Raw genomic sequence first — 141,443 nt, 5'->3', positions numbered from 1 at the left:
TGTGACCACCACATCGGCAAAGATGTTTCAAGGGTGCACCCAAACCCTTGGCTCAGGATCTGCCTTCCCAGGGCCTGGGGCTCAGGGCTCGGCCTTTGTGCTTCAGAAAGCCAAGGCAGGGTTTTCTCAGCTGCGCAGCTGCCCCCACAGGGCTTTTGCCTACCTGCAATCATGGCCTCCAGTTGTCTGCTCGAACGAGTCCCTGGGGGGGCTTTGTCAGTAACCACCCTCAGTGGGGCTCAGTCATACTTGAAGGCGCTTTTTCTCTGCTGACTGTGACTTCTTCATGAGAGGTTTGTGCAATCTCCTCTCAGTACTTGAGGTTCAAGGGCTCAGCAGCAAAAATGCCATGGGGCTTGTAACAGTGAAGAAAGTCCTGAAAAAACATGTCTCTTCCTGCCATTTTCTTCTGCTGTTGTACAGTTAATTGGACAGTTTCCCAGTGTACTTATGGAGAAAGGTATCAAAGAGCTTCTAAGAAAAAAGAGTGTTTATTTTCAAAATGGAGGAGAGGCTATAGCTGCACTCTCTGATTGATGTTGATCCAGGGTCTCTGCTGAGGAGATCTGGACTGGTCAGAGAAGCTGTCCCTTGAGGTCTGACACAGCATAGACAACCTTGCACCTCCCCAACCCCACCACGTCTCTCCTCAGCCACCTGGGACGTGCCTCGCTTTGCCTCACATCACACTTCTCCACCGCAGTCTGCAGCTGGAGGTTACAGCTCCTTTGCACCAGCGCCCACTGCTTTCCTTAGAGACCTGGAGGCACAAAGGCAAAGATGGACTTGTCCTTATTTCTAACAAACCAAATAACAGTTATAAGATTTGCCTCACAAAACACACTCAAAAACTCTATGTCAAGTACAAGCTGTCCCCAATGGGGTTCACCTTCCACAATGCATAACCATGCAAAAAATGGTTTAGACAGATGGAAATTATAAAATCAACAAAACTAAAGAGGTTCCTGAAGACTGATAGCCACAGATTTTGGAAAGACCCACAAGCTTTTAACTGCCTGAAGCTCAAAGCCGCAACTGGATTGTTGAGAGGTCCTGAATGATGAAAGAAAAAGGGGAAGAGAGATCTAGAGAGCAATCACAAGTGCTTCTGTGCAGATGCACTGCTGGAAAGGTGCCTTCAGACATGGTCGGTTTAGTTAGGAGAGGTGGAAATAAGTGAAAGATGAGGGAGATGAAATTCAGAGCCTGAAAGTGGGAGTCCTGACAAAGCAAATAGAGGGGAAGGTCCATAGGTCTCCTCTTGCTATCAATACACATCCTGAAAACTCCTCAATTCGATCTCATGGGAAAACATTGACACTTTATCAAAAGTATTCACTTGATTCAGCTGATGAGGTTATGCTCTTACACGATGGTTGGGATCTGGGCTTGGTCATCCTGCTTGACGAAGCACATTGAGGGCTTTAACAATGATCTTCACATTTCATTTTCCTACAACTTCCCGCTTCACCAGCTCCCAGGGATGGCAAACTTGTCTGCTCATTCCCTCCATGGTCTCTTCAGTGAGGGACGTCAGCAGGGCCTGCCAACACCCTCAGAAACCTGCAGGTTTGCTGCTTCTCCAGAAGCTTGGTCAGCCTTTCAGGAGCTGCAGTTCAGTAACTCGGCACCAGAGGGCTCATTCCCACACAAAACACCCGAAGGAACCAAGTCGGGGCCTAAATTTCCTTTAGTCTTCAGGTCTGATGTGGCTCATTAAAGAGATTTTGGGAGTGCAGTCAAAGTGAAAAGATGTCAAAGCAGAGAGACAAAGGGAATAACATGTTTGATTTTAACTAGCCCCTTTGGCATTCATGCCAATGCGTTTGGCTTAGAGGAATGACTTCAAGTAGAGTCGGCACCATCCAGAGCCATATGGATGGACTGGCACAGCCCCCGCAGCATCCCTTGCAGGAGGCACCCCCCCTCTCCTAGGCTGAGGCATGCATTCAAGATGCAAACCTCTGCAGTGCCCACTTGTCACAGGCCTCCCGGCAGAGGCTGACTCATTCCCCATGACCCTCCAAGCCTGCATCAGCTCTTTTGGCTTTTGCTCCCCAGCACTGCAATTCTCCAGCCCATGGCAGCTTTGGCTTTGACACCCTCCCTCCATGCTGGGCCAAGGGTTCCCAGTTCCTCCTTGGCAGCTGCCCCTGCTTCCACCTCCTGCCTGCTGCCTTTTGGCCCTGGCGCTCACTCACTTTATACCAGCAGCCTCCTCAGAGGCATGTTTCTCTTCATGGCTATTCAGAGAGATCCTTCCTGCCCTTGGAGGAGGCTGTCCTGTAAGGCCTATGAGATTCCCTGAGCTCCTTCACCCTTCAGAGCTGCTTCCCAGGGCACCGCTTGTATCAGTCTCCCACACACATCAAAGTCGTCTTCTCTGGAGCCTGCCCATCTGTGCTCAGCTGCTGGCCTTTCTCACTCCACTTTGGCACCTGGGACACCACTATTTCCTGGTCACGACAGCCAGGGCTCACGCTGATGATCACACCCTGACCAGCTCTTCCATGTTGGCCAGTACCTGGTCTAGGTGAGCACCACCCTTCCTGGCCCACCTGGCAGCTGTGATAAGAAGTCATCCCAAGATCCTCCAGACTGTTGGCACCCTGTTGCTTTGCCTGGCCACTGAATGCCAGGATACTTACGGTTCTTCATGGGAACCTGCTCATGCACCTGGAGGCTTCTCTGGGTAGATGTCAGAACAGTTTCAAAGGTCCCTTATGGAGGCTGAGTGCCTTTCTTTCTGGGATCATCACAGAGCAGCACCTCCTGGTGAAAAAACACCCTTGGATGCAAACTCTCTGGTCCTACGCACTGGTAAGTGTGCAGTTGGCTCATGTGAACCCTGGCTTGTTCCCCATCCACTGCTGGTTGTTCTCCTCCGAAATCCTGCCTCAAAGCACAAAGGCCTGGGAGACCTTGCTGGTGGTAACCGAGGAAAAGAGGACATCAAGTATCTCAGATCTATCTACACTTACTCCTACTAAATTCAGCAGTGCTGCTACATTATCCCTTGGGCTTCTTTAACTGTTCCCGAAGTAGCAAAAGCTCATCTTGGTGCCCTGGAATTCCTTTTGAGTTTGAATTGAGTTTTGATATGGACCATTGCTGGGTCTGGATGATGCTCTCCTTTAGGACAAGATGTATCCAGGCACACTGTTCAAGTTATTGGTCTTTTCACCAAGGGAGTGAGTGAAGATGCCTGTGTGATGCGCTTCATGTCCATGCAATGTGTGCCGCTGTGGGATAGGGAAGGGTCAGACCTTGCCCCTGAACAGACCTGGTGACTGATGCCTCTGACTGATGCCTCTGAGTGACAGCATCAGACAACAGAACAGACACCAAATAGCACTCTCTGCGATGCTGTCTGGGGCATCTGTGATGCATCCACCCTGAATGGGAACCGCTTTCTTCTAAGTCCTGTGTGGTCCATGCCAGCCTTGGCATCTTATGTAGCTCTCTGGGCCTAGGTTTGAACATGACATTGAGTAGCTGCCCCGAATTCTGTCAGGCAATGTGGGGCTGAACAGGGGAACAATGCCATTATTGTCACTGCAGATCTCTATGATTAGAGAGAGAACACAGAAAAGAATATAGGAGTTCTCTATCATAGGTTCTATGATTCTGTGGTTCTGTGAAAGGGCGGTCGATTGGAAGCTTGCTGAACACCTGGGGTCAGAAGGTTGTGACCAGAGATGCGCAATCCAGCTAGAGGTCATTTACTACGTCTGTACGTGGGGAGTCGACACTGGGACCAACGCTCTTTAACAACTTGGTTAATGGCCTGGATGGTGGGGCAGAGTTCACCCTCAGCGGGTTGCAGATGATATGAAACTGAGAGGAGTTGCTGCTACACAAGATGGTTGTGCTGCCCTTCTGAGGGACTGGAGCAGGCTGGAGAAAGGAGCAGAGGGGAACTTCACCAAGTTCAACAAGGGGAAATGCCCAGGCAGCAGTAACACCATTCAGCAGTATATGTTGTAGAATCATAGAATCATAGAATTGCTGAGGTTGGAAGGGTCCTTTAAGGTCATCAAGTCCAACCATTAACCTACCCTGACAAAAACCACTTCAAAACCATGTCCCCAAGTACCAAATCTGCCCTTTTTATAAACACCTCCAGGGATGGTGAATCCACCACCTCCCTGGGCAGCCTATTCCAATTATAAAAACCCATTCAGTGAAAAAGTGTTTCCTAATATTCAGTCTAAACCTCCCCTGACATAACTTGAACCCATTTCCTCTGGTCCTATCACTTGTCACCAGGGAGAAGAGGTCAGCCCCCACCTCTCTACAACCTCCTTTCAGGTAGTTGTAGAGGGTGATAAGGTCTCCCCTCAGCCTCCTCTTCTCCAGGCTAAACAACCCCAGATCCCTCAGTCGTTCCTCATAAGATTTGTCCTCCAGACCCCTCACCAGCTTTGTAGAGCTTCTCTGGACACGCTCCAACACCTCAATGTCCTTCTTGTAGTGAGAGGCCCAAAACTGAACGCAGTACTCGAGGTGGGGTCTCACCAGGGCCGAGTACAGGGGGATGATCATTGCCTCAGTCCTTCTCGCCACACTATTCCTGATGCAGGCCAGGATGCTGTTGGCCTTCTTGGCCACCTGGGCACACTGCCGGCTCACATTCAGCCGGCTGTCCACCCAGGTCTTTTTCTGCCAGGCAGCTTTCCAGACACACCACCCCCATCCTGTAGTGCTGCAGGGGGTTGTTGTGACCCAAGTGCAGGACCCGGCACTTGGACTTGTTGAAACTCACATCACTGACCTCGGCCCATTAGTCCAGCCTGTCCAGATCCCTCTGCAGAGCCAACCTACCCTCAAGCAGATCAACACTCACGCCTAGTTTAGTGTCACCTGCGAACTTACTGAGGGTGCATTCGATCCCCTCATCCAGATCATTGATAAAGATCTTAAAGAGAACCGGCCCCAGCACCAAGCCCTGGGGGACACCACTTGTGACTGGACACCAACTGGATTGAACTCCACTCACCACCACTCTCTGGGCATGGTCGCCCAAACGGTTTTTTACCCAGCAAAGAGTACACCTGGTCCAGGCCATGAGCACCCAACTTCTCCAGGAGAATGCTGTGGGAAACAGTGTCAAAAGCTTTGCAAAAATCCAGGTAGATAACATCCACAGCTTTTCCCTCATCCACTAAGTGGGTCACCTTGTCATAGAAGGAGATGAGGTTTGTCAGGCATGACCTTCCTTTCACAAACCCATGCTGACTGGGCCTGATCACCCTATTCTCCTGCATGTGCCATATAATGGCCCTGAGGATGATCTGTTCCATGACCTTCCCAGGCACCGAGGTCAGACTGACCGGCCTGTACTTCCCTGGATCCTCCTTCCTGCCCTTCTTGTGGATGGCTGTCACATTTGCCAACCTCCAGTCAGCTGGGACCTCCCCGGTTAGCCAGGACTTCTCATAAATGATGCAAAGTGGGCTGGTGAGCACTTCCGCCAGCTCCCTCAGTACCCTTGAGTGGATCCCATCTGGCCCCATTGATTTGTGTACCTCCAGGTGCTGAAGCAGGTCCCTCACCATTTCCCCTTGGATTACAGGGGATGCATTCTGCTCCCCATCCTTGTCTTCCATCTCAAGGGTCTGGGCACTCAGAGAACAACTGGTTCTACTGCTGAAGACTGAGGCAAAGATGGCATAAAGTACCTCAGCCTTTTCCTCATCCTTGGTCACGATGTTACCGGTCCCATCTACTAGAGGATAGAGATTATCCTCAGTCTTCTTTTTATTGCTAATACACTTATAGAACCTTTGTTTGTTGCCCTTGAAAACAGGAGCCAGGTTTAGTTCTAGCTGGGCTTTGGTCCTTCTGATTGTCTCCCTACATAGCCTCACTACCTCTTTGTAGTCCTCATGAGTGGCCTGCCCTTCCAAAGGCCATAAATCCTCTTTTTCTCCCTAGGTTGCAACCCTAGCTCCCTGTTCAGCCAGGCCGGTCTTTTTCCCCGATAGCTTGTGTTTCGGCACAGGAGGACAGCCTGCTCCTGCGCCTTTAAGACTTCCTTCTTGAAAAACATGCAGGCTTCCTGGGCTCCTTTGCCCTGGAGGACTGCTTCCCAGGGGACTTTGTCAACCAGGCTCCTGAAAAGCCCCAAGTCTGCCCCCCGGAAGTCCAGGGTAGCAGTTCTGCTGACAATTACGATAGATGGGACTCCTTGTTTTGAACTACAGAAATTCAACAGACCTCGTAAAGGAATAGTTCATCACTTTAGAGAATTATATTTTTGCGTGTGTGTGTATATATACATTAGAAGACAAATATAACAGTAATTTGAGTGAGACTGCACTTTTAGAGGACTCTAGTGTCTGAATTTGTGACTATATTTACTTTATAGCCAGCTGTGGTGTGTGGGTTTCGAGGTCTCAGCGTTTTCGAGCTCGCCCGGTGCGGGGACCTCAGGAGGGAGACCTCAGCACTCGACCCAAGCTGCCACCATGGTTATTTCATACCATGAGCGTCGTCACATTCAATATAGATTAGAAAGTTTGCTGCAAAGTTCATTCTCTCCCTTGATGGCTGCCATCCTGAGAACTTCTTCCCCAGTGCCAGATCCCCCGGCCCTCCCCCTCCTCCCGAAGCTGTAGCGCTCGCAGTGTCCCACATTTACTGTCCACTGCTGGGAGTGCACAGCTTCCGACTGATATCGTTGGCTGAGTGTAGTCTTTGTATATTTTGTATTGGTATCTGGATCCATATTGGTTCTTTGGTGTTAGTAATATAAATTATCCAATCTTTGTCTATTAAATCTGTTGACATTTCCACCCATGTGTTTGCTTGGTTTTTGCCTGATTCCCCTTCCTGGATGTGCAGGGGTCATCGGGTGACAGAGTGATTGTCTAAAGGACCATAAATTGTGAGGGGTTTCTCAAACCATAACACAGGCACAACTTTATGGTGAGGCTCTGGACTTGGTTTCTTCTTCCCCATTGCTCGGGGAAGCCGGGAGGTGGTGTGCGGTTTTCCTACACTCGGCCTTGCTCACCCTCAGACCCCACCACCCCCAGGAAGAGCCCTGAGCCACCAGTGAGGGGCAGGACATGCCTTCCCAGGGCCTGGGGGTCAGGGGTTGGCCTTTCTGCTGCATCAAACCAACCAAGGGGTTCCTCAGCATTACAGCCACCTGCACAGTACCTTTGCCTATCTGCAACCACAGCCTCCAGTTATCTCCTCTAACGAGCCCATGGGGAGACTTTGGCAGTAAGGACCCTCAGTGGGGCCAATCAAGGCTTCAAGGTACTTTGCTTCTGACTTGGACTGCTGGAGCACTTTGTTCAGTCTCCTCTCACTGTCTGAGGTTGATGGAGTCAGGGTCAAATACATCATGGGGCTCCTTAAAGTACAGAAAGTCCTAATGAGCTATTTCTCTCCCTGTCATTTGCTTCAAGTCTTCAATAGAGCTAATTGGAGATGTTTCATACTGTAATTTAGAAGGAAGATTTTAAAGAGAACCTAATAGAAAATATTTTTTTAATTTATTTCAAAGGTTCTTTTTATTAGCTTTTCAGTTATAGAAGAGGTGATAGAAGCAGTCAGCAGTTGATATTGATGCAGAGGGTCTCCTCAAGAGGTCTGGACAGCCAGGAAAAGCAGTCCCCTGAGGTCTGAGACTGTATGGACAGCCTTGCTCCTCACCTCCCCTTCCTCCCCATCCCTGTCATTGGCCAACTGGGATTTGCATCACTTTTCCTTACCTCAGACTTCTCCACTGAACTCTGCAGCGGGGTGTTACAGCTCCATTGCACCATCTCCCTCCTGCGCTCCTCAGAGACCTGGCTGCACCCAGGCGCAGGAGGAGTTTTCCTCTTTGCAAGCAGAGAAAAGTAAAGCATGATCAAGTTTGATAAACAATAAAACACCCTCTGCAACCAGATGCTCAGGACAAGCTGCCTCTAATGAGGTTGCTTTGCTACAAGGGATGATCTTATCAGAAATGCTTTAGATGGACAGGTACAAAAAGAGAGATATAAACGTAGTTACAGACTTGGCTAAAGGAGATAATTAGACGACGGAAAGACAGCCAAACTTGTAACTCCCTGAAGCTCAAAGCAGCAGCTGGATAGGTGACAGGAATCTGAATGACCAAAGAGGAAGGGCAGGAGAAAAGTGGAGTGCAATAGAAAAGGCCTTTGTCGAGACAGTCTGCATCTGAAAAGCTGAGTTTAGAAATGGTCATTGTATATAAACAGGTGATACAGGTCTGAAAGATGAGAGACATTCAAACCACTTTATTAACAGGCAGAATAGTGGCAATGAAGTCACAGGGGAAGATCTATACTTCTGTGGAATATAATTTTTGAAAGGTCATTGGATTTGTAGAGGTCTCGTGAGAGAGGACAATCAAGTGTTGGACCCAACTTTGAAGGAGGCCAAAAGTGCAGCTCAGGGAACTACTGGCCCAGAAAGCCAACCACATCCTGGGCTGCATCAAAAGGAGCGTACCCATAATGTGTCCTACAGCCCTAGGCAACAATCCCCGTAGTCCAAATGGTGATCCAGAGAGCTGCTCTCTGTGATTCTTCTTGATGGGTTTCACACCTGGGGCTGATGGCTGTTCCAGGGCAACCCTGGAAGGAGCTGAGCTGAGATGTTCGTTCCTCAGGAGTCTGTAATTGGGGTTTCCATCTGCCACTGTGCCTCTGTGCTCTTCTTGATTTCTGGAGATGGGCTCTTGATGAGCTGATGGCTCTGCTGTGGTGGGTCGGGGAGCAGGACATTAAGTGAGTTACACCCCTGACATTGCTTGTGCCTTCTTCAGTTGCAGATGAGCTTCTTATCACTCAACCTAAAACAATCCAATGAGAACATAAATCTCCTGAGACATCTGTGTTTGGTGGTTATATGCATATTCATTGGTATTATTTAACATAGGAGAGCAGATCATTGGAGTTGCTGTCCAGAAAGGCATCGTGATTGAGGGAAAAGCTATCGTGTTGCACGGGCAATGGCTTCATTCAGGGCCAGTGTCACAGCCTTGTTTCTAAGACTGTAGATGAATGGATTTAAGAATGGGTACAGGACAGTGTTCAGCAAAGCTACCATTCTGTTTGCCTCCAAGGAAACATCTCCTGAAGGATGCACATAGAGAGCAATGCAGCTCCCGTATACAATGGCCAAGGTGGTGAGATGAGAAGAACATGTAGCAAAGGCTTTTTTCCTGCCGGAGGCTGCTGGGAGGTGTAGAATACAGGAAAGGATGCCTATGTAAAATGCCAGAGTTAAACATAAGGAACCGAGAATGACAAATGAAAATAAAACCGAGTCTATTTTCCAAATCAGGCTGGTGTCAGAGCAGGACAATTTGAATAAGGGGGAGTTGTCACAAAAAAAATGATGGATCTTGTTTGAGCCACAGAAAGTCAGCTTGTAGAGGAGGACCGGACGGTAAGTCAAGAGTGTGATGCCCATGACCCAAGCAGCAAGAACCAGGTGGACGCAGAGCTGAGGCTTCATGATGGCAGTGTAACGCAAAGGCTGGCAGATGGCAACATAGCGGTCAAAGGACATGACAACAAGTAGAACAAACTCTGTACAGCCCAGGGCAAAATAGAAATAGGATTGGGCAAAGCAGCTGCTTAGTGAGATTGTTCTCCTACCAGAACCCAGGATCACAAACAATTTGATGCTCGTGGAGGACGTAAACCATATTTCCAGGAAGGACAGGTTGCTGATGAAAAAGTACATGGGGGTTTGCAGGCGGTGATCCACACACACGAGGAAAATGATGGTTGTGTTCCCCATCACTGTTGTCAGGTATATGAGCAGAAGGACCAGAGAGAGAAATAGCTGTAGTCTTTGATCAAGCCCCGAGAAACCCTCGAGGATGAACTCAGTAACTGCAGTTTCATTTTCTGGTCCCATGCTGAATTTCAGTTCATCCTGCCGAGACAGGAACACGGCACAAAGCCAAGTGTGATAATTTCATGGTCTGGATGACAAGGTCTGTCCTTCCTCTTCTACTTCTTTCCTTTCCTGCAGTCTTCCTATAGAACACAGAGATAGTCCTCCAAGCATTTCTCACACCCTGGCTTTTATGTTTTACATTTCAGTCCCCAGAGTATTTGTCATCTTCTTTCTACCTTTTTCAAACACTCACAAAGGGTTCTTTCTGCAGAACAGAAGATTTTAAAGAGGCTTTTAGCCATTTCAGCCCATTCCTGGGAAATTCCAAATTCACTCAGACCTATTGCAAACATCTGTCATACCTATGTGCCAAACTCATCTCTTCTATTGCACAAATGTTAAACATCAAATCAAATCAAATCAAATCAAATCAAATGTGTATGTTGAAAGCTCTTTTTTGTACTTTTCAGTACTTGCCTTTTTGGGCTAGGAATCCCTGAGGATTTGTTGATTTCAAACCAAGTAATATCAAGCACCTCTTTTGTAATCCCCTGCTCTCCTCCACAGATTCTTGCTCTCTTCTTGCTTTCTTCCGGAAAGGGGGAGGGGGTGGAATAGGGACCACATAGAACTTGTCTTCTTCAGTATTCTAAATAATGATTGAAATTTACCATGGTTCCACACACTCTGTCACACGGTCTCCTCTGACATTCGTCTGTGCCGAAATGCAGTGGTTTCCAAACAGCGGCTCATTGCTATTACTACCAAATGTCCTGACCTAAATGCAGGGCGAGAGAAGAGTGTCTGGAAGAGATTTGTAATCTTTCTTTGGCATGCCAGTTATGGGTTGGGAGGACCCAGCCTCTAGCATTTTCTCGTGTCTCCATTGACTGTAGAGGGAGCCTTGGGGAAGCAAGTTCTCATAGGCACCTGCAACAAAGTACATGAAACTCATTATTCAAGTCTCAAATCTCTGACTCATTAACTTACTGTTGTTTTTTTTTTACATCAAAATACACATCTAACAGAAGGAAGCACAAGAAAAAATACATGCAATGAAGACTGATGTTTTCCCCTTCATCTTTGCACTTGCTTTTAGACATAGAAAGAAGCAGAGCAGATGACCCCCAAAGTTAGGATGATTCAAAATGCAAGGGGAGGAGAGGGACGGAAGGAGATGGTGGGTTTGAAGCAGGGATGCAAAGCTTCTCCACAGCCTGTGTTGTCCCCGCAGGCTCTGTCCCAGGGCAGAATGGGTAGCACTCACCCAAGGAGTAAAATGGGAAGTTCAGTATAGGGCGGTGCCCCATGCTTGCATGGACATTTGAGCCTGGGGCTCAGGCTTGTCTTAGAACCCAATCGCCCAGCTTGTTCTTTGCCTCTAGTCTGGCACAGGGGAATTTCTGCACTGGCTTTGCCTGGAAAACTTTCTGAGGTTAAACCACTGGCTGGATGCGGCTCAGGCTCAGTCACCTACAGCAGGATGAGCATAGTGAGTCAGTGCAACAGAGGTCACAGTCCCAGTTTCCATTTTCTGGGTCAGTTCAAACACCCAAAGGGTTGTGTGTTCTTAATCTGTTGGGTGACACCTAAATTATCTGAAAATAAGAGGAGAGAGCAACGCTCATGTTTCATAGTAGCTGGTGCCCACGCGGGCTGCTCCCGGAAAAGGGACAATGCCGCAGAAGAAGCAGTCTCTACACCGGGCACAGAGGGTCCGATGGCATACAAGTTGGTGGGCTGAGCATGGATAGAGTTGTCATTGCCCAGCAGCTAAAGATAAGCATGGAGCACAACCAGGAGTTCGTAAGGACAGAATAGTATGAGGGGTTGCAAATGGCACTGCAGCAAAGGAAACACATCCCAACACATAGGTTAAACTCAGCTGGGCCCAGGAAGACAGAGGAGAAGGTCTGTGACTTGTAAGCAGCCACAGAGACTGCCAAACATGTTAGGGGAATGACCAAAGTGAACCAAATGGCCAAGAAGGACAAGGTGCTGAGGAAGGGATCCATGGGGGTGTGGTACTAGCAGCAGAGTCAAATGACGGCAATGGTGACTGCATTCCCCGTGACAGTGAGCAGATAAATCACCAGCAGCGGTGTGAAAAGGAGGACTTTCCACTCTGGAATGACTGGAAAGGTCTTCAGGAAAGATGGGGTACGGTTGTGAGGATCCATTTTGAGTACCCAGTCAGTTGAATGCATGACAAGGGTAACTAATACCATGTTGTGGTTTTGACCCTTCCTTCCCTTTTCTTGGGCTTCCTCTTCCTTCTTGAAATGGGAGACCAGAACTGCCCTCTGTAAGGATTCTGCTTTTCTCTGTGTTTTTACCCAGTGGCATGAAACAAATACTGATCCAGCCCACTTGTCTTCAGACTCAGGAAATGCCTCTCCAGCCTTGCTGGCTTGCATGGGTATTCTGGACTGCCAGCTAGGAACTGATATTTCTGGCAAAAGCTGTATGAATTCTGTTACATTTCTCATGGTGGTGTAGCTGGGCATCAAGCCTGTGCAAGTGTGCAGCCAGAGCACTTCAGTCATTAATCCCCTGGGTGGTCCAGGGACCCTCCCAACTCATCATCTACATCGGCAAGAGGAGACACTGGTCTGAGAGAGGGGATTGACATGGAACCAAAGGATTGAGTTGAGTCACCCCCTTCAAAATTAACCAGCTCCAAAATGAGCCAAAATGAGTCACCTTCAGAATTAACCAGCTCCAAAATGAGCCAAAATGAGTCACCTTCAAAATTAACTGCTGGACATGGCAGTGTTTGGTTAACAGTTGGACTCGATGATCTTAAAGGCTTTTTCCAACCTCGATCACTCTATGATTCTATGATCATTTCAGAAGCATCTCTTCTACAGACCCACGCAGCCATTGCAAAAGTCTCCTTGCAATTTCCGTTTAAGCCCTCCCTTGACTAGGATGCCTACAGCACCATAATCTGTGTATTGCTATATACATCCTGAAATCGGGACTCTCACATAAGTCCCTGTTGTGTGTAGCCCTGGAAAACTCCTTTTGAGTGTAAAGGAAAACAGAACCAGCAGGAAAGTGGTTTGGCAACAAAATAGGAAAACAGAGCAATGGGGAAAAAAGGGACCGTGTGAGTGGAAACAGGTTTCTAGTCAGCAGGCTTCTCTGATGGAGCCCTGCAGTAGCCTGTGTCCCGTGTTCTCATTGGAGCCGATTTCCAACTACCTTCTGTGCGGGCGCATCCTCTGTTCTTAGTGGGCATGTGTGAATGGCAGTGAACTTCAAGCTGGAATCACCGGTGAGGAGGATACGAGGTCTGTCTTCCAGCAACTGGAGCAGGGCTGCAAACATCCTGGACTCCAATGCCTGGGTGCAGGCAATGAGGAGACCATGAAGACCAGGGTCCAGCAGCTGGATAGAACCAGTGCGTAAGGCAGACCTGGGTCTTCTCCTAGAGAGACTCATGGGCTGGAGAAAGCTGACTGGCTCTCTCCTGCCCTCTGCACAAGGCTCACTGGGCCGTGCTGACCATAGACCTCAACGTTGCAAGAGCTGAGGAACTCCTGGAGGAGCAGCATGGTACAACTTGGCAAAATGGGCTCTGACTCCTTGCCTGGCCTGACTTTCCAGACTGTACCTGCACAGGTTGATCAGGACACACTTCTTCAGCTGCCACCAGCCTCAGGTAGGCACCAGTGAGGACCCTCAGCTCCCTTCAGTCAGGGGAGCAGTGTCTGGAAGCAAGCTGTCTTGTAGAGGAAAAAGGTGGCCAAGGTGTCTGGGAGTCACTATCAGAACCCAAGTGGGAAAGGAAAAATGCTCTTGTTTTTGACAGAAAAGCTCATCTGGAGTTAAAGCGTGGGTCAGACCTTAACTAGAGCCAAGAGTGAACGTAAATATCATCCAGGAAAAAATTCCTTCAGGTGCACTGGCTCAAACCAGATCACTCACAGAATCCCAGGATCACACGGGTAGGGTTTTGGAGGGGGTCTCTGGAGATTGTCTTGTCCCACCCACCTGCTAAACCCCCCTTCAGCTAGTGTGCCTGAAGGGTGGTGGGATATGCCGAGGGAGGGCTGCTCATGGGCCCCTCATCCCCCCGCTCTGGCCTCACACACATCGAAAGCCACCAACAGCTGGGGCACATCTGGAGCAAGGCTTCATGTGTGATCAGAGATGGATCTGCAGAGACCCCCACCAGGAACGGCTACAACCTTACAGTTACAAAAGGACTCTGCTTGTGAAGAAACCATTAGCCTTGGTAACTACATGGTTCCATTCTTATGATGCAAGTGGATGGAGACCTCTCTTATGAAGAGAGGCTGAGAGAGTTGGGGTTCTTCAGTCTGCAGAAGAGAAGGCTCCAGGGAGACCTTACAGTGGCCTTTCAGTACTTAAAGGGGACCTACAAGAAAGCTGGAGAGGGACTTTTTACAAGGGCATGTAGTGATAGGACGAGGGGGAATGGCTTCAAACTGGAAAAGGGGAGATTTAGATTGGATATGGGAAAAGAAATTCTTCGCTCTGAGGGTGGTGAGACACTGGCACAGGTTGCCCAGAGAAGCTGTGGCTGTTCCATCCCTTGAGGTGTTCAAGGCCAGGCTGGATGGGGCTTTGAGCAACTTGGACTGGTGGAAGGTGCCCATGGCAGGGGGTTGGAACAAGATGATTTTTAAGGTCCCTTCCAACTCTAACCATCCTAGGAGTCTATGATTCTATAACCTGAAACGGGAGATTCTGACCTGGAACAGGAAGAACATCAGACAGACAGACATTGGAACAAGTTGTCCAGGCAGGCTATGGAATGTCCACTCTTTGAAGTTTTCAAGACCCTACTGGGCCACAGCCCTGACCACCAAGTCTGACTCCACTGGAGACAATGCTCTGTGCAGTTGCTACCCTAAATGATGTCTCAGGGTCCTTCTCTCCCTTTTCACTCAGAGGAGAGACCTGAGGGGTCCACCTGTCATGAGGAGCAAGTCAGCAGAGCTGAACCTAAGTCAGCTCCCTTATCCTAAAGCTGGAGCCAAGCAGAACCCTGTGCACCATTCCTCTAGGAGGGTGGAGTCCTAACTGTCACTCTAGATCAGCAGCTGAGCTCACTTTAGCCCCCACCACAGAATCACAGAATCACCGAATAGTCAGGGTTGGAAGGGACTTATGGAGGTCATCTAGTCCAACCCCCCCTGCCAGAGCAGGGTCACATACAACAGGTTGCACAGGACAGCGTCCAGGCGGGTTTTCAACATCTCCAGAGAGGGAGACTGCACAACCTCTCTGGGCAGCCTGTTCCAGTGCTCTACTACCCTCAAAGTGAAGAAGTTCCTCCTCATGTTAAGATTGAACATGTTCAAGCTTGTGCCCATTACCCCTTGTTCTATCAATGGGCACCACTGAAAAAAGACTCCTCCCATCCCTCTGGCATCCTCCCTTTAAGTATTTGAAAGCATTAATAAGATCCCCTCTCAGTCTTCTTTTCTCTAGACTAAAGAAACCCAAGTTCCTCAGCCTTTCCTCATATGAAAGATGTTCTAATCCCCTAATCATCTTCGTAGCCCTTTGCTGGACCCTCTCCAGCAGTTCCCTGTCCTTCTTGAACTGGGGAGCCCAGAACTGGACGCAGTACTCCAGATGCGGCCTCACCAGAGCAGAGTAGAGGGGGAGGATGACCTCCCTCGACCTGCTGGCCACACTCTTTTTGATGCACTCCAGGATGCCATTGGCCCTCGTGGCCACCAGGGCACATTGCTGGCTCATGGTCATTCTGTTGTCCACCAGGACTCCCAGGTCCCTTTCCACACAGCTGCTCTCCAGGAGGTCAGCCCCCAACCTGTACTGATGCGTGGGGTTATTCCTCCCCAGATGCAGTACCCTACATTTACCCTGTTGAATTTCATTAGGTTCCTCCCTGCCCAACTCTCCAGCCTCTCCAGGTCACGCTGTAAAGCAGCACAGCCTTCTGGCGTGTCAGCCACTCCTCCCGGTTTAGTGTCATCAGCAAACTTGCTGATGGTACACTCTATCCCTTCATCCAGATCATCGATGAATATATTGAACATCAAATAAAGCACCCTGGCCTCTGGGGAAGGTTTGGGTTTCCCCTCTCCTTAAAGGGCAGAGCCTGGCACCCCTGTGGGGACTTATCCTGTCCCACATTCCCAGTCTCCTTAGCTTGGAGGAAATCACTCCTTCCTCCCCAACAACCATTCGTGGAGTCTAGAAGGAGAAGCTGTGAGGAGCATCTCATTATAGTTCTGCTCCGTGAGCTGGAAGAGATCACGGCTCATTCCCCAGCTTGTTTCCCCGCCTCCGAAGAGCACAGAGGTCCAAGGGAGGGCAGCTCAGGGCTTTCATCCCCCCAGGGCTTCACTTGCACAGGGCTCACTTTCTGTGACACAGAGAGTTGAGCTGCAGCAGGAACCTTCAGGAGCCTCTTCTATAAACCCGGGAGGCACTGCAGAGAAGGGGATATTCAGGTGCTGCTGAAGACTCTCAGAAGGAGATGGTGACAGGTGAGTGCAAGGACAGAGCAGTGACTAAGTCATGGGTCAGGGTCTGCAGGCAGAATTGGAAAGGGGAGGGTGGAATGGAGAAGAGGCAGGAGATAGCCCCCGACCTTGCCTTTCATGCTCCATTCCCCTCAGAGGAAGGGCTGTGACATCCTGCTGGGGACTACAGGTAGGTGCTGGGTTTGCTGAGGTGGGTGTCATTAATGTGCCAATGGCTCTTTGCACAGCGGCCAGTAGAAGTGGGGCCATGTGTCTTGGTACAGCCCTGTCCTGCATGTCTTCTTATTCCAGCTCACTCTTTCCTCTGGATACCCTCCCTGGGTCCTTGACACCACTGAACAGATACAGGCAGCGTGGTTGTCAGTGCAGAGACAGAGCTGCGGGGCATCAGCTGATGGGCACTCGGACACCTCCGTGGACATGAAGAGGTTGGAGAGGAGGGTATGGGGCCAGCGTGCCAACACACGTCCTTTAATGTCTCAACTCTTATTCTCTCTCTGTCTCTTTCTCCATCTTGCTTGTGTCTTAGGGCTTCACCTCAATGCCTCAGCTCTCTCACAGCTGTCTCTCAGCCATCCACATGGGGTGTGATTTACTGAGAGCACTGGCTCTGGGGCACCCTCCCCATGGAAGCACCTTCTGGAACAACGCATCCCAGTGTAGGTGCACTAACTCACTGAGTCAAAGGGCTCCTCCATCCCAGGAACTCTCTGGGCTGTCCAGGTGCCTGCCTTGGCCATCTCCAACTCTGTAAAATGTGTGAAGTTTGAGGCAGAGCATCATCAGGGACAGTGTTTTGTCTGACCCGAGTGTTATGGAAGCCCGGAGAGGTGGTGTGGGCTTTCTCTTTCAGCCACAGGCGTTCCCTGGGCAGGCAACCAGGTGTGTATCAGGAATTTACTGGAAACCTGTGCTTCATGAGGATCCTGCACCGCCTCAGCCCCCACTCACCCCCAGGACACTCTTGTGTCTTCATTGCAGTGCTGAACAGGGAGCCCTGAGCACTCAGGTGGCAATGCTGAGGTCCAGGTGCTGCGCTGCTGCAGGGAGGCAGCCCAAATGCACCCAGAAATGTAAGGTGAGGAGGAAGAGATGTCCAGCAAATGATCGTCACCCCTGTCTTTTTTGCCTCCTCCTTGTGCAACATCGCTTTTCCTCATTTGGCTTAGAACCTCAGGGACCTCTTCTCTGGAATCCCGTTTTTCCCACCCTTCTCTCCCAAGTTCATATCTGCTTGTGAGTGTCCTGGCTAACAGACCCTTTGCAGTGCCTTCAGCTACCAAGCTAGTAAGTCCTGGCCACTCTTGGTCAGTGGAAAGAGATGGCCTGTCCAGGGACAGAATTGCGTCATCAGAAAGCAAATGTTTCAGGGAGTTGAGACCTCTAGCCCTCTTCGGTGTCCATTCTTCCTCAGTGGAAAGAAGCTGTCTATGGCACGATGCGTTCCCCTAAAGGCTTTTTTGCATGATGGAGTTTTCCTCTCTGGCCCATCTTTCTGTTGCTTGAAATTTGGCTAAAACCTATGCTGGGTACTCCTGGCAATAACTTCACGCATCACAATCTAATATGATCAAATGAACATTCTCTTTCATTCCACAGAAATAGGCACCTCGATGCGGCAACTCACCTCTCTAATCAAAGGAGATTCTTCAAAGAAGAGCAGTTTGGCCCTCTCAAAGAACCTTTTCTTGCCCTTTCGCCAGGAATGATGCCCCTAAACCAAGTCGGAATTCAGTCAAATGGGGGAAAACCTCCATGTTGTCTCTGGCAGTGACTTCTTCCCAGTTCATTTTCACAAAAATCACAGAAACACATGCCCTTCCCCAGGTTCCCTTCCTGCCTCATGGGGAAAAGAAAGTCCTACAGCACCTCATGGAGAAAGAAGAATGGGACAACCAGACCTCACCAGTGGTGTTCCTCCTGCTGGGATTGAGTAACGTCCCCAAGCTTCAGGTGCCTCTCTTCATCCTCTCTCTCATGATCTACATGGTGACCATGTTTGGCAACATCCTCGTTGTTGTGCTGGTGGTGGCACATCGGCATCTTCACACTCCCATGTACTTCTTCCTGGGGAATTTATCCAGTGTAGAAATCTGCTATACCTCCACTATCCTGCCCAGGCTGCTGGCCAGCTTCCTAACCAGGGACAGAACCATTTCTGCTCAAGGCTGCATGACGCAGTTCTTTTTCTTTGGCTGTTTTGCAGGTGCCGAGTGCTACCTGCTGGCCACCATGTCCTATGATCGGTACTTGGCCGTATGTCAACCCCTGCTCTATGCAAGCCTCATGAACTGGAAGCTCTGTCTCCAGCTGGCGGCTGGGTCCTGGCTAGCAGGATTACTGATGTCTACCATAGTCACTGGACAATTTTCCAAGTTACACTTCTGTGGTCCCAATGCAATTGATCACTTCTTCTGTGATTTTGCCCCGTTGCTAGAGCTCGCCTGCAGTGACACCACCGTGCTTAGACTGGTGACTTTCATAATCTGTTTTCTGGATGTAGTCGTCCCGTTTGTAGTCACTTTGGTATCCTACATCTGCATCATAGCTGCGATCCTGAGGATTCCGACCACCATGGGGAGGCAGAAGGCCTTCTCCACCTGCTCCTCTCACCTCATGGTGGTCACTGTTTTCTATGGCACCCTCGTCGTTGTCTATATGATACCCAGGACAGCCTCACTGAGGCAGCTCAATCAAGTGCTCTCCTTTTTCTACACCATCCTCACGCCCATGGTCAATCCTCTCCTCTACAGCCTGCGGAACAGGGAGGTCAAGGGGGCTCTAGGAAATGCACTCAGAAAAACTGTGGCCTGCCTCGAGAGCTCATACTAGTTGAGATCCACCAGGAAGACACAGGTTGTGGGTCTCCTTTGACCAAGCATGGACAATTCGTAAGTGCATATTTTGTGTCCCAGGTCCATCTTTAGAAGTGCAGAATCTGTGGACTGGTTGTGGAATGAGAAGTGGGAGAGATGAATTTGTGTCTTAAAGAAATACAGGTCTGGTGTTGAAGAGTGTCAAATCTTCCCTGGCTTGCTTCCTTCTTTAAAGTAAACACGATTGTGATCCTGCAGGCGGGAGCTGTGAAATGCCACACCTGCCCAGGAGTGGGAGAAAACTTACGCTAAACATTCTGTTTCCTCTTCCGTTACCCAGCCAAGCTGAGGGCTGCCATTCTTGCATGCCTGGGACTCCTCAGGGCACCTCCCTATTGGCAGTGAGAAGTGGGCAGCTGAATCAAGCCCCGCTAGTGGACACGTCTAAATTCCAGTAGATGCATGCCAGCCCTCGTGTTCTCTGGGCTTCCTAGCAGAGGACAACTGTGACAGCTAGTCTGACAGGGTCACCCCCCCGAAAGAAAAACCAAGATCCATCTTCAGAAGACAGGCAAACAAGCTGGGTCTTGGCTTCCCAATGTTTGAACACAGCAATCATGACTTTCCCCCCTCTTTCCTTCTCCTAATCTGCCTCCCCCTCTCCAACCCTCCTCTCCCAATATCTTTACTTTTTTGTTTCCCACTGGCTGACTGAGGTATGGCAAACTCAGTCCTCCTGTTTTCTTCTTTCTTGCATGAGAGAACAAGGTCAGCTCCTGAGGCTTGACTGAGTACACACACCCCCAGCAGCGGGCATGCCCCATTTCCTGCCCTGAGGCATGCACACAAGATGGAAATGTCTCCATCATCCCTGATTTGCGCAAGGGCCTTCGGCCCTGACATACTGCCACAACACACTTATTCCTCCTCCAAGCACAGACGAAAATTCCTTCCCACTTCCAGGCTCAAATCACAGTTGCAAGAATTTGCTGCCCTTCAGAAGAGGCCTTGAGCTTCTTGGATCTTCTTGGTGCTCACGGCAATGTTCTTGGCTGCCTCCAGGGTTGATGGGCTTCTTGTCTATAGCAAGGACATTATGACAAACTTTTAGGAAATGTTTGCTTTTCTGTCATTCCGACATGTAGAAAGAGTAGACATAGAAAAGAGTGAAATACACGGAAATGGATGCTGAGCTAAGGGACAGTAAGAACCAGGTGAGACACCCCCATAGCTGTGGCTTCCTGGCAAGAAGTCCATCCTGCAAAGGGGCTCCAGCCTCTGCCGCTCTGGAGTGGGGAATCAGCAGTGTCCATGCCACCTGGGGACACAAACAGTGACTTTTGAAAGACCACCCTTCCTCTGAACTGCTTTGGATTTGTTCTTGAGGATGGGGTATCACGGCTCACGCTGCAAATACTGATTTCACTGGCACTGCCCAGAGCAGCTGTCCAAGATGCAAACTGCTGCATTTAGATTTAGGCAGATTAATGTTTGTGGGTGACTTTGGATTGTTTTTTTGTGATTGGTTGGGCTTTTGTTTAATTTTGGGGGAGGGTGTTACATTTTTTAGATACTGATAGGGAAGTCAACCTCCTGAAGGATTGTTGGAGGATTACTGACAGAAGGCCCCGCATTTCTTGCATCTCAAGGCATGAGATGCCAGAGGCCAAGGGAAAGATGGTTTGGGCACTACCTTGTGCTTTGGGGAACAGATATGTGCTCCCCTCTCGCAACACCCTGCTCTCCTCAGTGAGGGCTGTGAGAAACTCTGCCAACCAGGTCTGAACTCACATTTGTCTCAGGTAACTTATGTCTAACTGCAGCCAATGTGGTCCAGCCAGCTCAGGATTTGAGTTTCCATTGGAGGACAAATCATTTCAATTCACACTTCTTTTCCATCTTCACTCTGACACTGAATGTTGTGTGACACAACTGTCCTGGTTCTCCGGGCAGGATGGGCAAAAGTTTGATACCTGAACGGGAACTTTTGCCCTTGCTGGAAATAGGAATGCAGCAGGCTCGAGCCAAGAGACCCAAGAAACAAAACTTCCCATAGGGCCAACTAATGAAAACGTGCCACAGGCTGTGGGACCTTCTCTTTACTGACAGAGAATTAGTGAGTCTGGAAAATACAGCTTCACCTATTTTTCCCTTTCTTTGTAACTTGGCTCTCAGAATTTATGTAGAATAGAATCATGGAATCATAGAATCATAGAATCATAAAATCATGGAATCATAGAATCATAAAATCGTGGAATCGTTTAGGTTGGAAGGGACCTTTAGGATCATTGACTCCAACTGTTAACCAGGTCCACCACTAAACCATGTCCCTCAGCACCACCCCAACATGTCTTTTCAATACCTCCAGGGATGGTGTCTCAACCCCTTCCCGGGTAGCCTGGTCTAATGCTTGATAATCCTCTCAGTCAAGACGTTTTTCCTAATGTCTAATGTAAACCTCCCCCAGTGCAACTCGAGCCCAATTCCTCTTGTCCTATCGCTTGTTACTTGGTAGAAGAGACCAAGCCCCACTTGGCTACAACCGCCTTTCAGGTAGTTGTAGAGAGCAATAAGGTCTCCCCTCAGCCTGCTTTTCTCCAGGTTAAAAACCCCCAGTTCCTTCAGACACTTTGAAGCTGCTTTGCCACTTTGAAACTGTCTCTGAAAAACTAGCTCAGGATACATTTTTTATATTTGATTGAGCCCCAATTAACGTGCTGCATTTAAGTGAGTTTCCATACCTGGAGCAGCTTTGCACAATGTCTGCTCAAAGAGGAGAAATAGCTCAGCCTGCAGTTGGAAATGGGTGAAGCTGGGGGCAATAAATGTGTTGCTTCAGATAATATTTGGTACGCATAAAATACAAAAAGGTTGTGAAGGTGAATGGGCAGGAAAGAAACGGAAAACTGGTCACCCAGTGGAGCTCTGCAAGAGGAGGATGGAGCTGTACATAACATGAGGCCATATAAGTGGGATCAGCATGAAGAGAAGACAACTTTTGTAGGGAAGATGTTTCAAGGGAGTACCTTGACTTCGCCCAACTGCAAAACTGAGTTTGGGCATAGGGCAGAAGTGACGGACAGAGTTGTCCTGGGTTAAAAGACCTTCTCTGAGAGAAGGCTTGTGGGATTTTAGTTGGAGAGATTTGAGGCAGTCCTTTCAAGATCTAAGGTGGCTGAGCTTTGGAAAGAAGGAAGAATCAGAATGCATCTCAAGGATAGTTTGGAATTAGTTGTACTATCTTTTCTCTCTCTTATAATGTAAAGATTACAGTAGTGTCCTTAAGTCATCCATGCTCCATATCTTTGTTCCCTCCTTTTATGAAGAGAGGGAGGTGGAATAGGGGAGTAGTTTCTCAGGCCGATGGAAAGATCCCAGGTTAGTGAAAAGGCACAAAGACAGGCAAATCGGTGATCACACCAGAAGATTACCTGTGTTTCCATTCTCGGAAGTCCGAGCTGTGCAGCAGAGAGCTCAGAGCTGCCTTCATCTGCCCCGCATTCCAGCATGGAAAATGAAACTAATCTAGTCCAAAGGTTGGGTTTGATTCTCTTCACATCCTAAAGCACCACATGGGGCCGGAGACAGGCAGGACACTGAAAGAGGAATCACACTTCCCCACTTCCCTGGACAAAATCTTAGGTGCTTGTGGGAATCTCAGGAGGCATGGCATACCGATTTCTGGGTTCAACAAGCTGGTCAAATGCCTTGTCCCCGTGTCTGTAATGGCGTCTTTGATGTGTGGCTCTCGTGTGCAGACTCTGCACTGGGACGCTGCTGTGTCTTGAGCAACCTGCTCGACCTCAGAGCTAGCCCTGCTTGGAACTAAAGGTCGAAGTAGAGACCCACTGATCACAGGACAGTTCCACCCTGAATTGTCCCATGAGCATCTGCTGTAGCCACCCTCACATCCAGGCTCAGGGAAGGGCTGTAGGGAAAGGGTTTGCTGGTGTCTGTGGTCCAGGCTCCCACCAAAGGGTGGGAAATAGCCAACCTCAGACTCTGGTCGGTTGTGACTGTGGAGCTGAAACCTGAAAACCTCCAAACATGGAGATCAAAGATCCTCTGGGAGGGTCCCGCTGCAGTGCAACACCACCCTCCTACTCAGTTTTCACTCTTATGTCCTCCAGGTCATTATAAACATTTCAAACAGGGCAGGTTATGATATCGACCCCTGCAGGACCCTACTGGCGAGATACCTCCAGGCACAGTACCACACAGGAACCACGAGCCTCTAAGCCCAGCAATTCAGATCGTATTTTACCCACCTGCTTATCTACCCATGCAGATTCTACTGTCCTCAGTTAGAAACAAGCTGGGGGTGATGCTGAATGCCTTTCTGACTTCCCAGTAAAAGTTACCGCTCTCTCTGCCCAGCAATCCTGTCCTTTCAGCACAGAAAGCAAAGAGGATGGCCAGGTGCGATCTGCTTTGGGTAAATCCCGTCACCTTCTGTTTCAAACACACAGAAGAAGTCCCTGAGTGGACATGCTCTGGGGCACAGCCTTCAGCTCCCCTGCTAATTCTTTGGGGCATGCACGTTTTGGGCGCTGCCAGTGAGCAGACAATTCCCCCAGTCTCCGTGATCTTCCAAAGACAAAGCAGAGTGACCACTGTGACACTGGCTGCCCTCTCAGCTCCCTCAGTTTCCACCTCTCCTGTCCATAGACTGGTAAGGATTGTGTTTGCTCGAGGACTTGACCCCAGCCGTTGCTGGTGGTTCTCCTGCAGGTTCCATCCTTGAGCCCGAGGCCTGGGAGACCTTGCTGGGGCAGACTGAGGCGAAGAGTACATGGAGTATTTCAGATCTATCAACACCTGTTCTTATGAAACTCAGCAGTGGCCACACAGTGGCTTTGTTTCTCCTTGAACTGTTCCTGAAGGAGTAAACACTCATTCTGGTGCCCTTGAATTGCCTTTCAGGGTTAGATTGAATTGCCATCTGGACTGCAGCTAAGCTTGAGTCCTTGAAGACCAGCTGGACTGAGCTCTTGCACAATGTCACAGCTCTGTCTACCACAGGAACGGCTCCAGCTCGTCCTGTCTGTGCCCCTGGCTGAGATCATTGCTGCACGTTTGGGCTGAAGCCCCCCCAGCTGTGGCACCAGGCAAGCGGTGACTTGCCATAAGGACTCCTGGTACCAAGAGTCCAAGACAGTGTGTGTGCTACTGATGGGACAAGAAGAGGAGGTACTCGTGCCCAGCTCTTCTTCAGCTGGGAGAAATGACACAGATGGAAGTAAGTGTCTCTGCACAGCTGAGGGAGGGAACATCAGAGATTGCATCAGCCTTTTTCACAGGTGGTTTCCCTGGAGCCCCAGGGACACCTCCAAGGAGGAGCCCAGAGGGGACAGAGAGAGTGGCACCGTGGGCTGGTCCTCTGCTGCTGAGCTGGGCCGGGCTGCTGGGCCGGAGGGAGGTCCTGGCAAGTGGGCAGCGCTGCAGAGAGACAGCTCTGCCCAGGAGCAGGGCTGGGGGCACTGCCTGCAGAGGGGAGACCTGCGAGGCAGAGAGAGCTTAAAGGCAGTTGGGAGTGGGGGGTGCTGAGAGCTCACTGGGGCAGAAATATTCACCAGCTTCTGCGTGGTAAGTCTTGGGGTGCCGGGCAATGCAGCTCCAGTTCCTGGAGGGATCTCCTCAAGCTGGTCCATCTGAGAGCTGCTGGGCTCTGTCAGGAGGACTCTCTCAGTTTCTGTGCTGTAGAGGAGGAGGATGTGCTCCAGAGCAGGGCTTCCCTGCTGCCCGGTGAGAGGGACAGGGCCCGAGGGCTGCCTTCTGCCGGGGATGGTTGTGGAGGTGTGCGTAGGGGTGTGCAGGCAGGGGTGGGCAGGGCTGTCCTTGCCATCAGGGTCCCTGCACCCCAGGGGCTGTGTGCCGGGGCAGGGACTCTGCCAGGGTCAGCTCTCCGCCTGCCCGGGGAGTTCCCACGGAGCTTCTGTGGGGAGAAGCAGTGGGTGGAAGGAGTGACTGCCAGCAAGGCAGATGCCTTCTGTTGCTGAGATGGACCCGTGTGGGTCAGGGCTGCTCGGGATCCCCATCACCCCCAGGACATTTCCAGAGGGCCCTTTTGAAGAAGGACATCGAGGCACCTTTCCCCTGAAAGGGAACAAGTCTGTGCTGTGGGATTTCTCCTCTCAGCTGCTGGGTGGGCAGTGGGAGGTGGGAATGGATTTCTCCTTTACGAAGAAGGCACAGAGACCCCCATTCTCGTTAGCACTTCCCTGAACCCCTCCTGAGCCCCCGCACACCCAGAGATGCCCCCGGGCAGCGCTGTGCTGCCAGGAGGGGTCTGCAGGGCAGAGCTGAGCACACAGCGGGTGGGATGGGCTCTGGGGCACTGGCAGGGAGGAGACCCGGGGGCAGAGAAGCAGCTCCAGGCAGGGGCAGCTCCTGGCAGCCCAGACATAGGCAGGGACAGAGAGGGAGCTGCTGCCAGAAGTGCCCAGGCAGGGGGGATCCTGGCACCTCCGGCCACCCCATGACCTTCAGACAACTTCTCGGCAGGAAGCCTCTGCTCTCCTCTCACACCCGCCCCACAGCCAGTGGGTCCAGAGCCCGAGATGCCTTCTCGGCAGCTGCACCTGCAGTCAAGGAGATGTGTGATTGTCCTACAAGTGATGCACAACATAAAAGCAAGTGCCCTGCAGTGTCTCTGTCTGGAGACACTGTCACTGAGGAGAAGGCTTCACTGCATGCCTGTCTGACTCCCTCTCCTCGCTTCCTTTTTTCAGAGCACAGATGCATTTCTCCTTGTTTCCCCACCCCTCTATTGAACTCTGCATCTCAGGAGTTGGGAGGAGGTGTGGGTCAGCTTCTCTTCTGCCTCTGACTCTGCCTCTGACTCCTGCCCCAGAGGTGCCCTCATGGAAAGTAGGTGTCGAAGCAGTATTTTACCTGATAAGAGAGAGTGTCACTGAGTTTGTGGGGTTGGGAATGAGCTGGGTCATTCCTCATTCAGCTGTGGGAGGGGGATTTCTGTGAGGAGTGGCATGGGGATTTCCTCAGAGAAGTCTCTCCCAGTTTGTCACTGCCTTTTCCTCCTTGGACAGGTCCCCCTGCCCAGAGGCAGCAAATGTCCAACAGCAGCTCCATCACCCACTTCCTCCTCCTGGCATTGGCAGACACACGGGAGCTACAGCTCTTGACCTTCGGGCTCTTCCTGGCCATCTACCTGGCTGCCCTCCTGGGAAACGGCCTCATCATCACCGCCATCGCCTGCGACCACCGCCTCCACACCCCCATGTATTTCTTCCTCCTCAACCTCTCTGTTCTTGACCTGGGCTCCATCTCTACCACTCTCCCCAAAGCCATGGCAAACTCCCTCTGGAACACCAGGGCCATCTCCTATGCAGGATGTGCTGTCCAGCTCTTTTTCTTTCTCTTTTTTATTTCAGCTATTTTCTCCTCACCATCATGGCCTATGACCGCTACGTTGCCATCTGCCAACCCCTGCACTACGGGACCCTCCTGGGCAGCAGAGCTTGTGTCCGCATGGCAGCAGCTGCCTGGGGCAGTGGGTTTCTCAATTCTCTCCTGCACACGGCCAATACATTTTCACTGCCCCTCTGCCAGGGCAATGCCATGGACCAGTTTTTCTGTGAAGTCCCCCACATCCTCAAGCTCTCCTGCTCACACTCCTACCTCAGGGAAGTTGGGCTGATTGTGGTTAGTGCCTGTTTAGCATTTGTGTGTTTTGTTTTCATTCTGCTGTCCTATGTACAGATCCTGAGGGCGGTGCTGAGGATCCCCTCACAGCAGGGACGGCACAAAGCCTTTTCCACATGCTTCCCTCACCTGGCCGTGATCTCCCTCTTTATCAGCACTGCAGTGTTTGCCCACCTGAAGCCCCCCTCCATCTCCTCCCCACCTCTGGACCTGGTGGTGGCAGTGTTGTACTCGGTGGTGCCTCCAGCAGTGAACCCCCTCATCTACAGCATGAGGAACCAGGAGCTCAAGGATGCCCTGTGGAAACAGGCCCAATGGACGCTGTTTCACCGACAATAACCTACTGCCTCTTCTCCGCACATTGCCCAGAGTTTATCTTAGACCACGAGCCTGAAGTTTTCTCTCGTGATAATCCTGCTTATTGATATTTTTCTGGGTTTATACTACTTTTTCTGAGGTTTGATCCTACTGGGTCTGACCCTTGCACAACACTGAGTCAGATGTAGCTGGTCAGATAACAGCTCTTAAATGAAATGGGATGTCCCAGGTAGAATAGGGAGAAAATGGAGAAATGGGAAAAAAAAGACATGGGCTGAGATAAATAATGTTTAAAAGAACAGTAACAGAAAAGATACTATTACTGCTACTACTAATAATAATAATACTAAACAAAATAAAGTGATGCAAAACAAATTGCTGTCACTTCCCAATGATTAACTCCACAGCCTGTCCGGAGACGTGATCACCGATCCCTGCCCCCCTGCTAACTCCCATTTATATACTGAGCATGACGTCTATGGGATGGAATATTCCTTTGGCCAGCTTGTCTTGTCTGTGGCCCCCCACCTTCAACAGGAAGTTGAAAAAGTCCGTGACAATATAAGCATCACTCAGCAACAACTAAAACAATATGAGTTAGCAATGTTATTCTCATAGTCAATCCAAAACACAGCAGCTACCAGGAAGGATATTAACTCTATCCCAGGCAAAACCAGAACAGCGTCCGCCCCTTATTCTATACCATCTACCTCATGCCCAGGTCTTACACTTTTCCATAAATCACCACCATTTTCCTGTCTTTGATATATGTATATATGCACACAGATATCATTCCCTTAGTCCATGGGCCATCCCACTGAAATGTCCCTTGAGTTCATTTAGTCCATGACTTTGGGCTCCATCTGTTGTAACTGTCTTTCCCGGCAGGAGATGTGGTGTGTGGTGTTGAATTGTTGCGTGCTGCATCTGGAGCTCACAGCTGGTGTAGCCGGCAGGGCCCATGCCCATCATCTGTGGGTCACTCTCACTGTAATATCATGGCTAGAGCATACGACAACTGCAGTAGTGATGGCATATAGTGGTAATTTAGCAATAAATATCATATAATTTGATTCATTGGCCATTCTCACCAAAATCAAATCCCCTTGAGGAACACGTCGGTCATCCCCATCCTCCCGCATCACCCACCAAGTGCACCAAGGGCCCTAAACAAAAGAAATCCCACGGATAGGATTGCCTTTGCCTGTATCAGGAATAACCCGGATTTTCTTCCCGAACATATTCTTCATGTGCCCTGTGGGGACTTTATCTCCTTCCACAGGATGGAAAAGTTCTCACCGGGCAGGGACAGCTCCATAGCAGATCCTCAAATGTTACCTAACCAGGTGTCCTTTGCTAAATGGGCATCCCAGCATTTGAAGGTCCCACCACCCATGGCTCTCAGTGTAGTTTATAGCAGTCCGTTGTATCGTTTGATCTTCCCAGAGGCTCGTGCATGGTAGTGTATGTGATACACCCACCCAATTCCATGCTCTTTGGCCCACTGAATGCTCTGCCTGTGGGATGAGGGTGTGCAGGCCCCGTGGCAGGCAACAGCGCCTGGCTCCGAGCACTGCCTGCTGACAGCTCGCAGGAACAAACCAAGAATGGCATCATTGCCCTTTGGGCAGTGCCTGCTGCGACAGGGCAATGGGTAATAGTTCTAAGGTAGAAGAGGGTCGATTTAGACTACATAGAAGTCTTTTCCTCTGTTTTACCAGGTAGAGAAGGGAGCAGCCAGAAACGGACTCATAATGCATGTCAACTCCTGGCTACGTGGCTGGTGCTATCATGAGGGTTTTTGCTTTTATGACAATAAAATATGAACATGGCCTTTTAGAGAGGGATGGGATCCACCTGTCTAGAAGAGGCAAGGGAGTCTTTGGCAGCAGGCTGGCCAGCTTGGTGAGGCAGGCTTGAAACTGTCACATCCAGCTGGGCAATAACCACAGCCAACCAGAGCAGTGACAAATATTCCTTAGCGGACTCCCAAGGTGATATCCAGAAAGCCAACCACCTCCACTGCGTGTACGACTGTGATGGATCCTCTCGCTCTCCTCCAGGGAACCTGCATGCTTGATGACCTCTCTGAAACGCCTGTACACACGCAGCGTGGTTAATGGACAGGAAGAATTACAGATCTGTGTGCGGTCACAGGGCCATGGTTTCATTGCAATTACAGAGACATGGTGGGATAGCTCGCAGGACTGGAATGCTGTCACAGATGGCTATGTACTTTTTTGGAAAGACAGGCCAGCAGGGTGAGGTGGTGGAGTTGCTCTCTATGGGACAGAGCAACTGGAACTCATTGAGCTCTGCCTGCAGCTGGATGAAGAATGTGTTGAGAGCTTATCGTTAAGAATTAAGGGACAGGCTAATGTGGGAGTCACTGTTGTGGGTGTTTACTACAGACCACCAGATAAGGAAGAGGAAGTTGATGAGGCCTTCTACAGACAGCTGGAAATAGCCTCATGGTCACAGGCCCTGGTTCTCTCGGGGGACCTCAGCCACCCTGGTATTTGCAGGAGAAACAACACAGCCAGGCACACAGAGTCCCAGAGGTTTCTGCAGAGCATTGATGAGAACTTTCTGACACAGTTGGTGGGGAAACCAACGAGGAGAGGTGCACTGCTGGGCATTTTACTGACAAATAAAGAAGGACTAGTTGGGGATGTGAAGGCTGGGGGTAGCCTTGGCTGCAGTGACCATGAGATGGTAAAGTTCCGGATCCTGCGTGGAAGCAGGGCAAAATGTAGGACTGGAGCACCTCTTTTATGAGAAACAGCTGAGAGAGCTGCGTCTGTTGAGCCTGGAGAAGAGAAGGCTGAGAGGGGATCTCCTCAATGCTTATCAATATCTAAAGGGAGGGTGTCAAGAGGATGGGGGCAGACTCTTTTCTTTGCTGCCCAGCGAAAGGACAAGGGGAAATGGGCACAATCTGGAACACAGGAAATTCCATCTTAACACAAGGATAAATGTCTTTACTTTGAGGGCACCAAAGCACTGGAAGAGGCTGTCCAGAGAGGCTGTGGAGTCTCCTTCTGTGGAGATATTCAAAAGCCGCCCAGCTGCATTCCTGTCACACCTGCTGTAGGTGACCCTACTTTGGCAGGGGGGTTGCACTAGATGATCTCCAATGGTTCCTTCCAACCCCTACAATTGTGTGATTCTGTGATCCTGTGATTCTGTGATCTTCTATGTTTTCCGTTGGCCAAAGGGATTCCCCACCAGTGCCCACGGATGCTGCCCTGTCTCTCAAAATTGCTCCATTAGAGCTTGCAGTTCCCTGCACGTGTCCTGAACCACCTCTGGCACCTCAAATGTCACCCGATGTTTGCATCGGAAAAGCTCCCTCCTGGCCTCTGTCTCCATTGCTCACAGGGCAGCTCAGAGAAGGAGCTCACTCTGATTTTGGGCAGCTGAACTGAGGCAAGAGGAATCCCCGCTCCGGTCTCCCCAGAGCCTTCTCTTCTCCAGGCTGAACAACCCCAACTCTCTCAGCCTTTCCTCACAGCAGAGGTGCTCCAGCCCTCGGAGCATCTTTGTGGCCTCCTCTGGACCCACTCAAACGGGTCCATGTCTGTCCTGTGCTGAGGGCTCCAGAACTGGAGCAGCACTCCAGGTGGGGTCTCACCAAAGCAGAGCAGAGGGGCAGAATGCCCTCCCTCGACCTGCTGGTTATGCTTCTTTTGATGTATCCCAGGATACCGTTGGCTTTGTGATCTGCGAGCGCACATTGCCAGCTCATGTCCAGCTTTTCACCCCCCAGTATACCCAAGTCCTTCTCGGCAGGGCTGCTCTCCATCCTTTCATACCCCAGGTTGTACTGATATCAGGGATTGCCCCAACCCACGTGCAGGACCCTTCACTTGGCCCTGTTGAACCTCATGCTGTTCATACGGGCCCACTTCTTGAGCCTGTCCCAGTCCCTCTGGATGACATCCTGTCCGCTGGGAGTTTCAATCGCACCATTCAGCGTGGTGTCATCAGCATACTTGCTGAGGGTGCACTCGATCCCACTGCCTATGTCACTGATGAAGATATTGAACAGTACTGGTCCCAGTATGGACCCCTGAGGTTCACCCCTTGTCACCAGTCTCCATCTGGATTTGAGGCCGTTGACCACTACTGGATGGGACTATCCAACCAGTTCCTCATCCACCGAACAGTCCACCCTTCATATCCATGTCTCTCCAGTTTCACAGAATCACAGAGTGGTCAGGGTTGGAAGGGACTTCTGGAGATCATCTAGTCCAAGCCCCCTCCCAGAGCAGGGTCACCTACAGCAGGTTGCACAGGATAGCATCCAGGCGAGTTTGGAATGTCTCCAGAGTGGGAGATTCCCCCACCTCTCTGGACAGCCTGTGCCAGTGCTCTGCCACCCTCAAAAGAAAGAACTTCCTCCTCATGTTAAGATGGAACTTCCTACATTCAAGTTTGTGCCTGTTCCCTATAGTCCTATCACTGGGCACCACTGACAAAAGACTGTTCCCATCCCCCTGGCACCCTCCCTTTAAGTATATATAAGCATAGATAGGGTCCCCCCTCAGTCTCCTTTTCTCCAGACTAAAAAGCCCCAAGTCCCTCAGCCTTTCCTCATAAGAGAGGTGTTCCAATCCCCTCATCATCTTTGTAGCCCTTTGCTGGACCCTCTCCAGCAGTTCCCTGTCCTTCTTGAACTGGGGAGCCCAGATCTGGACACAGTACTCCAGATGAGGCCTCACCAGGGCAGAGTAGAGGGGGAGGATGACCTCCCTCGACCTGCTGGCCACACTCTGCTTGGTGCACCCCAGGATGCCATTGGCCTTCTCGGCCACCAAGACACATTGCTGGCTCATGGGCATCCTGTTGTCCATTGGGACATGCTGCTGCATGTTCCCCCAAGATCTTCCTTTCTTCCAGCTGGACAAGCCCAGCTTTTTCAGCTTCTTCTCACAGCACAAATGCTCCAACCCTGACCACCTTGGTGTCCCTCCACTGTACGGGCTCCAGTTTACCAGTGTCTCTCAGGCATTGCAGCGGGTCAGAACCTGGGAGAGTGTTCTGGATCTGTTCTCAAATGTGCTGAGCCCAGGGCGGTAATCACTCCCACTGGCTGTGCTCCTGTTCCTACCACCCAGGATGCTTTTGGCCTTTGCTGACGGCTCCATGTTTTGGCTAATGAAACCAAAGGACCACCAGAGCCTTTCCTGCAGTGCTGATACCAACCTAGGCAGTCCCTGCCCTCTGTCACTTCAGGCCCTTAGTCAACCTCAGCGAAAGAACTTTAGATCTGTCCTTGTTGGATAACATGATGTTACTGTTGGCCTGTCCTTCAAGCCTGTCTAGGTCCCTTGGGATGGCAACCCTGCCCTCTAATATAGTGTCTGCTCTCCTCAATGAGGTGTCATCTACAAATGGTATAAAAAAAGCATTTTGTCATCTCCTTTGGGTAATTAAAAGCCCTTGAAACATGGTGGAACCCGACTAGATACATCCCTCTGGGCAGAACACTATACGTTCACCACGTTCTTCCAAGCCCGAGTACTGATCTCAGTTATTACCCATCTACTTATCCACCCAATCAGACCATAATGTCCTAACTGGACACAAGAATACTGTGGGGAATGAGGCTGATAGCATAGTGTTCGGCGCACAGTCTAGTTGGAGGCCTGTAAGTAGCAGTGCTCCCCAGGGGTCAGTACTGGCCAGTCTTGTTCAACATGTTAATCAACGTCCTGGATGAGGGCACAGAGTGTACCCTCAGCAAGTTTGCTGACATCTGTTGGAAGGGTAACACAGCAGGGCATATGCAGTCCAGGAGGTTCTTGGATTGTATTGACGACAACTTTTTTCTCCCAGTGGAAGAGGAGCCAATGAGGAGAGGAGCTCTGCTGGACCTTGTCCTTACCAACAAGGAAGGGTTGGTAGGCAGTGTCAAGCTCAAGGGCAGCCTGGGCTGCCATGACCATGAAATGGTCGAGTTTGAGATCCTCAAGACAGCGAGGAAGGTGCGCAGCAAGCTGACCACCCTGGGCTTTAGCAGAGCTGACTGTGGCTCCTTGAAGAATCTGCTTGGTATAGTGCCATGGGATGAAGCGCTGGAGGGAAGAAGGGCCCAAGTAAGCCAGTTAATATTCAAGGCTCACCTTCTCCAAGCTCTGGAGTGATGCATCCCTACAAAGAAGAAGGCAGGCAGAAAAGCCAGGAGTCCTGCATGGATGAACAAGGAGCTCCTGGACATGCTCACAAGTGAAAAGGAGGCCTATAGGGGGGTGGAAACAGGGGTGGGAAGCCTGGGAGGAATACAGAGAAATTGTTCAAGCAGCCAGTGATCGGGTTAGACAAGCTAAAGCCCAGATAGAACTAAATCTGGCCAGGGGCATCAAGACAAACAGAAATCCTTCTTTAAGTATGTCAGCGAGAAAAGAAAGACTAGGGAAGATGTGGGCCCTCTCCGGAAGGAAATGCAAGAACTGGTCACCCGGGACAGAGACAAAGCTGAGGTCCTCAATGACTTTCTTGCCTCAGTCTTCACTGGCAAAGACTGCAGCCACAATGCCCATGATGCAGAGGGCAAAGGCAAGGAGTGGGAAAATGAAGAACTGCCCACTGTAGGTGAAGATCATGTATAAACCACCTGAGGAACCTGAAGGTGCACAAGTCCATGGGACCTGATGAGACACATCCGCGGGTCCCGAGGGAACTGGCAGATGAAGTTGCTAAGCCACTGTCCCTCATATTTGAGAAGTCGTGGCAGTCTGGTGCGCTTCCTGCTGACTGGCCAAGGGGAAACATAAGCCCTGTTTTCAAAAAGGGAAATAAGGAAGACCTGGGGGACTACAGGCCAGTCAGTCTCACTCCTGTGCCTGGCCCGATCATGGAGCGGATCCTCCTGGAAACTCTGCTGAGGCACATAGAAAATAAGGAGGTGATAGGTAGCATCCAGCATGGCTTCACCAAGGGCAAGTCATGTCTGACAAAATTTGATGCCCTTCTATGAACGGGTTACATAGTCTATGTTACATGTCTATGTCCTTTGCCATGCCAGCCTTTCCTACCAGGGTAGTGTTTTCAAATCCTATGAAAAAGAACACTTGCATCTTCTCCAGGTCCTTAAAAACATGATAAACAGGGCAGGTGGCAGGACAAACCCTTGCAGGAGGTTTCAAGCTAGATGCCTCAAGGCAGAGTACCACGCATTGACCACAGACCTCTGAGCCCAATCAGCCGTCTGGTTAGTTACCCATCTACTTATCTACCCATGCAAGCCATGACATCCTAATTCGGGCACAAGCATACTGTGGGGGAAGATGCTGAAAACTTTGCTAACTTCCAACTTAAAAGACCAGCACTGCTCTCCCTGCGCTGAGCAATCGTTTTCTTCCATCACAGGAAGCAGAGAACGGTGGGACACAAGCTGCCCTGGGTAAATCCAGGGTTTCAGACACCCACAAATGGGTTCTGAGCGGACACACTCTGGGGCACAGCCTTGAGTTCCCCTGCTTATCCGTGGGCCATTTTTCTAAAAGAGCATGCAATATTTGGATGCTGCCAGTCATCAGGGAGTTCCCTCCCTCAACCTCCATGGCCTTTCAATGATTACGGAGTGTCATTGAATACGCTGGCACATTGGCTTACCCTGTCATCTCCCTCAGCTGCCACCCCTCCTGTCCCATAGACTGGTAAGGATTGTCTTAGTTAAGGTGACTTGGGAACAATCCACTGCTGGTGGCGTTCCTCCAGATTCCTGCCCTGAGTCTCAGAGCTCTGGGAGACCTTGCTGGGGCAGAATGAGGCAAAGAGGATGTAGAGAATCTCCGATATAGCTCCACCTGCTCTATGAAACTCAGCAGTGGCCACACAGTGGCTTTGTTTCTCCTTGAACACTTCCTGAAGGAGTAAGCACTCATTCTGGTGCCCTTGAATTGCCTTTCGGGGTTAGATTGAATTGCGATCTGGACTATAGCTGAGCTTGGAGGAGGCTGTCCTTGAAGACCAGCTGGACTGAGCTCTGCCACCATGTCACAGCTCTGTCTGCCACAGGAACGGCTCCAGCTCGTCCTGTCTGTGCCCCTGGCTGAGATCATTGCTGCACGTTTGGGCTGAAGCCCCCCAGCTGTGGCACAAGGCAAGCAGTGATTTGCCATAAGGAATCCTGGTACTAACAGTCCAACACCCTGTGTGTGCTACTGATGGGACAAGAAGAGGGGTTACTCATGGCCAGCTCTTCTTCTGCTGGGAGAAATGACACAGCTGGAAGTAAGTGTCTCTGCGCAGATGAGGGAGGGAACATGAGAGATTGCATCAGTCTTTTTCACAGGCGGTTCCCCTGGAGCCCCAGGGACACCTCCAGGGAGCCCAGAGGGGACAGAGAGAGTGCCACCGTGGGCTGGTCCTCTGCTGCTGAGCTTGGCCGGGCTGCTGGGCCGGAGGGAGCTCCTGACAAGCAGGCAGTGCTGCAGAGAGACAGCTCTGCCCAGGAGCAGGGCTGGGGACACTGCCTGCAGGCAGAGAGGGGAGACCTGCGAGGCAGAGTGAGCTTAAAGGCAGTTGGGAGTGGGGGGTGCTGAGAGCTCACTGGGGCAGAAATCTTCACCGCCCTCTGTGTGGTAAGTCTCAGGGTGCCGGGCAATGCAGCTCCAGTTCCTGGAGGGATCTCCTCAAGCTGGTCCATCTGAGAGCTGCTGGGCTCTGTCAGGAGGACTGCACCCCGGGGCTGTGTGCCGGGGCAGGGACTCTGCCAGGGTCAGCTCTGCGCCTGCCTGGGGAGTTCCCACGGAGCTTCTGTGGGGAGAAGCAGTGGGTGGAAGGAGTGACTGCCAGCAAGGCAGATGCCTTCTGTTGCTGAGATGGACCTGTGTGGGTCAGGGCTGCTCCCGGATCCCCATCACTCCCAGGACATTTGCACAGAGTCCTTTTGAAGAAGGACATCGAGGCACCTTTCCCCTGAAAGAGAACAAGTCTGTGCTGTGGGATTTCTCCTCTCGGGTGCTGGGTGGGCAGTGGGAGGTGGGAGTGGATTTCTCCTTTGTGGAGAAGGCACAGAGACCCCCGTTCTCGATAGCACTTCCCTGAACCCCTCCTGAGCCCCCGCACACCCAGAGATGCCCCCGGGCAGCGCTGTGCTGCCAGGAGGGGTCTGCAGGGCAGAGCTGAGCACACAGCGGGTGGGATGGGCTCTGGGGCACTGGCAGGGAGGAGACCCGGGGGCAGAGAAGCAGCTCCAGGCAGGGGCAGCTCCTGGCAGCCCAGACACAGTCAGGGACAGAGAGGGAGCTGCTGCGAGACATGGCCAGGCAGGGGGGATCCCGGCACCTCCTGCCATCCCCTCACCTTCAGACAACTTCTCCGCAGCAAGCCTCTGCTCTCCTCTCCCGCCCACCCCACAGCCACAGGGTCCATGGCCCGAGATGCCTTCTCGGCAGCTGCACCTCCAGTCCAGGAGAAGTGTTTTTGTCCTACAAATGATGCACAACACAAAAACAAGTACCCTGCAGTGTCTCTGTCTGGAGACACTGTCACTGAGGAGAAGGCTTCACTGCACGCCTGTCTGACTGCCTCTCCTCACTTCCTTTTTTCAGAGCACAGACGCATTTCTCCTCGTGTCCCCACCCGTCTGTTGAACTCTGCATCTCAGGAATTGGGGAGGGGGTGCGGGTCAGCTTCTCTTCTGCCTCTGACTCTGGGAGTCCTGCCCCAGACGTGTCCTCATGGAAAGTAGGTGTCGAAGCAGTATTTTGCCTGATAAGGGAGCGTGTCACTGAGTTTGTGGGGTTGGGAATGAGCTGGGTCATTCCTCATTCAGCTGTGGGAGGGGGATTTCTGTGAGGAATGGCATTGGGATTTCCTCAGAGAAGTCTCTCCCAGTTTGTCACTGCCTTTTCCTCCTTGGACAGGTCCCCCTGCCCAGAAGCAGCAAATGTCCAATGGCAGTTCCATCACACAGTTCCTCCTCATGGAGTTTGCAGAAACACGAGAGCTGCAGCTCTTGACCTTCGGGCTCTTCCTGGGCATCTACCTGGCTGCCCTCCTGGGAAACAGCCTCATCATCACTGCCATCGCCTGCGACCACCGCCTCCACACCCCCATGTACTTCTTCCTCTTCAACCTCTCTGTTCTTGACCTGGGATCCATCTCCACCACTCTCCCCAAACCCATGGCCAATTCCCTCTGGAACACCAGGGCCATCTCCTACGGAGGGTGTGCTGTCCAGCTCTTTTTCTTTCTCTTTTTTATTTCAGCTGAGTATTTTCTCCTCACCGTCATGGCCTATGACCGCTACATTGCCATCTGCCAACCCCTGCACTACGGGACCCTCCTGGGCAGCAGAGCTTGTGTCCGCATGGCAGCAGCTGCCTGGGGCAGTGGGTTCCTCAATTCTCTCCTGCACACGGCCAATACATTTTCACTTCCCCTCTGCCAGGGCAATGCCCTGCACCAGTTCTTCTGTGAAATCCCCCACATCCTCAAGCTCTCCTGCTCACACTCCTACCTCAGGGAAGTTGGGCTGATTGTGGTTAGTGCCTGTTTAGTCTTTGGGTGTTTTGTTTTCATTGTGGTGTCCTATGTGCAGATCCTGAGGGTGGTGCTGAGGATCCCCTCACAGCAGGGATGGCACAAAGCCTTTTCCACGTGCCTCCCTCACCTGGCCGTGGTCTCCCTATTTATCATCACTGGAGTGTTTGCCCACCTGAAGCCCCCCTCCATCTCCTCCCCATCTCTGGACCTGGTGGTGTCATTTCTGTACTCGGTGGTGCCTCCAGCAGTGAACCCCCTCATCTACAGCATGAGGAACCAGGAGCTCAAGGATGCCCTATGGAAACTGACCCAATGGACGCTGTTTCACCGACAATAACCTGCCACCCCTTCTCTGCACATTGCCCAGGGCTTATCTTAGATCATGAGCCTAATTTTCCTCTTGTCATAACCCTGCTTATTCATATTTTTCTGGGTTTATACTACTTGTTCTAAGGCTTCATCCTACTGGGTCTGACCCTTGCACAACACTGAGTCAGATGTGGCCGGTCAGGTAACAGCTCTTAAATGAAACGGGATGTCTCAGGTAGAATAGCGAGAAAAGGGAAAAGCAGGGAAAAAAAAAAAAAACAACCATGGGCTGAGATAAATATCGTTTAATAGAACAGTAACAGAAAATAAAAGCAGTAGCAGTAACAACAACAATAATAATAATAAGTATATATAGAATAAAGTGATGCAAAATATATTACTGTCACCACCCAATGATCATTTGCCCCGCCTGTCTGGAGAAGTGATCACCGATTCCTTCCCCCAAGCCAACTCCCATTTATATACTGAGCATGACGTCTATGAGATGGAACATTCCTTTGGCCAGCTTGTCTTGTCTGTGCCCCCCCACCTTCTACGGGACGTTGAAAAAGTCCGTGACTTAATATAAGCATCACTCAGCAACAACTAAAACAATATGAGTTAGCAATGTTATTCTCATAGTCAATCCAAAACACAGCAGCTACCAGGAAGAATATTAACTCTATCCCAGGCAAAACCAGGACAGCGTCCGCCCCTTATTCTATACCATCTACGTCATGCCCAGGTCTTACACTTTTCCATAAATCACCACCATTTTCCTGTCTTTGATATATGTATATATGCACACAGATATCATTCCCCTAGTCCATGGCCCATCCCACTGAAATGTCCCTTGAGTTCATTTAGTCCATGACTTTGGGCTCCATCTGTTGTAACTGTCTTTCCCGGCAGGAGACGTGGTGTGTGATGTTGAATTGTTGCGTGCTGCATCTGGAGCTCACAGCTGGTGTAGCCGGCAGGGCCCATGCCCATCATCTGTGGGTTGAAGATGTCGATCTCAAGACAATTCCCGGGTGCCAGTTGCTGCAGCCACTTCTGGTTCCATCACTTCTGCACTTTGCTCAGTTTCATCAAAGTTCATTCTTCATTAATTTAGGTCACTTTCACTGCAATGCCATAGATAGAGCATATAGCACCTGTAGTAGTGATGACATAGAGTGGTAATTTAGCAATAAATATCATATAATTTGATTCATTGGCCATTCTCACCAAAATCAAATCCCCTTGAGGAACACATTGGTCATCCCCATCGTCCCGCATCACCCACCAAGTGCACTCAGGGCCTTAAAATAAAGAAATCCAACAGATAATTTTGCCTTTGCCTGTGTCAGGAATAACCCAGACTGTCTTCCTGAACATATTCAGATCCTCAAATGTTCCCTAACCAGGTGGCCTTTGCCAAATGTGTATCCCGACTTTTGAAGGTCCCACCACCCATGGCTCTCAGTGTAGTTTATAGCAGTCCGTTGTATTGTTTCATTTTCCCAGAGGCTCGTGCATGGTAGGGGATGTGATACACCCGCCCAATGCCATGCTCTTTGGCCCAGGTGTCTATGAGGCTGTTTGGAAATGAGTCCCATTGTCTGACTCAATTCTCTCTGGGGTGCCATGTCGCCATCAGACTTGCTTTTCAAGGGCCAGGATAGTTGTTCAGGGCGGTGGCATGGGGCAGAGGGTGTGTTTCCAGCCGTCCGGTGTTTGCTTCCACCGTTGTGAGCACGTGGCGCTTGCCTTGGCGGGTTTGAGGGAGTGTGATAGAACCAATCTGCCAGGCCTCCCCGTATTGATATTTCAGCCAACGTCCTCCAGATCAAAGAAGCTTTAACCGCTTGGCTTGCTTAAATGCAGCACACGTTTCACATTCGTGGATAACCTGTGCAATAGTGAACGTGATCAAGTCCACCCCCTGGTCACAAGCCCATCTATATGTCGCAATCTCTTCCTTGATGGCTTGAGGCGTCATGGGCCCACCAAGCTATGAATAGTTCACCCTTACGTTGCCAGTCCATGTCCACCTGAGCCACTTCAATCTTAGCAGCCTGATCCACCTGCTGGTTGTTTTGATGTTCCTCAGTGGCCTGACCCTTGGGTACGTGGTCATCTACACGATGTACTTTCACAACCAGATTCTCTATCTGGGCAGCAATGTCTTGCCACAGTTCAGCAGCCCAGATGGGTCTACCTCTGCACTGCCAGTTGCTCTGCTCCCACTGCTGTAACCACCCCCACAGAGCATTTGCCACCACCCATGAATCAATATGGAGGTAAAGCGCCAGCTGCATGGGGGCTCACAGCCGGTCCCGGGTCACCCCTGCGCCTGTGATTTCACTTTGGGGCACATTCCAGAGCCACCAGACAGGCAGGGGTTGGGAGACGGTGTTGGAGGGAGGGCACGGACAAAGCGCTGTAGTACCTCCAGGAGAAGCACTTTCCACTGCCACAGGCTGTGACGTGGGCGATAGCTTGGCTCCCAGCGACACTCATCCTCACCCAGGGAGAGGAAGATGAGTGCTGTGCTTTGCACCGCCTTCAGTGAACTTTGCCTGGAGGAGAGACTCTGCGATGTGGTTCTCAGCGTGGGTGGCATTGAGTTCAGTGCTCACAAGAACATCCTCTGTAGCTGCAGTCAATAGTTCAGGTCAGTGCTTGGAACAAGAGGGGATGGGGACACACAGCATTTCCCAGGCTGTGTCACGCTGCCTTAGTGTCTCTCCAGTGCTTCCCTCGGCACTGAACCTCTTTTCCAGCACTTCCCCATAGTCCTGGTGCCTCCTTGGACACTGGAATTCATCCCCAACCCAAGATATCACAGCAGCACTGGAAGCGGTGCCTGACGAACCCCCAGATGCGGTGCAGGGCTGGAGCGTGGCCACCCGGGCTTGTCTGCCGTGGGGCGGGAGGTGTTCCTTCCCCACACAGCGCCATTCTCTGTTGGTCTTGTTGAAGCAACGGGGGCACTGGCCCTGTGGCTCTCTGTGCACAGCCGGAGGCGGTGACTCCTTGTTAAAACAACCGGCTCGTAACACATGAATTAATAAACCCCACAGCCTCCCAGCGTGGCTACTGCGTGTGCCCAAATTGGTGCCCCGGGAAGGAGGCACAGGGGATAACGGGGTCCGGGTTTAATGCAGAAAGATGCTTTTCCCCCAGCACTGCTTTGCTTTGAAAAAAGCCCTGAAAAGGGCTTTGTTCTCCACCCACTGGAGCAATGCCGGGAACGATGTCTATAAAATCCCTGGCACTCCACCTGAAATGATGCGGCTCATTATCAAGTACGCCTACACCGGCACAGTACCGGTCACGGCCGACAATGTTGAACGTTTGCTGATAGCGGCCGACCAGTTCAACGTCATGGGCATCGTCAGACTGTGCTGCGAGTTCTTAAAGTCCCAGCTGTGCTTGGAGAACTGCGTCGGCATCTGGAGATTCACCGAGTATTACTACTGCCTTTATTATTGACTTTATTATTGACCTGCGAGAAGAAGCCCATGCTTTCATCTTCCATCACTTGGAGGGGGTGACCAGTGTGTCGAGAGAGTTTCTGCAGCATTCCGTCAAAGACCCCCTGTGTGTCCTGCAGAAAGAGGAGCTCAGTGGGAAAGAAGAGGCCGTGTTCAAGGCCGTTCTGCAATGGATGGCTCACGACCCGCAGAACAGGAGGCAGCAGTCTTGCTGGGCAAGGAAGAGTGGAAGGGGGGACAGAGGGCATTTATTTAAAACAAAAAAATCTAGGTTATTCTTACCTTAGAAAAAATAAACTCAGCATTTTTGACAGTAAGGACTTTGCTTGAAACTTTTGAAATCCTGCCTTCACAAGGGTATAAATTTGTAGTTCATATTCACTGTACATACACACCACTCACCCAAATCCCATTGCTTGTTGGCATGTGCATGGTTTCCGAAGGCACACACACTGACACTGACACTATGGAAATGATCAGGTATGTGTTGTCTATGAGTGCCCAGGCCACAGTTGTGTGAGGCATTGCACAAGCATCGGAAATCCTTGCCCAAAAGAGTTTGCAAACCACCTGTTCCTTTCGACTGGGCTCGAAAGGGGGACCATCTTGCAAAGGGGAGGATGGCACATCGCTCTCATGTTCTTGAGGCAGTCCTATTCGAGTCATGGTTTCAGTCAGAGTCCTTCCTGAACGATCATTGCCTGGGAGGACAGCACCATAAAGGCAGTCAAGTGCCTTCTGGGCCACCCCTGGGGACAATTCTCGGCCTTCGAGGATAACATCATGAAAACTTTCCAACTGCCCATGCTGTCCCAGGAGAGAGACTGGGACACAAAGTATGGAATTACACGAGTGATTCTCTGTTCACGAGTACGAGCGGTCCCAGTCAAATTGGGACACCCCAAATGCAGTTTCACACATGGTTCTTATACCTTTAGAGCATTCAGGTACAACACAATTTGAGTGATCGCTACTTAACACGCACACGCAGGCTACTGTTTGGCAAAGCAACTCTCATGCTGTGGCATCATCATCCACCTGCTGCTCTCCTAATGGAGACGTCCCTGGAGTTGGTCTTGCTGCAGTTCCTTATCTCTGATGCCAGATCAGGGGAGGGTTTCACAGGGGTGTCAGAGGGGCTGGGAGTCTGGTGTCATCCGGGCAGTGCTGGAGTATCCTTTCTTCTTCAGGCTGGGGGCTGTCTTCTCCTCCCGACAATGAGCTGGGTCCTGTAGTCATGCTGACTGAACCATGGCTATGCAGTACGCAATAGAAATGCTGTATATCTTAAGAAAGTTCATACAATTTCGTACTCTAAAGAGTAATTGTTACAATAGTTCTGGAATGAGATTTTCCTAACAGTCCCTCCTTTTCCTTTCACCGTCAGGGTCACACTATACTCTTCATTATTTAAGTCGTAAGTCAAGTTCATAAGGTAATACACACCCATCTAATTAGAAAGCAAAACAAGAGAGTGAATACAACAACCCAAATCCTTTCAGTTCACAGTCCTGTTCCTAAGTCTGGGAGCCAAGAGGTTAGCCACCCAAAGAGATTTAGGGGAGATCCCTGCCCTATTTTGTGTAATATTTTTAAATGAGTCTTTCTCTTGTTTCTCTCAGTTTTGTTTTTCTGGTCTTGACTGACATAAAAACCCCAGCAGCTGTTTTTCAAGAACGCACCTACTGTGTCCTGTACTTCTAAAGGGTGCTCTAGAGCTAAGCCATTCTATATTACCATTTTTGATAATAATTTGATTTCTTCCTCTAAGGCTGTCATACTGCCTGCCCTCATTCATGGCTTTTTCTAATTCTCTTGACGCATTTGGAGTAGCCCTTTCTAGTTTTGCAGCCCCTCACTGTGGGATAAAATCTGATACAGACAGGTGGAACTCAGTGCCACATTATCAAAGGCATTTATGAAAGGCAGGTCCTGCTTGACTAACCTGATCTCCTTCTACAACGTGGTCACGCGCTCAGTGGATGAGGGAAAAGCTGTGGATGTTGTCTATCTGGACTTTAGTAAAGCCTTTGACACTGTTTCCCACAGCATTCTCCTGGAGAAACTGGCTGCTCATGGCTCGGATGGGCACACGCTTTGCTGGGTAAAAAACTGGCTGGAAGGGCATGCCCATAGAGTGGTGGTGATTGGAGTTAATTGCAGTTGGCGGGCGGTCAGGAGTGGTGTCCCCCAGGGCTCAGTGCTGGGGCCAGTCCTGTTTAACATCTTTATCAATGATCGGGATGAGGGGATGGAGTGCTCCCTCAGTCAGTTTGCGGATGATACCAAGCTGGGTGGGAGTGTTGATCTGCCTGAGGGTAGGGAGGCTCTGCAGAAGGATTCGGACAGAATGGACCCATGGGCCAAGGCAGACTGTAGGAGGTTCAATGAGGCCAAATGCCACCTCTCACACTTTGGCCACAACAACCCCCGCCAACGCTACAGGCTTGGGGAGGAGTGGCTGGAAAGCTGCTCACAGAGAGGGACCTCTCTTGTTGGTTGATAGCGGCTGAAAGTGAGTCAGCAGTGTGCCCAGGTGGCCAAGAAGCCCACCGGCATCGTGGCCTGTATCAGGACTAGTGTAGCCAGTAGGACCAGGGAGGAGATTTTCCCCCTGTACTGGGCAATGGGGAGGCCGCATCTTGAGTACTGTGTTCACTTTCGGCCCCCTCACCACAAAAAGGACACCAGAGCGTGTCCAGAGAAGGGCAACGAAACGGGTGAGGGGTCTGGAGCACATGTCTTATGAGGAGCGGCTGAGGGAACTGCGATCGTTTAGCCTGGAGAAAAAGAGGCTGATTGGAGACCTTATCGCTCTCTAAACATATCTGAAAGGAGGTTGCAGAGAGGTGGGTGTCGACGTGTTCTGTCAGGTAACGGGTGTTAGAACAAGAGGAAATGGTTCAAGTTGCGCCAAGGGAAGTTTTGACTGGGTATTAGGAAGAATTTCTTTACTGAAAGGGTCATCAGGCATTGGAATGCGTTACCCAGGGCAGTGGTGGAGTCCCCATCCCTGCAGGTGTTTAAGGGTCATGTAGTTATTGTGCTGAGGGACATAGTTTAGTGATGGGCTTGTCAGTGTTAGGGTAATGATTGGACTATGTGATCTTACAGGTCTTCTCCAATCTAGGAAATTCTGTGATACGGTGATTCTGTGATGATGGCCCTGGGACAACTTCCCCGGGGTGTCCATTGAGCACAGGCACAGCCCAGACCCTGCTCTGCTGGTCCCTCATGCCCCTTGTAGGAGCCCGGCTGTGCCAGGACACTGCTGTGTGCCCCGACCCTGCACATTCCCTCACTTCAGCTCTTCCCTGGGGTTCTCTCCTCTAGGGCACTTGCCAGCCCTGCCAGCCCAGACCCTCCCTGAATCTGGCCACCTCCTGCCCTCTCCCAGCACAGACCAGCAGAGCAGCCCCATTGGGACTGGTCCCACAGCAGGACACAGAGGCCAGTGAGAATTTCCACCCATCCGGCATGATGAGGAGATCTCTGCCCCAGGCAGCTTGCAGCCCCACCTGCCAAACATCCTTCCCAGGATGGCATGAGAGAATTGGCCCAGGGCACCCTCAGGAAGGTCCTTTGGCCCCAGGGACAGGGCAGCCTGCCCCGAGCTGTCCCACCAGAGCAAAGGGTTCCTCTTGCCATGGCTGCCCTGCACACACGCGGTGCCCTGCTCTTCTCCCACCACAGCCCATCTCCCCTCAGAGCCTTTTCCTGAGAGAGCTCATCTGTGCTGGCCTGGCCAGCCGTTCCTGCACCCCCTCCCCAGGCGTCCCACAGCCCCCGAGCTGGTGGTGCAGCTCTGCAGAGCCGGGGGCTGTGGTGCCCAGGGCCATGCTGGTCAGGCTGGGAGGCAGACCCAGCTCAGATCACTCCTGCCCCCTCCACCTCAGCACACAGACGTGGCCCCTGTAGCTCCAGAGAAGTTCTCGGAGAAAGGATGTCAGACAAACAAGTCAGTGCAGGGTCCTTCAGTTTTTCAAAAACAAAGAGAGAACAGTTTCTTATTTACACAAAGTCTGTGGCTCCCACAACACAGATCCTGACATAGCAATAGGATAAAGGATGATTCTTCACTTTTATTGACAGCATTAACAAACCCCAGAAAAGCTAAAAAACACATAAATGAAAGGAAAAATGTATTAAAGACAATGTGGGCCTGTAATGAGTTACATCATGTGTGATATGTAGAAGATGGGCAGTTCATTGCTGCTTCTGACAAGATACCAGTCATCAGTTTCCACAGGGCATCCTTGAGCTCCTGGTTCCTCATGCTGTAGATGAGAGGGGTCACTGCTGGAGTCACCACTGAGTACAGAAATGACACCAACAGGTCCAGAGATGGGGAGGAAATGGTGGGGGGGTTCAGGTGGGCAAACATGGCAGTGCTGATAAACAGGGAGATCACAACCAGGTGAGGGATGCCCGCGGAAAAGGCTTTGTGCCATCCCTGGTCCGAGGGCATCCTCAGCACAGCCCTCAAGATCTGCACATAGGAAAAGAGAATGAAAGCAAAAGCCCTGAATGCTAGTAAGACACTAAGCACCAGAAGCCCAACTTCCCTGAGGTAGTCTGAATGTGAGCAGGAGAGCTTGAGGATGTGGGGGATTTCACAGAAGAACTGGTGCAGGGCATTGCTCTGGCAGAGGGGCAGTGAAAATGTATTGGCCGTGTGCAGGAGAGAATTGAGGAACCCACTGCCCCAGACAGCTGCTGCCATGCGGACACAAGCTCTGCTGCCCAGGAGGGTCCCGTAGTGCAGGGGATGGCAGATGGCAACGTAGCGGTCATAGGCCATGATGGTGAGAAGAGAAAACTCTGCTGAAATGAAAAAGACAAACAGCAAGGCCCGTGTAGCACGTCCTGCATAAGAGATGACCCTGGTGTACCAGAGGGAATTGGCCATGACTTTGGGGAGAGTGGTGGAGATGGAGCCCAGGTCCAGAACAGAGAGGTTGAAGAGGAAGAAGTACATGGGGGTACCAAGAAGACCGAGTGGATAAGGTCCTCTATAGACAGATTGGAGTAGGCTCACATTCACAAGCCCTGGTCCTCAGAGGGAACTTTAGCCACCCTGATAGCTGTTGGAAGGAAAGCACACCAGCGCACTGGCAATCCAGGAGGTTCCTGGAACACATTAACGATTACATCCTTCTCCAAGTGACAGCAGAGTCAATGAGGAGAGATGCCATGCTGGACTTTGTCCTGACCAAGAAAGAGGGGCCCATGGGGAATGTCATGGTCAAGGGCAGCCTTGGCTGCAGTGACCTTGAGGTGGCAGAGTCTGGGATCTTTAAGGTGGCTAGGAGAGCGCACAGTAAGATCGCTATCCTGGACTTCAGGAGATAGACTTTGGCCTCTTCAGGGTACTGCTTGGTGAACTACATTGGGACAAAGCCCTGGAAGGAAGAGGGACCCATGAAAGTTGGCTAATATCCAAGGGCTACCTCAGCCAAGCTCAGGAGCAATACATACCGGCAAAGAGGAAGTCAGGCAAAGACAGCAGGAGGCCTGCGTGGATGACCAAGGAGGTCCTGGTCAATCTCAAACAGGAAAAGGAAGCCTACAGAGGGTTGAAGCAAGGACAGGTATCCTGGAAAGAATTGTCCGAGCAGCGAGAGATCAGGTTAGGAAAGCTAAAGACCAGGTAGAGGTGAATCTGGCCAGGCGCATGAGGGCACAGCAGTCCTGGCCTTGGGGTCCCCTCAGGCACCTCATGCGTCTCCCCACTCTCCCCTCCCTGTGCCTGATGAGGCCCTGCTGACTCCCTCGGCACTGCAGCGTCCTTGTGCGTGGACACATTGATTCAGTGCTTTATATTGGTGGACTTCACCTTGGAGGGTGTTTCACCTTCGGAGTCTCCATCCGTTCCATCTCAAGGGCAAGTGTTGAGTCCCTAATCCCGCCTCTCTTCCCGCCTGAGATACATTTCCAGAACGTCCAGTATATGCCATCAGTCCTGTCATACATGAAGAAGACTGAGGAGATAATGGGAGCTCATGGACCGTCTCCCCTTCTATTGGGCACCAAGAAGAGCGCCTTTAAATCCAGAATATTTGGTGAAGTGGAAACTAATTATACCATGAGCTTAGCTCCAGAAACTTTGAAAACACAAGGAGAAGAGACTCCTTACAATATTGATTCCTTGAACATGTTCTTGGAAGGAACTTTGGAGGAACAGCCTATCTTTCAGGCACTGCAATTCGGAGATGCCCTTTTATTGAAGAGCTGTTATCTGTCAGGCCACACCTGACACACTGTTGTGCAAGGGTCAGACACAGTAGGATCAAGCCTCAAGACAAGCAGCGTAAACTCAGAAAATTATCTATAAACTGGATTATCACAAGAGAAAAAAGCATAATCACAGCCTAAGATAAGCCTTGGGCAATGTGCAGAGAAGGGGTGGCAGGTTATTGTCGATGAAACAGTGTCCATTGGGCCTGTTTCTGCAGGGCAGCCTTGAGCTCCTGGTTCCTCATGCTGTAGATGAGGGGGTTCACTGCTGGAGGCACCACTGAGTACAACACTGCCACCACCAGGTCCAGAGATGGGGAGGAGATGGAGGGGGGCTTCAGGTGGGCAAATGTTCCAGTGCTGAGAAAGAGGGAGACCACGGCCAGGTGAGGGACACACGTGGAAAAGGCTTTGTGCCGTCCCTGCTCAGAGGGGATCCTCAGCACCGCCCTCAGGATCTGCACATAGGACACCACAATGAAAACAAAACACCCAAAGGCTAAACAGACACTAACCATAAGAAACCCAACTTCCCTGAGGTAGGAGTGTGAGCAGGCGAGCTTGAGGATGTGGGGGATTTCACAGAAGAACTGGTGCAGGGCATTGCCCTGGCAGAGGGGCAGTGAAAATGTATTGGCTGTGTGCAGGAGAGAATTGAGGAACCCACTGCCCCAGGCAGCTGCTGCCATGCGGACACAAGCTCTGCTGCCCAGGAGGGTCCCGTAGTGCAGGGGATGGCAGATGGCAATGTAGCGGTCATAGGCCATGACTGTGAGGAGAGAACACTCTGTTGACATAAAAAAGAAAAAGAAAAAGAGCTGGACAGCACAGCCAAAGTAAGAGATATCCTGGGTGTTCCAGAGGGAATTGGCCATGGCTTTGGGGAGAGTGGTGGAGATGCAGCCCAGGTCTATGAGGGAGAGGTTGAGAAGGAAGAAGTACATGGGGGTGTGGAGGCGGTGGTCACAAGCGATGGCAGTGATGATGAGTCCGTTTCCCAGGACGGCAGCCAGGTAGGTGCCCAGAAAGAGCCCAAAGGTCAAGAGCTGCAGCTCCCGTGTGTCTGCGAATTCCATGAGGAGGAAGTGGGTGATGGAGCTGCTGTTGGACATTTGCTGCCTCTGGGCAGGGGCACCTGTCCAAGGAGGGAAACAGAGTAAGTCAATGGAGTTCATAGGGAGGCTGGCGGCAGGAGCCAGTCCTGGTGTTCTCCTTTGGCTGAGGAACCCACACCTAATGCAGATGGGCTTTTCAACATCTGAACACTCACTGCTATGGAACAGGGATGGCAGAAGGCAGTTGGAGAGGCTTTGGGTATTTTACAGCTCTCCCACCTCCCCTGGGCACTGTTCTGGGATGTCAGAAACCCTCAGCATTTCTGCTGCACTCCAGGAGAACAGAGTGAGTGCTGTGAGACATGAGGATTGCCTGGGGCAGAGAGCAGAGTCAGGGGAGATGGTTTGTCCCTCCATCTTGCACCTTCATGAGATGGAGGGGGATTACCCTCTTGTATTATGCCATCAGACAGTGCTGAGAGCAGAAGGATCCATCTCAGACCACTAAATGTCTCACCCTTTCTCAAGGTCTCAGAAGCCCACCTCTAGCCAAGGACACACATGACTCATTTCACCCACCCAACAGCATTTCCTCAGTCACAGAGTCTCTGTGTTTCTCTGTGGGGCTTTCGGATAACACAAAAGTTCTATGGGACAGGTTGGCATCCTGGATGGCAGCTCACAGCTTCCATGGACACCCAAAGGACATACCCAGTTTTTGGCATCTCAGTGAGAGAAAATGGACTCCTTCCCCACCCCCACGGCCTGCATTGCCCACAGCCCCACAGGTCAGAGGAAAGCTGGGACACTGCTTCCCATGGACACATAGTCAGGAGTGGATGAACAAGATCAGTGTGGGACTCTGCAGCTGAAATTCCCATCCCAGGGAGGCTGACAGCAATAAAACGATAACTTTAAAGGAGACATGTGGAGAAACCAGGAGAAATCCCATGAGGGTCTGACTGGGAGAGGCACGGGGAGAGGCAGCCGGGCACTCAGGACAGCGTTACCCTCACCCTGCTGGGCACGCCACCGCCCAGACACTGATCATGCAGGGCAGGTGCCCTCAGCCCCACCGCTGGGCAGCAGCAATGGGGCACGTGGCAGGAGGGATGCCCTTCGCCTCTCCTGCTGCTCTGCTGGGCACAGAGCTGACTCCCACCCCAGAGCCCATGGCCGTGAGGGCTGAGGGCTGTGCTGGGTGGCTCAGGGAAGGCATCTGCACTGCAGGGGTGGCTGGAGGTGCCCCTATCTCCCCTGCAGCAGGGCTTCCAGGAGCAGCTCCCTCCTTCCCTGCCCATCTCCGCTGCCTGGAGCTCTCCCTGCCAGCAGCCTTTTCCCTGCCCCCACATCTCTTCCCTGCCAGTGCTCGCAGACCCCATGGCAGCCCCCGTGTGACCAGCTCTGCCCTGCAGCCTCTGCGTGTGTGCAGGGGCTAAAGGGCAGGTGCCACAGACCCTGGTGAGACTGGAAAGGGGATGCTGCTGCTGTCTGTAGCCCCCAGAGCTGGAAACCGAAGACACAGACTCAGCAAAGCTCCTTATCTCTACATGAACCCTCCTTTGATCTTTCATTTGAAAGTCCTCTTGGACATGTGCCACTGCCCACCCAGCCAACCAAGAGAAGAAACAGCAAAAGAAATTTACCTTCATATTAAGGGAACTCCATCTTGAAAAGTCCCTCCAGGAATGACCAGAGGTCATCTGGAGGTGTAAAGAGCCCTGACCCACACAGCACCCTCTTCAAGGTGAAGGACATTGCCCAGCCAGGGGTCACTCCTTCCACCCACAGCTTCTCCCCACAGAAGCTACGTGGGACTTCTCTGGGCAGGCGGAGAGCTGACCCTGGCAGATGGCAGAGTCCCTGCCCAGCACACAGCCCCCGGGGTGCAGGGACCCTGCTGGCAAGGAAAGCCCTGCACACCCCTGCCTGCACACCCACCTTCACAGGCCTTTGGCCATTCCTGGGAGAAGGCAGCTGTCATGCCCTGATCCTCTGATGGTGAAGCAGGGAAGCCCCAATCTAGAGAATGTCCTCTTCTTCCACAGCAGAGAAATTATGAGCGTCCTTCTGAAAGATCCCACGGGCTGTGGGAGGTGCCAGCTGTTGGAGATCTCTCCAGCTACTGCAGCTGCTCGGCTTTACGAAGAGTTCTCCCCCCATTCGCCCTCAGCATCCTCCCTCTCCAGACTGCCTTCAACCTCTCTCTGCCTCCCTGCTCTGCCCTCGCTGCCTGCAGGCAGTGCCCTCAGCCCTGCTGCGCTGTGCAGAGGAGCTGCTCCTGGGCAGAGCTGTCTCTCTGCAGCGCTGCCCGCTTGCCAGGAGCTCCCTCCGTCGCAGCAGCCCGGCCCAGCTCAGCAGCAGAGGACCAGCTGTGGCTTTCTCTGCCTCCTCCCCGCACTGCCCCAATCCCTCGAGGTGTCCCTGCGCCTCCAGGGCTGACAGCTCCTCCAAGGCAGCGGGGTCTCTCCTGGGGAGCAGAGTTTGAAGCACAATGAAGTCATCACCGACTGTCCCTCTCTGAACCCTGGACAGACTGATCCCTGTGGTGGAAAGTGCTCTGCCAGGGTGTGCGGACCTACAGGAGGTATCCGTGTGCCCCTCTGGAAACCCCCATTCCTGCCGCATTGCCAGGCAGGGCACGGAGGCAGTGATGGGCCGGGGATCATTCCCACCGGTGCAGGGCAGGGATTGAGCCAAGTCAATGAGGCATCTCAGCTCTCAGCAGTGTTTCTGAGGCCGGAGGGACATTCATCTTCTCCAGTGCACCCCACAGACCCACCAGAGGGAGGATTCCTCTTGCCTCACCTTAGCTGCCCTAAATCGGAGTGAGCTCCTTCTCTGAGCTGCCCTGTGAGTAATGGAGACAGAGGCCAGGAGGGAGCTTTTCCAATGCAAACACCGGGTGACATCTGAGGTGCCAGAGGTGGTTCAGGACACGTGCAGGGAACTGCAAGCTCTAATGGCGCAATTTTGAGAGACAGGGCAGCATCCGTGTGCACTGGTGGGGAATCCCTCTGGCCAACAGAAAACATAGAAGATCACAGAATCACAGGATCACAGAATGGTAGGGGTTGGAAGGAACCCTCAGAGATCGTCTAGTGCAACCCCCCTGCCAAAGTAGCCTCACCTACAGCACGTTGGACAGGAATGCAGCCGGGCAGCTTTTGAATATCTCCACAGAAGGACACTCCACAGCCTCTCTGGACAGCCTCTTCCAGTGCTTTGTTGCCCTCAAAGTAAAGACATTTTTCTTTGTGTTCAGATGGAATTTCCTCTGTTCCAGTTTGTGCCCATTTCCCCTTGTCCTGTCACTGGGCAGCACAGAAAAGAGTCTGGCCCCATCCTCTTGACACCCTCCCTTTAGACACTGATAAGCATGGAGGGGATCCCCTCTCAGCCTTCTCTTCCCCAGGCTAAACGTACCCACCTCTCTCAGCTGATTCTCATAAGAGAGGTGCTCCAGTCCCCTGATCATCTTTGTAGCTCTCTACTGGACTCTCTCCAGCAGTTGCCTGTCTTTCTTGCACTGGGGTACCTAGAACTAGACACGGTACTTCAGATGCAGACTCAGCAGGGCAGAGCAGAGAGGGAGGAAGACATCTCTCCACCTGCTGGCCACTGTCTTTTGTAATGCACCCCAGGAGACCATAGGCCTTCTTGGCCACCAGGGCACATTGCTGGCTTATGGTCAACTTATTGTCCACCAGGACTCCCAGGTCCCTCTCGGCAAAGCTGCTTTGCAGCAGGTGAACCCCCAACCTTTACTGGTGCATGGGTTTTTTCCTCCCTGGATGCAGGACCCTACACTTACCCTTGAACTTTATCATGTTCCTCTCCACCCAGCTCTCCAGCCTTTCCAGGTCTCACTGACCGGCCTGCTGTTTCCTGGGTCCTCCTTCCTGCCCTTTTTCAAGATAGGCATGACTTTGGCTTTCCTCCAGTCCTCAGGCAGTTCTCCTGTCCCTCGTGACCATTCAAAGATGATGGAGAGCACCTTTGCAATAACATCTGCCAGGTCCCTCAACACTCCTGGGTGTGACCCATCAGGGCCCATGGATTTGCGGGTGTCAAGTTTGCCTAAATCATCTCTAACCTGATTCTCCTCCACCAAGCGAAAGTCTTCCTTTTTCCAGACTCTTTCTCTTCGCTCCAGTCTCTGGGATTGCTTAGGGCCGGCCTTAACAGCAAAGACTGAAGCAAAGAAGGCATTCAGTAACTGCACCTTCTCTGCGTCCTCCGTCACCAGGGCACCCACCTCATTCAGTAGCAGGCCCACATTTTCCCTGGTCTGCCTTTTACTACTGATGTACTTGGAGAAGCCCTTCTTATTGTCCTTGACATCCCTGGCCAGGTTTAATTCCAAGTGCGTTTCAGCCTTCCTCATTGCATCCCTATGTACTCTCGCAATGTTTATATACTCCTCCCAAGTCGCCACTCACTTTTTCAACATTCTGTAAACTTCCCTCTCGCACCTGAGGTTTTCCAGAAGGTCCTTGCTTGTCCATGCAGATTTCCTGCCTCCTCTGCCTGATTTATTACTCATAGGCATGCACTGATGTTGAGCTTGGAGGAAGTGGAGCTTTTCTATTAATCAGCTCTCCTCCACCCCCCTTCCTGCCAAACCCTTTGCCCATGGGATTCCTCCAAGTATGTCAGCCCTCATCATGTCCGGGCTTTTGATTCTACTTTTTGCCCTGCTTCTTCCATGCTGGATCTGGAACTCCACCATCTCATGGTCACTGCAGCCAAGGCTACCCCCAACCTTCACATCCCCAACTAGTCCTCCTTTATTTGTCAGTAATACGTCCAGCAGCACACCTCTCCTCGTTGGTTTCTCTACCAACTGGGTCAAAAAGTTCTCATCAATGCTCTGCAGAAACCTCCGGGACTGTGTGTGCCTGGCTGTGTTGTTTCTCCTGCAAATACCAGAATGGCTGAGGTCCCCCGTGAGAACCAGGGCCTGTGACCATAAGGCTATTTCCAGCTGTCTGTAGAAGGCCTCATCAATTCAGGCATTTCAGAGAGGTCCTCAAGCATGCAGGTTTCCCTGGAGGAGAGGGAGAGTATCCATCACAGTCGGACACACCCTGCAGGTGGTTGGTGCTCTGGATATCACCTTGGGAGTCCGCCAAGGAATATTTGTCACTGTTCTGGTTGGCCGGGCTTATTCTCCAGTAAGCTGTGATGGCATGAGCATTGTCCCCTTCAACCCAGCCCCAAGTCTTCTGGATTCAAGCCCGCCTTACCAAGCTGGCCAGCCTGCTGCCAAAGATGTAGTCTATGTAGTCTAAATCGACCCTCTTTTGCCTTAGAACCTCTACCCATTGCCCTGTCGCAGCAGGCACTGCCCGAAGGGCAATGAGGCCACGCTTGGTTTGTCAGCAGGCAGTGCTCGGAGCCAGGCGCTGCTGCCTGCCACAGGGCCTGCACACCCTCATCCCACAGGCAGAGCATTCAGCGGGGTCTCTCGGGGGTGTCCCATCCCAGCTTCTGCCTCCCCTCCTGCTTGGAACCCCCCAGGCTGCCCCTCCTTCCCCCTGAGAGGCCACCATGCCCAGCACCCGGAACCAGCGACTCTGTGACATCAGTCCTGGGAACAAGGTCACCGCAGGCACCATGAGGACTGTGGGCAATATGTCGGCTGCTGCACTGGTGGTGACGACCCCTTGGCTCTTCCAGCTGCAACGTGCCGCCGCTGGCAGTGATGAATGTGCTCCCTGTCGTCGTCCTGACGGCCCTGTGCTGGCCCATGAACAGCACATGGGACAGCAGTGGGTAAACGTCCTGAGGTTCTGAGAGGGAGCTTGGGCAACACTTATGGGCTTCACTGGAGGGTGCCTGCTTGTCCCCTGTGGCCACTCCACAGCTTCTCAAACCCCACATGGGAGCCTGAGACCCTTGCCAGCACCCAGGATGCTGGCCCATCTCACCTGTGGGGCTCAAGCAGAAACAGAGGCAGGCATACGCATGCCCCACAGGGTTCCTTGGCCCTACTGTCCATGCAACACCTTGTGGGGAGCGGAGATGGCTGACCTTCAACCTGAACCACAGCAAGCCATCGAGAAGGGCAGTCATGAGTTTCTAGTGACAGAGGGACCTGCAGGCTCTGGCCCATGGGTTCCGGCTATGGCACGTCGCACGTGGTGGGTGGCACAGATGCCCGGCCAGGCGCCTGGCCCTACATCACCAGCATCCAGCCTGGAGAAGAGAAGGCTCTTTGGGAGACCTTATAGTGGCCTTCCAGTATCTGAAGGGGGACTACAGGAAAGCTGGGGAGGGACTTTTTACAAGGGTAAAAGGTATGTTTAAAAAAATTAGGGACAGGACGAGGGGGAATGTTTTCAAGCTGGAAGAGGGGAGATTTAGAATAGATATTAGGGAAAAAAACATTCACATGAGTGTGGTGAGCCCCTGGCGCAGGTTGCCCAGGAAAGCTGTAGCTGCCCCATCCCCGGAGGTATTCAAGGCCAGGTTGGACAGGGCTTAGAGCAACCTGGTCTAGTGGGACATGTCCCTGCCCAGGGAAAGGAGGTTGAGACTTGGTGATCTTTAATTTCCTTTCCAATCTAAACTATCATATGAGTCTATGATTCTACCATTCTACTCACACCGCTCAAGCTGCACCATCTATTTGATGCTGTGCACTTCACATACTGCCTCCACAGGGGCAAACACTCACAGAAATTTTGCTGCCTCAACCAGAAAAATCATTTTCACTGTGTTTTCTGTAACTCCAATTCCAGATTTACTGCACTTCACAGTTCCGTTGGTTCGGAGCATCCAGAGAGCCAGACCAAAAGCTGCATGGCGGGTCATTGCAGTCACCACCATCACCCACGAACCTTCCACTTTGACTGCAGGGTTGTCCCTCAGTTTACAGACCACGGAATGAAGCTGGGATGAAGCAGTTGCATCAGATAGCTTACCAGAAAAAATGCTGTTTGAGTCTAGCCAAGGGTGTGTCGGGAACAATTCCTCGAGGCAGCCAACCAAATATTAAATGAGCACAGAGTTATTTGTGGATGGAATTCTGTGTGCAGGAGCAAGGACTGCCATCAGTCCAACAGTGCAGTTCCTGCTCTCTTGTCGTAGTTATGGCTGGACTGGCCACTGTGACAAACAGTCTCCCATTGTCTCCCCCACCTCTCTCTCTCTAAGAAGAGGAAGAAGAGAGAGCAAGAAACTTGTGAATGTAGGAGGAACTCAACTGCTTGAAGGAAATATTAATAAAAAAATAATAAAAAAGATATAAAGAAATAGATACTAATCTGGATCAAGCTCCCAGGATGATGATCACGTCACCGGCAGGCATGGGGAAAATCCAATACTTGACTCAGGGACGGATGGGAATCGGATTCCAGATCTGCATTCAGGAATTTGCAGATCGGGATCAAAGGCAGACAAACAGCCAGAGTCCTCCTGGGACACAAACCACTGAAGGAAGAGAGCTGACCCTTTGATCCCTCAGCTTTTATACTGAGCATGAGGCAGATGGGATGGAATACCCTGATGGTCAGTTTGGGGTCACCTGTCCTGTCCGCTCCTTCCCGCAGGTACCACCCCTCTATGCTCTTCTGCTTCTGACCCTCCAATGGGGCAAAGAACCAAGTCAGCTGGCCTTGGGGGTTATACCAATAAGTATGAGAAAGAGAATTCTGCATACCATTCCTCGGCATACATTACAACTTATCAGGTTTTATCGCTCTGAACAGTGTCACCACAAATGCTGTTAATTTCAGAGTTCACTTAGTTCAAAGAGGCTCAGCTGCAAAGTAAAGTTGCTGAACAGAAGAGGGGTTCTGTTTCACCTCAAACCAGCACAGGTGGGCTGTTCTTTTGGGAGGGTATGAGGAGAATAAAAGAGAAGCACTCGTGATTTCAGGGAATGAAAAGAGAAGCAAAGGATGCTGTTGGCTGTCTTTGCTGAGGGCTCCTGTTTTGCCAAATGAAACCCAAGGACCACCACAGCCTTTCCTGTGGAGCTGCTACTCAGCCACACAGCCCCTGCCCTCTGCCATTGACAGCGATGGAGTCACTGTGAAGGTGCAGTAGAAGAAATGAAACAGTTTGTGGTGCTGCAATGGATGGGCACATAGTTCTCAGTACAGACAGGCTGGAAGGCTCAGGGGTGGGGTTCCCTCTTGTGGCTCCATCTCTGGTGACAGTGGAGTATTAGGAGGGCTTTGGAAGAAGCTGCACAGGTTATGGGGAACTCATTGGCAAAAGCTCAGAAAAACATGGCTTTGTGTTTGAAGAATTAGTGAAGACAGAGAGTCATGAGTAAAGCTTGGGTCAGCACAGGGTGGGAGTGAGGTGGGGAAGCAGGGGTGGTGGTTGAAATCTGCAGAGAAACGGGCACAGGCAGAGGAAAGTGTAGGACAGCCTGTGGTCAGCGTGCACGACACCCCACCCCCCCAGCAGAACTGAAATCCTTGTCCTTTCCACTATGGCTGCGGACTCTTCCACTGGAGCCCCTGAGAGCACTCCAGTTCCTCACAGACACACTGCTTCGCTGCCTCCTCCCCCACCCTCCAGACAGCCCGAGACGTTTCCTACACACACCCCCCTCATCTCACTGCTCCCAGAAAGAGCCCTGAGCATCCCTTGAAGGAAAGAATCCCCATTGCCAGGGTGTGGGGATCAGCGCTTGAATATCCTGCTTGATGAGACACGGCAAGGGCTTTCACAGACACTTTCACATTTCATTTCCAACTGGAAGCAGTGCCTCTGGCTTTCTGCTTCAGGGATAGTCAGGATGGCCCTCAGTGGGGACCGCTGACGCCCTCAGAACCTTGGAGGCTGACTTGCACTGCTCTAGAGACCACTTCAATCCACCCTCAGTACCTGCAGTTCAGGAACTGGGCACCAGAGGGCTCATTAACATGCAAAATGCCATAACGAGCCATGGTTCTGGGCATAATTTTCTTATTATACAATTCTGCTGTGGTTAATTAGAGAGATTTCAGAAGTGAAAAGGTTTCAATAGTAAATAACAAGAAGAAAGGATTTATTTTTCTTACTTTTTTTTTATTTGTCTGCTTAATTTCTCTGTCTATTGATATCAGCAATTTCCAAATGACACTGAAACTGGACCTCTCCAAACAGAGTCTGACTGAGTAGGGCAGTCAAGACCCTGTATGTCAGACACTCTGTGGGCAGCCTTTGTCCCCACCTCCAACCCCGCCTTTCTCTCATCAGCCACCTGGGACTTACAGCACCTTTCCTCAAATCTGAGCTTTCTCTGCTACACTCTGGAGTTGCAGGTTTCAGCCCTTTGGAAACAGTTTCCACCTGTTTCACTTGGGGAATGAACTGCACCCAGACACAGAATTTTCTTTGTAGCCCAAAAACAAGCCCAAAGGAAGGCATGGTTGAATAGAAAAATACAATATACAAAATGCAAAATACACTCCTCTGCTGTACATTAAGTCCACCTTACCTCCACTGAAGTCCACTCTCCACAGTGGATAGCCTTAGACCAAAGGAAAACACATTTTTGTGCCAAACTGGGATCCCACGAACACCAAAGCACTCCCTGTCCTGGACTCGGTTCACATGGGCTCACAGCGAGTCACACGCTAAGGTCACGAGCTCCCTCCATTCACAGAGGGAAGCAAAGAGAGAAAGTGAACGGCGTGCTCTTTTGAAGGGGTCTGGGTTACGGGAACATCTCCAAGCAGACTCTGCAACATCCGCACCCACTCCTTGCCCATCCTCCTCCAGCGATGGACAGCTTGGGTGCAATTGTCCAGGCTTCCTTTTCTCCCGGAGGGAGAGAAATCAGTTGTCTCAGCTGAGATGCTTTGGCCTACCTTGACTGTCCACCAGCTCCAGCTCCACAACTACCACTTGTAAAAAGTCCCTCTCCAGCTTTCCTTTAGGCCCCCTTCAGCTACTCGGTCTGCTATAAGGTCTCCCGGAGTCTTCTCTTCTCCAGGCTCAACAACCCCAACTCTCTCAGCCTGTCCTCACAGCAGAGGTGCTCCACCCCTCTGATCACCTTCGTGGCCTCCTCTTTTCCCACTCCAACAGATCCATGTCCTCCTTATGCTGGGGCCCAGCAGCTGGATGAAGCACTGCGGGGTCTCCCCAGAGAGAGTAGAGAGGCAGAACCACCTCCCTCGCCCTGCTCGCCATGCTGCTGGTGATGCAGCCCATGATGCGGTTGGCTTTTTGGGCTGCCAGCACACATTGCAAGCTCATCTTGAGCTTCTCATCCACCAGCACCTCCAAGTCCTTTTTCTCAGGGCTGCTCTCAAGCCATTCTTCACCCAGCCTGGATTTGTTCACAGGATTGCCCTGATCCACATGCAGGACCTTGCCCTTGGTATAGTAGAACTTCACGAGGTTTGCACAGGCCCACCTCTCAAGCCTGTCCAGGTCCCTCTGGATGGCATCCCTCCCCTCCAGAATGTCGACCGCTCCACACAGCTTGGTGCCATTGGCAAACTTGCTGAGGGTGCACTCCATCCCAACATCCATGTCACCAACAATGATGTTAAACAGAACCAGACCCAGTACGGACCTCTGAGGAACACCACTCGTCACTGCCCACCATTTGGACAGGGAGACCTTGACCACAACTCTAATTTTCTTTCCAGTGGCTGCTGTGTTTCAGATTTGGTAGGAAAAGAATGTCAGTAATGCATATTGGTTTAGTTGTTGCTAGGTGTTGTTCATATTTTTCAAGGACTTTTCTTTCAGCTTTCCGTAGGAGCTCAAAGGGGCCGAGAGAGAATGATGGAATGGGCAATGAAATATTCCATTCCACAGAGGTCATGCTCAGTATTTGGATGGGTTTAACCAGGGGGCGGGTACGTGCAAACGCTGCTTGGGAAGGCACCAATTCACTGAGTGGTGACAGTGACTTGTATTGTCATTAGTAGCAGTAGTAATATTGTTGTTGCTGCTGTTGTTTTCCTTTTCTGTTATTGTTCTATTAAACTCTCTTTACCTCAACGCATGACTTTGGGGTTTTTTTGTTTGTTTGCTTATTTGTTTTATTTCCCTTTCCACTCTTTTTCACCCTCTTCTCCCTTTCCTCCTGGGGGAAGGGGGAGAACTGCACCAGTGGGTGCATGGTCCTAGCTGCTGGCTGGGGTTAAACCACGACACCTGTGCTGAGGCCTCCAGAGCTGGAGGCAGCACTCCATGTGGGGTCCCACGAGAGCAGAATAGAGGGGCAGAACCACCTCCCTTTCCCTGCTGGCCATGCTTCTTTTGATGGAACCCAGGACACAGCTGGATTTCTGGGCTGTGAGTGCACATTGTTGGCTCATGTCCAGCTTTTCATTGCCCCATACCCCCGGGTCCTCCTCAGTGGGGCTGCTCTCAATCCCTTCATCCCCCCGACCTATACTGATATGGGAGGTTGCCCCAACCCGTGTGCAGGACCCCGCACTTGGCCTTGTTGAACTTCATGAGGTTGAAATGGGCCCACTTCTCCATCTTATCCAGGTCCCTCTGGATGCCATCCCATCCCTCAGGCAAGTCAACAGCACCACTCAGCTTGGTGTCTCCATCTTGGGTGATTTCTCACTTTGTGGGGCTCCATTCCATGCCCACCCCAGGCAAATGCTGCTTCTGGAGAGCCCAGGGGATCTCCAGGAAACTCCATTTCCCCCTTGAGAATAAAGTTGTCTGTCACGGCTTGTATGTGACAACCTTGGCTATGTCACTCAGTGACCAGCCATTGCTTCCACTGTCACTACATGCTGACGAGTGAGTCCTAAATCCAATCCTCGAGCTCTAGAAGAACCCAAAAGCAACAGTCCTTTTGGGGATGCCATTGCTCAGGCCTTCTCCTGAGACCAACTTTTAGAAGAAAGGACCAGTGTTTCTGCATAGCACAAAGTAGATCCCATTTTGTTATAGGGATGCTGTGAGAGTTTCAGTTCTGACCTGGTGTTAGACACTGTTATAGAGGCACCAGTGGAGAGATAGTGGGTTAAAGCCTCTTTTGATGTGGAAGGCATCGAAACCTTTCTGCAGGAAAAATCTAAAAAAAAAAGTAAGAATGAAAATAAGAATGAAGAGAAGAAAGAGAGCTCAGGACTGGCGTAGAACATCCTATGAGTCATCTGTGGAGAGAGATGGTAATTTTATTGCTGTTTAGAAGGTGACCATGAAATCAGTTTCTGAATGGAATCTTTGAGCTCCTGGTTCCTCATGCTGTAGAGGAGGGGGTTCACTGCTGGAGTCACCACCGAGTACAGAAATGACACCACCAGGTCCAGAGATGGGGAGGAGATGCTGGGGGGCTTCAGGTGGGCAAACACTCCAGTGCTGAGAAAGAGGGAGACCACGGCCAGGTGAGGGAGGCACGTGGAAAAGGCTTTGTGCCGTCCCTGCTGTGAGGGGATCCTCAGCACCGCCCTGAAGATCTGCACATAGGACACCACAATGAAAACAAAACACCCCAATGCTAAACATGAACTAACCACAAGAAGCCCAACTTCCCTGAGGTAGGAGTGTGAGCAGGAGAGCTTGAGGATGTGGGGGATTTCACAGAAGAACTGGTCGATGGCATTGCCATGGCAGAGGGGGAGTGAAAATGTATTGGCCGTGTGCAGGAGAGAACTGAGGAACCCACTGCCCCAGGCAGCTGCTGCCACGCGGACACAAGCTCTGCTGCCCAGGAGGGTCCCGTAGTGCAGGGGATGGCAGATGGCAACGTAGCGGTCATAGGCCATGACTGTGAGAAGAGAAAACTCTGCTCCGAGCAAGAAGAAAAGCAGAAATACCTGTGCAGCACATCCTGCGTAGGAGATAGCCCTGATGTCCCAGAGGGAATTGGCCACAGCTTTGGGAACAGTGATGGAGATGGAGCCCAGATCAAGAACAGAGAGGTTGAGGAGGAAGAAGTACATGGGGGTGTGGAGGCAGTGGTCGCAGGCGATGGTGGTGATGATGAGGCCGTTTCCCAGGAGGGCAGCCAGGTAGATGCCCAGGAAGAGCCAGAAGGTCAAGAGCTGCAGCTCCCGTGTGTCTACAAATGCCAGGAGGAGGAACTGGGTGATGGAGCTGCCATTGGGCATTTTCCTCTTTGGGGCACAGGGACCTTTTCAAAATGTAAAGACAGTGACAAGTTAAGGTAGAATTCATAGAATCATAGAATGGTTTAGGTTGGAAGGGACCTTGAAGATCACTGAGTTCCAACCCCCTTGCCATGGGCAGGGACACCTCCAACCACACCAGGTTGCTCAAAGCTCCATCCAGCCTGGCCTTGAACACCTCCAGGGTTGGAGTTTCTGCAACTTCTTTGGGACACCTGCTCCAGTGCCTTAACACCATAAAAGTGAAAAATTTCTTCCTAATATAAATCTACCTTCTTCCAGTTGAAAGCCATTCCCCCTCAGCCTGTCACTATGTGCCCTTGTAAAATGTCCTTCCCCAGCTCTCCTGTAGCCCCTTTAGTTACTGGAGGGCCGCAGTAAGTTCTCCATGGAACCGTCTCTTTTCCAGGCTGAGAAACTCTAACTCTCCCAGCCTGTCCTCATCGGAGAGGGCCTCCAGCCCTCTGATCATCTTTGTGGCCATCCTCTGGACCCACTCCAAGAGGTCCATGCCCTTCTTTTGCTTGGGGCTCCAGAGCTGGAATTCTCTGAGTATAATCTATTCAATTTCTCATAAAACACCCCCAAACCACTTTTACCTTTCCAGGAAGACCTTTTGTGAGCTGAGATTGGTGCTGTCTGAGGGTGCCCCAGAGAACAGGAGGTTCTGCTGTTGGCTCTGCAGGACTCAGACCTGTCCTACAGCAAAAGGAAAATAGGAACTTGGGGTGATCTCAGATTAAATCCACTTTTGATAGCAAAGAGCTGTTCAGCATTGTGGCTCCTAATGCACCCGACTGCAGAGCAGAGCTGTGGGGATGTTGTTGTGTTCGTACTGTTTTAGTTGCCCCAACACACCTTAGGAGTGTTTTTAAGACAGAAATCCTGCTGCGCCTTGTGGGTCCTGAGACACAAACGGGCTGTCATTGCAGGGGGTTGACTAGGTGACCCGTAAAGGCCCCTTCCAACCACACCATTCTAGGAGTCTACGATTCTGTGGCACTGGTGAGAGCAGAGGAATGCGCCTTCCAAGTGCATCTCTCTAAAGCCCTCAGCCCCTCTAATCATACCTGAGGAAGACCTCAGCTCTGCCCTCCCAGCCAGGGACACAGAGGGCTCATTACAGCTGCCCACAGACAGCTGCCCAGCAGCGTTTCCATGGCTTTAGCACCACGATGTCTTCTCTGTGGGACTGCTAGATAACACAGAGATGCCGTGGGAGAACTGTGTCCTTCTGGAGGGCAGCCTGCAGCCCAGCAGGACCCCTCAAAGAAGGAATCACGTATCTTAAATTTGCTTATCCTGAAGGCACGATCAGGTCATTTCCAGCCGCATACACTGTGATTCCCAGAGCGCCAAAGGCAGACAGGATGCAAGTTGGCTGCTTTTCCTCCATGGACATATGTGCACGAAAGGACGTGCAGTGTTGGTGTCTCAGCTGCGCTTCAATCCTTAGCCCCCCCCACCAGGGAGTTTAACAGTAAGAACAAGGGCAGACGGGAGAGAGGGGATGCCAAAGTACCTCTGCCAGGGCAGGCAGGTGAGGGAGACACAGTCGGACACTTGAGCAAATCTCCTCTGTGGTGGTCAGGTTGCTGGAAAGGCAACTCATGACCAAACCCGCATGACACGAAGGGCAGAGGCTCTGCTGTGTGAGCGAGGGGACCAGGGGTTGCTCCAGGGAAGGCATCTGCACTGTCGGGGAGGGCAGGGAGATGCCTGTATCCCCCTTCCCACAGCATTTCTGGGAGCCCGGCTCTCTTCCTCCCTGCCCATGACCTGGAGCTTGTCTTGGCCAGGACCTGTTTCTCTCTCCCCATATCTCCTCCCTCTTCATGCTCACAGACCCCATTCCGCCTGCTGCGTGCACAGCTCTGCCCTGCAGACCCCTCCTGGCATCAGGGCACTGCCCAGGGACATCTTCGTGTGCAGGGGTTAACGAGAACCTCAGACAGGTCCTATCAACAAATGGGGTCTCAGAGCCTTGTGCACGGTGGAGAAATCCATTCCCATCTCTCCCTGCCCATCCAGCCGACCAAGAGGAGAAAACTCACAGCACAGACTTGTTCCCCTGCAGGTGAATAGTTCCTTGGCATCGTTTTTCAAAAGAACCCTCTGCAAATGTCCTTGGGGTGATCTGGAGCTGGGACCAGTCCTCAACCCTGCAGTTCCCTTGCACAAGCAGAAGTAATCTGCCTCACTGGCGGTCACTCCTTCCACCCACAGCTTCTCCACACAGCGCCATGGGAGCTCCCCGGGCAGGCTGAGAGCATACCCTAGCAGGCGGCAGAGCCCCTGCCCCGGCACACAGCCCCCGGGGGGCAGGGACCCTGCTGGCAAGGACAGCTCTGCCCACCCCTGCCTGCACACCCAGTGTCACCTCCTGCAGACGTCTCCAGGAGCAGGCAGCCATCGTGCCCTGTGCCTCTGATGGTGGGGCAGGGAAGCCCTGCTCTGGAGCACGTCCTTCTCCTTTGCCCCAGCCATGGAAGGTGCCAGCTGTAGATGGTGCCAGGAGCTGCAGCTGCAGCTGCCCCGCAGCCAGAGACTTACTGTGCCGAGGGCTGTGGAGATGCCTCCCCTGGTGAACACTCTGCTCTGCCCTCGCTGCCTGCAGACAGTGCCCTCAGCCCTGCTGCGCTGTGCAGAGGAGCTGCTCCTGGGCAGAGCTGTCTCTCTGCAGCGCTGCCCGCTTGCCAGGAGCTCCCTCCAGCCCAGCAGCCCAGCCCAGTTTGGCAGCAGAGGACCAGCCCACGGTGGCACTCTCTCTGTCCCCTCTGGGCTCCCTGGAGGTGTCTCTGGGGCTCCAGGGGAACCGCCTGTGAAAAAGGCTGATGCAATCTCTCATGTTCCCTCCCTCAGCTGCGCAGAGACACTTACTTGCAGCAGTGTTATTTCTCCCAGTAGAAGAAGAGCTGGCCATGAGTACCCCGTCTTCTTGTCCCACCAGTAGCACACACGGGTTCTTGGACTCTTGGTACCAGGATTCCTTATGGCAAGTCACCGCTTGCCTGGTGCCACAGCTGGGGGGCTTCAGCCCAAACGTGCAGCAATGATCTCAGCCAGGGGCACAAACAGGACAAGCTGGAGCCGTTCCTGTGGCAGACAGAGCTGTGACATGGTGCAAGAGCTCAGTCCAGCTGGTCTTCAAGGACAGCCTCCTCCAAGCTCAGCTATAGTCCACATCTCAATTCAATCTAACCCCGAAAGGCAATTCAAGGGCACCAGAATGAGTGCTTACTCCTTCAGGAACAGTTCAAGGAGAAACAAAGCCACTGTGTGGCCACTGCTGAGTTTCGTAAGAACTGGTGCTGATAGATCTGAGATACTCCATGTCCTCTTTGCCTCAGTCTGCCCCAGCAAGGTCTCCCAGGCCTCGGGCTCAAGGATGGAACCTGCAGGAGAACCACCAGCAATGGCTGGGGTCAAGTCCTTCAGCAAACACAATCCTTACCAGTCTATGGACAGGAGGGGCGGAAGCTGAGGGAGCTGAGGGGGCAGCCAGTGTCACAGTGGTCACTCTGCTTTGTCTTTGGAAGATCACGGAGACTGGGGGAATTGTCTGCTCACTGGCAGCGCCCAAAACATGCATGCCCCAAAGAATTAGCAGGGGAACTGAAGGCTGTGCCCCAGAGCATGTCCACTCAGGGACTTCTTGTGTGTTTGAAACAGAAGGTGACGGGATTTACCCAGAGCAGATCGCACTTGGCCATCCTCTTTGCTTTCTGTGCTGAAAGGACAGGATTGCTGGGCAGAGAGAGCGGTAACTTTTACTGGGAAGTCAGAAGGGCATTCAGCATCACCCCCAGCTTGTTTCTAACTGAGGACAGTAGAATCTGCATGGGTAGATAAGCAGGTGGGTAAAATACGATCTGAACTGCTGGGCTTGGAGGCATGTGGTTCCTGCGTGGTACTGTGCCTGGAGGTATCTCACCAGTAGGGTCCTGCAGGGGTCGATATCGTAACCTGCCCTGTTTGAAATGTTTATAATGACCTGGAGGACATAAGAGTGAAAACTGAGTAGGAGGGTGGTGTTGCACTGCAGTGGGACCATCCCAGAGGATCTTTGATCTCCATGTTTGGAGGTTTTCAGGTTTCAGCTCTGCAGTCACAGCAGACCAGAGTCAGAGGTTGGCGATTTCCCACCCTTTGGTGGGAGGCTGGACCAGAGACCCCAACAGACCCTTTCCCTACAGCCCTTCCCTGAGCCTGGATGTGAGGGTGGCTACAGCAGATGCTCATGGGACAATTCAGGGTGGAACTGTCCTGTGATCAGTGGGTCTCTACTTCAACCTTTAGTTCCAAGCAGGGCTAGCTCTGAGGTCCAGCAGGTTGCTCAAGAAACAGCAGCGTCCCTGTGCAGACTCTGCACACGAGAGCCCAACATCGAAGCCACCATTACAGACACGGGGACAAGGCATTTGACCAGCTCGTTGAACCCAGAAATCGGTATGCCACGCCTCCTGAGATTCCCACAAGCACCTAAGATTTTGTCCAGGGAAGTGGGGAAGTGTGATTCCTCTTTCAGTGTCCTGCCTGTCTCCGGCCCCATGTGGTGCTTTAGGATGTGAAGAGAATCAAACCCAACCTTTGGACTAGATTAGTTTCATTTTCCATGCTGGAATGCGGGGCAGATGAAGGCAGCTCTGAGCTCTCTGCTGCACAGCTTGGACTTCCGAGAATGGAAACGCAGGTAATCTTCTGGTGTGATCACCGATTTGCCTGCCTTTGTGCCTTTTCACTAACCAGGGATCTGTCCGTCGGCCTGAGAAACTACTTCCCTATTCCACCTCCCTCTCTTCATAAAAGGAGGGAACAAAGATATGGAGCATGGATGACTTAAGGACACTATTGTAATCTTTACATTATGGGAGAGAGAAAAGATAGTACAACTAATTCCAAACTATCCTTGAGATGCATTCTGATTCTTCCTTCTTTCCAAAGCTCAGCCACCTTAGATCTTGAAAGGACTGCCTCAAATCTCTCCAACTAAAATCCCACAAGCCTTCTCTCAGAGAAGTCCTTTTAGCACAGGACACCTCTGCTTGTCACTTCTGCCCTATGCCCAAACTCTGTTTTGCAGTTGGGCGAAGTCAAGGTACTCCCTTGCAACATCTTCCCTACAAAAGTTGTCTTCTCTTCATGCTGATCCCACTTATATGGCCTCATGTTATGTACAGCTCCATCCTCCTCTTGCAGAGCTCCACTGGGTGACCAGTTTTCCCTTTCTTTCCTGCCCATTCACCTTCACAACCTTTTTGTATTTTATGCATACCAAATATTATCTGAAGCAACATATTTATTGCCCCCAGCTTCACCCATTTCCAACTGCAGGCTGAGCTATTTCTCCTCTTTGAGCAGACATTGTGCAAAGCTGCTCCAGATATGGAAACTCACTTAAATGCAGCACATTAATTGGGGCTCAATCAAATATAAAAAATGTATCCTGAGCTAGTTTTTCAGAGACAGATTCAAAGTGGCAAAGCAGATTCAAAGTGTCTGAAGGAACTGGGGGTTTTTAACCTGGAGAAAAGGACGCTGAGGGGAGACCTTATTGCTCTCTACAGCTACCTGAAAGGAGGTTGTAGCCAGGTGGGGCTTGGTCTCTTCTACCAAGTAACAAACGATATGACAAGAGGAATTGGGCTTGAGTTGCACTGGGGGAGATTTAGATTAGACATTAGGAAAAACGTCTTGACTGAGAGGGTTATCAAGCATCGGACCAGGCTACCCGGGAAGGGGTTGAGTCACCATCCCTGGAGGTATTGAAAAGACATGTTGGGATGGTGCTGAGGGACATGGTTTAGTGGTGGACTTGGTTAACAGTTGGACTCGATGATCCTAAAGGTCCCTTCCAACCTAAACGATTCCATGATTCCATGATTCTATGATTCCATGATTCTATGATTCCATGATTCTATTCTACATAAATTCTGAGAGCCAAGCTACAAGAAAGGGAAAAATAGGTGAAGCTGTATTTTCTAGATTCACTAATTCTCTGTCAGTAAAGAGAAGGTCCCACAGCCTGTGGCACGTTTTCATTAGTTGTCCCTATGGGAAGTTTTGTTTCTTGGGTCTCTTGGCTCGAGCCTGCTGCGTTCCTATTTCCAGCAAGGGCAAAAGTTCCCGTTCAGGTATCAAACTTTTGCCCATCCTTCCCGGAGAGCCAGGACAGTTGTGTCACACAACATTCAGTGTCAGAGTGAAGATGGAAAAGAAGTGTGAATTGAAATGATTTGTCCTCCAATGGAAACTCAAATCCTGAGCTGGCTGGACCACATTGGCTGCAGTTAGACATAAGTTACCTGAGACAAATGTGAGTTCAGACCTGGTTGGCAGAGTTTCTCACAGCCCTCACTGAGGAGAGCAGGGTGTTGCGAGAGGGGAGCACATATCTGTTCCCCAAATCCCAAGGTAGTGCCCAAACCATCTTGCCTTTGGCCTCTGGCATCTCATGCCTTGAGATGCAAGAAATGCGGGGCCGTCTGTCAGTAATCCTCCAGCAATCCTTCAGGCGGTTGTGTGAATTCCCTATCAGTATCTAAAAAAAGTAACACCCTCCCCCAAAACTAAACAAGCAAAAGCCCCACCAATCACAAAAAAACAATCCAAAGCCACCAACAAACATTAATCTGCCTAAATCTAAATGCAGCAGTTTGCATCTTGGACAGCCGCTCTGGGCAGTGCCAGTGAAATCAGTATTTGCAGCGTGAGCCGTGATACCCCATCCTCAAGAACAAATCCAACGCAGTTCAGAGGAAGGGTGGTCTTTCAAAAGTTACTGTGTGTGTCCCCAGGTGGCATGGACACTGCTGATTCCCCACTCCAGAGCGGCAGAGGCTGGAGCCCCTTCGCAGGATGGGCTTCTGGCCAGGAAGCCACAGCTATGGGGGTGTCTCACCTGGTTCTTACTGTCCCTTAGCTCAGCATCCATTTCCGTGTATTTCACTCTTTTCTATGTCTACTCTTTCTACATGTCGGAATGACAGAAAAGCAAACATTTCCTAAAAGTTTGTCATAATGTCCTTGCTATAGACAAGAAGCCCATCAACCCTGGAGGCAGCCAAGAACATTGCCATGAGCACCAAGAAGATCCAAGAAGCTCAAGGCCTCTTCTGAAGGGCAGCAAATTCTTGCAACTGTGATTTGAGCCTGGAAGTGGGAAGGAATTTTCGTCTGTGCTTGGAGGAGGAATAAGTGTGTTGTGGCAGTATGTCAGGGCCGAAGGCCCTTGCGCAAATCAGGGATGATGGAGACATTTCCATCTTGTGTGTGTGCCTCAGGGCAGGAAATGGGGCATGCCCGCTGCTGGGGGTGTGTGTACTCAGTCATGCCTCAGGAGCTGACCTTGCTCTCTTGTGCAAGAAAGAAGAAAACAGGAGGACTGAATTTGCCATACCTCAGTCAGCCAGTGGGAAACAAAAAAGTAAAGACATTGGGAGAGGAGGGTCGGAGAGGGAGAGACAGATTAGGAGAAGGAAAGAGGGGGAAAAGTGATGATTGCTGTGTTAAAACATCGGGAAGCCAAGACCCAGCTTGTTTGCCTGTCTTCTGAAGATGGATCTTGGTTTTTCTTTTCGGGGGGAGGGGGGGCGGAGGTGTGTGACCCTGTCAGACTAGCTTTCACAGTTGTCCTCTGCTAGGAAGCCCAGAGAACACGAGGGCTGGCATGCATCTACTGGAATTTAGACGTGTCCACTAGCGGGGCTTGATTCAGCTGCCCACTTCTCACTGCCAATAGGGAGGTGCCCTGAGGAGTCCCAGGCATGCAAGAATGGCAGCCCTCAGCTTGGCTGGGTAACGGAAGAGGAAACAGCATGTTTAGCGTAAGTTTTCTCCCACTCCTGGGCAGGTGTGGCATTTCACAGCTCCCACCTGCAGGATCACAATCGTGTTTACTTTAAAGAAGGAAGCAAGCCAGGGAAGATTTGACACTCTTCAACACCAGACCTGTATTTCTTTAAGACACAAATTCCCCTCTCCCACTTCTCATTCCACAACCAGTCCACAGATTCTGCACTTCTAAAGATGGACCTGGGACACAAAATATGCACTTACGAATTGTCCATGCTTGGTCAAAGGAGACCCACAACCTGTGTCTTCCTGGTGGATCTCAACTAGTATGAGCTCTCGAGGCAGGCCACAGTTTTTCTGAGTGCATTTCCTAGAGCCCCCTTGACCTCCCTGTTCCGCAGGCTGTAGAGGAGAGGATTGACCATGGGCGTGAGGATGGTGTAGAAAAAGGAGAGCACTTGATTGAGCTGCCTCAGTGAGGCTGTCCTGGGTATCATATAGACAACGACGAGGGTGCCATAGAAAACAGTGACCACCATGAGGTGAGAGGAGCAGGTGGAGAAGGCCTTCTGCCTCCCCATGGTGGTCGGAATCCTCAGGATCGCAGCTATGATGCAGATGTAGGATACCAAAGTGACTACAAACGGGACGACTACATCCAGAAAACAGATTATGAAAGTCACCAGTCTAAGCACGGTGGTGTCACTGCAGGCGAGCTCTAGCAACGGGGCAAAATCACAGAAGAAGTGATCAATTGCATTGGGACCACAGAAGTGTAACTTGGAAAATTGTCCAGTGACTATGGTAGACATCAGTAATCCTGCTAGCCAGGACCCAGCCGCCAGCTGGAGACAGAGCTTCCAGTTCATGAGGCTTGCGTAGAGCAGGGGTTGACATACGGCCAAGTACCGATCATAGGACATGGTGGCCAGCAGATAGCACTCGGCACCTGCAAAATAGCCAAAGAAAAAGAACTGCGTCATGCAGCCTTGAGCAGAAATGGTTCTGTCCCTGGTTAGGAAGCCGGCCAGCAGCCTGGGCAGGATAGTGGAGGTATAGCAGATTTCTACACTGGATAAATTCCCCAGGAAGAAGTACATGGGAGTGTGAAGATGCCGATGTGCCACCACCAGCACAACAACGAGGATGTTGCCAAACATGGTCACCATGTAGATCATGAGAGAGAGGATGAAGAGAGGCACCTGAAGCTTGGGGACGTTACTCAATCCCAGCAGGAGGAACACCACTGGTGAGGTCTGGTTGTCCCATTCTTCTTTCTCCATGAGGTGCTGTAGGACTTTCTTTTCCCCATGAGGCAGGAAGGGAACCTGGGGAAGGGCACGCGTTTCTGTGTTATTTGTGAAAATGTACTGGGAAGAAGTCACTGCCAGAGACAACATGGAGGTTTTCCCCCATTTGTCTGAATTCCGACTTGGTTTAGGGGCACTATTCCTGGCGAAAGGGCAAGAAAAGGTTCTTTGAGAGGGCCAAACTGCTCTTCTTTGAAGAATCTCCTCTGATTAGAGAGGTGAGTTGCCGCATCAAGGTGCCTATTTCTGTGGAATGAAAGAGAATGTTCATTTGATCATATTAGATTGTGATGCGTGAAGTTATTGCCAGGAGTACCCAGCATAGGTTTTAGCCAAATTTCAAGCAACAGAAAGACGGGCCAGAGAGGAAAACTCCATCATGCAAAAAAGCCTTTAGGGGAACGCATCGTGCCATAGACAGCTTCTTTCCACTGAGGAAGAATGGACACCGAAGAGGGCTAGTGGTCTCAACTCCCTGAAACATTTGCTTTCTGATGACGCAATTCTGTCCCTGGACAGTCCATCTCTTTCCACTGACCAAGAGTGGCCAGGACTTACTAGCTTGGTAGCTGAAGGCACTGCAAAGGGTCTGTTAGACAGGAGACTCACAGGCAGATATGAACTTGGGAGAGAAGGGTGGGGAAAACGGGATTCCAGAGAAGAGGTACCTGAGGTTCTAAGCCAAATGAGGAAAAGCGATGTTGCACAAGGAGGAGGCAAAAAGGACAGGGGTGACGATCATTTGCTGGACATCTCTTCCTCCTCACCTTACATTTCTGGCTGCATTTGGGCTGCCTCCCTGCAGCAGCGCAGCACCTGGACCTCAGCATTGCCACCTGAGTGCTCAGGGCTCCCTGTTCAGCACTGCAATGAAGACACAAGAGTGTCCTGGGGGTGAGTGGGGGCTGAGGCGGTGCAGGATCCTCATGAAGCACAGGTTTCCAGTAAATGCCTGATACACACCTGGTTGCCTGCCCAGGGAACGCCTGTGGCTGAAAGAGAAAGCCCACACCACCTCTCTGGGCTTCCATAACACTCGGGTCAGACAAAACACTGCCCCTGATGATGCTCTGCCTCAAACTTCATACATTCTACAGAGAGTTGGAGATGGCCAAGGCAGGCACCTGGACAGCCCAGAGAGTTCCTGGGACGGAGGAGCCCTTTGACTCAGTGATTCAGCGCACCTACACTGGGATGCATTGTTCCAGAAGGTACTTCCATGGGGAGGGTGCCCCAGAGTCAGTGCTCTCAGTAAATCACACCCTATGCGGATGGCTGAGAGACAGCTGTGAGAGAGCTGAGGCATTGAGGTGAAGCCCTAAGACACAAGCAAGATGGAGAAAGAGACAGAGAGAGAATAAGAGTTGAGACATTAAAGGACGTGTGTTGGCACGCTGGCCCCATACCCTCCTCTCCAACCTCTTCATGTCCACGGAGGTGTCCGAGTGCCCATCAGCTGATGCCCCGCAGCTCTGTCTCTGCACTGACAACCACGCTGCCTGTATCTGTTCAGTGGCGTCAAGGACCCAGGGAGGGTATCCAGAGGAAAGAGTGAGCTGGAAGAAGAAGACGTGCAGGACAGGGCTGTACCAAGACACATGGTCCCACTTCCTAGTGGCCGCTGTGCAAAGAGCCACTGGCACATTAATGACACCCACCTCAGCAAACCCAGCACCTACCTGTAGTCCCCAGCAGGATGTCACAGCCCTTCCTCTGAGGGGAATGGAGCATGAAAGGCAAGGTCTGGGGGCTATCTCCTGCCTCTTCCCCATTCCACCCTCCCCTTTCCAATTCTGCCTGCAGACCCTGACCCATGGCTTAGTCGCTGCACTGTACTTGCACTCACCTGTCACCATCTCCTTCTGAGAGTCTTCAGCAGCACCTGAATATCCCCTTCTCTGCAGTGCCTCCCGGGTTTATAGAAGAGGCTCCTGAAGGTTCCTGCTGCAGCTCAACTCTCTGTGTCACAGCAAGTGAGCCCTGTGCAAGTGAAGCCCCGGGGGGATGAAAGCCCTGAGCTGCCCTCCCTTGGACCTCTGTGCTCTTCGGAGGCGGGGAAACAAGCCAGGGAATGAGCCGTGATCTCTTCCAGCTCACGGAGCAGAACTATAAGGAGATGCTTCTCACAGCTTCTCCTTCTAGACTCCATGAATGGTCGGTGGGGAAGAAGGAGTGATTTCCTCCAAGCTGAGGAGACTGGGAACGTGGGACAGGATAAGCCCCCCACAGGGGTGCCAGGCTTTGCCCATTAAGGAGAGGGGAAACCCAAACCTTCCCCAGAGGCCAAGACCTTTATTTGCTGTTCAATATATTCATCGATGATCTGGATGAAGGGATAGAGTGTACCATCAGCAAGTTTGCTGATGACACTAAACCGGGAGGAGTCGCTGACACGCCAGAAGGCTGTGCTGCTTTACAGCGTGACCTGGACAGGCTGGAGAGTTGGGCAGGGAGGAACCTAATGAAATTCAACAAGGGTAAATTTAGGGTACTGCATCTGGGGAGGAATAACCCCACGCATCAGTACAGGTTGGGGGCTGACCTCCTGGAGAGCAGCTGTGTGGAAAGGGACCTGGGAGTCCTGGTGGACAACAGAATGACCATGAGCCAGCAATGTGCCCTGGCAGCCAAGAGGGCCAATGGCATCCTGGGGTGCATCAAGCAGAGTGTGGCCAGCAGGTCGAGGGAGGTCGTCCTCCCCCTCTACTCTGCCCTGTTGAGGCCGCATCCGGAGTACTGCGTCCAGTTCTGGGCTCCCCAGTTCAAGAAGGACAGGGAACTGCTGGAGAGGGTCCAGCAAAGGGCTACGAAGATGATTAGGGGATTAGAACATCTTTCATATGAGGAAAGGCTGAGGAACTTGGGTTTCTTTAGTCTAGAGAAAAGAAGACTGAGAGGGGATCTTATTAATGCTTTCAAATACTTAAAGGGAGGATGCCAGAGGGATGGGAGGAGTCTTTTTTCAGTGGTGCCCATTGATAGAACAAGGGGTAATGGGCACAAGCTTGAACATAGGAAGTTCCATCTTAACATGAGGAGGAACTTCTTCACTTTGAGGGTAGTGGAGCACTGGAACAGGCTGCCCAGAGAGGTTGTGCAGTCTCCCTCTCTGGAGATGTTGAAAACCCGCCTGGACGCTGTCCTGTGCAACCTGTTGTATGTGACCCTGCTCTGGCAGGGGGGGTTGGACTAGATGATCTCCAGAAGTCCCTTCCAACCCTAACTATTCTGTGATCCTGTGATTCTGTGCTGGGGACTAAAGTGAGCTCAGCTGCTGATCTAGAGTGACAGTTAGGACTCCACCCTCCTAGAGGAATGGTGCACAGGGTTCTCCTTGGCTCCAGCTTTAGGTTAAGGGAGCTGACTTAGGTTAAGCTCTGCTGACTTGCTCCTCATGACAGGTGGACCCCTCAGGTCTCTCCTCTGAGTGCAAAGGGGGAGAAGGACCCTGAGACATCATTTAGGGTAGCAACTGCACAGAGCATTGTCTCCAGTGGAGTCAGACTTGGTGGTCAGGGCTGTGGCCCAGTAGGGTCTTGAAAACTTCAAAGAGTAGACATTCCATAGCCTGCCTGGACTACTTGTTCCAATGTCTGTCTGTCTGATGTTCTTCCTGTTCCAGGTCAGAATCTCCCGTTTCAGGTTATAGAATCATAGACTCCTAGGATGGTTAGAGTTGGAAGGGACCTTAAAAATCATCTTGTTCCAACCCCCTGCTATGGGCACCTTCCACCAGTCCAGGTTGCTCAAAGCCCCATCCAGCCTGGCCTTGAACACTTCAAGGGATGGAACAGCCACAGCTTCTCTGGGCAACCTGTGCCAGTGTCTCACCACCCTCAGAGCGAAGAATTTCTTTTCCCATATCCAATCTAAATCTCCCCTTTTCCAGTTTGAAGCCATTCCCCCTCGTCCTATCACTACATGCCCTTGTAAAAAGTCCCTCTCCAGCTTTCTTGTAGGCCCCCTTTAAGTACTGGAAGGCCACTGTAAGGTCTCCCTGGAGCCTTCTCTTCTGCAGACTGAAGAACCCCAACTCTCTCAGCCTTTCTTCATAAGAGAGGTCTCCATCCACCTGCATCATAAGAATGGAACCATGTAGTTACCAAGGCTAATGGTTTCTTCACAAGCAGAGTCCTTTTGTAACTGTAAGGTTGTAGCCGTTCCTGGTGGGGGTCTCTGCAGATCCATCTCTGATCACACATGAAGCCTTGCTCCAGATGTGCCCCAGCTGTTGGTGGCTTTCGATGTGTGTGAGGCCAGAGCGGGGGGATGAGGGGCCCATGAGCATCCCTCCCTCGGCAGATCCCACCACCTTTCAGGCACACTAGCTGAAGGGGGGTTTAGCAGGTGGGTGGGACAAGACAATCTCCAGAGACCCCCTCCAAAACCCTACCCGTGTGATCCTGGGATTCTGTGAGTGATCTGGTTTGAGCCAGTGCACCTGAAGGAATTTTTTCCTGGATGATATTTACGTTCACTCTTGGCTCTAGTTAAGGTCTGACCCACGCTTTAACTCCAGATGAGCTTTTCTGTCAAAAACAAGAGCATTTTTCCTTTCCCACTTGTGTTCTGATAGTGACTCCCAGAAACCCTGGCCACCTTTTTCCTCCACAAGACAGCTTGCTTCCAGACACCGCTCCCCTGCCTGAAGAGAGCTGAGGTTCCTCACTGGTGCCTACCTGAGGCTGGTGGCAGCTGAAGAAGTGTGTCCTGATCAACCTGTGCAGGTACAGTCTGGAGAGTCAGGCCCAGCAAGGAGTCAGAGCCCATTTTGCCAAGTTGTACCATGCTGTTCCTCCAGGAGTTCGTCAGCTCTTGCAACGTTGAGGTCTATGGTCAGCAGGGCCCTGTGAGCCATGCGCAGAGGGCAGGAGAGAGCCAGTCAGCCTTCTCCAGCCCATGAGTCTCTCTAGGAGAAGACCCAGGTCTGCCTTAGGCACTGGTTCTATCCAGCTGCTGGACCCTGGTCTTCATGGTCTCCTCATTGCCTGCACCCAGGCATTGGAGTCCAGGATGTTTGCAGCCCTGCTCCAGTTGCTGGAAGACAGACCTCGTATCCTCCTCACCGGTGATTCCAGCTTGAAGTTCACTGCCATTCACACATGCCCACTAAGAACAGAGGATGCGCCCGCACAGAAGGTAGTTGGAAATCGGCTCCAATGAGAACACGGGACACAGGCTACTGCAGGGCTCCATCAGAGAAGCCTGCTGACTAGAAACCTGTTTCCACTCACACGGTCCCTTTTTCCCCCTTTGCTCTGTTTTCCTATTTTGTTGCCAAACCACTTTCCTGCTGGTTCTGTTTTCCTTTACACTCAAAAGGAGTTTTCCAGGGCTACACACAACAGGGACTTATCCGAGAGTGCCGATTTCAGGATGTATATAGCAATACACGGATTATGGTGCTGTAGGCATCCTAGTCAAGGGAAGGCTTAAAGGGAAATTGCAAGGAGACTTTTGCAATGGCTGCGTGGGTCTGTAGAAGAGATGCTTCTGAAATGATCATAGAATCATAGAGTGATTGAGGTTGGAAAAAGCCTTTAAGTTCATCGAGTCCAACTGTTAACCTAACACTGCCAAGTCCAGCAGTTAATTTTGAAGGTGACTCATTTTGGCTCATTTTGGAGCTGGTTAATTCTGAAGGTGACTCATTTTGGCTCATTTTGGAGCTGGTTAATTTTGAAGGGGGTGACTCAACTCAATCCTTTGGTTCCATGTCAATCCCCTCTCTCAGACCAGTGTCTCCTCTTGTCGATGTAGATGATGAGTTGGGAGGGTCCCTGGACCACCCAGGGGATTAATGACTGAAGTGCTCTGGCTGCACACTTGCACAGGCTTGATGCCCAGCTACACCACCATGAGAAATGTAACAGAATTCATACAGCTTTTGCCAGAAATATCAGTTCCTAGCTGGCAGTCCAGAATACCCATGCAAGCCAGCAAGGCTGGAGAGGCATTTCCTGAGTCTGAAGACAAGTGGGCTGGATCAATATTTGTCTCATGCCACTGGGTAAAAACACAGAGAAAAGCAGAATCCTTACAGAGGGCAGTTCTGGTCTCCCATTTCAAGAAGGAAGAGGAAGCCCAAGAAAAGGGAAGGAAGGGTCAAAAACACAACAAGGTATTAGTTACCCTTGTCACGCATTCAACTGACTGGGTACTGAAATTGATCCTCACAACCGTACCACATCTTTCCTGAAGACCTTTCCAGTCATTCCAGAGTGGAAAGTCCTCCTTTTCACACCGCTGCTGGTGTTTTATCTGCTCACTGTCACGGGGAATGCAGTCACCATTGTCGTCATTTGACTCTGCCGCTAGTACCACACCCCCATGGATCCCTTCCTCAGCACCTTGTCCTTCTTGGCCATTTGGTTCACTTTGGTCATTCCCCTAACATGTTTGGCAGTCTCTGTCGCTGCTTACAAGTCACAGACCTTCTCCTCTGTCTTCCTGGGCCCAGCTGAGTTTAACCTATGTGCTGGGATGTGTTTCCTTTGCTGCAGCGCCATTTGCAACCCCTCATACTACTCTGTCCTTACGAACTCCTGGTTGTGCTCCATGCTCATCTTTAGCTGCTGGGGAATGACAACTCTATCCATGCTCAGCCCACCAACTTGTATGCCATCGGACCCTCTGTGCCCAGTGTAGAGACTGCTTCTTCTGCGGCATTGTCCCTTTGCCGGGAGCAGCCCGCATGGGCACCAGCTACTATGAAACATGAGCATTGCTCTCTCCTCTTATTTTCAGATAATTTAGGTGTCACCCAACAGAGTAAGAACACACAACCCTTTGGGTGTTTGAACTGACCCAGAAAATGGAAACTGGGACTGTGACCTCTGTTGCACTGACTCACTATGCTCATCCTGCTGTAGGTGACTGAGCCTGAGCCACATCCAGCCAGTGGTTTAACCTCAGAAAGTTTTCCAGGCACAGCCAGTGCAGAAATTCCCCTGTGCCAGACTAGAGGCAAAGAACAAGCCGGGCAATTGGGTTCTAAGACAAGCCTGAACCCCAAGCTCAAATGTCCATGCAAGCATGGGGCACCGCCCTATACTGAACTTCCCATTTTACTCCTTGGGTGAGTGCTACCCATTCTGCCCTGGGACAGAGCCTGCGGGGACAACACAGGCTGTGGAGAAGCTTTGCATCCCTGCTTCAAACCCACCATCTCCTCCCCTCCCTCTCCTCCCCTTGCATTTTGAATCATCCTAATTTGGGGGGTCATCTGCTCTGCTTCTTTCTATGTCTAAAAGCAAATGCAAAGATGAAGGGAAAAACATCAGTCTTTAATGCGCTATTTTTTCTTGTGCTTCCTTCTGTTAGATGTGTATTTTGATGTAAAAAAAAGAAAACCCACTAAGTTAATGAGTCAGAGATTTGAGACTCGAATAATGAGTTTCATGTACTTCGTTGCAGGTGCCTATGAGAACTTGTTTCCCCAAGGCTCCCTCTACAGTCAATGGAGACACGAGAAAATGCTAGAGACTGGGTCCTCCCAACCCATAACTGGCATGCCAAAGAAAGATTACAAATCTCTTCCAGACACTCTTCTCTCGCCCTGCATTTAGGTCAGGACATTTGGTAGTAATAGCAATGAGCCGCTGTTTGGAAAGCACTGCATTTCGGCACAGACAAATGTCAGAGGAGACCGTGTGACAGAGTGTGTGGAACCATGGTAAATTTCAATCATTATTTAGAATACTGAAGAAGACAAGTTCTATGTGGTCCCTATTCCACCCCCTCCCCCTTTCCTGAAGAAAACAAGAAGAGAGCCAGAATCTGTGGAAGAGAGCAGGGGATTACAAGAGAGGTGCTTGATATTACTTGGTTTGAAATCAACAAATCCTCAGGGATTCCTAGCCCAAAAAGGCAAGTACTGAAAAGTACAAAGAAGAGCTTTCAACATACACATTTGATTTGATTTGATTTGATTTGATTTGATTTGATTTGATTTGATTTGATTTGATTTGATGGTTTAGCATTTGTGCAATAGAAGAGATGAGTTTGGCACATAGGTATGACAGATGTTTGCAATAGGTCTGAGTGAATTTGGAATTTCCCAGGAATGGGCTGAAATGGCTAAAAGCCTCTTTAAAATCTTCTGTTCTGCAGAAAGAACCCTTTGTGAGTGTTTGAAAAAGGTAGAAAGAAGATGACAAATACTCTGGGGACTCTAACTGAAATGTAAAACATAAAAGCCAGGGTGTGAGAAATGCTTGAAGGACTATCTCTGTGTTCTATAGGAAGACTGCAGGAAAGCAAAGGCGTAGAAGAGGAAGGATAGACCTTGTCATCCAGACCATGAAATTATCACACTTGGCTTTGTGCCGTGTTCCTGTCTCGGCAGGATGAACTGAAATTCAGCATGGGACCAGAAAATGAAACTGCAGTTACTGAGTTCATCCTCGAGGGTTTCTCGGGGCTTGATCAAAGACTACAGCTATTTCTCTCTCTGGTCCTTCTGCTCATATACCTGACAACAGTGATGGGGAACACAACCATCATTTTCCTCGTGTGTGTGGATCACCGCCTGCAAACCCCCATGTACTTTTTCATCAGCAACCTGTCCTTCCTGGAAATCTGCTTTACATCCTCCACGAGCATCAAATTGTTTGTGATCCTGGGTTCTGGTAGGAGAACAATCTCACTAAGCAGCTGCTTTGCCCAATCCTATTTCTATTTTGCCCTGGGCTGTACAGAGTTTGTTCTACTTGTTGTCATGTCCTTTGACCGCTATGTTGCCATCTGCCAGCCTTTGCGTTACACTGCCATCGTGAAGCCTCAGCTCTGCATCCACCTGGTTCTTGCTGCTTGGGTCATGGGCATCACACTCTTGACTTACTGTCCAGTCCTCCTCTACAAGCTGACTTTCTGTGGTTCGAACAAGATCCATCATTTTTTTTGTGACAACTCCCCCTTATTCAAATTGTCCTGCTCTGACACCAGCCTGATTTGGAAAATAGATTCGGTTTTATTTTCATTTGTCATTCTCGGTTCCTTATGTTTAACTCTGGCATTTTACATAGGCATCCTTCCCTGTATTCTACACCTTCCAGCAGCCTCCGGCAGGAAAAAAGCCTTTGCTACATGTTCTTCTCATCTCACCACCTTGGCCATTGTATACGGGAGCTGCATTGCTCTCTATGTGCATCCTTCAGGAGATGTTTCCTTGGAGGCAAACAGAATGGTAGCTTTGCTGAACACTGTCCTGTACCCATTCTTAAATCCATTCATCTACAGTCTTAGAAACAAGGCTGTGATACTGGCCCTGAATGAAGTCATTGCCCATGCAACACGATAGCTTTTCCCTCAATCACGATGCCTTTCTGGACAGCAACTCCAATGATCTGCTCTCCTATGTTAAATAATACCAATGAATATGCATATAACCTCCAAACGCAGATGTCTCAGGAGATTTATGTTCTCATTGGATTGTTTTAGGTTGAGTGATAAGAAGCTCATCTGCAACGGAAGAAGGCACAAGCAATGTCAGGGGTGTAACTCACTTAATGTCCTGCTCCCCAACCCATCACAGCAGAGCCATCAGCTCATCAAGAGCCCATCTCCAGAAATCGAGAAGAGCACAGAGGCACAGTGGCAGATGGAAACCCCAATTACAGACTCCTGAGGAAGGAACATCTCATCTCAGCTCCTTCCAGGGCTGCCCTGGAACAGCCATCAGCCCCAGGTGTGAAACCCATCAAGAAGAGTCACAGAGAGCAGCTCTCTGGATCACCATTTGGACTACGGGGATTGTTGCCTAGGGCTGTAGGACACATTATGGGTACGCTCCTTTTGATGCAGCCCAGGATGTGGTTGGCTTTCTGGGCCAGTAGTTCCCTGAGCTGCACTTTTGGCCTCCTTCAAAGTTGGGTCCAACACTTGATTGTCCTCTCTCACAAGAGACCTCTACAAATGCAATGACCTTTCAAAAATTATATTCCACAGAAGTATTGATCTTCCCCTGTGACTTCATTGCCACTATTCTGCCTGTTAATAAAGTGGTTTTAATTTCCCTCAACTTTCAGACCTGTATCACCTGTTTATATACAATGACCATTTCTAAAGTCAGCTTTTCAGATGCAGACTGTCTCGACAAAAGCCTTTTCTATTGCACTCCACTTTTCTCCTGCCCTTCCTCTTTGGTCATTCAGATTCCTGTCACCTATCCAGCTGCTGCTTTGAGCTTTAGGGAGTTACAAGTTTGCCTGTCTTTCCGTCGTCTAATTATCTCCTTTAGCCAAGTCTGTAACTACGTTTATATCTCTCTTTTTGTACGTGTCCATCTAAAGCATTTCTGATAAGATCATCCCTTGTAGCAAAGCAACCTCATTAGAGGCAGCTTGTCCTGAGCATCTGGTTGCAGAGGGTGTTTTATTGTTTATCAAACTTGATCATGCTTTACTTTTCTCTGCTTGCAAAGAGGAAAACTCCTCCTGTGCCTGGGTGCAGCCAGGTCTCTGAGGAGCGCAGGAGGGAGATGGTGCAATGGAGCTGTAACACCCCGCTGCAGACTTCAGGGGAGAAGTCTGAGGTAAGGAAAAGTGATGCAAATCCCAGTTGGCCAATGACAGGGATGGGGAGGACAGGGAGGTGAGGAGCAAAGCTGTCCATACAGTCTCAGACCTCAGGGGACTGCTTTTCCTGGCTGTCCAGACCTCTTGAGGAGACCCTCTGCATCAATATCAACTGCTGACTGCTTCTATCACCTCTTCTATAACTGAAAAGCTAATAAAAAGAACCTTTGAAATAAATTAAAAAAATATTTTCTATTAGGTTCTCTTTAAAATCTTCCTTCTAAATTACAGTATGAAACAACTCCAATTAGCTCTATTGAAGACTTGAAGCAAATGACAGGGAAAGAAATAGCTCATTAGGACTTTCTGTACCTTAATGAGCCCTATGGTGTATTTGACCCTGAGTCCATCAACCTCAGACACTGAGAGGAGACTGAACAAAGTGCTCCAGAAGTCCAAGTCAGAAGCAAAGTACCTTGAAGCCTTGATTGGCCCCACTGAGGGTCGTTACTGCCAAAGCCTCCCCATGGGCTCGTTAGAGGAGATAGCTGGAGGCTGTGGCTGCAGGTAGGCAAAGGCACTGTGCAGGTGGCTGTAATGCTGAGGAACCCCTTGGCTTGGTTGATGCAGCAGAAAGGCCAGACCCTGACCCCCAGGCCCTGGGAAGGCAGGTCCTGCCCCTCACTGGTGGCTCAGGGCTCTTCCTGGGGGTGGTGGGGTCTGAGGGTGAGCGAGGCTGAGTGTAGGAAAACCGCACACCACCTCCCGGCTTCCCCGAGCAACAGGGTAGAAGAAACCACGTCCAGAGCCTCACCATAAAGTTGTCCCTGTGTTATGGTTTGAGAAACCCCTCACAATTTATGGTCCTTTAGACAATCACTCTGTCACCCCATGACCCCTGCCCACCCAGGAAGGGGAATCAGGCAAAAAACAAGCAAACACATGGGTGGAAATGTCAACAGATTTAATAGACAAAGATTGGATAATTTACATTACTAACACCAAAGAACCAATACGGATCCAGATACCAACACAAAATATACAAAGACTACACTCAGCCAACGATATCAGTCGGAAGCTGTGCACTCACAGCAGTGGACAGTAAATGTGGGACACTGTGAGCGCTACAGCTTCGGGAAGAGGGGGAGGGCTGGGGGATCTGGCACTGGGGAAGAAGTTCTCAGGAGGGCAGCCATCAAGGGAGAGAATGAACTTTGCAGCAAACTTTCTAATCTATATTGAATGTGATGACGCTCATGGTATGAAATAACCGTGGTGGCAGCTTGGGTCAAGTGCTGAGGTCTCCCTCCTGAGGTCCCCGCACCGGGCGAGCTCGAAAACGCTGAGACCTTGAAACCCACACACCACAGCTGGCTATAAAGTAAATATAGTCACAAATTCAGACACTAGAGTCCTCTAAAAGTGCAGTCTCACTCAAATTACTGTTATATTTGTCTTCTAATGTATATATACACACACACGCAAAAATATAATTCTCTAAAGCGATGAACTATTCCTTTAAGAGGTCTGTTGAATTTCTGTAGTTCAAAACAAGGAGTCCCATCTATCGTAATTGTCAGCAGAACTGCTACCCTGGACTTCCGGAGGGCAGACTTGGGGCTTTTCAGGAGCCTGGTTGACAAAGTCCCCTGGGAGGCAGTCCTCCAGGGCAAAGGAGCCCAGGAAGCCTGCATGTTTTTCAAGAAGGAAGTCTTAAAGGCGCAGGAGCAGGCTGTCCCCCTGTGCCGAAACACAAGCTGTCGGGGAAAAAGACTGGCCTGGCTGAACGGGGAGCTAGGGTTGCAACCTAGGGAGAAAAAGAGGATTTATGGCCTTTGGAAGGGCAGGCTACTCATGAGGACTACAAAGAGGTAGTGAGGCTATGTAGGGAGACAATCAGAAGGACCAAAGCCCAGCTAGAACTAAACCTGCCTTCTGTTGTCAAGGGCAACAAAAAAAGTTTCTATAAATGTATTAGCAATAAAAAGAAGACAGGATTATCTCTGTCCTCTGGTAGATGGGTCCGGTAACATCGTGACCAAAGATGAGGAAATGGCTGAGGTACTTAATGCCGTCTTTGCCTCAGTCTTCAGCAGTAGAACCAGTTGTTCTCTGAGTGCCCAGACCCTTGAGATGGAAGACAGGGATGGGGAGCAGAATGCATCCCCTGTAATCCAAGGGGAAATGGTGAGGGACCTGCTTCAGCACCTGGAGGTACACAAATCTATGGGGCTGGATGGGATCCACCTGAGGGTACTGAGGGAGCTGGTGGAAGTGCTCACCAGCCCACTTTGCATCATTTATGAGAAGTCCTGGCTAACCAGGGAGGTCCCAGCTGACTGGAGGTTGGCAAATGTGACACCCATCCACAAGAAGGGCAGGAAGGAGGATCCAGGGAAGTACAGGCCGGTCAGTCTGACCTCGGTGTCTGGGAAGGTCATGGAACAGATCATCCTCAGGGCCATTACATGGCACATGCAGGAGAATAGGGTGATCAGGCCCAGTCAGCATGGGTTTGTGAAAGGCAAATGCCTGACAAACCTCATTTCCTTCTATGACAAGGTGACCCACTTAGTGGATGAGGGAAAAGCTGTAGATGTAATCTACCTGGATTGTAGCAAAGCTTTTGACACCGTTTCCCACAGCATTCTCCTGGAGAAACTGGCTGCTCATGGCCTGGACCACGTGTACTCTTCGCTGGGTAAAAAACCATCTGGATGGCCGTGCCCAGAGAGTGGTGGTGAATGGAGTTCAATCCAGTTGGTGTCCAGTCACAAGTGTTGTATCCCAGGGCTTGGTGCTGGGGCCGGTTCTCTTTAATATCTTTATCAATGGTCTGGATGAGGGGATCGAATGCACCCTCAGTAAGTTCGCAGATGACATTAAACTAGGTGGGCGTGCTGATCTGCTTGAGGGTAGGTTGGCTCTGCAGAGGGATCTGGACAGGCTGGACTAATGGGCCGAGGTCAATGGTGTGAGGTTCAACAAGTCCAAGTGCCAGGTCCTGCACTTGGGTCACAACAGCCCCATGCAGCACTACAGGATGGGGGCGGTGTGTCTGGAAAGCTGCCCGGCAGAAAATTACCTGGGGGTGTTGGTGGACAGACGGCTGAGCATGAGCCAGCAGTGTGCCCAGGTGGCCAAGAAGGCCAACAGCATCCTGGCCTGTATCAGGAATGGTTTGGTGAGCAGGACTGGGGCAGTGATCGCTCCCCTGTACTCGGCACTGGTGAGACCCCACCTGACCCTTCTCTATCCCACAGCGGCACGCATTGCATGGACATGAAGCACATCACACAGGCATCTTTACTCACTCCCTTGGTGATACAGTCAATGAAAAGACCAATAACTTGAAGAGTGTGCCTGGATACATCTTGTCCTAAAGGAGAGCATCGTCCAGGCCCAGCAATGGTCCACATCAAAACTGAATTGAAACTCAAAAAGAATTCCAGGGCACCAAGATGAGCTTTTGCTACTTCGGGAACAGTTAAAGAAGCCCAAGGATAATGTAGCAGCACTGCTGAATTTAGTAGGAGTAGGTGTAGGTAGATCTGAGATACTTGATGTCCTCTTTTCCTCGGTTACCACCAGCAAGGTCTCCCAGGCCTTTGTGCTTTGAGGCAGGATTCTGGAGGAGAACAACCAGCAGTGGATGGGGAACAAGCCAGGATTCACATGAGCCAACTGCACACTTACCAGTGCGTAGGACCAGAGAGTTTGCATCCAAGGGTGTTTTTTCACCAGGAGGTGCTGCTCTGTGATGATCCCAGTAAGAAAGGCACTCAGCCTCCATAAGGGACCTTTGAAACTCTTCTGACATCTACCCAGAGAAGCCTCCAGGTTCATGAGCAGGTTCCCATGAAGAACCGTAAGTATCCTGGCATTCAGTGGCCAGGCAAAGCAACAGGGTGCCAACAGTCTGGAGGATCTTGGGATGACTTCTTAACACAGCTGCCAGGTGGGCCAGGAAGGGTGATGCTCACCTAGCCCAGGTACTGGCCAACATGGAAGAGCTGGTCAGGGTGTAATCAACAGTGTCAGCCCTGGCGATCGTGACCAGGAAATAGTGGCCTCCCAGGTGCCAAAGAGGAGTGAGGAAGGCCAGCAGCAGAGCATAGATGGGCGGGCTCCAGAGAAGACGACTTTGACGTGTGTGGGAGACTGATACAAGCGGTGCCCTGGGAAGCAGCTCTGAAGGGTGAAGGAGCTCAGGAAATCTCATAGGCCTTACAGGACAGCCTCCTCCAAGGGCAGGAAGGATCTCTCTGAATAGCCATGAAGAGAAACATGCCTCTGAGGAGGCTGCTGGTGTAAAGTGAGTGAGCGCCAGGGCCAAAAGGCAGCAGGCAGGAGGTGGAAGCAGGGGCAGCTGCCAAGGAGGAACTGAGAAGCCTTGGCCCAGCATGGAGGGAGGGTGTCAAAGCCAAAGCTGCCATGGGCTGGAGCGTTGCAGTGCTGGGGAGCAAAAGCCCAATGAGCTAATGCAGGCTTGGAGGGTCATGGGGAATGAGTCAGCCTCTGCCAGGAGGCCTGTGACAAGTGGGCACTGCAGAGGTTTGCATCTTGAATGCACGCCTCAGCCTAGGAGAGGGGGGGTGCCTCCTGCAAGGGATGGTGCGGGGGCTGTGCCAGTCCATCCCTACGGCTCTGGATGGTGCCGACTCTACTTGAAGTCATTCCTCTAAGCCAAACGCATTGGCATTAATGCCAAAGGGGCTAGTTAAAATCAAACATGTTATTCCCTTTGTCTCTCTGCTTTGACATCTTTTCACTTTGACAACACTCCCAAAATCTCTTTAATGAGCCACATCAGACCTGAAGACTAAAGGAAAATTAGGCCCCGACTTGGTTCCTTCGGGTGTTTTGTGTGGGAATGAGCCCTCTGGTGCCGAGTTCCTGAACTGCAGATCCTGAAAGACTGACCAAGCTTCTGGAGAAGCAGCAAACCTGGAGGTTTCTGAGGGTGTTGGCAGGCCCTGCTGACGTCCCTCACTGAAGAGACCATGGAGGGAATGAGCAGACAAAGCACCTGTCTCTGGGGACTGGTAAAGCAGGAAGTCGAAGGCACTTGGTACAGGAGGAAATTTAAATGTGAAGACCCCTGTGAAAACCCTTGATGTGCTTCACCAAGCAGAATGGTCAAGCCCAGAGCCCCATCCCCTGGGAAGGGGTATCCTCGGCCTCTTGAAATACTCTGGTCACTTCCTGGGGGCAATGCAATGTGGGAATGTGTAACACCAGGTGCAGATCAGCGGTAGCGCACGTCCCAGGCTCTGTGGAGGGCAGGTGAGGAGAAAAAATGCACTGGAGCTGTCAGAATCTGGTGTCCTCTCATGGCGCACAGTGGGAGAGACAGAAGCCATAGCTGAGCAGACAAGGCTCTCAGTTCTGTTTGGGTGTCAAAGCCCCACCAAGGCCCTTGGCCGTCCCCACCACAGCTACACACTCCTACTCCTGTGCCTGCTTCCTTCCTGCCAGCACTGGGGTTTTCTGAGGCTTTGGCAATGCCTGTGACTTCCCGACAATGCATGTGGATTCTTCAGTCATGATGACTTTCCAAAATGTATCACAGCAGCCCTCTTGTGACATTGGGCTGCTCTCCCAACATCTTTAGATTCATCCCATCTGGTCCAATGGACTACTAAGGGTTGACCTTAGCTAAGTATCCCCAGACTTGATCTCCATCCACTGCTGGGTTTTGCATGGGGTTTTGCCTCTTAGGCACATGGAAATGGGAGGCCTTGCTGGTGAAGAAGGAGGAGAGAAGAGAACAGAGAAAAAATTGGATCTACACATGCTCTTACCGAATTCAGCAGTGGTCACACACGATGTTCAATTCTTCTTTCAAAGTTCCTGGAGTAGTAACAGCTTATCCTTATGCCCTTGAACTTCCGTGCAAGTGTCAGCTCTATAGGACCTGTGGCTTTTCTAAAACCAACCGTATTTCTGAATTCTTCCTTTGTTTTAACACATGCCTCCTCATCTCGCATGCTTCATTTTCTCTATAGAGCTTCCCCATGAATTTTCTGTTTCCCCAAGCTCCTCTCCTGACAGCTGGGCTTGTTTTTTTCTGACTATTGGTATGACTACACTCTCATACTTGACACATGCTGTCCTTGCAGATGAGGTATACTGAGCTCTGCTGCCCTTCTGTGCTGCTCACATGGGCTCCCCGACTAAAAGTCACAAGACGAGGCCAAAGACTGCTCCTCTGAGGTCTAGCATCTACATTCTTCTATTCTCCTTCCTTTTGGGAGGAGAGACCCCACTATTTCATGGACGTGATAGCCAAAGCTGACATTCTTTACATGTCCATGTCCAGCTCTACCTTCATGGAAATTAACAGATGCAGATGGGCATTACCATTGTTGGCCGATCTGGCAGCTGTGCTATAAAGACTGGGGTCCTCAGCTGTGTCTTGACCAATATTCTCGAGAAGCCTCCAGGACAGTTTGCATGCAGTTGTGGTCCCCTTCCAGTGAATGCCAGGGCAATTAAAGTTGACAGGGTGATGTAAATAGGTTTGTTGTCTCCCACCACAATGTAACCCTTACCAGTCTCTTTTCTGACCCTTACTGGTTCACCCAGTTTATTTATCACCTAGAGGAGCTCCACAAATCTAAGCAGGTTCTTCACCCTGAGTGCAAGCCTCTCTCAAAATTTCTGGCCTCCTGATCATCCTGCACCCACCCATCACAGCACCCCAGTCATGGGAGATGTCCAAACACCCCTCAGCTCTTCTTCCCTCCAAGTGGAATGAAGAGATGGCACACACAGCTCCAGCCCCTCCTCTCTGTGCCCAGGCTGAAGACCTTGGGGCATGGCTGGGCTGCGGCACCTGAGCTGTGGCACACTTGGGCTGAGAGCAGACTCGCAAGACCTGCTTCCAAGGCCCCAAGGCCTCAGCTGTGCAAAGGTTTTGCTTCAGAGCAGAGATCTGGTAGAGTGGATGGCAAAGGGCAGTGTGAAGAGGAACTGAGGTGCACACAAAGGGAGCAAACTCTGTGGTGGAGATGAAGCTGGTCTGAGGAAGAACAAGATGGTGTTGAAAATGTCCTTGGTGTGAACATGCTGTGATTCAGGCCCACTGTGAAAATCATTGGCCTGATCCATGATTCTATCATCAAGGGGATGGCTAAACAATTCAGGAGAGAAGAACCAGCATAGTTTGAGAGTGAAGGAACACGAGAGGAGACCATGGTGTGATGTGCTTGCTGTTCAGGCGCTGCCCAGTTTCTCTGGAGAGAGAAAGGGACAGAGCTTGTGCCAGTGCAGGGGTGGGATTCAGTCAGTGGCCCAAAGGCACCCACTCTGTCTGAGATGCTCTGGGTGATGGCTGTCACACAGCCAGGCTGGATGGGGACGGGGTTCCTGTACAGGACCTCGGCTGTCCCTGTCAGGCACATGCAGTTGTGCTGGAGAGCCCTGGCACCTCCCCTACCACTACAGCCCTGAATTTGTAAACTGAATTGAGGTTCAGCTGCCCTGAATTAGGTCAGGCAATGAAGGGATGCACGTGAGACACCTGCCATTCTACTCCAGGGACATGTGGAAAAGACAACTGATGGAGAAGAGAGAGACTTAACTCTGCCCGTGCCGCACGACTCCATTTGGTCAGCTGAATCCCTCTATGGGCTGCCCTGGGCAGAAGGAAGAGTTACAGGGGCACTTGTCCTCCACGTGGACACCTTCTGTCATTGAAGTTGGCCAAAGGGATTTCCCTCCAGCCTCCACCAAGATGCCCCCAGGTGCTGCCCTGTCTCTCTGAACTGCTCCAATAGAGCTTGCAGTTCCCAACATGCCTCTTGGTCACCTCTGGCACCACAGATGTCCCCAGGTGTCTGTGTCCGAACATCTTCCTCCTGCCCTCCCTCTCCACTCATTCACAAGTGAGCTGAGACCAGGAGCTCTCATGCAGGAGCTGCTCTTGTGCCCATGTGAAGTGAGGCCAGAGGAATGCCACCTGCTGGGGGTTTGTGGTGGGCATGGAATGGAGCTAACTCCTCTTGTAGCCCCAGGGACTACAAACCCAGGCTGAGAAGCCTCCATTGACTCAGCTGAATCCCTTCCCTCCAAAGAGGAAAAGGAGATTTCTCCCTGGCATTGTCTGTGCGTTCTCTCTTATTAGAGAACAAAACAAACAACAAAAAAGGTATTCTTGGACCTCAATCTTTCTCTGACTGAGAACAGAAACTGCTGGATAGAAGTTTCTCTCCCCAGCTGAGGGAGGGAACATCAGTGATGACTTCAGCTTGTTTCCCAGCAGGTTCCCCTGGAGCCCCAGGGACATCTCTGAGGGGACAGAGAGAGTGCCACCATGGGCTGGTCCTCTGCTGCTGAGCTGGGCCGGGCTGCTGGGCCGGAGGGAGCTCCTGGCAAGCGGGCAGCGCTGCAGAGAGACAGCTCTGCCCAGGAGCAGCTCCTCTGCACAGCGCAGCAGGGCTGAGGGCACTGCCTGCAGGCAGCAAGGGTAGAGAAGAGAAGAGAAGAAAGGTAAAGGCAGTCTGGGGTGGGAGGACAGGAGAGAGCTCACCGGGGGACAAACCTTCGCAGCCTTTCACATGGTAAGTCTCTGGCTGTGGGGCAATGCAGATGAGTTCCTGGCAGTGTCTCCTAGAGCTGGCACATGCCATGGCTGATAGGAGCTGTCAGGATGGCTGTCCTGGCTTGTCTGGTGTGGAGCAGGAGGACGTGCTTCAGAGCATGGATGTCCTGCTGCACCTTCAGAGGGACAATGACGGACAGCTGCCTTCTCCCAGGGATGGCTCCGGGGTTTGCAGATCGGTGTGCAGGCAGGGGTGGGCAGGGCTGTCCTTGCCAGCAGGGTCCCTGCACCCCGGGGGCTGTGTGCCGGCGCAGGGACTCTGCCAGGTTCAGCTCTGCGCCTGCCCGGGGAGCTCCCACGGAGGTGCTGTGGGGAGAAGCCGTAGGAGGAAGGAATGACCCCTGTCAGGGCAGGGTCTTTCTATTGTTGAGAGGGCGCTGCATGGGTCACGGCTGCTCACAGCTGCTGACCACCCCCAGAACATTGGCAGAGGCAGCATTGCAAGGGGAAAGTCAAGGAAGGGGCTACCTTAAAGACAAAGACCTTTCCAGGCTCTGTGCTCGCAGCTTTCTCCTAAGGGAAAGGAGCTGTCACTGTGACACTGAGGGATCAGCAGACCTGCCACAAACCTCATCAAGTGCCTGCACTCACTCCTCTACCCACAGACAGCACCAGCATCCCCTTTGCCTGCAGCATCAGGCTGGATCTGCTCCACTCCTCAGGACCCGCACAGAGGGAGGTGGCCCTGGGCAGTGCCCTGCTGCTGGGAGGGGGCTGCAGGGCAGAGCTGAGCACCCAGCGGGTGGGATGGGCTCTGGGGCACTGGCAGGGGGAGACCTGGGCACAGAGCAACAGCTCCTGGCAGGGACAGCCCCAGGCAGCAGAGACAGGGGCAAGGGCCGGGGGGAAACTGCCAACACGCCCGGGGGGAGGCTGCCTTCAGCCAGCTCTCCTGGGCTCCTCCATGGAGGTGTCTGCTGGGCGCTGTCTGCTGGGACCTGAGCGCACTCTCTCTTCACATCATCTCCTCTGCGGCACCCCGACTGCCTGCTCTGCCGGTCCTGTGGGGCTTGCGAGCTGCCCCCAGCAAGGCACAGCGCTGCCGTCAGGTCCTGGGGAGTGCTGAGCCTTTCCTCGGGGGTGGGCAGTCTCCTCTCAGAGTGCTTTGCTTCTCTCGGGGAGGGGTGGTGTCCTGCTCTCTCCATCACAGCTCCATCTCTGCGCTGGGACAGGGAAGAGATTGCAGATCTGCCCTCTCAACCAGTGCTCCCCTCATCCCATATGAGTTCAGCTGTTTGGTACTTTTTAAAAAGTAGTTTGTGTGTGGAGTCATCTCGAAGGCAGATGAAACAAAAGCAGAGGGCAGATGGGCAAAACCCCGATGGACAGTGCAGCTCTCCTGACTCTGCTTTAAGCAAAAGAGAGCTGAACTCGTCTGTCCCGTCTGAAGAATCGTAACATGATTAGTCATCAAAATGAGGATTTCTACATTCATGAGATGTTATCATGGAAAATAAAAAGCACAGGCAAAAATTTATAAGGACGTGCTAACCCTCTGCTCTGCAGCCCACGCTCTGGAGAGCCATGAGTGCAAATATTGAACTTTTCCATTACAGGTGGATTACATCTGACACCCCTTGTGACGGTTGGAGCTGTCACAGAGCAGCTCCCTTGTACCCACTGCAGCAGAGCAGGGCTGACTCCTCAGCAGCACAGGGGCAGAGGTGCTGCTCCTCACACCACACTCAGCCAGCACCACCCAGAGAGAAAAAATGCATTTCAACTGAGGGTGATATCTATGAAAAATGGAGTATATGGGCTCATAGAATTCTGTCCTGATTTTTTCCTGTCTTTTCCTTCCTTTAACAGAGCCCCCATAAAAGAAATATCTAATGTCCAACAGCAGCTCCATCACCCACTTCCTCCTCCTGGCATTCACAGACACACAGGAGCTGCAGCTCTTGACTTCGGGCTCTTCTTGGGCATCTACCTGGCTGCCCTCCTGGGAAACAGCCTCATCATCACCACCATCGCCTGTGACCATCGCCTCCACACCCCCATGTACTTCTTCCTCCTCAACCTCTCCATTCTGGACCTGGGCTGCATCTCCACCACTCTCCCCAAAGCCATGGCCAATTCCCTCTGGAACACCAGGGCCATCTCCTACGTAGGATGTGCTGCACAGGTTTTTATGCTTTTCTTCTTTCTTGGAGCAGAGTTTTCTCTTCTCACAGTCATGGCCTATGACCGCTACGTTGCCATCTGCCAACCCCTGCACTACGGGACCCTCCTGGGCAGCAGAGCTTGTGTCCGCATGGCAGCAGCTGCCTGGGGCATTGGGTTTCTCAATTCTCTCCTGCACACGGCCAATACATTTTCACTGCCCCTCTGCCAGGGCAATGCCCTGCACCAGTTCTTATGTGAAATCCCCCACATCCTCAAGCTCTCCTGCTCACACTCCTACCTCAGGGAAGTTGGGCTTCTTATATTAAGTTCTTTCTTAGGTTTTGGGTGTTTTGTTTTCATTGTGGTGTCCTATGTGCAGATCTTCAGGGCGGTGCTGAGGATCCCCTCTGAGCAGGGACGGCACAAAGCCTTTTCCACGTGCCTCCCTCACTTGGCCGTGGTCTCCCTGTTTATCAGCACTGCTGTATTTGCTTACCTGAAGCCCACCTCCATCTCCTCCCCACCCCTGGATCTTGTTGTGTCATTTCTGTACTCGGTGGTGCCACCAGGAGTGAACCCCCTCATCTACAGCATGAGGAACAAGGAAATCAAGGATGCCCTGTACAAATTATTACAATACAATCTACTCACAATTAATATGGTGCCCATTATCCCACAAGGGCTCCCACAGTATTACAGCAAAGACCAGGACTAACTTTTCTTCAATTGTGCATTTTACCTTACTGCTTTTCTTGTTGTTTTATTGTTTTGTTTTCTTTTTTTTTTTTCATTCTGTTTTTTTATTATATACCTTAATGTTACTGTTCTTTTTCTCATGCTTGTTTTTTTTTTTTTTTTTTCTTTTCCTGGACCCAAAGACCTCATGTGCATAAGGATCACAGAATCACAGAATGGTCAGGGTTGGAAGGGACCTCTGGAGATCATCTAGTCTAACTCCACTGCCAGAGCAGGGGCACCTACAGCAGTGGCACAGGACGGCTTCCAGGCGGGTTTGGAATGTCTCCAGAGTGTGAGACTCCCCCACCTCTCTGGGCAGCCTGTGCCAGTGCTCTGCCACCCTCAAAGGAAAGAAGTTTCTCCTCATGTTAAGATGGAGCTTCCTACGTTCATGTTTGTGCCCGTTACCTTTTGTCCTGTCACTGGGCACCACTGAACAAAGACTGTTCCCATCTCCCTGGCACCCTCCATTTAACTATTTATACGCATTAATAAGATCCCCCCTCAGTCTTCTTTTCTCCACACAAAAAAAGCCCCAAGTCAGCTTTTCCTCATCAGAAAGTTGCTCCAGTCCCCTGATCATCTTTGTAGCCCTTTGCTGGGCTGTCTCCAGCAGTTCCCTGTCCTTCTTGAACTGGGGAGCCCAGCACTGGACACAGTACTCCAGATGCGGCCTCACCAGGGCAGAGTAGAGGGGAAGGAAGACCTCCCTCGACCTGCTGGCCACACTCTGCTTGATGCCCCCCAGGATGCCATTGGCCTTCTTGTCCCCAGGGCACATTGCTGGCTCAAGGTCATCCTTTTGTCCACCAGGATTCCCAGGTCCCTTTCCACACAGCTGCTCTCCAGCAGGTCAGCCCCTAACCTGTACTGGTGCATGAGGTTATTCCTCCCCAGGCTCAGTACCCTACACTTGCCCTTGTTGAACTTCATAAGGTTTCTCTCTGCCCAACTCTCCAGCCTGGCCAGGTCACACTGTATGGCGGCACCACCTTCTGGCATGTCAGCTACATCTTCCAGTTTTGTGTCATCAGCAAACTTGCTAATGGTACACTCTATCCCTTCACCCATGTCATTGATGAATATATTGAACAGGACTGCACCTGAGCTAGATCGAAGCTCCTTGTTTAGACTAGCTTAATAAAGAATCCAGCCCAAAATTAGTTGTATCAACTTCTGTATCTTCACATCTCCCCTGGAGCTGGGCCCCAGCATGCAAGAGGGGTTCAAGATGCAAATGCCCAGCTGTCCCATGGAGGATCAGCCTTGGGGGCCCTTGGGGCTACCCCTGGCTGCCTCGCTGGGCACTCTGTCTCTGCTGCCTGTGAGTCTGAACTGCTGCTCCCCTTGAGCCATGGCCAAGGACAGCAGGATGAGGTCGTCTTTTCAGTGCTGGTATCTCCTCACATCCACAGTCTTCTGTGCTCTTGCCTTTGTGTTACCCAAAAGGTCTTGTGGAACTTGTGACAGTCCTGTTGTCCAGACAGTGGCATCCCTGTGGCTGCAGGCAGGAGCAGGTCACGTGAACCTGTTTACCAGAGCTGGTCTCTGTGCAGGAACCACCATAATCAAAATGGTTTCTTAAGGGAGGGCCCAAAGGCTGAATGCCTCTTCCAAAGCTGGTGTCAGGAATGCACCCAGGGAACTGCTCCCTCAAAGGACCGTTTCTCTTCTTGAGACCTTGATGGATTTAGGGGGACAGGCTCAGAGTGCCAGGGGGATCTGTGAGGGACCAAGGACTGGGTGAAGACCTCCCTTCATGCTTGCACATGTCCACTCAGACAGCAACTGGTCTTTGACTTATTTGCCCGGTGCTGTCCCACCTGCAGTGGGGCTGATGAAAGATGAGGAATCAGGCACTACCAGGAGAGCTCAGGGGATCTTCCGGGACAGTGCGTGAGTCTGGGTGGGCAGTGAGCGGCACCTCATAAAATGAGTGACCATCCAAGGTTGAAAATGTCAACCTGTGGAGCCCATGGGCTAAGAAGGAAACTTGAAAGCAATGACAGGTTGTGAGGACCCAGTAGGAAAAGGGACATAAGACTGGAGAGCAGTTCAGGACACCCTCTCAGAAAGCCTCAAGGGCTGGATCTAGTGCAGCCCTGTCCTGTCCTTTGTGCCATTGGAGACACCCTTTGGTCCTGCTCAGCCCTGTCCTCTCTTCCTGAGCCAGGAGGGGAGATGGAACGGGGCTCAGAAGCAGTCATCCCTTTCTGGCTGGGTCTGCTGCCCACCCTGACCAGCATGGCCAGTGCAGGCTCACCTCATGGCCCCAGGGCACCACAGCCCCCTCCCTCTGCACAGCAGCACCACCAGCTCAGGGCCATGCAGGGATCACAGGGTGGGAACCAGGAATGTCCACCTGGGGAAAGGATCTCTGGGGAGAAGGGGTGTCCAGGGGGAAGAGCAAGGGAGCACTTCTGTGCCTGCAGGGAGGAACCCATGAGAAGGAGAAAGCTCTTTCTGCAGCACCCACTCGGGGCAGGCTGCTCCGTCTCTGGAGCAGGACTCTTGTGCCGGCCTGGGGAGAGGGGCTGGAACTGAGGGGGCAGAGGCCGCCTGTTGTGGGCACCTCCTTGGCCCGAGATCAGGGCTCCTGCAGGTTCACGGACCTCCATGTCCTCCTGCCACGTGCAGCCTCCAGCCATGGGGCTGATGGGGAGGGAGGCTGAGAGCCCTCTCTGTTCCCCAGCAGCTGCTGTGCCCTTCAGAGGGGCTGCGGCTGTGGGGGGAGCAGCCAGAGCTCTGCAGCACCCTGTGGCGGGCACGGCCATGGGGCCAGCCCAGAGGGGGCTGCTTTGCGGGGCTGGGCTGGGGAGAGGGCAGGGGAGTTGGGGAGAGCCTGGGAGGGGCTGGGCTGGCCTTGGACGTGCCCGGGAGAGGACACACACCCACTGGAGTGTGTGGTGCAGAGCCAGGTCTCGTGGTAGGGAGCTGAGACATGCGGGTGCAGGAGAGAGGAGGCCGGTCTGTGCCCTCGGTGCCATGGGCAGACTGGGAAGGTGCCCAGGGCATTCGTCACCCCCAGCCTCTCCCCTCGGCTCCTTCCAGCACTGGCCACTCGCCCCTGTTCATGGGGGAGGTTTGCTCTGTGGCCATGTCCTGCCTGAGTCCTTGATAGGCCAGCAGAAGGCACATGGCCTGAATGCCAGTTGTGAGGGTGTGTTGTGGTTTGGGCCACACTGGGCACTGAAACGAAAGACAGATGCTCTCCACCACCTCTGTCTCCAAGGAGAGGAGGGAGACAGAGAAAGAGACACTTGGGTTTAAAAACTAAACTATTTTAGTGAAAATATTAATAATATAATAATAATTAAAAAGGAAATACTGTTATAGATACACTGTATGTAAAGTGTATTGAGCTCTCTGGATGATGATGACATTATCGTCAGGCACTGGGAAAGGCCCAGAATGGACTCAGTGCTGGACGGGAACTGGATTCCGGATCTGGATTCAGGAACACATGGATCGGGGTCAAAGGCAGATGGACAGAGTCCTCCTCAGACGTCGGCCATTGCAGAAAGAGGGCTGACCTTCTGACCACTCAGCTTTTACACTGAGCATGGGGCAGATGGGGTGGAAGATCCTGTTGGTCAGTTTGGGGTCACCTGTCCTGTCCGCACCTCCGCGCAGGTGGGACCCCTCTACGCTCTTCTGCTTTTGACCCTCCAACGTGGCACATAACCAAGTGAGCTGCCCTTGGCTGTTATAGCAATGAGCGTAAGCGAGAGCCTCTCTGCACACCATTGCGGTATTGTGACTCTGGAAACAGACACAGTCTGAAGAAGGAGCCGTTAATTTCAGAGAGTGCAGCTAGTTAGAAGAGACTTCACTGGGAAGTATAATTACGGAACAGAAAAATGGTTCTGTTTTACCTCAAACTAGGACAGACAGGGATCTTCAGAGCCTGGGTGGGTGCAGCTACACAAACACAGATGTCTTCAGTCACAGGGACACAGACGCCTGGTGCCCGTGCAGGTGCCCTGACACCCTCTATCAGCAGCTCCCAAGGGGCTCTGGTCTCCTGCAGGTCACGTGTGACATTGGCCTGTCCCAGACAACACCTCAGCTACACCAGGACCTCCACAGGTGGCCCTGGATGTCTGCGGTCAGAGAGCTGAACTCTGCCAGGAACAGCTTGCAACTTCTCAAAACATATGAGCACCTTTTCACCAGCTGCGATGATGGTATCTTTTTTGTAAAATGGCAATTCTTTCCCACCGTGCCAGAATGGGAATTTCCAGGAAGTGTTTTAATCGCAGGAGAAGAAATCTTGGCCTTCCCCTGGACTTGCCTTGCAGGACTTTGCCCGTGATCCTGTGTATTTAATCTCCTGACGCTTTCCACCTGTCCTGACAAAATGACCGGGTCTAAAGGCACCTTCTCAGCAGGCCATCCGGACCGATGCCCTTCCCATTGCTCTCCAGTTTCCCCTTCCCCTTACTGCTCGCTCAGTCTGATCCCTCTCAACTACCCAGGTGCTGCTTGAGAGTTAGAAGCCCGCCCTTGTCTTTCAGCAGTCTAAAGGGCTCTTCAGCCAAATCCTTCCGTGTGTTTATACCTATCATTTCCCATCAGTCTCTCTCCAATACTTCTAGTGACGATAATGGCCCTCGCTGGAGGAGTTTCACCAGGTTGAAGAAGCCCACCTGCCTCAGCGTTCCAACACAGGGTACGTGCTCTAGGCCCCAGGGCTCAAAACCAGGAAATTCTACCTGAATTAAGAAAACAGGTTGTGGCACCAAGGGTGCAGGACACTGGCCCAGGCTGCCCTGAGAGGCTGTGGAGTGTCCATTCATGGAGATATTCAAAACAGACCTGGGCATGCTATTGAGCAACCTGCTCTGGCCGACTCCCTTTAGGCAGGGGATTGAAGTAGATGATCTCCAAAGACCTCTCTCAATCTACATGGTACTGTGAGGACATGAAAGTCCAGCGAAAGGCTTTATGTCTAGGGTAGATGCTTCTGAGGTCCCTTCTGCCTGAGAAGGCAACAGGCCAGCAGCAGCCCAAGGCCTGGCATGTTACTGAGAGGTCACCTCTGCCAGAGTCCCAGATACCTGAACAGCCGGCGTCTGCTTTGGATGCTCATTTTGGGGCCACTGCTGTCTCTGCAGGTGGCAGGCCAACCCCAGGCTCAAGGCTGGGTTCAGTGCCCATGATGTCCTTCCTTCATGAGTACCAGACAGCCCAGCAGCAGGCCCATGGTTTGGATGTTAATTCTGAGGTCAGTGCTGCCACAATCTCTGACAGGCCAGAAGCAGGCAGATCACCTGCATATGGATTTGGAGGTCAGCGCTCTCTGAGTGCCTGAGAGGCCAGCACCAGCCTCATGGGTGAGCTTGGTGTTTGCAGGTCCTTTCTGCCTGAGTCCTTAACAGGTCAGCAGCAGGCAAATGACCTGAATGCCAACTGTGAGGGTGCTACTGCCGGAGAACCTGAGAGACCATGAGCAAGCTCAGGGGTGTTGGACGTGCTGTGTTTCAGAGCACCTCTTAGGGCAGCAGAGGGTTGATGACCTGGCTTGGTACTTGTGAGGTCCCAAGTATGAAACATGCCAGCAGCAAGAGGTTACTTGTGAGGTCACCACAGCTTGGACACTGGACTGGCCAGTAGAAGGCCCGTGACCGGGATCTGTGTTTGTGAAGTCATTTCTTTGTGAATATCTTTTTAAGCAAGGATCAGGTTTGTAGCTGTGTTAGGTGCCTGTGAGGTCTCTTCTTCTCAGAAACTTTCCTGGACTCTTCCCTAGGCAGTGGGATGCCTGCAGTAGTGTTCCCAAGGTTTCAGACAGCTTTTGCCTTCTCAGCAGTGAAATGTCTCTGCTTTTCTCTCCCCTGGGTTGGGATTTCTGGACTCACTGGAAAGACGCCCAGCAGAGCCAAGATGCCTGGTCCCCTAACCCCTGTCCTGGATGGGGGTCATGATGGGAGGTGTGGCACTCAGCATGCTGTGTGGTCCCCATCACTGCCTGGTGGGCTTGTATCCCCCATCCTCTGGAAGCCATTCTATTTCCTGCAGCAGCAGGAGCCCTTTCCCATTGCCCCTTAGATGGTTCTGTCAGGCTCCAAGCCCTTCCCGAGATCTACACTGGGACACAGGGGCTCCTTTCTCTTTAGTCCCCACCCATGCACACCACAACCTGGACGTCAGATGAACACGCAAGGGTGCATAAATGTGGGAGCAGTGTGACCACCACATCGGCAAAGATGTTTCAAGGGTGCACCCAAACCCTTGGCTCAGGATTTGCCTTCCCAGGGCCTGGGACTCAGGGCTCGGCCTTTGTGCTTCAGAAAGCCAAGGCAGGGTTTTCTCAGCCGCTCAGCTGCCCCCACAGGGCCTTTGCCTACCCGCAATCATGGCCTCCAGTTGTCTGCTCGAACGAGTCCCTGGGGGGGCTTGGTCAGTAACCACCCTCAGTGGGGCTCAGTCATACTTGAAGGCACTTTTTCTCTGCTGACTGTGACTTCTTCATGAGAGGTTTGTGCAATCTCCTCTCAGTACTTGAGGTTCAAGGGCTCTCAGCAGCAAAAATACCATGGGGCTTGTAACAGTGAAGAAAGTCCTGAAAAAACATGTCTCTTCCTGCCATTTTCTTCTACTGTTGTACAGTTAATTGGACAGTTTCCCAGTGTACTTATGGAGAAAGGTATCAAAGAGCTTCTAAGAAAAAAGACTGTTTATTTTCAAAATGGAGGAGAGGCTATAGCTGCACTCTCTGATTGATGTTGATCCAGGGTCTCTGCTGAGGAGATCTGGACTGGTCAGAGAAGCTGTCCCTTGAGGTCTGACACAGCATAGACAACCTTGCACCTCCCCAACCCCACCACGTCTCTCTTCAGCCACCTGGGATGTGCCTCCTTTTTCCTCACATCACACTTCTCCACCGCAGTCTGCAGCTGGAGGTTACAGCTCCTTTGCACCAGCGCCCACTGCTTTCCTTAGAGACCTGGAGGCACAAAGGCAAAGGGGGACTTGTCCTTATTTCTAACAAAGCAAATAACAGTTATAAGATTTGCCTCACAAAACACACTCAAAAACTCTATGTCAAGTACAAGCTGTCCCCAATGGAGTTCACCTTCCACAGTGCATAACCATGCAAAAAATGATTTAGACAGATGGAAATTATAAAATCAACAAAACTAAAGAGGTTCCTGAAGACTGATAGCCACAGATTTTGGAAAGACCCACAAGCTTTTAACTGCCTGAAGCTCAAAGCTGCAACTGGATTGTTGAGAGGTGTCTGAATGATGAAAGAAAAAGGGGAAGAGAGATCTAGAGAGCAATCACAAGTGCTTCTGTGCAGATGCACTACTGGAAAGGTGCCTTCAGACATGGTCGGTTTAGTTAGGAGAGGTGGAAATAAGTGAAAGATGAGGGAGATGAAATTCAGAGCCTGAGAGAGGGAGTCCTGACAAAGCAAATAGAGGGGAAGGTCCATAGGTCTCCTCTTGCTATCAATGCACATCCTGAAAACTCCTCAATTCGATCTCATGGGAAAACATTGTCTTCTCTGGAGCCTGCCCATCTGTGCTCTGCTGCTGGCCTTCCTCACTCCTCTTTGGCACCTGGGACACCACTATTTGCTGGTCACGACCGCCAGGGCTGACACTGTTGATCACATCCTGACCAGCTCTTCCATGTTGGCCAGTACCTGGTCTAGGTGAGCACCACCCTTCCTGGCCCACCTGGCAGCTGTGTTAAGAAGTCATCCCAAGATCCTCCAGACTGTTGGCACCCTGTTGCTTTGCCTGGCCACTGAATGCCAGGATACTTACGGTTCTTCATGGGAACCTGCTCATGCACCTGGAGGCTTCTCTGGGTAGATGTCAGAAGAGTTTCAAAGGTCCCTTATGGAGGCTGAGTGCCTTTCTTACTGGGATCATCACAGACCAGCACCTCCTGGTGGAAAAAAACACCCTTGGATGCAAACTCTCTGGTCCTACGCACTGGTAAGTGTGCAGTTGGCTCAATGTGAACCCTGGCTTGTTCCCCATCCACTGCTGGTTGTTATCCTCCGGAATCCTGCCTCAAAGCACAAAGGCCTGGGAGACCTTGCTGGTGGTAACCAAGGAAAAGAGGACATCAAGTATCTCAGATCTATCTACACTTACTCCTACTAAATTCAGCAGTGCTGCTACATTATCCCTTGGGCTTCTTTAACTGTTCCCGAAATAGCAAAATCTCATCTTGGTGCCCTGGAATTCCTTTTGAGTTTCAATTCAGTTTTGATATGGACCATTACTGGGCCTGGACGATACTCTCCTTTAGGACAAGATGTATCCAGGCACACTGTTCAAGTTATTGGTCTTTTCATTGACTGTATCACCAAGGGAGTGAGTGAAGATGCCTGTGTGATGTGCTTCATGTCCATGCAATGCGTGCTGCTGTGGGATAGAGAAGGGTCAGACCTTGCCTCTGAATAGACCTGGTGACTGATACCTCTGGCTCATGCCTCTGAGTGACGGCATCAGACAGCAGAACAGACACCAAATAGCACTCTCTGCGATGCTGTCTGGGGCATCTGTGATGCATCCACCCTGAATGGGAACTGTTTTCTCGTAGGTCCCGTGTGGTCCATGCCTTGGCGTCTTATGTAGCTCTCTGGGCCCAGGTTTGAACATGACATTGAGTAGCTGCCCTGAATTCTGTCAGGCAATGTGGGGCTGAACAGGGGAACAATGCCATTATTGTCACTGCAGATCTCTATGATTAGAGAGAGAACACAGAAAAGAATATAGGAGTTCTCTATCATAGGTTCTATGATTCTGTGGTTCTGTGAAAGGGCGGTCGATTGGAAGCTTGATGAACACCTGGGGTCAGAAGGTTGTGACCAGAGATACGCAATCCAGCTAGAGGTGATTTACTACGTCTGTACATGGGGAGTCGACACTGGGACCAATGCTCTTTAACAACGTGGTTAATGGCCTGGATGGTGGGGCAGAGTTCACCCTCAGCGGGCTGCAGATGATATGAAACTGAGAGGAGTTGCTGCTACACAAGATGGTTGTGCTGCCCTGCTGAGAGACCTCAGCAGGCTGGAGAAAGGAGCAGAGGGGAACTTCACCGAGTTCAACAAGGGGAAATGCCCAGGCAGCAGTAACACCATTCAGCAGTACATGTTGTAAAATCATAGAATTGCTGAGGTTGGAAGGGACCTTTAAAGTCATCAAGTCCAACCATTACCCTACCCTGACAAAAACCACTTCTAAACCATGTCCCCAAGTACAACATCTACTCTTTTTTTAATCACCTCCAGGGATAGTGAATCCACCACCTTCCTGGGCAGCCTATTCCAATGTTTAAGAACCCGTTCAGTGAAAAAGTGTTTCCTAATATCCAATCTAAACCTCCCCTGACATAACTTGAACCCATTTCCTCTGGTCCTACCTCTTGTCACCAGGGAGAAGAGGTCAGCCCCCACCTCTCTACAACCTCTTTTCAGGTAGTTGTAGAGGGTGATAAGGTCTCCCCTCAGCCTCCTCCATGCTAAAGAACCCCAATTTCCTCAGTCGTTCCTCATAAGGTTTGTCCTCCAGACCTCTCAACAGTTTCGTTGCCGCTCATCCAGCTCATCAAGAGCGCATCTCCAGAAATCGAGAAGAGCACAGAGGCACAGTGCCAGATGGAATCCCCAATTACAGACTCCTGAGGAAGGAACATCTCATCTCAGCTCCTTCCAGAGCTGCCCTGGAACAGCCATCAGCCCCAGGTGTGAAACCCAACAAGATGAATCAAAGAGAGCAGCTGTCTGGATCACCATTTGGACTACGGGGATTGTTGCCTAGGGCTGTAGGACACATTATGGGTACGCTTCTTTTGATGCAGCCCAGGATGTGGTTGACTTTCTGGGCTGCAAGTGCACATGCCCCACTATGTCCCAGTATGTAGCCTCAGCAAGTCCATGCTTACTGCATTTGGGCACATTCTTCTCTTTTTGGTGCCCAGAAATGTCACACAAGAGGACTATGACTCATGGCACACTCCTCAGCAATCTGAGCTTGAACAGCCAGTGGTTCCCTGAGTTGCACTTTTGGCCTTGGTCAAATTTGGGTCCAACACTTGATTGTCCTCTCTCATGAGACCTCTACAAATCCAATGACCTTTCAAAAATTATATTCCACAGAAGTATAGATCTTCCCCTGTGACTTCATTGCCACTATTCTGCCTGTTAATAAAGTGGTTTTAATTTCCCTCAACTTTCAGACCTGTATCACCTGTTTATATACAATGACCATTTCTAAAGTCAGCTTTTCAGATGCAGACTGTCTCAACAAAGGCCTTTTCTATTGCACTCCACTTTTCTCCTGCCCTTCCTCTTTGGTCATTCAGATTCCTGTCACCTATCCAGCTGCTGCTTTGAGCTTCAGGGAGTTACAAGTTTGCCTGTCCTTCCGTCGTCTAATTATGTCCTTTAGCCAAGTCTGTAACTACGTTTATATCTCTCTTTTTGTACCTGTCCATCTAAAGCATTTCTGATAAGATCATCCCTTGTAGCAAAGCAACCTCATTAGAGGCAGCTTGTCCTGAGCATCTGGTTGCAGAGGGTGTTTTATTGTTTATCAAACTTGATCATGCTTTACTTTTCTCTGCTTGCAAAGAGGAAAACTCCTCCTGTGCCTGGGTGCAGCCAGGTCTCTGAGGAGCGCAGGAGGGAGATGGTGCAATGGAGCTGTAACACCCCGCTGCAGACTTCAGTGGAGAAGTCTGAGGTAAGGAAAAGTGATGCAAATCCCAGTTGGCCAATGACAGGGATGGGGAGGAAGGGGAGGTGAGGAGCAAGGCTGTCCATACAGTCTCAGACCTCAGGGGACTGCTTTTCCTGGCTGTCCAGACCTCCTGAGGAGACCCTCTGCATCAATATCAACTGCTGACTGCTTCTATCGCCTCTTCTCTAACTGAACTGGTAATAAAAAAAACCCCTTTGAAATAAAAAAAATAATATTTTCTATTAGGTTCTCTTTAAAATCTTCCTTCTAAATTACACTATGAAACATCTCCAATTATCTTTATTGAAGACTTGAAGAAAATTACATGGAAAGAAATAGCTCATTAGGACTTTCTGTACCTTAACGAGCCCCATGATCTATTTGGCCCTGACTCCATCAACCTCAGACACTGAGAGGAGACTGAACAAGGGCTCCAGAAGTCCAAGTCAGAAGCAAAGTACCTTGAAGCCTTGATTGGCCCCACTGAGGGTCGTTACTGCCAAAGCCTCCCCATGGGCTCGTTAGAGGAGATAACTGGAGGCTGTGGTTGCAGATAGGCAAAGACACTGTGCAGGTGGCTGTAATGCTGAGGAACCCCTTGGTTGGTTTGATGCAGCAGAAAGGCCAACCCCTGACCCCCAGGCCCTGGGAAGGCAGTTCCTGCCCCTCACTGGTGGCTCAGGGCTCTTCCTGGGGGCAGTGGGGTGTGAGGGTGAGCAAGGCTGAGTGTAGGAAAACCGCACACCACCTCCCGGCTTCCCCGAGCAATGGGGAATAAGAAACCAAGTCCAGAGCCTCACCATAAAGTTGTGCTTGTGTTATGGTTTGAGAAACCCCTCACAATTTATTGTCATTTAGACAATCACTCTGTCACCCGATGACCCCTGCCCACCCAGGAAGGGGAATCAGGCAAAAACAAGCAAACACATGGGTGGAAATGTCAACAGATTTAATAGACAAAGATTGGATAATTTACATTAATAACACTAAAGAACCAATAGGGATCCAGATACCAATACAAAATATACAAAGACTACACTCAGCCAACGATATCAGTCAGAAGCTGTGCACTCCCAGCAGTGGACAGTAAATGTGGGACACTGCGAGCGCTACGGCTTCGGGAGGAGGGGGAGGGCTGGGGGATCTGGCACTGGGGAAGAAGTTCTCAGGATGGCAGCCATCAAGGGAGAGAATGAACTTTGCAGCAAACTTTCTAATCTATATTGAATGTGACGACGCTCATGGTATGAAATAACCGTGGTGGCAGCTTGGGTCGAGTGCTGAGGCCTCCCTCCGGAGGTCCCTGCTCCGGGCAAGCTCGAAAACGCTGAGACCTCGAAACCCACACACCACAGCTGGCTATAAAGTAAATATAGTCACAAATTCAGACACTAGAGTCCTGTAAAAGTGCAGTCTCACTCAAATTACTGTTATATTTGTCTTCTAATGTATATATACACACACACGCAAAAATATAATTCTCTAAAGCAATGAACTATTCCTTTAAGAGGTCCGTTGAATTTCTGTAGTTCAAAACGAGGAGTCCCATCTATCGTAATTGTCAGCAGAACTGCTACCCTGGACTTCCGGAAAGCAGACTTGGGGCTTTTCAGGAGCCTGGTTGACAAAGTCCCCTGGGAGGCAGTCCTCCAGGGCAAAGGAGCCCAGGAAGCCTGCATGATTTTCAAGAAGGAAGTCTTAAAGGCGCAGGAGCAGGCTGTCCTCCTGTGCCGAAAGACAAGCCGTTTGGGAAAAAGACCGGCCTGGCTGAACGGGGAGCTAGGGTTGCAACCTAGTGAGAAAAAGAGGATTTATGGCCTTTGGAAGGGCAGGCCACTCATGAGGACTACAAAGAGGTAGTGAGGCTACGTAGGGAGAAAATTAGAAGGACCAAAGCCCAGCTAGAACTAAACCTGGCTTCTGTTGTCAAGGGCAACAAAAAAAGTTTCTATAAGTGTATTAGCAATAAAAAGAAGACTGAGGATAATCTCTATCCTCTAGTAGATGGGACCGGTAACATCGTGACCAAGGATGAGGAAATGTCTGAGGTACTTTATGCCATCTTTGGCTCAGTCTTCAGCAGTAGAACCAGTTGTTCTCTGAGTGCCCAGACCCTTGAGATGGAAGACAGGGATGGGGAGCAGAATGCATCCCCTGTAATCCAAGGGGAAATGGTGAGGGACCTGCTTCAGCACCTGGAGGTACACAAATCTATGGGGCTGGATGGGATCCACCTGAGGGTACTGAGGGAGCTGGCGGAAGTGCTCACCAGCCCACTTTGCATCATTTATGAGAAGTCCTGGCTAACCAGGGAGGTCCCAGCTGACTGGAGGTTGGCAAACGTGACACCCATCCACAAGAAGGGCAGGAAGGAGGATCCAGGGAACTACAGGCCGGTCAGTCTGACCTCGGTGCCTGGGAAGGTCATGGAACAGATCATCCTCAGGGCCATTATATGGCACATGCAGGAGAATAGGGTGATCAGGCCCAGTCAGCATGGGTTTGTGAAAGGCAGGTCATGCCTGACAAACCTCATCTCCTTCTATGACAAGGTGACCCACTTAGTGGATGAGGGAAAAGCTGTGGATGTTATCTACCTGGATTGTAGCAAAGCTTTTGACACTGTTTCCCACAGCATTCTCCTGGAGAAGTTGGGTGCTCATGGCCTGGACCAGGTGTACTCTTCGCTGGGTAAAACACCATCTGGATGGCCGTGCCCAGAGAGTGGTGGTGAGTGGAGTTCAATCCAGTTGATGTCCAGTCACAAGTGGTGTACGCCAGGGCTCGGTGCTGGGCCGGTTCTCTTTAATATCTTTATCAATGATCTGGGTGAGGGGATCGAATGCACCCTCAGTAAGTTCGCAGGTGACACTAAACTAGGCGTGAGTGTTGATCTGCTTGAGGGTAGGTTGGCTCTGCAGAGGGAGCTGGACAGACTGGACTGATTGGCCGAGGCCAATGGTGTGAGTTTCAACAAGGCCAAGTGCTGGGTCCTGCATTTGGGTCACAACAACCCCATGCAGCACTACAGGATGGGGGCGGTGTGTCTGGAAAGCTGTCCGGCAGAATAAGACCTGGGTGGACAGCCGGCTGAATGTGAGCCGGCAGTGTGCCCAGGTGGCCAAGAAGGCCAACAGAATCCTGGCCTGTATCAGGACTAGTGTGGTGAGAAGGACTGAGGCAATGATCATCCCCCTGTACTCGGCCCTGGTGAGACCCTACCTCGAGTACTGCGTTCAGTTTTGGGGCCCTCACTACAAGAAGGACATTGAGGTGTTGGAGCGTGTCCAGAGAAGCTCTACAAAGCTGGTGAGGGGTCTGGAGGACAAATCTTATGAGGAACGACTGAGGGATCTGGGGTTGTTTAGCCTGGAGAAGAGGAGGCTGAGGGGAGACCTTATCACCCTCTACAACTACCTGAAAGGAGGTTGTAGAGAGGTGGGGGCTGACCTCTTCTCCCTGGTGACAAGTGATAGGACCAGAGGAAATGGGTTCAAGTTATGTCAGGGGAGGTGTAGATTGAATATTAGGAAACACTTTTTCACTGAACGGGTTTTTATAATTGGAATAGGCTGCCCAGGGAGGTGGTGGATTCACCATCCCTGGAGGTGTTTTAAAACAGGGTAGATATGGTACTTAGGGACATGGTTTAGAAGTGGTTTCTGTCAGGGTACATTAATGGTTTGACTTGATGATCTTAAAGGTCCCTTCCAACCTCAGCAATTCTATGATTCTATAACATGTACTGCTGAATGGTGTTATTGCTGCCTGGGTATTTCCCCTTGTTGAACTCGGTGAAGTTCCCCTCTGCTCCTTTCTCCAGCCTGCTGAGGTCCCTCAGAAGGGCAGCACAACCATCTTGTGTAGCAGCAACTCCTCTCAGTTTCATATCGTCTGCAACCCGCTGAGGGTGAACTCTGCCCCACCATCCAGGCCATTAACCAAGTTGTTAAAGAGCGTTGGTCCCAGTGTCGACTCCCCACGTACAGACGTAGTAAATGACCTCTAGCTGGATTGCGTATCTCTGGTCACAACCTTCTGACCCCAGGTGTTCATCAAGCTTCCAATCGACCGCCCTTTCACAGAACCACAGAATCATAGAACCTATGATAGAGAACTCCTATATTCTTTTCTGTGTTCTCTCTCTAATCATAGAGATCTGCAGTGACAATAATGGCATTGTTCCCCTGTTCAGCCCCACATTGCCTGACAGAATTCGGGGCAGCTACTCAATTTCATGTTCAAACCTAGGCCCAGAGAGCTACATGAGATGCCAAGGCTGGCATGGGCCACACGGACCTACGAGAAAACAGTTCCCATTCAGGGTGGATGCATCACAGATGCCCCAGACAGCATCGCAGAGAGTGCTATTTGGTGTCTGTTCTGTTGTCTGATGCCATCATTCAGAGGCATCAGTCAGAGGCATCAGTCACCAGGTCTGTTCAGGGGCAAGGTCTGACCCCTCTCTATCCCACAGTGACACGCGTTGCATGGACATGAAGCACACTACACAGGCATCCTCACTCACTCCCTTGGTGATACAGTCAATGAAAAGACCAATAACTTGAACAGTGTGCCTGGATACATCTTGTCCTAAAGGAGAGCACTGTCCAGGCCCATCAATGGTCCATATTAAAACTCAATTGAAACTCAAAAGGAATTCCAGGGCACCAAGATGAGCTTTTGCTGCTTCGGGAACAGTTAAAGAAGCCCAAGGGATAATGTAGCAGCACTGCTGAATTTAGTAGGAGTAGGTGTAGATAGATCTGAGATACTTGATATCCTCTTTTCCTCTGTTACCACCAGCAAGGTCTCCCAGGCCTTTGTGCTTTGAGGCAGGATTCCAGAGGAGAACAACCTGCAGTGGATGGGGAACAAGCCATGAGCCAACTACACACTTACCAGTGCGTAGGACCAGAGAGTTTGCATCCAAGGGTGTTTTTTTTTTTTTTTTTCACCAGGAGGTGCTGCTCTGTGATGATCCCAGTAAGACAGGCACTCAGCCTCCATAAGGGACCTTTGAAACTCTTCTGACATCTACCCAGAGAAGCCTCCAGGTGCATGAGCAGGTTCCCATGAAGAACCGTAAGTATCCTGGCATTCAGTGGCCAGGCAAAGCAACAGGGTGCCAACAGTCTGGAGGAATCTGGGATGACTTCTTAACACAGCTGCCAGGTGGGCCAGGAAGGGTGATGCTCACCTAGCCCAGGTACTGGCCAACATGGAAGAGCTGGTCAGGGTGTGATCATCAGCGTGAGCCTTGGCTGTCGTGGCCAGGAAATAGTGGTGTCCCAGGTGCCAAAGAGGAGTGAGGAAGGCCAGCAGCTGAGCACAGATGGGGAGAAGACGACTTTGACGTGCGTGGGAGACTGATACAAGCGGTGCCCTGGGAAGCAGCTCTGAAGGGTGAAGGAGCTCAGGGAATCTTATAGGCCTTACAGGACAGCCTCCTCCAAGGGCAGGAAGGATCTCTCTGAATAGCCATGAAGAGAAACATCCCTCTGAGGAGGCTGCTGGTGTAAAGTGAGTGAGCGCCAGGGTCAAAAGGCAGCAGGCAGGAGGTGGAAGCAGGGGCAGCTGCCAAGGAGGAACTGGGAACCCTTGGCCCAGCATGGAGGGAGGGTGTCAAAGCCAAAGCTGCCATGGGCTGGAGCGTTGCAGTGCTGGGGAGCAAAAGCCCAATGAGCTGATGCAGGCTTGGAGGGTCATGGGGAATGAGTCAGCCTCTGCCGGGAGGCCTGTGACAAGTGGGCACTGCAGAGGTTTGCATTCAAGCATGCCTCAGCCTAGGAGAGGGGGGTGTCTCCTGCAAGGGATGGTGCGGGGGCTGTGCCAGTCCATCCATATGGCTCTGGATGGTGCCGACTCTACTTGAAGTCATTCCTCTAAGCCAAATGCATTGGCATTTATGCCAAAGGGGCTAGTTAAAATCAAACATGTTATTCCCTTTGTCTCTCTGCTTTGACATCTTTTCACTTTGACTGCACTCCCAAAATCTCTTTAATGAGCCACATCAGACCTGAAGACTAAAGGAAATTTAGGCCCTGACTTGGTTCCTTCGGGTGTTTTGTGTTGGAATGAGCCCTCTGGTGCCGAGTTCCTGAACTGCAGCTCCTGAAAGGCTGACCAAGCTTCTGGAGAAGCAGCAAACCTGGAGGTTTCTGAGGGTGTTGGCAGGCCCTGCTGACGTCCCTCACTGAAGAGACCATGGAGGGAATGAGCAGACAAAGCACCTGTCTCTGGGGACTGGTAAAGCAGGAAGTCGAAGGCACTTGGTACAGGAGGAAATTTAAATGTGAAGACCCCTGTGAAAGCCCTTGATGTGCTTCACCAAGCAGAATGGTCAAGCCCAGAGCCCCAGCCCCTGGGAAGGGGTATCCTTGGCCTCTTAAAATACTCTGGTCACTTCCTGGGGGCAATGCAATGTGGGAATGTGTAACACCAGGTGCAGATCAGCGGTAGCGCACGTCCCAGGCTCTGTGGAGGGCAGGTGAGGAGAAAAAATGCACTGGAGCTGTCAGAATCTGGTGTCCTCTCATGGAGCACAGTGGGAGAGACAGAAGCCATAGCTGAGCAGACAAGGCTCTCAGTTCTGTTTGGGTTTCAAAGCCCCACCAAGGCCCTTGGCCGTCCCCACCACAGCTGCACACTCCTACTCCTGTGCCTGCTTCCTTCCTGCCAGCACTGGGGTTTTCTGGGGCTTTGCCAATGCCTGTGACTTCCCGACAATGCATGTGGATTCTTCAGTCATGATGACCTTCCAAAATGTATCACAGCAGCCCTCTTGTGACATTGGGCTGCTCTCCCAACATCTTTAGATTCATCCCATCTGGTCCAATGGACTACTAAGGGTTGACCTTAGCTAAGTATCCCCAGACTTGATCTCCATCCACAGCTGGGTTTTGCATGGGGTTTTGCCTCTTAGGCACATGGAACTGGGAGGCCTTGCTGGTGAAGAAGGAGGAGAGAAGAGAACAGAGAAAAACTTGGATCTATCTACACATGCTCTTACCGAATTCAGCAGTGGTCACACACTATGTTCAATTCTTCTTTCAAAGTTCCTGGAGTAGTAACAGCTCATCCTTATGCCCTTGAACTTCCGTGCAAGTGTCAGCTCTATAGGACCTGCGGCTTTTCTAAAACCAACCGTATTTCTGAATTCTTCCTTTGTTTTAACACATGCCTCCTCATCTCACATGTTTCATTTTCTCTATGGAGCTTCCCCATGAATTTTCTGTTTCCCCAAGCTCCTCTCCTGACAGCTGGGCTTGTTTTTTTCTGACTATTGGTATGACTACACTCTCATACTCGACACATGCTGTCCTTGCAGATGAGGTATACAGAGCTCTGCTGCCCTTCTGTGCAGCTCACATGTGCTCCCCGACTAAAAGTCACAAGACGAGGCCAAAGACTGCTCCTCTGAGGTCTAGCATCTACGCTCTTCTATTCTCCTTCCCTCTGGGGGGACAAGCCCCACTATTTCATGGACATGATAGCCAAAACTGACATTCTTTTGACGTTCATGTCCAGTTCTACCTTCATGGAAATTAACAGATGCAGATGAGCATTACCATTGTTGGCCGATCTGGCAGCTGTGCTATAAAGACTGGGGTCCTCAGCTGTGTCTTGACCAATATTCTCGAGAAGCCTCCAGGACAGTTTGCATGCAGTTGTGGTCCCCTTCCAGTGAATGCCAGGGCAATTAAAGTTGACAGGGTGATGTAAATAGGTTTGTTGTCTCCCACCACAATGTAACCCTTACCAGTCTCTTTTCTGACCCTTACTGGTTCACCCAGTTTATTTATCACCTAGAGGAGCTCCACAAATCTAAGCAGGTCCTTCACCCTGAGGGCAAGCCTCTCTCAAAATTTCTGGCCTCCTGATCATCCTGCACCCACCCATCACAGCACCCCAGTCATGGGAGATGTCCAAACACCCCTCAGCTCTTCTTCCCTCCAAGTGGAATGAAGAGATGGCACACACAGCTCCAGCCCCTCCTCTCTGTGCCCAGGCTGAAGACCTTGGGGCATGGCTGGGCTGCGGCACCTGAGCTGTGGCACACTTGGGCTGAGAGCAGACTCACAAGACCTGCTTCCAAGGCCCCAAGACCTCAGTTGCACAAAGGATTTGCTTCAGAGCAGAGACATGCTGGAGTGGATGGCAAAGGGCAGTGTGAAGAGGAACTGAGGTGCACACAAAGGGAGCAAACTCTGTGGTGGAGATGAAGCTGGTCTGAGGAAGAACAAGATGGTGTTGAAAATGTCCTTGGTGTGAACATGCTGTGATTCAGGCCCACTGTGAAAATCATTGGCCTGATCCATGATTCTATCATCAAGGGGATGGCTAAACAATTCAGGAGAGAAGAACCAGCATAGTTTGAGAGTGAAGGAGCATGAGAGGAGACCCTGGTGTGATGTGCTTGCTGTTCAGGTGTTGCCCAGTTTCTCTGGAGAGAGAAAGGTACAGAGCTTGTGCCAGTGCAGGGGTGGGACTCAGTCAGTGGCCCAAAGGCACCCACTCTGTCTGAGATGCTCTGGGTGATGGCTGTCACACAGCCAGGCTGGATGGGGATGGGGTTCCTGTACAGGACCTCGGCTGTCCCTGTCAGGCACATGCAGTTGTGCTGGAGAGCCCTGGCACCTCCCCTACCACTACAGCCCTGAATTTGTAAACTAAATTGAGGTTCAGCTTCCCTGAATTAGGTCAGGCAATGAAGGGATGCACATGAGACACCTGCCATTCTACTCCAGGGACATGTGGAAAAGACAACTGATGGAGAAGAGAGAGACTTAACTCTGCCCGTGCCGCACGACTCCATTTGGTCAGCTGAATCCCTCTATGGGCTGCCCTGGGCAGAAGGAAGAGTTACAGGGGCACATGTCCTCCACGTGGACACCTTCTGTCATTGAAGTTGGCCAAAGGGATTTCCCTCCAGCCTCCACCAAGATGCCTCCAGGTGCTGCCCTGTCTCTCTGAACTGCTCCAATAGAGCTTGCAGTTCCCAACATGCCTCTTGGTCACCTCTGGCACCACAGATGTCCCCAGGTGTCTGTGTCCGAACATCTTCCTCCTGCCCTCCCTCTCCACTCATTCACAAGTGAGCTGAGATCAGGAGCTCTCATGCAGGAGCTGCTCTTGTGCCCATGTGAAGTGAGGCCAGAGGAATGCCACCTGCTGGGGGTTTGTGGTGGGCATGGGATGGAGCTCTTGTAGCCCCAGGGACTACAAACCCAGTCTGAGAAGCCTCCATTGACTCAGCTGAATCCCTTCCCTCCAAAGAAGAAAAGGAGGTTGCTCCCTGGCATTATCCTGCTGTCATGTCTAATACTAAACCAAAACAGTTACTCTTAGACTTAAATTTGCAACAGCTAGAAATAAGTCTCTCTCCACATCTAAGGGTGGGAACACGAGGGACTCCTTCAGGCTGTTTACCAGTAGGTTCCCCTGGAGCCCCAGGGACACCTCCAGGGAGCCCAGAGGGGACAGAGAGAGTGCCACCGTGGGCTGGTCCTCTGCTGCTGAGCTGGGCCAGGGTTCTGGGATGGAGGGAGCTCCTGGCAAGCGGGCAGCGCTGCAGAAAGACAGCTCTGCCCAGGAGCAGCTCCTCTGCACAGCGCAGCAGGGCTGAGGGCACTGCCTGCAGGCAGCAAGGGTAGAGAAGAGAAGGGAGAGAGAGGTAAAGGCAGTCTGGGGTGGGAGGACAGGAGAGAGCTCACCGGGGGACAAACCTTCACAGCCTTTCACATGGTAAGTCTCTGGCTGTGGGGCAATGCAGATGAGTTCCTGGCAGTGTCTCCTAGAGCTGGCACATGCCATGGCTGATAGGAGCTGTCAGGACGGCTCTCCTGGCTTGTCTGGTGCGGAGCAGGAGGATGTACTTCAGAGCATGGATGTCCTGCTGCACCTTCAGAGGGACAATGACGGACAGCTGCCTTCTCCCAGGGATGGCTCTGGGGTTTTGAAGATAGGCATGCAGGCAGGGCTGGCCAGGGCTGTCCTTGCCAGCAGGGTCCCTGCAGCCCGGGGGCTGTGTGCCGGGCAGGGACTCTGCCGCCTGCCAGGGTCAGCTCTCTGCCTGCCCGGGGAGCTCCCACGGAGCTTCTGTGGGGAGAAGCTGTGGGAGGAAGGAGTGACCCCTGTCAGGGCAGGGTCTTTCTATCGTTGAGAGGGTGCTGCATGGGTCACGGCTGCTCACAGCTGCTGACCACCCCCAGAACATTGGCAGAGGCAGCACTGCAAGGGGAAAGTCAAGGCAGGGGCTACCTTAAAGACAAAGACCTTTCCAGGCTCTGTGCTCGCAGCTTTCTCCTAAGTAAAGGAGCTGTCACTGTGACACTGAGGGATCAGCAGGTCTGCCACAAACCTCATCAAGTGCCTGCACTCACTCCTCTACCCACAGACAGCACCAGCATCCCCTTTGCCTGCAGCATCAGGCTGGATCTGCTCCACTCCTCAGGACCCGCACATAGGGAGGTGTCCCTGTGCAGTGCCCTGCTGCTGGGAGGGGGCTGCAGGGCAGAGCTGAGCACCCAGCGGGTGGGATGGGCTCTGGGGCACTGGCAGGGGGAGACCTGGGCACAGAGCAACAGCTCCTGGCAGGGACAGCCCCAGGCAGCAGAGACAGGGGCAAGGGCCGGGGGGAAACTGCCAACACGCCCGGGGGGAGGCTGCCTTCAGCCAGCTCTCCTGGGCTCCTCCATGGAGGTGTCTGCTGGGCGCTGTCTGCTGGGACCTGAGCGCACTCTCTCTTCACATCATCTCCTCTGCGGCACCCCGACTGCCTGCTCTGCCGGTCCTGTGGGGCTTGCGAGCTGCCCCCAGCAAGGCACAGCGCTGCCGTCAGGTCCTGGGGAGTGCTGAGCCTTTCCTCGGGGGTGGGCAGTCTCCTCTCAGAGAGCTTTGCTTCTCTCGGGGAGGGGTGGTGTCCTGCTCTCTCCATCACAGCTCCATCTCTACACTGGGACAGGGAAGAGATTGCAGATCTGCCCTCTCAACCAGTGCTCCCCTCATCCCATATGAGTTCAGCTGTTTGGTATTTTTTAAAAAGTAGTTTGTGTGTGGAGTCATCTTGAAGGCAGATGAAACAAAAGCAGAGGGCAGATGGGCAAAACCCCGAAGGACAGTGCAGCTCTCCTGACTCTGCTTTAAGCCAAAGAGAGCTGAACTCGTCTGTCCCGTCTGAAGAATCGTAACATGATTAGTCATCAAAATGAGGATTTCTACATTCATGAGATGTTATCATGGAAAATAAAAAGCACAGGCAAAAATTTATAAGGACATGCTAACCCTCTGCTCTGCAGCCCACCCTCTGGAGAGCCATGAGTGCAAATATTGAACTTTTCCATTACAGGTGGATTACATCTGACACCCCTTGTGACGGTTGGAGCTGTCACAGAGCAGCTCCCTTGTACCCACTGCAGCAGAGCAGGGCTGACTCCTCAGCAGCACAGGGGCAGAGGTGCTGCTCCTCACACCACACTCAGCCAGCACCACCCAGAGATAAAAAATGCATTTCAACTGGGGGTGATATCTATGAAAAATGGAGTATATGGGCTCATAGAATTCTGTCCTGACTTTTTCCTGTCTTTTCCTTCCTTTAACAGAGCCCCCATAAAAGAAATATCTAATGTCCAACAGCAGCTCCATCACCCACTTCCTCCTCCTGGCATTGGCAGACACACGGGAGCTGCAGCTCTTGACCTTCGGGCTCTTCCTGGGCATCTACCTGGCTGCCCTCCTGGGAAACGGCCTCATCATCACCGCCATCGCCTGCGACTACCGCCTCCACACCCCCATGTACTTCTTCCTCCTCAACCTCTCTGTTCTGGACCTGGGCTGCATCTCCACCACTCTCCCCAAAGCCATGGCCAATTCCCTCTGGGACACCAGGACCATCTCCTATGAAGGATGTGCTGTCCAGCTCTTTCTCTTTTTCTTTTTTATTTCAGCTGAGTATTTTCTCCTCACCATCATGGCCTATGACCGCTACATTGCCATCTGCCATCCCCTGCACTACGGGACCCTCCTGGGCAGCAGAGCTTGTGTCCGCATGGCAGCAGCTGTCTGGGGCAGTGTTTTTCCTTATGCTGTGCTGCACACGGCCAATACATTTTCACTGCCCCTCTGCCAGGGCAATGCCCTGCACCAGTTCTTCTGTGAAATCCCCCACATCCTCAAACTCTCCTGCTCTCATTCAGACTACCTCAGGGAAGTTGGGCTTATTGTAGTTAGTGTCTGTTTAGTATTTGGGTGTTTTGTTTTCATTATACTGTCCTATGTGCAGATCTTGAAGGCGGAGCTGAGGATCCCCTCTGAGCAGGGACGGCACAAAGCCTTTTCCACATGCTTCCCTCACCTGGCCGTGGTCTCCCTCTTTATCAGCACTGGAGTGTTTGCCCACCTGAAGCCCCCCTCCATCTCCTCCCCATCTCTGGACCCGGTGGTGGCAGTGTTGTACTCGGTGGTGCCTCCAGCAGTGAACCCCCTCATCTACAGCATGAGGAACCAGGAGCTCAAGGATGCCCTATGGAAACTGGCCCAATGGACGCTGTTTCACCGACAATAACCTGCCACCCCTTCTCTGCACATTGCCCAGAGTTTATCTCAGACCACGAGCCTGCTTTTTTCTCTTTTCATAATCCTGCTTATTGATATTTTTCTGGGTTTATACTACTTGTTCTGAGGCTTGATCCTACTGTGTCTGACTCTTGCACAACACTGTGTCAGGTGTGGCCTGACAGATAACAGCTCTTCAATAAAAGGGCATCTCCCAAGTGCCGTGCCTGAAAGATGGGCTGTTCCTCCAAAGTTCCTTCCAAGAACATGTTCAAGGAATTGGTCTTTTAATGAGTCTCTTCTCCTTGTCTTTTCAGTGGTTTTGGAGCTAAGCTCATCGGGTTCTATTGAGTACTACTGGGTTCCACCGCACAAAGGTGAATTCACTCAAAGGTGAAGTCCACCAATATAAAGCCCTGAATCAATGTGTCCACGCACAAGGACGCTGCAGTGCCGAGGGAGTCAGCAGGGACTCATCAGGCACAGGATGGGGAGAGTGGGGAGATGCAGGAGATGCCTGAGGGAACCCCAGGGCCAGGACTGCTGTGCTGTCCTGGGGGATGGGGCTGACTGGGGAGAGAAGGGGCAAATTAAGTCAGGGCTGGGGATGAGGCACAATATGAATTCCAGAGAGGCAGAGAGTTACCAGCCTCTTTTTCCTCATTCCCTGAGCACCAGCACGAGCCCCGGGGCTGATGGGCAGGCTGACCTCCTTGTCTGACCCCCAGGAGCTGCTGCACCCTTGGGAGGAGCTGGGGCTGTGCGGTGAGTGCCCAGAGCTCTGCATCAGCCTGCGGTGGGCAGTGCTGTGGGGCCAGCCCAGACTGGGCTGCTGGGCTGGGCTGTCCTGGGGAGAGGGCAGGGGAGGTGGGCAGAGCTGGGCAGGGGCTGGTGAGTGCTGGGAAGTTCCTGGGAGAGGACAAGGGCAGTGTTAGAGCCCTTTCCAGGGAAGACTGAGGCAAAGAAGTCGTTGAGTACCTCAGCCTTCTCCATGTCCCGGGTGACCAGGTCTCCCAGTTCCTTCCCGAGTGGGCCCACGTGTTCCCTAGTCTTTCTTTTGTCACCCACATACCTATAGAAGGCTTTCTTGTTGCCCCTCATGCCCCTGGCCAGATTCACCTCTACCTGGGCTTTAGCTTTTCTAACCTGATCCCTGGCTGCTCGGACAATTCCTCCCAGGATACCTGTCCTTGCTTCCACCCTCTGTAGGCTTCCTTTGTTTATTTGAGATTGACCAGGAGCTGCTTGGTCATCAATGCAGGCCTCCTGGCGTCTTTGTCTGACTTCCTCTTTGCTGGGATGTATCGCTCCTGAGCTTGGCAGAGGTAGCCCTTGGAGATTAGCCAACTCTCTTGGGCCTCTCTTCCTTCCAGGGATTTGTCCCAATGTAGTCCAGCAAGCAGATCCCTGAAGAGGCCAAAGTCTGATCTCCTGAAATCCAGAGTTTACTGTGTGCCCTCCTGGCCACCTTAAAGATCTCAGAATCTGCCACCTCAAGGTCACTGCAGCCAAGGCTGCCCTTGACCATGACATTCCCCACCAGACCCTCTTTGTTGGTCAGGACAACGTCCAGCATGGCACCTCTTCTCATTGGCTCCTCTGTCACTTGGAGAAGGATGCATTCCAGGTACCTCCTGGATTGCCTGTGCTCTGCTCTGCTTTCCTTCCAACAGCTATCAGGGTGGCTGAAGTTCCCTCTGAGGACCAGGGCTTGTGAATGTGAGCCTACTCCAATCTGTCTATAGAGGACCTTATCCACTCGGTCTTCTTGGTACCCCCATGTACGTCTTCCTCATCAGCCTCTCTGTTCTTGACCTGGGCTCCATCTCCACCACTCTCCCCAAAGTCATGGCCAATTCCCTCTGGGACACCAGGGTCACCTCTTATGCAGGATATGCTACACGGGCCTTGCTGTTTGTCTTTTTCATTTCAGCAGAGTTTTCTCTCCTCACCATCATGGCCTATGACCGCTACGTTGCCATCTGCCATCCCCTGCACTACGGGACCCTCCTGGGCAGCAGAGCTTGTGTCCGCATGGCAGCAGCTGTCTGGGGCAGTGTTTTTCCCTATGCTGTGCTGCACACGGCCAATACATTTTCACTCCCCCCCTGCCAGGGCAATGCCCTGCACCAGTTCTTCTGTGAAATCCCCCACATCCTCAAGCTCTCCTGCTCACATTCAGACTACCTCAGGGAAGTTGGGCTTCTGGTGCTTAGTGTCTTACTAGCATTCGGGGCTTTGGCTTTCATTCTCTTTTCCTATGTGCAGATCTTGAGGGCTGTGCTGAGGATGCCCTCGGAGCAGGGACGGCACAAAGCCTTTTCCACGGGCATCCCTCACGTGGTTGTGATCTCCCTGTTTAACAGCACTGCCATGTTTGCCTACCTGAAGCCCCCCTCCATTTCCTCCCCATCTCTGGACCTGTTGGTGTCATTTCTGCACTCAGTGGTGACTCCAGCAGTGAACCCCCTCATCTACAGCATGAGGAACCAGGAACTCAAGGATGCCCTGTGGAAACTGATGACTGGTATCTTGTCAGAAGCAGCAATGAACTGCCCATCTTCTACATATCACACATGATGTAACACATTACAGGCCCAGATTGTCTTTAGTACTTTTTTTTCCTTTCATTTATTTGGTTTTTAGCTTTTCTGGGTTTTGTTAATGCTGTCAATAAAAGTGAAGAATCATCCTTTATCCTATTGCTATGTCAGGATCTGTTTTGTGGGAGCCACAGACTTTGTGTAAATAAGAAACTGTTCTCTCTTTGTTTTTGAAAAACTGAAGGACCCTGCACTGACTTGTTTGTCTGAGATCCTTTCTCCGAGAACTTCTCTGGAGCTAAAGGGGCCACGTCTGTGTGCTGAGGTGAAGGGGGCAGGAGCCACCCGAGCTGGGTCTGCCTCCCAGCCTGACCAGCATGGCCCTGGGCACCACAGCCCCCGGCTCTGCAGAGCCGCACCACCAGCTCGGGGGCTGTGGGACGCCTGGGGAGGGGTCCAGGAACGGATGGCCAGGCCAGCATGGATGAGCTCTCTCGGGAAGAGGCTCTGAGGGGAGATGGGCTGTGGTGGGAGAAGAGCAGGGCACCGTGTGTGTGCAGGGCAGCCATGGCAAGAGGAACCCTTTGCTCTGGTGGGACAGCTCGGGGCAGGCTGCCTGTCCCTGAGGCCAAAGGACCTTCCTGAGGGTGCCCTGGGCCAATTCTCTCATGCCATCCTGGGAGGACATTTGGCAGGGGGGGCTGCAAGCTGCCTGGGGCAGAGATCTCCTCATCATGCCGGATGGGTGGAAAGTCTCACTGGCCTCTGTGTCCTGCTGTGGGACCAGTCCCAATGGGGCTGCTCTGCTGGTCTGTGCTGGGAGAGGGCAGGAGGTGGCCAGATTCTGGGAGGGTCTGTGCTGGCAAGGCTGGCAAGTGCCCTAGAGAAGAGAACCACAGGGAAGAGCTGAAGTGAGGGAATGTGCAGGGTGGGGGCACACAGCAGTGTCCTCGCACAGCCGGGCTCCTGCGAGAGACATGACAGACCAGACAAGCAGGGTCTGGGCTGTGCCTGTGTTCAATGGACACCCCGGCGAAGTTGCCCCAGGGCCATCATCACAGAATCACAGTATCACAGAATTTCCTAGATGGGAGAAGACCTGTAAAATCACATAGTCCAATCATTACCCTAACACAGACAAGCCCATCACTAAACCATGTCCCTCGGCACTATATCTACACGACCCTTAAACACCTCCAGGGATGGGGACTCCACCACGGCCCTGGGTAACACATTCCAATGCCTGATGACCCTTTCAGTAAAGAAATTCTTCCTAATATCCAGTTGAAACTTCCCTTGGTGCAACTTGAACCATTTCCTCTTGTTCTAACACCCGTTACCTGACAGAACAGGTGGACCCCCACCTCTCTGCAACCTCCTTTCAGATCAATTTTGAGAGCAATAAGGTCTCCCCTCAGCCTCCTTTTCTCCAGGCTAAACAACCAGGCTAAACAAGTTCCCTCAGCCCTCCTCATAAGGCATGTGCTCCTGACCACTCACCAGTTTCGTTGCCCTTCTCTGGAACCGCTCCAGTGCCTCAATGTCCTTCTTGTGGTGAGGGGCCCTAAACCAAACACAATATTCAAGATGCAGCCCCCCAATGCCCAGTACAGGGGGAAAATCACATCCCTGGTCCTACTGGCTACACTAGTCCTGATACACGCCAGGATGCCTATGGTCTTCTTGGCCACCTGGGCACACTGCTGGCTCATGTTCAGCCGCTAACAACCAACAACAGAGGTCCCTCTCTGTGAGCAGCTTTCCAGCCCCTCCTCCCCAAGCCTGTAGCTTTGGCGGGGGTTGTTGTGGCCAAAGTGTGAGACGCAGCACTTGGCCTCATTGAAACTCCTACAGTCTGCCTTGGCCCATGGGTCCAGTCTGTCCGAATCCCTCTGCAGAACCTCCCTACCCTCAGGCAGATCAACACTCCCACCCAGCTTGGTGTCATTCGCAAACTGACTGAGGGTGCGCTCCATCCCCTCATCCCGATCATTGATAAAGATGTTAAACAGGACTGGCCCCAGCACTGAGCCCTGGGGGACACCACTCCTGACCGCCCGCCAACTGCAATTAACTCCGATCACCACCACTCTCTGGGCACGGCCTTCCAGACAGTTTTTTACCCCGCAAAGCGTGTGCCCATCCGAGCCATGAGCAGCCAGTTTCTCCAGGAGAATGCTGTGGGAAACAGTGTCAAAGGCTTTACTAAAGTCCAGATAGACAACATCCACAGTTTTTCCCTCATCCACTGAGTGCGTGACCACGTTGTAGAAGGAGATCAGGTTAGTCAAGCAGGACCTGCCTTTCATAAATGCCTTTGATAATGTGGCACTGAGTTCCACCTGTCTATATCAGATTTTATCCCACAGCGAAGGACCGCAAAACTAGAAAGGGCTACTGCAAATGTGCCAAGAGAATTAGAAAAAGCCATTAATGAGGGCAGGCAGTTTGACAGCCTTAGAGGAAGAAATCAGATTATTATCAAAAATGGTAATATAGAATGGCTTAGCTCTAGAGCACCTTTTAGAAGTACAGGACAGAGTAGGTGCGTTCTTGAATAAGAGCTGCTGGGGTTTTTATGTCAGTCAAGATCAGAAAAACAAAACTGAGAGAAACAAGAGAAAGACTCATTTAAAAATATTACACGAAATAGGGCAGGGATCTCCCCTAAATCTCTTTGGGTAGCTAACCTCTTGGCTCCCAGACTTAGGAACAGGACTGTGAACTGAAAGGATTTGGGTTGTTGTATTCACTCTCTTGTTTTGCTTTCTAATTAGATGGGTGTGTTTACAGTGTAGTATTACCTTATGAACTTGACTTACGACTTAAATAATGAAGAGTATAGTGTGACCCTGACGGTGAAAGGAAAAGGAGGGACTGTCAGGAAAAGCTCATTCCCAAACTATTGTAACAATTACTCTATAGAGTACGAAATTGTATGAACTTTCTTAAGATATACAGCGTTTCTATTGCGTACTGCATAGCCATGGTTCAGTCAGCATGACTACAGGACCCAGCTCATTGTCGGGAGGAGAAGACAGCCCCCAGCCTGAAGAAGAAAGGATACTCCAGCACTGCCCGGATGACGCCAGCCTCCCAGCCCCTCTGACACCCCTGTGAAACCCTCCCCTCATCTGGCATCAGAGATAAGGAACTGCAGCAAGACCGACTCCAGGGACGTCTCCATTAGGAGAGCAGCAGGTGGATGATGATGCCACAGCATGAGAGTTGCTTTGCCAAACAGCAGCCTGTGTGTGCGTGTTACGTAGCGATCACTCAAATTGTGTTGTACCTGAATGCTCTAAAGGTATAAGAACCATGTGTGAAACTGCATTTGGGGTGTCCCAATTTGACTGGGACCACTCGTGCTCGTGGACAGAGAATCACTCGTGTAATTCCATACTTTGTGTCCCAGTCTCTCTCCTGGGACAGCATGGGCAGTTGGAAAGTTTTCATGATGTTATCCTCGAAGGCCAAGAATTGTCCCCAGGGGTGGCCCAGAAGGCACTTGACTGCCTTTATGGTGCTGTCCTCCCAGGCAATGATCGTTCAGGAAGGACTCTGACTGAAACCATGACTCGAATAGGACTGCCTCAAGAACATGAGAGAGATGTGCCATCCTCCCCTATGCAAGATGGTCCCCCTTTCGAGCCCAGTCGAAAGGAACAGGTGGTTTGCAAACTCTTTTGGGCAAGGATTTCCGATGCTTGTGCAATGCCTCACACAACTGTGGCCTGGGCACTCATAGACAACAGACACCTGATCATTTCCATAGTGTCAGTGTCAGTGTGTGTGCCTTCGGAAACCATGCACGTGCTAACAAGCAATGGGATTTGGGTGAGTGGTGTGTATGTACAGTGAATATGAACTACAAATTTATACCCTTGTGAAGGCAGGATTTCAAAAGTTTCAAGCAAAGTCCTTACTGTCAAAAATGCTGAGTTTATTTTTTCTAAGCTAAGAATAACCTAGACTTTCTTTGTTTTAAATAAATGCCCTCTGTCCCCCCTTCCACTCTTCCTTGCCCAGGAAGACTGCAACCTGCTGCCTCCTGTTCTGCGGGTCGTGAGCCATCCATTGCAGAACGGCCTTGAACACGGCCTCTTCTTTCCCACTGAGCTCCTCCTTCTGCAGGACACACAGGAGGTCTTTGACGGAGAGCTCCAGAAACTCTCTCGACACCCTGGTCACCCCCTCCAAGTGATGGGGGATGAAAGCATGGGTGTCTTCTCGCAGGTCAATAATAAAGTCAATAATAAAGGCAGTAGTAATACTCGGTGAATCTCCAGATGCCGACGCAGTTCTCCAAGCACAGCTGGGAATTTAAGAACTCGCAGCACAGTCTGACGATGCCCATGATGTTGAACTGGTCGGCTGCTATCAGCAAACGTTCAACATTGTCAGCCGTGACAGGTACTGTGCCGGTGTAGGCGTACTTGGTAATGAGTCGCATCATTTCAGGTGAGGTGCTGGGGATTTTATAGACGACCTTCCCACCATTGCTCCAGCGAGTGGAAAACAAAGCCCTGAAAAAAGCAAAGCAGTGCTGGGGGAAAAGCATCTTTGCTGCGTTAGACCCAGACCCTGTTATCCCCTGTGCCTCCTTCCTGGGGCACCAATTTGGGCACACGCAGTAGCCACGCTGGGAGGCCATGGGGTTTATTAATTCATGTGTTACGAGCCGGTTGTTTTAACAAGGAGTCACCGCCTCTGGCTGTGCACAGAGAACCACAAGGCCAGTGCTTCCCTTGCTTCAAGACCACCAGAGAATGGCAGTGTGTGGGCAAGGAACACCTCCCGCCCCACGGCAGACAAGCCCGGCTGGCCACGCTCCAGCCCTGCACCGCATCGGGGGGTTCGTCAGACACCGCTTCCAGCGCTGCTGTGACATCTTGGGTTGGGGATGAATTCCGGTGTCCAGGGAGGCACCAGGACTGTGGGGAAGTGCTGGAAAAGAGGTTCAGTGCTGAGGGAAGCACTGGAGAGACACTAAGGCAGCGTGACACAGCCTGGGAAATGCTGTGTGTCCCCATCCCCTCTTGTTCCAAGCACTGACCTGAACTATTGACTGCAGCTACAGAGGATGTTCTTGTCATCACTGAACTCAATGCCACCCACGCTGATAACCACATCGCAGAGTCTCTCCTCCAGGCAAAGCTCACTGAGGCAGTGCAAAGCACAGCACTCCTCTTCCTCTCCCTGGGTGAGGATGTGTCGCTGGGAGCCAAGCTATCGCCCACGTCACAGCCTGTGGCAGTGGAAGGTGCTTCTCCTGGAGGTGCTACAGCGCTTTGTCCGTGCCCTCCCTCCAATATCGTCTCCCTACCCCTGCCTGTGTGGTGGCTCTGGAATGTGCCCCAAAGGGAAATCACAGGCGCAGGGGTTACCCGGGACCGGCTGTGAGCCCCCTCGCAGCTGGTGCTTTACCTCCATATTGATTCATGGGTGGTGGCAAATGCTCTGTGGGGGTGGTTACAGCAGTGGGAGCAGAGCAACTGGCAGTGCAGAGGTAGACCCATCTGGGCTGCTGAACTGTGGCAAGACATTGCTGCCCGGATAGAGAATCTGGTTGTGAAAGTACATCATGTAGATGACCACGTACCCAAGGGTCAGGCCACTGAGGAACATCAAAACAACCAGCAGGTGGATCAGGCTGCTAAGACTGAAGTGGCTCAGGTGGACATGGACTGGCAACGTAAGGGTGAACTATTCATAGCTTGGTGGGCCCATGACGCCTCAAGCCATCAAGGAAGAGATGAGACATATAGATGGGCTCGTGACCAGGGGGTGGATTTGGCCACGTTAACTATTGCACAGGTTATCCACGAATGTGAAACGTGTGCTGCAATTAAGCAAGTCAAGCGGTTAAAGCTTCTTTGATATGGAGGACGTTGGCTGAAATATCAATACGGGGAGGCCTGGCAGATTGGTTCTATCACACTCCCTCAAACCCGCCAAGGCAAGCGCCACGTGCTCACAACGGTGGAAGCAAACACCGGACAGCTGGACACACCCTGTGACCCATGCCACCGCCCTGAACAACTATCCTGGGCCTTGAAAAGCAAGTCTGATGGCGACATGGCACCCCAGAGAGAATTGAGTCAGACAGTAGGACTCATTTCCAAACAGCCTCATAGACACCTGGGCCAAAGAGCATGGCATTGGGCGGGTGTATCACATCCCCTACCATGCACGAGCCTCTGGGAAAATGAAACAATACAACGGACTGCTATAAACTACACTGAGAGCCATGGGTGGTGGGACCTTCAAAAGTCCGGATACACATTTGGCAAAGGCCACCTGGTTAGGTAACATTTGAGGATCTGAATATGTTTGCGAAGACAGTCTGGGTTATTCCTGACACAAGCAAAGGCAAAACTATCTGTGGGATTGCTTTTTTTAAGGCCCTGAGTGCGCTTGGTGGGTGATGCTGGAGGATGGGGATGATCGATGTGTTCCTCAAGGGGATTTGATTTTGGTGAGAATGGCCAATGAATCAAATGATATGATATTTATTGCTAAATTACCACTATATGTCATCACTGATACGGTTGCTATATGCTCTATCTATGGCATTGCAGTGAAAGTGACCTAAATTAATGAAGAATGAACTTTGATGAAACTGAGCAAAGTGCAGAAGTGGCTGCAGCAACTGGCACCCGGGAATTGTCTTGAGATCGACATCTTCAACCCACAGATGATGGGCATAGGCCATGCCGGCTACACCAGCTGTGAGCTCCAGATGCAGCACGCAACAATTCAACACCACACACCACGTCTCCTGCCGGGAAAGACAGTTAAAACAGATGGAGCCCAAAGTCATGGACTAAATGAACTCAAGGGACATTTCAGTGGGATGGGCCATGGACTAAGGGAATGATATCTGTGTGTATATACACATGTATGAAAGACAGGAAAATGGTGGTGATTTATGGAAAAGTGTAAGACCTGGGCATGAGGTAGATGGTATAGAATAAGGGGCGGACGCTGTCCTGGTTTTGCCTGGGATAGAGTTAATATCCTTCCTGGTAGCTGCTGTGTTTTGGATTGACTATGAGAATAACATTGCTAACTCATATTGTTTTAGTTGTTGCTGAGTGATGCTTATATTAAGTCACGGACTTTTTCAACTTCCCGTTGAAGGTGGGGGGGCACAGACAAGACAAACTGGCCAAAGGAATATTCCATCCCATAGCCGTCATGCTCAGTAAGTAAATGTGAGTCAGCTTGGGGGCAGGGATCGGTGATTACTTCTCCAGACAGGCGGGGCAAATAATCATTGTTTGGTGACAGCAATTTGTTTTGCATCACTTTATTCTAGATATACTTTATTATTATTATTATTATTATTATTATTATTATTAATATTATTATTATTACTATTATTATTATTATTATTATTATTGTTACTGCTACTGCTTTTATTTTCTGTTACTGTTCTATTAAACAATATTTATCTCAGACCATGTTTTTTTTTTCCCCTGCTTTTCCCTTTTCTCGCTATTCTACCTGAGACATCCCGTTTCATTTAGGAGCTGTTATCTGTCAAGCCACACCTGACACAGTGTTGTGCAAGGGTCAGACCCAGTAGGATCAAGCCTCAGAACAAGTAGTATAAACACAGAAAAATATCAATAAGCAGGATTATGACAAGAGAAAAATTAGGCTCGTGATCTAAGATAAGCCTTGGGCAATGTGCAGAGAAGGGGTAGCAGGTTATTTTCAGTGAAACAGCGTCCATTGGGCTTGTTTCCATAGGGCATCCTTGAGCTCCTGGTTCCTCATGCTGTAGATGAGGGGGTTCACTGCTGGAGGCACCACCGAGTACAGAAATGATACTACCAGGTCCAGGGATGGGGAGGAGATGGAGGGGGGCTTCATGTAGGCAAACATGCCAGTGCTGATAACGAGGGAGACAACCACCAGGTGAGGGAGGCACGTGGAAAAGGCTTTGTGCCGTCCCTGCTCAGAGGGGACCCTCAGCACAGCCCTCAAGATCTGCACATAAGACACCACAATGAAAACAAAACACCCAAAGGCTAAACAGACACTAACCACCAGAAGCCCAACTTCCCTGAGGTAGGAGTGTGAGCAGGAGAGCTTGAGGATGTGGGGGATTTCACAGAAGAACTGGTGCAGGGCATTGCCCTGGCAGAGGGGCAGTGAAAATGTATTGGCCGTGTGCAGCACAGCATAGGGAAAAACACTGCCCCAGGCAGCTGCTGCCATGCGGACACAAGCTCTGCTGCCCAGGAGGGTCCCGTAGTGCAGGGGATGGCAGATGGCAACGTAGCGGTCATAGGCCATGATGGTGAGAAGAGAAAATTCTGCTGAAATGAAGAAGCCAAAAAGAAAGACTTGAGCAGCACATCCTGCATAGGAGATGGCCCTGCTGTCCAAGAGGGAATTGGCCATGGCTTTGGGGAGAGTGGTGGAGATGCAACCCAGGTCCAGAACAGAGAGGTTGAGGAGGAAGAAGTACATGGGGGTGTGGAGGCAGTGGTCGCAGGCGATGGCGGTGATGATGAGGCCGTTTCCCAGGAGGGCAGCCAGGTAGATGCCCAGGAAGAGCAAGAAGGTCAAGAGCTGCAGCTCCCGTGTGTCTGCGAATGCCAGGAGGTGGAACTGTGTGATGGAGCTGCTGTTGGACATTTGCTGCTTCTGGGCAGGGGGACGTGGTCGAGGTCTGTTACCAGAGATTTCCCTAAGGAAAATGAAAGCCATTTCCCATAGACTTTACCCCTCCTGTAATACGCCCTTTTCCTTTTCCAGGAGACATTCCTCAGCTTCCTGACTCGAGCTCTGGTTTACTCTTGCTGATTGTACTGTGAGGAGGGAAGAGTTCCTGGGAAGAGTGAGGACCGGGGTCCGTGCCGATGTTCTACCTGTTCTGATGGAACCACCTACAATGCAGAAGGGCTTGTCAGCATCTGCACATGCACTGCTAAGGAACCAGGATGGCAGAAGGCAGTTGGAGAGGCTTTGGGTATTTTACAGCTCCCCCACCTCCCCTGAGCATTGTTCTGGGATGTCAGAAACCCTCAGCATTTCTGCTGCACTCCAGGAGAACAGAGTGAGTGCTGTGAGACATGAGGATTGCCTGGGGCAGAGAGCAGAGTCAAGGGAGATGGTTTGTCCCTCCATCTTGCACCGTCATGAGATGGAGGGGGATTCCCTCTTCTATTATGCCATCAGACAGTGCTGAGAGCAGAAGGATCCATCTCAGACCATGAAATGTCTCACCCTTTCTCAAGGTCTCAGCAGCCCACCTCTAGCCAAGGACACCCACGGCTCATTTCACCCACCCAACAGCATTTCCTCAGTCACAGAGTCTCTGTGTTTCTCTGTGGGGCTTTCCGATAACACAAAGGTGCTATGGGACAGGTTGGCATCCTGGAGGGCAGCTCACAGCTTCCACGGACACCCAAAGGACATACCCAGTTTTTGGCATCTCAGTGAGAGAAAATGGACTCCTTCCCCACCCCCACGGCCTGCACTGCCCACAGCCCCACAGGTCAGAGGAAAGCTGGGACACTGGTTCCCATGGACACACCGGCAGGAGTGGAAGAAGATCAGTGTGGGACTCTGCAGCTGAAATTCCCATCCCCAGGGAGGCTGACAGCAATAAAAAGATAAATTTAAAGGAGACATGTGGAGAAACCAGAAGAAATCCCATGAGGGTCTGGCTGGGAGAGGCACGGGGAGAGGCAGCCGGGCACTCAGGACAGCGTTACCCTCACCCTGCTGGGCACGCCACCGCCATGACACTGATCATGCAGGACAGGTGCCCTCAGCCCCACCGCTGGGCAGCAGCAATGGGGCACGTGGCAGGAGGGATGCCCTTCGCCTCTCCTGCTGCTCTGCCGGGCACAGAGCTGACTCCCACCCCAGAGCCCATGGCCATGAGGGCTGAGGGCTGTGCTGGATGACTCAGGGAAAGCATCTGCACTGCAGGGGTGGCTGGAGGTGCCCCTATCTCCCCTGCATCAGGGCTTCCAGGAGCAGCTCCCTCCTTCCCTGCCCATCTCCACTGCCTGGAGCTCTCCCTGCCAGCAGCCTTTTCCCTGCCCCCACGTCTCTTCCCTGCCAGTGCTCGCAGACCCCATGGCAGCCCCCGTGTGCCCAGCTCTGCCCTGCAACCTCTGAGTGTGTGCAGGGGCTAAAGAGCAGGTGCCACAGACCCTTGTGAGACTGGAAAGGGGATGCTGCTGCTGTCTGTAGCCCCCAGAGCTGGAAACCGAAGACACAGCCTCAGGAAAGCTCCTTATCTCTACATGAACCCTCCTTTGATCTTTCATTTGAAAGTCCTCTTGGACATGTGCCACTGCCCACCCAGCCAACGTAGAGAAGAAACAGCAAAAGAAATTTACCTTCATATTAAGGGAACTCCATCTTGAAAAGTCCCTCCAGGAATGACCAGAGGTCATCCGGAGGTGTAAAGAGCCCTGACCCACACAGCACCCTCTTCAAAGCAGAATGACCCTGCCCTGCCAGGGGTTGCTCCTTCCACCCACAGCTTCTCCCCACAGAAGCTACATGGGAGCTCTCTGGGCAGGCGGAGAGCTGACCCTGGCAGGCGGCAGAGTCCCTGCCCCAGCACAACGCCCCCGGGGTGCAGGGACCCTGCTGGCAAGGACAGCCCTGCCCACCCCTGCCTGCACACCCACCTTCACAGCCCTTTGACCATTCCTGGGAGAAGCAGCCGTCATGCTCGTGCCTCTGATGGTGAAGCAGGGAAGCCCCAATCTAGAGAATGTCCTCTTCTTCCACAGCAGAGAAGTTGTGAGCGTCCTCCTGAAAGATCCCATGGGCTGTGGGAGGTGCCAGCTGTTGGAGATCTCTCCAGCTACTGCAGCTGCTCTGCTTTGGGAAGAGTTCTGCCCCCTATCGTCCTCAGCATCCTCCCTCTCCAGACTGCCTTCAACCTCTCTCTGCCTCCCTGCTCTGCCCTCGCTGCCTGCAGACAGTGCCCTCAGCCCTGCTGCGCTGTGCAGAGGAGCTGCTCCTGGGCAGAGCTGTCTCTCTGCAGTGCTGCCCGCTTGCCAGGAGCTCCCTCCGGCCCAGCAGCCCGGCCCAGCTCAGCAGCAGAGGACCTGCTGTGGCTTTCTCTGCCTCCTCCCCGCACTGCCCCAATCCCTCGAGGTGTCCCTGCGCCTCCAGGGCTGACAGCTCCTCCAAGGCAGCGGGGTCTCTCCTGGGGAGCAGAGTTTGAAGCACAATGAAGTCATCACCGACTGTCCCTCTCTGAACCCTGGACGGATCGATCCCTGTTGTGGAAAGTGCTCTGCCAGGTTGTGCAGACCCACAGGAGGTGTCCATGTTCCCCTCTGGAAACCCCCATTCCTGCCCCATTGCCAGGAAGGGCACGGAGGCAGTGACGGGCCGGGGATCATACCCACCAGTGCAGGGCAGGGATTGAGCCAAGTCAATGAGGCATCTCAGCTCTCAGCAGTGTTCCTGAGGCCGGAGGGACATTCAGCTTCTCCAGTGCACCCCACAGACCCACCAGAGGGGGGATTCCTCTTGCCTCAGCTCAGCTGCCCTAAATCAGTGTGAGATCCTTCTCTGAGCTGCCCTGTGAGTAATGGAGACAGAGGCCAGGAGGGAGCTTTTCCCATGCAAACACCTGGTGGCATTTGAGGTGCCAGAGGTGGTTCAGGACATGTACAGAGAACTGCAAGCTCTAATGGAGCACTTTTGAGAGACAGGGCAGCATCGGTGGGCACTGGTGGGGAATCCCTTTGGCCAACAGAAAACATAGAAGATCACAGAATCACAGGATCACAGAATCACAGAATGGTAGGGGTTGGAAGGAACCCTTGGAGATTGTCTAGTGCAACCCCCCTGCGAAAGCAGGGGCCCCTACAGCAGGCTGGACAGCAATGCAGCCAGGCGGCTTTTGAATATCTCCACAGAAGGAGACTCCACAGCCTCTCTGGACAGCCTCTTCCAGATCTTTGGTGCCCTCAAAGTAAAGACATTTTTCCTTGTGTTCAGATGGAATTTCCTGTGTTCCAGTTTGTGCCCATTTCCCCTTGTCCTGTCACTGGGCAGCACAGAAAAGAGTCTGGCCCCATCCTCTTGACACCCGTCCTTTAGAAATTGATAAGCATTGAGGAGATCCCCTCTCAGCCTTCTCTTCTCCAGGCTAAACGTACCCACCTCTCTCAGCTGATTCTCATAAGAGAGGTGCTCCAGTCCCCTGAACATCTTTGTAGCCCTCTACTGGACTCTTTCCAGTGGTTCCCTGTGTTTCTTGAACTGGACACAGTACTCCAGATGTGGCTTCACCAGGGCAGAGCAGAGGGGAAGGATGGCCTCCCTCCACCTGCTGCCCACGTTCTTTTGTAATGCACCCCAGGAGACCATAGGCCTTCTTGGCCACCAGGGCACATTGCTGGCTTATGGTCAACTTATTGTCCACCAGGACTCCCAGGTCCCTCTCGGCAAAGCTGCTTTGCAGCAGGTGAACCCCCAACCTTTACTGATGCATGGCATTTTTCCTCCCAGGGTGCAGGACTCTACATTTGCCCTTGTTGAATTTCATTTTGTTCCTCTCCACCCAGCTCTCCAGCCTTTCCAGGTCTCGCTGACCAGCCTGCTGTTTCCTGGGTCCTCCTTCCTGCCCTTTTTGAAGATAGGCATGACTTTGGCTCTCCTCCAGTCCTCAGGCACTTCTCCTGTCCCTCGTGACCATTCAAAGATGATGGAGAGCACCTTCGAAATAACATCTGTCAGGTCCCTCAACATTCCTGCGCTGTGACCCGTCAGGACCCATGGATTTGTGGGTGTCAAGTTTACCTAAATGATCTCTAACCTGATTCTCCTTAACCAAGGGAAAATCTTTCTTTTTCCAGACTCCTTCTCTTCTCTCCAGAGTCTGGGATTGCTGAGGGCCGGCCTTAGCAGTAAAGCCTGAAGCAAAGAAGGTATCAGTAATTCTGTCTTCTCTGCATCCTCCGTCACCAGGGCACCCACCTCATTCAGTAGCAGGCCCACATTTTCCCTGGTCTGCCTTTTACTACTGATGTACTTGGAGAAGCCCTTCTTATTGTCCTTGACATCCCTTGCCAGGTTTAATTCCAAGTGGGTTTCAGCCTTCCTAGTTCCATCCCTACGTACTCTCGCAATGTTTATATTCTCCTCCCAAGTGGCCAGTTCCTTTCTACACATTCTGTAAACTTCCCTCTTGCACCTGAGTTTTTCCAGAAGGTCCTTGCTTATCCATGCAGATTTCCTGCCTCCTCTGCCTGATTTATTACTCATAGGCATGCACCCATCTTGACCTTGGAGGAAGTGGACATTTTCTATTAATCTGCTCTCCTCCACCCCCCTTCCTGCCAAACCCTTTGCCCATGGGATTCCTCCAAGTATGTCTTTGAAGAGGCCAAAGTCAGCTCTCCTGAAGTCCGGGCTTGTAATTCTATTTTTTGCCCTGCTTCTTCCACGCGGGATCCGGAACTCCACCATCTCATGGTCACTGCAGCCAAGGCTACCCCCAGCCTTCACATCCCCAAATAGTCCTCCTTTATTTGTCAGTAAAATGCCCAGCAGTGCACCTCTCCTCGTTGGTTTCCCCACCAACTGTGTCAGAAAGTTCTCATCAATGCTCTGCAGAAACCTCCGGGACTCTGTGTGCCTGGCTGTGTTGTTTCCAGCAAATATCGGGGTGGCTGAGGTCCCCCGTGAGAACCAGGGCCTGTGACCATGAGACTATTTCCAGCTGTCTGTAGAAGGCCTCATCAACTTCCTCTTCCTGATCTGGTGGTCTGTAGTAAACACCCACAGCAGTGTCTCCCACATCGCCTGTCCCTTAATTCTTAACGATAAGCTCTCAACACGTTCTTCATCCAGCTGCAGGCAGAGCTCAAGACACTCCAGTTGCTCTGTCCCGTAGAAAGCAACTCCACCACCTCACCCTGCTGGCCTGTCTTTCCGAAACAGTACATAGCCGTCCGTGACAGCATTCCAGTCCTGCGAGCTATCCCACCATGTATTGACCCAGAAGCCTCATCATTTTACTGCTGTCCTTCAGTCCTTGTGCCCAACACATGTTGTTCAGACACATGTCCTTCAACACATGTCCTCCCAGAAATGGAGGAAAGTATGCCAAAGAAAAAGAAGTCATTATCGGGGGATTTGTTGGGAAACAGCACAGGATGGGCTCAAAGATGTCTCCCTTAACTTGTCAATGTCTTCTCTTTCAGCAGTGCGCCATGCCCAGAGTAGCTGTTCAATAGCAGCTCCATCACCCACTTCCTCCTCCTGGCATATGCAGACACTGGGGAGCTGCAGCTCTTGACCTTCGGGCTCTTCCTGGGCATCTACCTGGCTGCCCTCCTGGGAGATGACCTCATCATCACCGCCATCACCTGCGACCACCTCCTCCACACCCCCATGTACTTCTTCCTCCTCAGCCTCTCTGTTCTTGACCTGGGCTCCATCACCACTCTTCCCAAAGCCATGACCAATTCTCTGTGGGATGTGGGACACAAGGGCCATCTCTTACTCAGGATGTGCTCTTCAGGTGTTTGGTTGTTTTTTTTTTTTTTTTTCTTTTTCTGTGTTGCAGCAGAGTTTTCTCTTCTCACTGTCATGGTTTACAAACACTACATTGCCATCTGCCAACCCCTGCACTACGGGACCCTCCTGGGCAGCAGAGCTTGTGTCCGCATGGCAGCAGCTGCCTGGGGCAGTGGGTTTCTCAATTCCCTCCTGCACACGGCCAATACATTTTCACTGCCCCTCTGCCAGGGCAATGCCCTGGCACAGTTCTTCTGTGAAATCCCCCACATCCTCAAGCTCCCGTGCTCAGACACCTACCAGAGAGAAGATGCAGTACTTGTGATTAGTATCGTTTTTGGATTTGGCGGTTTTGTTTTCGTTGTGGTGTCCTATGTGCAGATATTCAGGGCTGTGCTGAGGATTCCCTCACAGCAGGGGCAGCACAAAGTCTTTCCCATGTTCCTCCCTCACCTCCTCATGGCCTCTGTTTGTCAGCACATCAGCGTTTACCCACCTGAAGCCCCTGTCTATCTCACCTCCCTATCCCTTGACCTGGTGGTGACAGTGCTGTACTCGGTGGTGCCTCCAGCAGAGAACCCCTCATCTTTTGTTTTTCAGAAGCAACAGAGTGCCTGTTTTCTTCTGCACAGCATTCAGAGTGTAACTCATAGCAGGTCCAGAATGTGTTCTCAGGTTTTTGCTGTGTGTGTGTTTCTTTGTTTTTCTTGTTATAATGTTGTGCTCAGCAAAATTTTATTATTCTTCCCACTTCTAATTCATTGTGTACCTGTAGAATTTGACCCACAGACTGTGTAAATCAGGTGCAGTGCTCTCTGTGTATTCAAACAAAAGAAAGGACCCTGCAGCGACTTGTTTGTCTTAGATCCTTCCTCTGAGACCTCTGTAAAGACACAGGGCAGTGCCTGTGTGCAGAGGTGGAGGGGAACGAGTCCCAGCACAGCACCACTGCCAGGGCGCACCAGCCTCGGTCTTGCCAGAGCTGCTCTCTTGCCACTTCCACACTCTCGTTTGGAGCCCTTGTGTAGGTGTAAGGCCTCAGGGGTCACAGTCCTGCTGTGTGGTAGTCCTGTGACTGCAGGCAGGGACAGGCCATGAGCACTTCTGTGACACAGCTGACCTCTATAACGGCATCTCCATCATGACAGGGGATGTCCTCAGCACAGTGCTTGAAGGCTTCGGTCTTCTTCCAAAGTTGCTCTCAAGAACATGCCCAAGGAATAGACTCTAAAGAGCCTTGTTGCTTTGTTTGTTCTCTGTGGGCTCAGTGCGATGAGATTGTGGTCCCAGGATGGCCTTCTAGGGACTTAGGGCTGGTTCAGGTGTTGCTTGTTGGTGGCCAGGGCCCATGCAGACAGTGAATGGTCTCCAACAAACCTGCCTGGGGCTCTGCAGCAGTTCATAGGGCTGATGGCAGAGCAGCGTTTTTCTGGAGGGACTTGGGAGCTGCCAGAAGAGCACAAGGGATCTGCAGGGACAGCGTGTGCCAGGGAGTCAGCAGTGAATGGTGCCGACTGAGCACGAGCTTGTCTGTTGTGGTGTCACCCACAGACAACATACCAAATCTGTGTATGAGCCTGCAAATGAGAGCTCTGCAGCCGCGAGGGAGACAGCTGGCACAGGGAAAGGAGTCTGGCAAGTGATTCATTTTACCCTCAGTGAACTTTCACAGACTGGATCCAGCGCAGCACCCAAACACATCTCACAGCACTGGAGTAAGGCAGGGTACCTCTGAGCACCTTCCATGGCCACATAAGAGCCAAGTAAAAGTGCCTGTCTTTCAACAATCTAATTGTCTCCTCAGCCAACTCCTTAATTGTGTTTATATGTCTTGTCTATCTACCTTCCTAAACTCTTTCTCATAAGAACTCCCTTGTAGAAAGGCAGCATCATTAGAGGTAGCTTGTCCTGAGCGTGTGATTGCGGACTGTGTGTTATTGTTTAGGAAATCTGATTATGCTTTACTTTTCTTTTCTTACAAACAGGAAAAGTTCTCCTGCGCCTGGGTGCAGCCAGGGCTCTGAGGAGCGCAGGTGGGAGATGGGGCAATGGAGCTGTGACATCCAGCTGCAGACTTCAGTGGAGAAGTCTGATGCAAGGACCAGGGATGTCAGTCCCAGGTGGCCAATGTCAGAAATGGGGAGGGTGGGGAGGTGAGGAGCAAAGCTGTCCTACAGTGTCAGACCTCCAGGGACTGCTTCTCTTCCCTGTCCAGACCCCCTGAAGGGACACCCTGTATCCAGAACAATCAGAGAATGCTTCTATCCTAATCATAAGTGATAATCGGGAGTAATACATTATACCCTTTAAAATAAAAAAGACATTTTTATTAGGTGCGCTTTGAAATCTCCTCCTTAACTACACTCTGAAACCTCTCTAATTGGCTGTACAAGTCTTGAAGATTTGAAGAAAATTACAAGAACGATGAACACCTTGTTAGGGCTTTCTGTCTTTTAATGAGCCCCACGGTGTATTTGGTGCTGAGTCCATGAGCCTCAGGCACTGAGAGAAGATTGAACAAAGTGCTCCAGAAGTCCAAGTCAGAAGCAAAGTACCTTGAAGCCTTGATTGGCCCCACTGAGGGTCGTTACTGCCAAAGCCTCCCCATGGACTCGTTAGAGAAGATAACTGGAGGCTGTGGCTGCAGGTAGGCAAAGGCACTGTGCAGGTGGCTGTAACGCTGAGGAACCCCTTGGCTTGGTTCATGCAGCAGAAAGGCCAAACCCTGACCCTCAGGCCCTGGGAAGGCAAGTCCTGCCCACTGGTGGCTCAGGGCTCTTCCTGGTGGCCGTGGGGTGTGAGGGTGAGCGAGGCTGAGTGTAGGAAAATTCTGTGACACCTCCTGCCCTCCCAAAAAGGGGCAAGGACAGAACAAAATCCAGAGTCCCAAAAGAATCATAGAATCATTGAGAATTGCAAAAGACCTTTAAGATCATAGAGTCCAACTGTAAACCTAACACTGCCGAGTCCACCACTAAACCATGTCCCTGTGTGCCACATCTACACATCCATTAAATACCTCCAGGGATGGTGACTCAACCACTTCCCTGGGCCGCCTGTTCCAGTGCTCGAAAGCCCTTTAGCTGAAGAAATTTTTCCTAATACGCAATGTAAATCTCCCCTGGAGAAACTTGAGGCTATTTCCTCAAGTCCTCTCTCTCATTACTTGGGAGAAGAGACCAACCCCCACCTCGCTACAACGTCCTTTCAGGGAACTGTAGAGAGCGAGAAAGTCTCCCCTCAGCCTCCTCTTCTCCAGTCTGAACAACCCCAGTTCCCTCAGCCGCTCCCCACAAGACTTGTCCTCCAGACCCCTCACCAGCTTTGTTGCCCTTCTGTGGACACGCTTCAAGACCTCAATGTCTTCCTTGTAGTGAGGGGCCCAAAACTGAACACAGTACTCGAGGTAAGGCCTCACCAGTGCGGAGTACAGGGGGACGATCACTTTCCTACTCCTGCTCACCACACTTTTACTGGTACAAGCCCGGATGCTGTGGGCCTTCATGGCCACCTGGGCACACTGCCAGCTCATATTCAGCCACCAACACCCCCAGGTCCTTTTCTGCTGGGCATCTTTCCAGCCACTCTGCCCCAAGCATGTAGCGCTGCGTGAGGTTGTTGTGACCCAAGGGCAGGACCCGGCTCTTGGCCTTGTTGAACCCCACACCATTTGCCTCGGCCCATGGATCCAGCTTGTCCAGATCCCTCTGCAGGGCCTTCCGACACTCAGGCAGATCAACACTCCCACCTTAATTGGTGTCATCTGCAAACTTACTGAGGGGGCACTCCACCCCCTTGTCTAGATCGTTGATAAAGATATTGAAGACAACCGGTCCCAGTACTGAGCCCCGGGGAACGTCACTTGTGACCGGCCGCCAAATGGATTGAACTCCATTCAGCACCACTCTTTGGTCCTGGCCGTCCAGCCAGTGTTTTACCCAGCAGAGTGTACACCTGCCCAAGCCATGAGCAGCCAGTTTCTCCAGGAGAATGCTGTGGGAAAAAGTGTCAAAGGCTTTAATGAAGCGCAGGTAAACAACACCCACAGCCTTTTCCTCATCCACTAAGCTGGTCACTTTGTCATAGAAGGAGGTCGGGTTTCTGAGGCAGGACTTGCCTTTCATAAACTCATGCTGGCTGGGTCTGATCGCCTGGTTGTCCTGTATGTGCTGCATGATGGAACTCAGGATGATCTCCTCCGTAACCTTCCCCAGCACTGATGTCGGACTGATAGGCCTGTAATTCCCCAGGTCCTCCTTCTGGTCCTTCTTGTAGATGGGCGCCACGTTTGTTATCTTCCAGTCAACTGGGACCACCCCAGTTAGCCAGGAATGCTGATAGATGATGGAAAGTGGCTTGGTGAGCACTCCCGCCAGTTCCCTCAGTACCCTTGGGTGGATCTCAAGCGGCACCATAACTTGTGTATTTCTAAGTGATGTAGCAGGTTCCTCACATTTCCCCTTGGATTGCAGGGCTTCATTCTGCTCCCCAACCCTGTCTTCCAGCTCAGGGGGCTGGGTACCCAGAGAGCAACTGGTCTTACTCTTACAGACTGAGGCAAAGAAGGCATTAAGTACGTCAGCCTTTTCCTCATCCCTGGTCACTGCGTTTCCCTCCACATCCAATAAAGGATGGAGATTCTTCTTGGCCCTCCTTTAGTTGATGATGTATTTACGAAACATTTTTCATTGTCTTTTATGGCATGGCCAGATTAATTTCTAGTTGGGTTTTAGCCCTTCTACTTTTCTCCCTGCATAACCTCATGACATCCTTGCAGTCCAACTGAGTTGCCTGCCACTTCTTCCAACTGTCATAAACCCCTTTTTTCCCCTCAGTTCCAGCCAAAGCTCTCTGTTCAGCCAGGTCGTCTTCCCTGATGGCTCGTCTTTTGGCACATGGTGACAGCCTTCTCCCGTGCCTTTACAAGTTCCTTCTTGATGAATGTCCAGCCTTCCTGGACTCCTTTGCCCTTCAGGACTTCCTCCCAAGGGACTCTGTTAACCAGACCCCTAAAAAGGCCAAAGCCCACCCTCCAGAAGTCCCAGGTGGCAGTTCTGCTGACCCCCCTCCTGACTTCACCAAGAATTGAAAATTCTGTCATTTCATGATCACTATGCCCAAGACGGCCTCCAATCCTCACATCCCCCACAAGCCCTTCTCTGTTGGCAAACAACAGGTCCAGCGGGGTGCTTCCCTCCTCTGCTCCCTCCCCACCTGTGTCAGGAAGTTATCCTCAACACACTCCAGGAACCTCCTGGCCTGCTTCCTCTCCACTGTATTGCATTTCCAGCAGACATCCAGTAAGTTGAAGTCCCCCACGAGGACAAGGGCTGACTATCGTGACACTTGTCCCAGCTGCTTCTAGAATATTTCATCTGTCTCTTCATCCTGGTTGGGTGGTCCATAACAGACTCCCACCATGATATCTGCCTTGTCGGCCTTTATTTAACACCTCCCAATACAGACTGGGTCCTGTCCAGTACAAAGTGGATTATTTTAACGTGTCCCAGTATAGACTGGGCCAAATCCCAGTAGCAGTGGGATCCCCTGATCCCCTCGGAATGCAGACTGGGCACCATCCAAGTACAAACTGCATCTCCTGGCAACCTCCCAGCACAGACTGGGCCCTTTCAAGTCCAAAATGGGGCCCTTTGAACCAAGCCCAAGAAGACTGGGCCTCGTCTCTGTACAAACTGGATCCCCAATCCCCTCCCAGTACAGACTGAGCCTTCTCCCAGTATAAACTGCATCTCTTTAACCCCTCCCATGACAGACTGGGCCCCTGTCCCACTAGAAAGTGGATCTCCTCAACCCCTCCCAGTAGAGACTGGGCCCTGACCCAGTGTGAAGTGGATCCCCTCAACCTCTGCCAGTACAGATGGGGCCCTCTCCTAGTACAAACTGGATCACTCGATCCCCTCTTAGTAAAAACTAGTTCCTGTCCCAGTACAAACTCCACCACCTCATCCCCTCCACACAGAAACTGGGTCAGGTGCCAGTACAAACTGGATCCCATGGCCCCCTCCCTGTAACCCCTGGGCCCCATTCCATGAGAAACTTTACCTCTTTAAACCCTCCCGGTATACACTGCGCCCTTCCCAGTACACACCAAATCCCTTAACCCCTCCCACTACAGACTGGTCCTTGTGGCAGTACGAACTAGATGCTGTGGCCCCCTCCCAGTACAGACTGGGTCCCCTCCTGGTACAAACTGGATCCCATGCTCCCCTCCCAGTACAGAACTGACTGTCAACAAATAGAGATTACTCCATTTAACCCCTCCAAGTACAGACTGGGCCAATGCCAAGTCCAAAATGGACTCCCTGGTCCCCACCCACTACCAACTGTCCACCTCCAATATAATCTGGATCCTCTAACTTATGCCAGGACAGACTGGGCCCTGTCCCAGTCCAAACTGCATCCCCTGATTCCCTCCCAGTACAGAAGGGGCCTTGTCCCAGTATGAAGACAATCCCTTTAATTCCTCCCAGTGGAGAAAGAGCCTCTTCCTAGTCCAAAGTGGATCCCAGCCCAGATCCCAGTGCAGACTGCTCTGTGTACCAGTACAAAATGGATCGCTTTAACACTGCCCTGTACAGACTGGGCCTCATCTCAGTACAGACTGGATCCCCCCCTTTCCTCCCAGTACAGTCTGGGCCCTCTCCACGTAGAAATGGGATCCTCTGAGCCAATCCCAGCAGAGTCTGGGCCTCGTCTCAGTACAAACAGACTGGGCCCTGTCCCAGTACAAACTTTATCCCTTTAGACCCTCCCAGGGTATACTGGGCCACCCTCCCAGTCCACACTGGAGCCCCTGGCCCCTTCCCACTACAGTCTGGGCTCTGTCACAGTACAAACTGGGTTGCTTTAACCCCTGCCAGTACAAACTTGGCCCCTCCCACTACAAACTAGTCCTCTTTCACCCCTCCAAGTACAGGCTGAGCACACTCCCTGTATAAACTGCATCCTCTTATCCCTCCCAGCACGACTGGGCACTGTGCCATTTGAAACTGGATTTCATTAAACCCTTCCAGTACAGACTTGGTCCCTTCCCAATAAAAACGGGCTCTGTTTAGAATCATGGAATGGTTTGGATTGGAAGGCACCATTAAAGGCCATCTAGTGCAACCCCCCTGCCATGAGCAGGGACACCTTCAACTGGATGAGCTGTCTCCAAGCCCCGGCCAACCTGGCCTGGAATGTTTCCAGGGATGGGGCATCTCCTGTCTCTCTGGGCAACCTGGGCCAGTGTCTCACCACCCTCATTGTTAAAAGGTTCTTTATATCGAGTGTAAATTTCCCCCCTTTTAGTTTAAAACCCTCACCCTTTGTCCTATCGCAACAGGCCCTGCTAAAAACTCTGTCCCCAGCTCTCCTGTAGGCCCCCTTTAGGTACTGGAAGGCCACAATAAGGTCTCCCCAGAGCCTTCTCTTCTCCAGGCTGAACAACCCCAACTCTCTCAACCTTTCCTCAAAGCAGAGGTGCTCCAGCCCTCGGAGCATCTTTGTGGCCTCCTCTGGACCCACTCCAATAGGTCCATGTCTGTCCTGTGCTGAGGGCTCCAGAGCTGGAGCAGCACTGCAGGTGGGGTCTCACCAAAGCAGAGCAGAGGGGCAGAATGCCCTCCCTCGACCTGTGGTGATGCTTCTTTTGATGCAGCCCAGGATACCGTTGGCTTTCTGGGCTGCGAGCACACATTGCCAGCTCATGTCCAGCTTTTCCCCTCCCCCAGTATACCCAAGTCCTTCTCGTCAGGGCTGCTCTCCATCCCTTCATCCCCCAGGCTGTATTGATATCAGGGATTGCCCTGACTCAGGTGCAGGACCCTTCACTTGGCCTTGTTGAACCTCATGCTGTTCATACGGGCCCACTTCTTGAGCCTTTCCCAGTCCCTCTGGATGACATCCTTGGGAGTGTCAACCGCACCACTCAGCGTGGTGTCATCAGCATACTTGCTGTGGGTGCACTCAATCCCACTACCTATGTCACTGATGAAGATATTGAATAGTACTCGTCCCAGTACGGACCGCTGAGGATCACCCCTTGTCACCAGTCTCCATCTGGATGTGAGGCCGTTGACCACTACTGGATGGGACTATCCAACCAGTTCCTCATCCACCGAACAATCCACCCTTCAAATCCACGTCTCTCCAGTTTCACAGAATCACAGAGTGGTCAGGGTTGGAAAGGACCTCTGGAGATCATCTAGTCCAAGCCCCCTCCCAGAGCAGGGTC

At 51.5% G+C, this 141,443-nt stretch overlaps 8 protein-coding genes and 2 pseudogenes across 10 annotated transcripts; 6 read left to right on the top strand and 4 right to left on the bottom strand.

Moving 5' to 3' along the window:
- Window positions 1-8,958: 8,958 nt before the first annotated feature.
- Window positions 8,959-9,894, bottom strand: LOC309684382 (olfactory receptor 6E1-like; the record flags this gene model as incomplete). The annotated part of the gene is made up of 1 exon (XM_082500306.1): window positions 8,959-9,894. The coding sequence occupies one exon, from the start codon at window positions 9,892-9,894 to the stop codon at window positions 8,959-8,961; it is 936 nt and encodes a 311-aa protein (XP_082356432.1).
- An 8,345-nt stretch (window positions 9,895-18,239) lies between these two features.
- LOC309684364 (olfactory receptor 8A1-like) lies at window positions 18,240-19,199 on the top strand (the record flags this gene model as incomplete). Its single annotated transcript, XM_082500288.1, has 1 exon — window positions 18,240-19,199. The coding sequence occupies one exon, from the start codon at window positions 18,240-18,242 to the stop codon at window positions 19,197-19,199; it is 960 nt and encodes a 319-aa protein (XP_082356414.1).
- A 7,056-nt stretch (window positions 19,200-26,255) lies between these two features.
- LOC309684363 (olfactory receptor 14J1-like) lies at window positions 26,256-27,187 on the top strand (annotated as a pseudogene). The gene has a single exon. The product of its transcript is annotated as an olfactory receptor 14J1-like (transcript).
- A 9,880-nt stretch (window positions 27,188-37,067) lies between these two features.
- On the top strand, window positions 37,068-38,003 carry LOC309684361 (olfactory receptor 14I1-like; the record flags this gene model as incomplete). Its single annotated transcript, XM_082500287.1, has 1 exon — window positions 37,068-38,003. The coding sequence occupies one exon, from the start codon at window positions 37,068-37,070 to the stop codon at window positions 38,001-38,003; it is 936 nt and encodes a 311-aa protein (XP_082356413.1).
- Window positions 38,004-47,870: 9,867 nt separating this feature from the next.
- LOC309684360 (olfactory receptor 14A16-like) lies at window positions 47,871-61,789 on the bottom strand (the record flags this gene model as incomplete). Its single annotated transcript, XM_082500286.1, has 2 exons — window positions 47,871-48,512; window positions 61,496-61,789. 2 exons carry the CDS (start codon window positions 61,787-61,789, stop codon window positions 47,871-47,873), a joined length of 936 nt encoding a protein of 311 aa, XP_082356412.1.
- An 8,135-nt stretch (window positions 61,790-69,924) lies between these two features.
- LOC309684359 (olfactory receptor 5AP2-like) lies at window positions 69,925-70,779 on the bottom strand (the record flags this gene model as incomplete). Its single annotated transcript, XM_082500285.1, has 1 exon — window positions 69,925-70,779. The coding sequence occupies one exon, from the start codon at window positions 70,777-70,779 to the stop codon at window positions 69,925-69,927; it is 855 nt and encodes a 284-aa protein (XP_082356411.1).
- Window positions 70,780-79,276: 8,497 nt separating this feature from the next.
- On the top strand, window positions 79,277-80,212 carry LOC309684381 (olfactory receptor 6E1-like; the record flags this gene model as incomplete). The annotated part of the gene is made up of 1 exon (XM_082500305.1): window positions 79,277-80,212. The coding sequence occupies one exon, from the start codon at window positions 79,277-79,279 to the stop codon at window positions 80,210-80,212; it is 936 nt and encodes a 311-aa protein (XP_082356431.1).
- An 11,653-nt stretch (window positions 80,213-91,865) lies between these two features.
- LOC309684358 (olfactory receptor 14A16-like) lies at window positions 91,866-92,854 on the top strand (annotated as a pseudogene). Its single transcript has one exon. The product of its transcript is annotated as an olfactory receptor 14A16-like (transcript).
- A 22,358-nt stretch (window positions 92,855-115,212) lies between these two features.
- On the top strand, window positions 115,213-116,151 carry LOC309684357 (olfactory receptor 14I1-like; the record flags this gene model as incomplete). Its single annotated transcript, XM_082500284.1, has 1 exon — window positions 115,213-116,151. The coding sequence occupies one exon, from the start codon at window positions 115,213-115,215 to the stop codon at window positions 116,149-116,151; it is 939 nt and encodes a 312-aa protein (XP_082356410.1).
- Window positions 116,152-126,406: 10,255 nt separating this feature from the next.
- On the bottom strand, window positions 126,407-127,336 carry LOC309684356 (olfactory receptor 14A16-like; the record flags this gene model as incomplete). The annotated part of the gene is made up of 1 exon (XM_082500283.1): window positions 126,407-127,336. One exon carries the CDS (start codon window positions 127,334-127,336, stop codon window positions 126,407-126,409), a length of 930 nt encoding a protein of 309 aa, XP_082356409.1.
- Window positions 127,337-141,443: the final 14,107 nt, after the last annotated feature.

The sequence above is a fragment of the Vanellus vanellus genome (assembly GCF_965231255.1).
Source record: "Vanellus vanellus genome assembly, contig: HAP1_SCAFFOLD_53, whole genome shotgun sequence".
NCBI lineage: Eukaryota > Metazoa > Chordata > Aves > Charadriiformes > Charadriidae > Vanellus > Vanellus vanellus.
The sequence above is the reverse complement of the archived record's forward strand: the minus strand, read 5'-3'. Positions and strand labels throughout refer to the sequence as shown.